General features: G+C 38.7%; 1 protein-coding gene across 1 annotated transcript; it reads left to right on the forward strand.

Moving 5' to 3' along the window:
* Positions 1-116,056: 116,056 nt before the first annotated feature.
* Positions 116,057-117,467, forward strand: LOC149262463 (xyloglucan endotransglucosylase protein 6-like). Its single transcript, XM_089424710.1, has 4 exons — positions 116,057-116,263; positions 116,387-116,487; positions 116,569-116,762; positions 116,850-117,467. Exons 1-4 carry the CDS (start codon positions 116,101-116,103, stop codon positions 117,250-117,252), a joined length of 861 nt encoding a protein of 286 aa, XP_089280836.1. The 5' UTR covers positions 116,057-116,100; the 3' UTR covers positions 117,253-117,467.
* The last annotated feature ends 26,712 nt before the right edge of the window (positions 117,468-144,179 follow it).

Genomic DNA, 144,179 nt, shown 5'->3' on the forward strand with positions numbered 1-144,179 from the left:
ATTGATTTTTATCTTTTTGAATATTTGTCCTCGCTTCCTGAATAACAACAGGGGGTTTTCTTTTCTATACTCTACCAAATCTTATTTGAACATTATTTAGATCTAGTGGAGTTATTACATAGGTTTGATGATTTTTCCCTTCCACATTGTAAACAGGTTATTATGACATTTTATTATTAGGATTCAAAAGTAGTTGAGTAGGTAATTGATTTGAATTTTGTGCAAATGGTAGGGAGAGCTGTGGATTTTGATTTTGGATTTGGACTTGAGGTAATTGGTTAGCTTGAGGAATTTGATTAGTTTGGGGTAAGAATTGTGGTGGAAAAGTAGGATAGGATGGTAAATATTGTTGATATTGAGCATAATCCCCATAAGGATTTCGCCATCCTTGATTCCAAGATTGTGATTGTGGCTGACCCCAAGGATGCCAAGATGGATTCCAATTATTTTGTGAAGACTGAGCAAATTGTTGCGATCTAAAGCCTTGTGGTTGATTTGTTTGAGAATTATGCCATGGTCTTTTGGCAATAAAATAAAGAGGGTCTACTTGTTTTGGTATTCCTTCATCATTAAATACAACCTTAAGACTTGGTAAAGAAGGACATTCCTTAGTATCATGGTTATCTGCACATATGGCACAAGTTTCTATGGTTTTTAAGTCTAAAGGACATTCTCTTAGAGCATGCTTCTTTCTACACCTAGGACAAAAAATGGATAATGCAACATTTTCGGACTTTTGCTTGTTTTGTAGTTTAAGGGTGTCAATTTGTTCACTTAGACTCCCTAAAATATCTGTCTTGAAAGTATCAAAGAAAACTTCCTAATTCTTCCCTACTGATTGTCCCAGTTGCAGATTTATTGATTCTTGATAAGAGAGGGTCCCTAGGACTTTTTCCAACTCGTGCTTTACCCCTTGAGATATGTACACATAAATCACAGATATCTGTAAATGGTAGTTGAGAAATATCTCCTTTTCCTATTAAGTTAAGGAGATCAATCCACTCATCTCTGATAGATTTGAGTAGGAGGGCTTTCAAAGTTTCCTCATCTAAACTATCCATTTTTCCCTTTTAAGATTATAGACAAATCTCTCAACTAAGTCTTCAATATTCTCATCTTCTTTTTGTGTCATTTTGAAGACTTCGTCTCTAATGTTGTGAGGCATACAATAGTTTCTATATTTCTCTAAGAAAGCTTCTTTCATTTGTGCCCATGTCCTTATAGAATTCGTTCTTAGACTCATGAACCATTTTAATGTCGAATCTTTTAAGGTAGCAGGGAACAATTTCAATTTTTGAGCATCATGCAGATAATCATATGATCTACATAATACTTTAAATTCAAAGAGAAATGTCTCTGGTATTCACTTCTTTTTCCATGGAAATTAGGAAGAATAGAAGGTGAAATATTCTTCATTGTGAGGATTGTATCTTCATCAAAAATAAGAAATCCAAAAAGATCTTGATTTTCTCTACCTCTACCCCCTCCTCTGCCTCTATCCCCACCTCCTCCTCTACTTCTACCTCCTCAAATCCTATTTTAATCACCATTGACATTGTGTACCTCCCCTTCTCCTTCTTCAGCCATGATAGATTCTTTAGAACTAATGTAAGGATCTTCTAATTCCTCTGGTTCCTCTATCAATGGATAATTAAAATTAGTGTTCCTCTTCTTCACTGGGAATTTCTATTTCTTCTCCTAGAATTTGTTCACCAATGGAAGATAGAAAAACTACTCCTGTAGTTGGGGATGTAATATTTTTTTTCGGTTATAGCTTCAGTAGATGAAGTAGGTGAATTTCTGGTTTGGATTTTTGATCTTGAGACTTCAGGGAGTCTTTGTTGACCTACGAATGGAATTTGGGTTTGAGTGGATGGTGTGGAACTTCAAAGTCGTGGTGGAGTGAGTGGATTTGTGGTAATTAAACTTCTTCCTCGTCCTACAAATCTACCTCTAGAGTCTCTTTCTCTACACATATCATGTTTTTAATTGATGATTTTTTTTTTGTAACTTCTATTTGCATTTTCCCATCAATGGTGCCAAAATGTTTAGTCAATTTAATGTTCTTAAATTGTAAGCATAAATTATCGACCAGGGTAGGTAAACTAATGAAGTACAAGTGCACTACATGTGCTAGAAGTTGTTTTATGTCGTTAAGGTGATTATGTTATTGTTATCTAAATTAATGTCAAACTCTAGAATATGTATTGAGATGATGTTATTATATATACTAGGATGTTATTTTTAAGATTTGTTAATTAATTACTCTAAATGATATCTCTAGAGTTAGTTCTAATTGAATTGAGATTTTTAGAATGGTTGAATAATGATCTTAAATCTTTTCAATGAATATATTAAGTTAATCTACTTTTCAACTTATCACTTGTTTTTGGATTTTTTATGCTGCAGCTAAACAAAGCTAATTATGAAAACATGAAATGACATAAAGAAAATCCTATTTTATCAATTTGAAAATGAAATATGCTTGAGTTCAGATGCTGAGAAAGATTGTCACTCTTATCTACTGCAACTTCATTCAATGCAAAAGTAAAGCATAAACAAGATTACTAAGCTATGAAATAACTAAACTATGAATGAAACGAAATGACTGAGTTATACTAGATATAAAGCAAACGAGATGATTGAGTTATGCTAGGTATAAAGCAAATGAGATTATTGAGTTATGCTAGGTATAAATAAAATGATATTATTGATACAGAGATCAATCAAGTGAACCTAGTCGCGAACTTCATTGAACTGCATCCTAAAATATAAAAATAGAGCACCCATAAATTAAATCTATGAAATAAAATAAAATCTAATTGCAGTGAATCAAAGACCTGATCTGCACGCAGGGGCCCTCCACGAGGCAGTCAGTAGCTTTAATCAACAACACATAAAATGTATGAACCAAGATCTTTGCATTAATCGGAAAAGAGTTTCTACAGGATGCTTCAAAATTACATACAGTGGTGCACCCTTAACACAGAGCTTCTGTTGTTCTTATAGAGTTTTTAATTAACAACATGACAAATTCAAGCCTATAGGTCTTCGCTACAATCCTTATCAAAACCAAATCATATCGCTTATTTGTCGATTTGCTATTGAAAAAGAAAATTGATAATATCTCTTGAAACTCGGACTTTGTTCCAACACATTATCTTGCAGTTGACTGTCATGGTTGACTGTGTTGTAGTGCAGATATCTTGATGGATTAGCTCGAGTAAACATGAAGAAATCCATGAAAATATCATTCTCTATCTACCCATATACTCCTTTGTTGAGTTGGTGCACTTGAACCTGTAAAAAATGAAAGTAGATGTGAATCTATCGATTATCTGCAGAATCAGGTCAATTATGTAGTTGCATGTAAACTTCAATAAAACAATAAGGCATATTGACAAAATATGAAAAAAGGACATGTGAATGCTTACCTTAACAAAAACTTACATTTATTGCATTTATTTGGATGATAGCGATAGGAAAAAGGAAGTAAACATGGACAAAAAAGGGTGTCAAGATAAAACAGTTATTGGACTCTACATGTAAAATGCTCAAAACTTTAGCATTTAGGATAATCTAGAAAATTTATCTTTCTCCAATAGTCCATATGATTTTTTAAAACATTTATCATTCTTGACAATAGAGAAATCTCAAAAATTAAGATTTTTCACTTAAAACAAAAGACACCAAGGAACTTTAGTTTAACAATTTAATTATTCCTTAGGCAATTAGTTGAATGTGGTAAATGAAGAAATTTTTTTTTTTTAATGTGACAGAAGTAAAACGAATCAAAGGGTTAAAAAATTAAAATTTTAATGTGCCATCATAGGCCACATTAAAATGTTTAATGTGAAAGCACAAATCCTTTAATTTATTTCTTTCTCTACGCTAAAGTCATATAAATAAATAAAAATTTATTTTATTTATTTTTTTTTTATTTTTTTTTAAGGTTTTTAATTTTAGAATTTTTGATGTTTTTGAATTTTTTTTAAATGTAAATAAAAAATCAAAGTCAAAATCATAAGATAAAAAAAATTAAAAAAAATGTAAAATGTAAACAAAATCAAATCAAATAAAAAATAAATAAATAAAATCGAAAAGCTAAACCAAACAAAAAAAAAACGATTTTGAATTAAAATGAATTTAACCAAACGAAAGAATAAAAATCAAACCTAAATCTAACCTAACTCAACAATACAAATGAAAATAGAAAGAAAAGTCAAAAGTTCTCACCCTGACTAAATAAAACCTAAAACATAAGAAGTAATAAAAATCAAAATGCTTGTTGTTTGTTGTGTGCAAGTCTTTGATGAAAGTGTACGGAGAGGGTTTTTGCAGAGGAGAGTGAGGGAGGGATTTTTTGGCCGACGGGATGAGGAATGGATGCAGCTGGAGGATGCGAGAGTTATGGCTACGGGTTTGAGGAGCAGCGAGGGCATGTTTCGAAGGCATCAGGTAAGGGATTAACTTGCGGATTGAGACAACGAAAAAGAGCTACAGGTAGCATGCACGAAGGGAGGAAGCAAAGGTCGCGGAGCAGGGGGAAGGAATATGTAGGGAGATGGCAGAGCTGAGGGCCGCAGGCAGAAAGGAGCACGAGCGAGGAAAGGGCAAGGATGGAGCTGTGGGCATGGAATAACGCAATAGAAAGCAGCATTTGAGGGTGCTGAGAGATGGTGACAATTAGAGGGATAAGGATGCAAAAAACTTAGGAAGGAAGATGCAGCCAAAAGAAAAATGCAGGCAACAAACAAAATGAAGACCTCAGGCAATAGATAAAATTTGAAATTTTTTACAGCAAGAAGAAAAACCCAGATAACAGTTCTAGGCAGCCAATGATAGCTTTAAAAAACCCAAAATAAACCCATAAAAATGAATATTACATCAATACATTTTTTATTCTGCAGATTTGACAGTGAAACCCTTGTAAAATTTCTAGATTAAAATTTTAAAACCCTTCGACACCAAAAAAGTTGGATAATATCCCTGCAAAATGATTTTGAGGCCATATCTTACCTTCGAGGGCCTAGATCTGCCTTCAAGTCAAACTTATCTTTCAGATCTATAACCTATACCTTAAAATAAAAACACCCAGAACCCTGATATACAAAAAAAACCCAGAAACCCATGTCAGAAAACCAATTTTTATTTTTATTTATTTATTATTATTTTTTTACAGATCTATGCACAAGAATGATAGATCTATCAGATTTGATGAGTATGAGTCCAAATCCACTCCCAGTTCTAATAATCTGAGGCTTTCAACAACCAGATCTATCAATTTCTCGCAGAATTTTTTTTTTTTTTTTAATTTTAAAGAAGATGCTTAACTCCAAACCCTTCGTATATCACACATAAAATATTATGATAGTTCCAGAGCTAATTTGGCTGGGCTCTTCAGAAGACACAGATCGGGAGTTGGCTGGTCCAACTAAAAACTTCCCCTAACGCCCGAGGATCTAAAAAATCAAGATTTTCCTGCAAAACTCAATCCAGCCATCAAAATAGAGCGAGAAAATGATAATAAAATTCAGATAAATAGAGATACATGCTATTACATTCAAAATTTAAATTATCATTTAAACCACAACGACGGAGCAAGATACATGTACTCAAATCTCTCTTCAGAAGCTATCATCAATGGCTTAAAAAAAATTATGCATGAAAACAACACATCTTATAGTATTTCCATGAAGAGTAACACCACCAAAATTTAACCCCAAAGTCTTTTTTTATTATCCACGAAAAAATTACACAAGATATTTTTTCTTAGCACACGACTCAAAGATTGAATGAATTAACTGATGAATGACTTCCTATTTAAAGATAAATCCTCCAATGACTAGTTCAAGTGATCCTCGTCAAAGCAATCTCGACCGTTGATGAAGATTAAAATTTCTTTTAATTTCATCCGTTGAAATATTTAAATATTTGTGGAAATTCGAAATTTTCAATTAAATGCATTTTAATTAACTAAAAAAATAAATTTTTGAGTTAATTTCCCCAAAATTTTGACTTTGACTTAACCTCAGGGAACAAAGGTTTAAAATTGATCAAAATAATTAATTTACCTTAGTCCATGTGCCTCTTAAAATTTAATTTTTAAGGACCGATGAATTTTTCCTTTGAAGAAATTAAATTTACATAGGACCTACAATTGATTAAGTTTCCAACTTAGGATTTTAATTAATTTTTTGTAATGAACTTTAATTAATTAACCTATGAGGGGATAAATTATTTTTCCAACCCTCAAGACACTTTACATCATGATTTTCATATTTTTTACATCACAAGGGGGAAAACCCATTCGTAATAGACCCTCACATACTACCCATTTATGCGACACAAATATAATCCATTAGACCAAGCAATTTGTGATAAAATAACCTAACCAAATAGTTAAGATTATTGCCAAATCACTTTTACATACACTCGATCTAGAACACTAGGACTTGCCTACGATCCCAGTGACAAAATCCATTCCAGCTTTGGGTAAGATTGAAGGAAAACTATGCCGACCATCCGAGAATGGATTGGTGAGACAAAAAACCTCCCATAATGTAGATCATTACCAGAAAAGTAGGTTTACCTAGGTTGTTACACACATGACACGGTTCTGCTGAGAATATTTACATCATATACATGTAGAATGGGTTTACATTATAACATGATAATCAGGCTGATGATGATAGCTGGACGACATGAACACCTCGATCATGCGCTATCCCTTTTGCGAAAAAAGGGGGTGCATTGCTATGGGTCGTTGACACATAGTGGTCAACAGGTTCCAACACCACATCAGTAGCCACATGGAATTCCATGTCAAGTAAGATGTCACATGAATAAGATGATGGAATATTTATTTAAAAAATAAATAGAAACGCTATTGACCCAAAATCTCATTTGGCCATAAAAGGAGTATAATAACTCATATCTAAGTGAAATTTGAATGGTATGTGCATAATGAGGACTTCAAAAGTGTTAGAGAGGACCACTAGATAGTTATTCTCTAGATTTTCATAAATTGTAGAGTAGTGGTATTTGAAAAATGAGTGTTACTTCTTGATCAAGCCCTATTGTTGATGAAGTTTTAGTAGTGACTTGGGGGAGTAGACATGATAAAACTTAGTGGATCAATAGAATAGATTCCAATAGTTTGGAATGGGAATGCAAAAATAGGGAAAAATCCACCATTTTCATAGACTTGTTAGGTATTTTCGATATTTTCACATGAGTAAAAGGGGTCTGAAATTACAAATCTAGAAAATTTATTTAATTGACATTTTACCATCATAATAATCCAAATAATTTGGTCATACTAAATATTTCCTAGTTTTTATATGTTTGTGATATAGTCATTTTGGCTAAAAATTTAAAGTCTATAGAGTGTAAAAGGGATAAAGTTGACAATTTTGGATTGATGCAAAACTTGACTAGAACATTAGATTTATAATTAGAAGATGTTGTTTTCTCACAATCAAGAACCCTATCTGTGACCAATACAAATGCTTTCCTAGTTCTTTTTATATGTTCTTATATAGATGCAATAAGTTGGTCTTTGAACTTAACTATTCTAGTGAAAAAAGTTCATAATTAGGTAGAAATGTCAAATTTAAAGAGCCATAACATTAATCTTATAACTTAGAATTGAGTAAGGGATGAATGGAAGAATGACAAAGAGGTGTGGAAACTCATTCAAAAGTTGCAGCAAGATCCTAGTACATATGATAGATTTAGCTGGAAAAATGATTCATTATGGTACAAATATCACTTATATATTTGTAAGAATTCCCAAATCAAACAAAAGATTCTTTTGGAATTGCACATCTCCCCCTTAGGAAGGCACTCACGATTTTTAAAAACTTACCACAATGTCAAGAAAAAATATTTTTGGGATGACCTTACATTTGATATTCAAATTTTTTTGGTAGAATGTTTGGTTTTCCAACAAATTAAAGTTGAGACAATTAAGACACCAAGTCTGTTACAACATTTAGCCATTCCAAGTCAGTATTGGGAAGAGGTCTCAATGGGTTTTATCACAGGTTTACCCAAGTCTGAAGGAAAGTGTGTCATCATGGTGGTAGTTGATAGATTTACCAAGTATGCACACTTTTGTGCATTATCTCATCCTTTTAAATCCAATACATTTGTTATTGCATTTATGGAAACAATTCAAAAACTACATGGAAACCCAAAGACTATTGTAAGTGACAGAGATCCCATTTTCACTGGAAATTTTTGGACAAAATTAGTTTCTTATCTGAGTACACAATTAGCTCATAGCTCATCTTATCATTCTCAATATAACAGGAAAACTAATATATTGAAAAGATGTCTGGAAGGTTATCTTCATTGCTTTGTATCTAATAAACAAACACAATGTGTCAAGTGGTTACCTCTAGTTGAATGGTGATATAACACTTCCTTCCATACTGCAGCAAAAATGACCCCATTTATGGCACTTTATGGATATCATCCACCACCCATCACATCATATTTAAGAGAAAATCCTAAGGTTCAAGTAGTGGAAGATCACATCAAGCATCAACAATAAGTTCTCCAACTCTTAAAGGATAACCTCAATTTGCCGCAGAATCGAATGAAACAACAGACATATCAACATCACGGTCAAAGAAGTTTTGATGTAGGAGACTGGGTAATTTTATGACTATAACCATACAAAAAAATGTCCCTCAAGCAAGCTAACTTGAAGAATAATAAATTATCACCCTAGTACTATGGTCCTTACAAGGTGTTGCAAAAGATTGGTACTATGGCATACAAATTGGAGTTTCCTGCATCTTTCGGAGTACACTCGTTTTTCCATGTTTCATGCTTAAAGAAGGTTATCGATGACAAGCTTCGAGTTCCAATAGTGTTTCCATAACTTGATGAAGAAGGAAAAATCATATTTGATCCTGAAGCAGTGATGGAAACAAGAACTTGATAGCTACGAAATCAATTAATTTCAGAGTATCTCATTAAGTGGAAGAACTTACCCGTTGAACATTTCACATGGGAGGATGATAATTTTATACAGAAGCACCCATAACTACTCAAGCATTGAGGCCAACACTTTTTTGAAGGAGAGGGACATGTTAGGTCCCTATAATACTAGTGTATCCTCATTATTATTGTTAGTGTAGCCTCATAATGTTATTGTTGTGCCCCATAGAAGCCCACTATTGTTATTGTTGTGCCCTTACATTATTATTGTTATGTAGGCTCTTATTATATTGTGACTCCTTAGACTCCTATATATACCAAGGAGGCCTTATCATTTGTATCATCCAAGAATTATTCATTTATGTAATGTAAACTGGAGGTTTCCCCCTTGAAGAGGCTAATTTCTAAGTCATTCATATATCTTTTCTTCTATTTTGTGAGCTTCTTGCATAACAATTCATCAAACAATATTCATGCCTTCAAACCTTTAATGATGCTAGAGATGCGCCTCTACTAATATCTAACAACATACAAAAAAATAATATATGTACCATATCCTAACCATGGCAACTACTCTTTGATTTATGAGTATACAGCTAAATCATCAAACCATCACGCATTCATCCAAGTCTCTGTGAGCTAATCTAAGGGTTTCCATGTTGCGACAAATATGATATTCATGTAGTTGCACTAAATAGTGCTAAGGAGCTAAAAAATTGTTATGTGATGTGTATAATTTTAAAGAGATATCCAAAAAGAATATGGTGCGTATAGAGTATTGAATCAACAAAATCTATTTCGACAATAACAAACATTTGACAAAACTATAGGTGCATGCAATTTAATCTATGCAATCATATTGAACATTATATGGTTCACATAAGTCTAGGTGGTTTCTAGCAAGTACACAAGCCTAATGAAATACTCAGTAACAAAACCAAAATATATAAATAGTTTGATCAATATTGAAATCTTATAGATCCACAACTATAATTTATCAAAAGATGCACCAATATCCTTGCATAGTTAACCCCTTGCACATCAGTTAGATGTATATGGAGACATAACCAAACCTTTTAGCTTGACTATGGAGAATGACCATTCACACCTCCTCACACTTGTTCCAAAATGAGGTAAAACAAAAATTCAAAAGAAATTATGTGTAATACTAGTGCCAGAGCCAATGGATCTTTACAAAATTCACACTTGAATTCTCAAATCTATAGATAATATAGTGCCAGAACAAATATATGAAAGGAAATATACACACATAGATTTATTCGATGCAAGATCATTCCACCAAGAAACTCTCCACTACCCAATATCACAATATGTTTATGGTTTTAGAGAATTTTTCAACCCATAATTACCATGGGAAAAAACAACTATTATCTTTGATTGTTTTTCTAGACTACCCTTTGGACCAAATCAATTTTCAAATAAAATATTTAGCCACAAACTGTCGATAATCATGGGATAATCAATTCTATTTCCACTTATTAATTTTGGACCCAATCGTAAAAACCAAATTCGACCTTGGTACTTTATCATTTCAAACAAATTGTAAAATATTCTTTGTGGGAGTGCTTGGACCATATGATGACTAAGTTATTCCATACTTTCAACCATTAATTATATTTTAACTTTGGAGGATCGAATCAAGCATTTTACAAAATACCATGAGCAATTGTGGTGATCAAAGCCCAAGATAATGTGACAACTTTACCAAGAAGCCTATCCATCCTCCTACAACTCCTTTACAAGCATCACAAACTGATTGACTTGTTGACATCAATGCCAACCAAGCTACCTACAATCTCCCACTTTGGCATTGATGTCAACCTAAACTTCTTCGTTGCAAACAAATTGAACTATGTCCTCCCCCTTTGACATCAATGGAAAAGGGTTGCACCAAGATTGCATACATAATACACATTATTGAAATGGATCTCCCTGAACATGTAATGGGGATGAAAATATCACCAAGGTGCTACAGATACCAATTGTGATAATCAATGTAATAAAAGTATATAGTTGTGACATCATTGTGCTTCACGAAGAAAACATGAATTGGATCATTGACATGCACACCTAAATTAAGTGATAGTGATCCAGTGAACCAATGACGACATGATGGCCCATGCACAACACATAGAACATTTTGTAAGTAGGCCTATCATCATGACTCTTTCTTCCATGACTTTGTTCTAGACACCAAGACTACCCAACTACTAGACCCAAGAATAAGAGTGACATTTTACAAATCTATAATAGTGCGCACATATGTCAGGGACATGAACCATTGAGCCAAAGACTAGGATGTGTCATATAGACAAGAAGTAGTATTGTACAACCAGCTCCCCCCTGAGATAATGCCACAGTTAGGATATTCCGACACATAGAAAATAGTTAAGTATAACTTGGTCTAGGGTAGAGTTAGGTAAAGTCTGTTTCTTTACTATGTACTTTTGTAACTTACAATCCGATGTCATGATATGTTCTAGACATGAAGTGATCCGACGATTCATTCTCTCCTTAGTATTACCGACACTTGATCTGTGGCTTAACACCTTATTGGTCCATGATCTCTTAAAGAGAATGGAGGGTCATTTGTAGGGTGAGCGTTTATGAGAGAAGCTTACGTGAATTTTATTTTTTTATTAATAAATTGCCTGAAGTGGCCACGTTGGCTCAGGTCGTGGACTGTTTCACTCTTTGAGGGTTTTAACAACATCCAAAATACTAGTGTATTGATCTGTGATCTATTTGTGAGCCGTGTCCTTTGGTGTTCTATCTGAGGAACTTACCTTGTAAATTCTTACATGGTATTAGAGCTATTTGAGAGCTGCATCTATTGGTGATCCAAATCTGAAGCCGATACAACTGCATTCGACTGTTGTTTCCTAGATCTACTGTTTCTGATTGTTTTCGGGCTGAGATGACTACTCTATTGTGTTAGGAGCATCTGTTCCAGTGAGGAAACCCTTTCGTTTCAGGCGAAAAGGTTTCTGCTAGCCCTAGCTACGTCATTTTTAAGATCTGGAGGTATACAGTATTTATTTTTAGTTTTAGTTATTCATCTTTCTCTTTATTTCGGTTTATTTAGCTCTTTGTTTTTTATTACCGGATCTATACCTTTCATTTCTTTGTATGCTCTTTGCCTTGCGACTTTGTGCGATCTGGGCTAATCAGAAACAGAAAGGAAGGATTTATCTCATGCGTATGCTCTTTTCCGTCGCGCCTTAGTGTGATCTCAAAAAATCAGAAACATTGAGGAAAATATTTAGTTTCTGGCGAAAGCTAACTTCAAGCCATAAGGTTTGATTTTTTTTGTTTGTCCGTGTTGGGTTGTGTCGTTTTTTGTTTTGTAGGCAAAAAGGGCTTTTTGAAGTAAGCACTCATTCCAAAGCTTCAGTGACTATAAGAAACAAAAAAACCCTTCCTCTTTTCCAAAAACTAGTAACTTTTTAAACTAGCTCACTTGGTCCAAAGTTACTTTATGAGAATAGAGGTCTTGGGTTCAAGTCTTTCTTTTTGTTGAATTAGTTTTGCAAAAACACATGTAACTTATGTTTTAAAGTTACTTTATGTAAAAGTGTTCTCACCCATTTTTTTTTTGTTGAGTTACTTTTTCAAAAAACACATGTAACTTATGTTTTAAAGTTACTTTATGTAAAAGTGTTCTCACCCATTATAAAAAGGGAGTCACTTATAATTCTAAAGTTTCTTTATCTTTTATTTAAGTTACAATTTAGTGGGTAGCTCATAAAGTATCATTGTAAAAGTGACTTTCACTTATTTATAAAAGTGGGTCACAAATTTTTTTTAAAGCGACCTAATTAAATTAAGTTTGGAAAGGGGGGGATTTTTTTTAAATATAACATTATCATTCACTTTTGCACATTCACGTACTTCCTCGGCATCTTCAACAACTTCTCTTCAAAAAGTCATAACTTCTTCATCCGGAAGCCGTTTTCGGAGCCGTTTTTTTTTAATCAGTCTAATTTTTCAAGATCTTTCCATTGGAACACTTAGTTTCAACATCTATAGCTTCAATTTCTATTGAAATGGAAAGTCCATATCAAGTTTATCTTGGCAACACCAACTACTTCCAATGGTTATCCTACATTGTGGATTTACTTAGAAGTAAAGATCTTTATATAATAGCCTCAAGCCAAGAAGCTAAACCTAAAGGGAAAATAGGCAAGATCAAGCACATGGGTTTATAGGGATCTCTATTTCTCCAGACCTCAGATTCCATATAGCAGAACTTGATACCTTTAATGAGGCAATGAAACATCTCAATAAAGTTTTTGGAATTAAAAACGAAATTAGAGCCCATCAAGTCGAAAATGAGTTGCTTATGTTGGACCCCAATAATTTTTCTTTTATTGAAGATTTTTTGTCCAAGTTCAAGACCCTTAGACTTCTCTTAGAAGGTGTTAAGGTTAAGAAAGAAGATGGTAGCCTTATCTATTCCATTCTTACAAAGTTAGGACCATCCTACTCTGTGTTTGTTTCCACCTTCCATTCTACTAGAAAAGCCTTTATTTCTCAAGGACAAGCCTATAAGTCCCCCTCTTTTGCTACCTTTTGTGATTCTTTAATAAGAGAATAAGAAAAAATCTTACATCTTGGTCTTCTAAATCTTGGAAACTCTTCTAAGAAAGCCCTAGCCACCTAGCAACAACCAAGTTTAAAGAATCCTAAGAAGAAGCATCCTAAAAAGAATGGTCCTAAACCAACCAAGGGTCCTAAGCACTTTCAGTCTCAAAATGAAAAATCAATTAAACAAAATGATAAGGCAAATAAAAACAAAGGGAAGAAGACTGATAGACATTGCAACTTTTGTAATCGAAATTGCCACTTAGAATCTAAATGCTTTAAGAAGATGGATGCCTTGGAAGAAGCAATGAAGATGCATAACATCCATTTGGAGAACTCTTCAACTTCAACTTCATCTTCAAAAATAACACTTTCTGCATGTGGTTGTCAAACATCTTGGTCTGGTTATGGACTAAATGTATCTTGTTCTTCTCATTCTCATGAGTGGCTCATTGATTCTAGAGCTTCTTATCACATGGCCAAAAACAAAGCCATGTTTTCTTCTTTAAATGATTGTAACACCAAAAATACATATGTTGGTGATGATAGATCTCTTAGTGTTGTATGGACTGGAACTATTCATCTAGACAATGGTAAATTTAATGATGTATTATGTGTTCCTACCTTATCCTGCAACCTTCTATTTGTATATTAGATAAATCATACAGGTGAAGGTAAAGCCATTGAATTTTCACTTCATGATGTTGTAATTAAGGACCTAAGAGATCGTAGATAGATTTTAGCTACTGGAATTGTTGATGATTCTACAAGGTTGTATAAGTTTAACAAATTTGGGTCATCAACTCTTCCCTTGGTATTTGTTTCTCATAATGCTAAAGTGAGAAAACTTTGGCATGAGCAATTTGGTCACTTAAACTATCGCTCCCTTCAAAATCTATGTAAAGAAAATATGGTGAAAGGTCTTCCTATGGTATCTTGCAGAGATGGTGTTTGTTTCAGATGTGTACTCGGAAAACATCATCGGGATATTTTTTAAAAATGTGCCTCTTGGCACGCCTCAACCCCTTTACAACTTGTGCATAGTGATTTTATGCGGTCCACTTCCAATTGTTTCATTCTCTAGCTACAAGTATTTCTTAACTTTTATTGATGATTTCTCTAGACGCAGTTGGGTATATTTCTTAAAACTCAAGAGTGAAGTATTTAACATGTTCTTGGCCTTTAAGGCCGTTGTTGAGAAACAATCTGGACATCAAATTCTTAAGCTAAGATCTGATAATTGTGGAGAATATGTTAACAACAAATTCATCAACTTTTGCACTGAGCATGGAATTCAAATGCAACATATTGTTCCATATACTCCACAACAAAATAGTGTAGTTGAAAGGAAGAATCACACCTTAAAGGAAATGGCAAATTGTATGCTTCAATCTAAAGGACTTAGCCTTAATTTTTGGGCATAAGTAATTAACTATGAAAATTACATAATAAATCACACTCCTACTAAGGTTTTAAAGAATATCACTCCAAAAAAAGCATGGAGCTCAATTAAACCAGATGTAAGTCAATTTTGTGTTTTTGGAAGTGAAGCATGGGCCTATATTCCCGATGAGAAACATAAAGCCTTAGAACCTAAGAGTGAAAAATGTATTTTTATTGGATATTCTAAAGATGTCAAAGGATATTGACTTCTTTCACATAAATCCAAAAATGTTATCATTAGAAGAGATGTAAAGTTTCCTGAAAATATATCAGCCTACGAGCCTAGTTCGCAGATGTGCCACCTCTCTTTATCCCTTCTACTATTGAAAATATCTCTTCTTCAGATGATGACAATGAGGATGGCAATCCTGCCCCACCTTCTCAGGATCCTCCTTCATCTCCTCAGCTTCTGAAATGGGTCTGTTATACTCAGGATGTTGTAGGTTCTCTTGCAGGTGTTCCTACAGATCAACGATGTACACATTCTCAGTTCGATAGAGCCTCTTCTTTACTGGCTCAAGCTTTAGTGAATTATTATCCTAACACCTTTGCAGAAGCTTCAATCCATCGAGATTGGGAAGCAGCTATGAATGAAGAATATCGTTCATTATTGGAAAATGATACATGGGATCTTGTTCCTCTTCCAAAGGGAAGAAAACTTGTTAGATGTAAATGGGTTGATAGAACTAAGTTTGGACCAGATGGAAATGTTGATAAACATAAAGCTCATCTTGTTGCTAAGGGATTTTCACAAGTTGAAAGCATTGACTATACTCAAAACTTCTCCCCTGTTGCCAAAATGTATTATATCCTCCTTTTTCTTTCCCTTGATGCCTCTTTCAAATGGGAAGTCCATCAAATGCCTCTTTCAAATGGGAAGTCCATCAGATGGATGTTAAATCTGCCTTCTTGCATGGGGACTTGCATGAAGAAATCTATATGTAACAACCTCCTGGATTTATACAAACAGACTCCAACCTTGTATGTCATCTTAAGAAATCCCTTTATGGTCTCAAGCAAGCCCCTCAAGCTTGGTATGCCTAAATGGATATCTTTCTTCTAGATACTCGCTTTTCTAGGTCTCATTCTGATAATACTGTCTACACCAAGAAAGTGGGTAAGTCTCTTATCATTCTTGTTCTTTATGCTAATGATCTTATCCTTACTGGTAATGATCCCAACCTTATAAACCATGTGAAGCGCAACCTTAAAAAGAAGTTTGAAATGACAGACTTAGGACACTTGCATTATTTTCTTGGTCTTCAAGTCTTGCAATCCAAGGAAGGTACTTCCCTTTCCTAGTCCAAGTATGCCTGTGATATTCTGCACCACTTTCACATGGAAGATTGTTAGCCAACCCCTTCTCCCTTTCAGTCTGAAGCCAAACATTTTTTCACTTGTACCTCCCCTGAAGTTGATGCTACCTTATACCGTTAGCTTGTAGGAAAACTTTTGTGTCTGACCCATAACCGTCCTAACCTTTTCATTGTTGTTGGCCTTATTGCTCGGTTTATGAAAAACTCACATGAAAGTCATCGGAAAGCAGCTAAAAGAATACTTAATTATGTTTGAGGCACATTTCAGTTTGGGATTCATTATAATGCAGAAGCGTCTCCTCTATTCGTTGGTTTCATTGATTTCGATTGGGCTAGTGACCCTAATGATTGGAAGTCTACTGCAGGTTATGTCTTCACTCTTGGTTATGGACCTATTACATGGGCTTGCAAGAAACAAAGTGTCATTTCTCTTTCTTCAGCAAAAGCAGAGCATCGTGGCATTGTAGAAGCTAGTAAGAAAGCCTTGTGGCTTCGTTAGATCCTGTCAGAGTTTGGATTTCAGCGGCAACATCCGACTACACTTTGGTGTGATAATCAAAGTGTCATTCAACTATGCAAAGATCCATTCCAAACTCAACACAAAAAACACATTGAACTACACATGCACTTCATCAGAAAGCTCATTCATGACCATGTTCTTGAAGTGAAATATTGTTCAATAGATGATCAAGTTGCAGACATATTTACAAAGGCTCTCATAGAGGCAAAGTTTACTAAACTTTGATTTATGGCTGGAGTTCAGGAAGTTGTCACTAAGGGGGGATAGGCTCTAATTGCTCCTTCCTTCTCCTATTGTGTCATATTTGTACATCCTTCAATCCTATCCCAAGTTGTTCCTAAGGGGGGATGTTAGGATATTCCAACACATAGGAAATAGTTAAGTATAACTTGGTCTAGTGTAGAGTTAGGTAAAGTGTGTTTCTTTACTATGTACTTTTGTAGCTTATAATGAGTGGTCACGATATGTTCTAGACATGAAGTGATCCTACGGTTAATTCTTTCCTCGGTATTGCCAAAACTTGATCCGTGGCTTAACACCTGATTAGTCCATGATCTCTATTTAAAGAGCATGGAGGGTAATTTGTAGGGTGACTGTTCATGAGAGAAGCTTATGTAAATTTTATTTTTTTATTAATAAATTTCCTGAAGTGGTCGCGTTGGCTTAGGCCGTGGATTGTTTCCCTCTTTGAGGGTTTTAACCATATCAAGCATACTGGTGTATTGATCTGTGATCTGTTTGTGCGCAGTGTCCTTTGGTGTTCTATCTGAGGAAGTTACCCCGTAAATTCCTACAGCCACCTTGTCCTCTTCTTGGTAACACAACTAGCTAAAAGAGATAGTGCATTACATTCCAACCTAACATGATTTGCAGAGTAAGTGATATGTGTTATTGTGCGTGCTTTTGAGAACAAATGGTACATTAAAATCATATGGAGGCCATAGAAAATGGTTAAACTTCAACCAAAGGCACAATTTTCTCCTCATAGTTGATGAGGAGGTATTTTTATTGATAACAGAGAGACATGAAAGAGAATCAGAGATCATCCCTAAGCACTATCGAAGGTATTGAAAGGAATTATGGGGAAGAGGTTTAGTAAATAGATTTGCAATTTTTTCTCTTGAAGGAATATACTCTAGACTTTCTTTCTAATCCAAGACTTTCTCTTTGAGAAAGTGATCTACTAATGGCATTGATGTTGTCACAAAATATTGACATGAGTTGTGAACAGTTGACATGAATTTCTTGTAGAGTTTGAATCATCCAACGAAGTTGTGTACAATAAGTCGTTGTTGCAATGTATTCTACTTCATCAGCTAATAAGTCAATAGAGCTCTGCTTTTTATTGAACCAAGAAACTAACCACTGTCTTAGAAAGAAGGCTCCACTAGTGGTAATTTTTCGATTGTCAATGCTTCCAACCCAATATGAATCAATATATGCTTGAAGTGTAAAATATGTAGTCATTGGATACCATAGTCCAAGGTCTTGAGTTCTCTATAGATACTTGAATATTATTTTAACCACTTTGAGATAAGTCTCTGTAGGATTTACCTGAAATCGTCTGACTATGCCAAGTGCATGCATAATATCTCGTCTAGTACCTATATTATAGAGTAAACTCCCAATCATAGATCGATATTTAGATTGATTAAATACTGGGGAATCATCATCTTTGTTGAGATTGTAGCCTGTTATCATGGGTGTACACACAGGTTTACAATCTTCTAGTCCAAATTTCTTCAATATATCCTTGAGATATTAAGTTTGTGAGATAAATATATGATCCTTAGTTTGATGTACCTATAATCCAAGAAAGAATGTTAGCTCACCAAGTAGGGACATTTCAAATTCTTGATGCATGGCTACTACAAACCCTTGACTCATTAATTCAACAATACTACCAAATATGATATCATCATAATAAAAAACTACCACCATGATATTATCCTTGTCTTCTTTGATATATAAGTTGCTACCTGATGATCCTTTCTTGAAGCCTTATTGTTGAAGATATTTGTCAAGATGATAATACCAAGCTTGGAGAGCTTTTTTTAACCCATACAAAGCTTTTTTGAGTTTGAATATGAGATTATTGTCATTACCAAGTACAAACGCTTCATGTTGCTCAATGTAAACCTCTTCCTCTAGATCTCCATTCAAAAAGGAAGATTTAACATCCATCTGATATACTTTAAATTTTCGGAAGCCTGAAAATACTAGGAACATTATGATGTCTTTGAGGCGAGTTACGAGTGCAATTTTTTCTTCAAAATCTATTCCTTCTTGTTGAGCATACCCTTTGCAGAAAAGACATGCTTTATTCTTGACTACTTCACCATTTTCATTTAGTTTTTTCTTAAACACTTATTTGGTCATCTATTACATTTTATTTTGTGGCCTTGGAACCAAAATCCAAGTGTGATTATTTTCAATTTGGTTAACTTCTTCATGCATATCTTTAATCCAACATTCATCTTGGCTTGCTCGATGCACATTTTGAGGTTCAATTGTAGATAGCAAAGCTAAATGACTAGAGGATCCAATGAATTCCCTTCTTGTTTTTACTCTAGCCTCTTTATCACCTAGTATTTGACCTGCGAGATATTTTTTCTATGCATACCTTGATGGACTATTTTTGGTTCACTGCCTTCTTTATCTTGCTCTTATGATGCCTCTTCTTCCTATTCCCCTACAATTTTTTTGATTTCAATGTCAGGACGCTCATTATAAAATTGTGCTTTCTTTTCAGGGCATACAAATTCTTCATCTATAGTAACATCTATACATTCAACAATTTTATGAAACCTTATATTGTAACATTTATAGCCTTTACTTCTAGAGGAGTATCTAAGAAGAATGCCTTCATATTCCCTTGGTTCAAATTTTCTAATTTTATCATCATTTCTTTTGATATAACATTTACTTCCAAATCTCTTAAAGTACTTAACAGTTGCAGGTCTACCATACCATAGTTCATGTAGTGTTTTGTCACTGTTAACCCTTACATGAGATTTGTTGAGTATGTTGACTTCTGTTTGTACTACTTCTCCCCAAAATGTATGAGACACTCCAAATTCATCAAGCATTGTACAAGCCATTTGATGAACAATTCTGTTCATTTTTTTTGCAACTCTATTTTGCTGAGGAGTTTTGGCTATAAAAAATTGTCTCTTGATACCATTTTGATCACAGAAGTGAAAGAATTCATTTAATCTGAATTCACCCCTTCTATTGGATATGAGACATTTTATTTTTAGGTCCATTTGATTTTCAACCAAAGCCTTGAATATTTTAAATTTATCAAAAGCATCATCTTTACATTTTATCATACTAACCCAACACTTTCTAGTGTAGTCATAAATTAATAGCATAACATAATTCTCACCTCAAGGATATTTCTTCTTCATTGATCCACATAAATTTGTATGGATCAATCCTTGAGGTATTTCTGAAGAGTATTCTCTTTCCTTGAATTCGACGCTTGATTGGTTACCAAATTGATAGGATTTGCAAACACTATCTTTTGGAGGTATGATATTTGGCATGTCATGGACAATTCCTTTCTTTCCTAGTTTAACCAATTTACTGAAACTAATATTCCTTGACCTCTTGTGCCATAGCCAATGCTCTTCAGGGTTTCTCAAATAGGAGTGTTCAATATCACATTCCAAGATGTATACATTATTTGTAGTCCTAGTTGCTTTGATTACAATTTTCCCCATGTCCAATTCTTTGACAACACATACTTTAAAATAAATTCATGTCCGCAGTCACAAATTTGAATAACACTCAATAAGTTATGTTTTAATCCATCTACAAAAAAAGACATTTTCATCTTTGGTTTGATCTCTTAATACCACAACTTTTCCTTTAATAGTTGTACGAGAATTATTACCAAAAGAATGCTTTTTCCTTTCTTAGTTTCATTAAAATAAATTAATTTATTTCTATCACATGTCATGTGTCTTGAGCAACCATTGTCAACATGCCACATGTTATCTTGATCCCTTGCATATAGATTTATACCAATTTTTTCTGAAGGAGTCTTCCTTTTCCAGACTTTGGGAGGTTTATCTTTTGTTCATGCTGATAAGGTATTAATTTTCTTTTTCATTCACTTTCCTCATGCCCAAATTTATTGCATATGGAACATTCAATTTCATCCATACTTGGCTCTTTCTTCTTTGGTTTTGATAATTTCATATGCTACACAATGAATGACTTTGTGACCAAAATTATGACAAGAAAACAATGACGATAGAAATATGAGTACCTGGAGGTGAAGAATTTTCTTGAATGACTTGGATCTTGATTGTAAAAAGAATGCCTCTCCAGTCTTGGTATCCTCCTTTATTTTAAGTCTACATGGTTTGATTCATCCTACTTTTTTTGAGCCTTGTCCATTGACTCCCTTTACCACATTGGCATAAATCTTTGGACATGTACCTGTTGACATCATAGGTTCTGAGTCTTTTTTATTTTTATTATGAGTTGCAAAGTATCCAAGGCTTGTCTTGAGTAACGAAGAATGTTGAACATTGATGATCTCCTCCATTGTTTCAAACTCCTTTGCAAATTTGATATTTAGATTTAGCTAATAATTTTTTTTTCTAAAGTTCTTTTCTTAGTCCTAAAATTTCATATCCCAATTTCCCTCGATTCCTTTCATTTTCTTGTGGTTGCTTCCTTAGTACTTCCTCTACTCTTTTAGCCTCCTCTAGACAGACCTTTAAATGGGGCATTTCTTTAGCAAATTTATTCTCTTTATACATTTTGATTTCGTTTTCTTGATTCTTCTTTATATTTTTGAGCTTGTCAACCTCTTTCAATGCATCCATTAAAGCATTTGAATCACAACTATCAGATTCACTTGTTAATTGATCATCAAAAGCCATGAGGATTTTGTATTCATGATTAGATTCAAAATCATGATCTTTTTCATCAAATGAACATTCACTATCTTCATAGGAATAAAACCTCTTATTTTTAGTGAAATTCCTTTTAACATTATTCTTAGAATTGTTCTTTCTCTTCTCAACATTCAGTCTTTGTCTGGACATCTAGCAACATAGTGTTTAACACTTCCACAAGAAAAACATTTAAATGAAATATTACCTTTGAATTTTTCAGTTTTTGTTTGCATCTACCTGACGATTTTTTCCTCATCTTCATTTGAAATGTAGGTAGTGTCTTCAGGCTAGTGCTTTTTCTTTTCCTTTGCTTGTAGCTTTGAAGGCAAATTCCCTTATTTTTTATTGATCCCCTTTTGTCCTCATTTTGTAGGTTGTCAGCATCCCATGGAGTCTTTCTAGGGATTGTTGACTCAAGTCCTACATTTCTTCAATTGTTGAAACTTTGGCATTGAACTTAGGAGTTAGTGACCTTAACATCTTCTTAATGGTCATAAAGTCCTCAAATATATCACCAAGACCCTCCATAGTATTCACTACTTCAACTACTCTGAGGAAAGAAATAGCAACACTTTCATATTCATGCATTTTAAGAGTTTCATATTGAATTATATATGATTGAACATAACATATTTTTACCTTTGTATCCCCTTCATAATTGTTGGCCAATTTGTCCCACATTTCTTTGGTGGTTTTATACTACATTACCTTCACAAATTATGATTTTGCGAGATCTCCTAGAATCAGATTAATTGATTTGGCATTATTTTTATATCTTTTCTTGCCTTGATCATATTTTGGGATGGATCCACTGTATTGGTACCCACTTTCTACTGCTCCCCAAACATCAGATCCAAGAGATTACAAGTAAGATCTCATTCTAATCTTCCAAAATGTGAAGTTTGTTCCATTAAACAAATGTGGCTTGTTTGAGAAAAGTTCCTCCTGGCTGTTCATTTTGTTGGATATTCCTTCTATCTGTCAAACTACTTATTGAAGAACTTGGATATGTGTTGATGGTGCTGGACCTGCCAACATGTCAGGAGATCTCCCTGGTAAGAAGTCCTAACTAGACCTCAGATCGTTTGGTGTAGGAGTCCCAGCAGGGGGTCATATGGTATCGCCTTGACCATAGTTGCGCACAGAGGCAAGTAAGATATCCGTGTTGGTAGCAAGGGTGTGACATATGCATCAAGTCAAGGAAGGTGCATGAGCGGTTCTAACACACGGAGCATGATGTGACTTCACCCCATGGAAACCTGTGAAGGCATAGAGTTAAGAAGGGAACACATGACAAAAGTGTTGGGTTGTGTTATATTCTTTCCACGAATAGCCCACGTAGTTAACTGGGGGGTTAGAAGGGGGGCAGAGCCCCCCCTTCGTTGCGCTGATTGCGTAGCGGGGGGAGTCACAAGGGATTTTAGGGGTGCAGGTAACCCCACTCTATGGGGTTTGGGGCAGCACCCCAGAAAAATTTGGTTTTGGACCCTATGTTAGGTTGGGTGGACCTACCTATGGTTTTGTGCATGATTTTTGCACATGGTTTTGGACGTGATGGTTTTCGGTCCATGGTTTTGGATGCGATGGTTTTCAGTCCATGGTATTGGATGCTTCGGGATGTATAAATATGTATTGTAACATTGAAAGGAACATAATGAAAAATCAAGCTGGTAGTTCCGATTTTGGGATCCAGGGGAAAATCTTTGTGTATATGTGTTTTATGTGTTATGCTCTCACATTGTTTATTTTCTGTGTTTTAGAATTCGTATGCAGGTAATTTATGTACAGGGTTAAAACCTACATTTGGTATCAGAGCTTTTTTGGATTCAAGGGGATGCCTTTGTTGCTGAGGGGTTTCGCTCGGCCCTATGGTAGACCCTGTTCAGTGGGAGATCTGCGAGATCGATTCTGGTGGTGAAAGAAGATGGCGAGCAGTGGAAAGATAGAGATTGAGAAATTTAATGGTTAGTGTTTTGAGTTGTGGAAACTCAAGATGGAGGATCTGTTGGTGGATAAAGATCAATGGATCGTGTAGATCTGGGTACTAAACCAAAAGGAGTGTTCGATGAAGAATGGAAGAAGTTGGATCGGAAGGAAAAGAGCACAATACAATTGTGTGTCTCAGATTCATTATTGCTGAATGTATCAGGGGAAGCTATAACGAAGGCTTTGTGGGACAAGTTATGGAATTTGTACCAATTTAAGTCTTTGGTGAATAAACGGTTCCTGCGGAAAAAGCTGTATAACCTGAGGATGAAAGATGGAGACTCGGTGACAGAGCATCTGAATGAATTTAATACTGTGGTAAGTCAGTTAGCATCTGTTGATATTAAAATTTCAAATGAAGATAAGTGCATCAGTTTGTTGTGTTCTCTACCAGATTCGTGGGATATTCTGGTTATTGCAATAGGTAGCAATGCAACTGCCTTGCAGTTTGATGAAATATTCTCCTCCTTGCTGACGAAGGAGATGAGACGGAAAAATATGGAGAGCCAAAATAGTGATGCCTTGTTTATACGAGGATGGTCCTAGAACAGAAACAAAAATAAGTCATCGAGTGAGAGATCTAAATCTATAGGGAGTTCTAAATCTCCAGGAAAACCTGTAAAGGTGGTGTGCTGGAAATGTGGAAAGGAAGGGCACTACAAAAGGGATTGTAAATCTAAAGCTCCTGATAAAGGAAAGGGATCTAATGATGCTCCTTCTGCAGAGGTGAAAACCACCTCAGATGAAGATGAGGATGTGTACTTGGCTTCTTCAAGTATGCATGTAGATCATGAGGCATGGTTGATTGACTCAGGTGCATCCTTTTACTTCACTCCCCATAGAGAGGGGTTCTGCGAGTATGAGAAATATGATGGTGGCGATGTCTTCTTAGGGGATGATAGGAAGGCTAGAATAGTTGGTCGTGGAAAAGTAAAGTTGAAGTTGCAAGGTTGAAGGGTTAGAACACTTCCGGGTGTTCTGCATATTCCTGCATTGGCCAGAAATTTGATTTTTGTAAGAAAGTTGGATGATGCTAGTGTAAAAACAGTGTTCGAGAAGGATACCTGCAAACTGGTTCGGGGAGCACTGGTATTGATGTGGGGAGCTCGGATTGGAACTCTGTACAAGCTGCAAGGTAGCACTGTTATTGATGGGTGCAATAGTTCTGTGGTTCCTGAAAATGGAGTAGAAAATCTAGTGGTCTCTGGAGAGAAGACCATGTTGTGGCATCAAAGGCTTAGACATATTGGAGAGAAGGGCCTTCGAATAATTCATGGTAAAGGTATGGTAGAAGGTATGAGTAATAGCTCTCTGGATTTTGATTTCTGTGAAAATTGTGTATATGGGAAGCAGAATCGGGTGAGTTTCCCCTCTGGTGGTAAGAGGGCAAAACAAATATTAGAGCTTGTGCACAGTGATGTGTTTGGACCTGTGAAGGTTCTATCACTAGGTAAGTCTGTGTACTATGTATCATTTACAGATGACTTCTCAAGGAATACATGGATATATTTCCTTATGAAGAAATCTGAAGTCTTTGACAGGTTTAAAGAATTTAAGGCTCTAGTGGAAAACTAGACAAAGAAGAACATAAAGGTGCTGAGGACAAATAATGGTGGAGAGTTTTGTAGTAAGGAATTTGAAGAATTCTGTAAGAAGTGTGGTATAGCATGGCAGAAGACTACTCCATATACACCTCAGCAAAATGGAGTTATAGAAAGAATGAACAAGACGTTGATGGAGAGGGCAAGAAGCATGCTCAGTGGTGCCAGGTTAGGACAATAATTCTGGGCAGAGGTGGTGGAGACATCATGTTACCTAGTCAACAGATCACCTTCATCAACGTTGGAGGATAAGACTACATAAGAGGTATGGACTGGTAAGAAACCCTCTCTTTCACATCTGAGGGTATTTGGATGTGATGCATATGTACATGTTCCAAAGGAGAAATGAACCAAGTTGGATAGTAAATCTGAAAAGTGCATCTTTATTGGGTATAAGGATGGTTTAAAGGGTTATAAGCTTTGGAACCTAGTAACAAGGAAGGTTGAGTACAACCGAGATGTGGTGTTTAGAGCGGTGAAAGATGTTATTAAACATGAAGTCCAACCAAAGGAACCTGAGAAGATAGAGTTTGAGCTAAAGGAGGAAGAATCAGACTCCACAGTAGAGGAGGAATCAGAAGATGAAGAGCCATAAACTCCGGGTGTGAGAAGATCAGTTCGAGAAAGAAGGCAGCTAGAAAGGTATAGTCCATCTGCTTTCTGTTCAAATTTTTCTTTATCTATTACTGATGATGATCCCAGAACTGTGAAGTAAGCAGTTGATTCAAATGATGGAAAACTCTAGAAAGAGGCCATGGTTGATGAAATGGCATCTTTGCACAAAAATGAGGCTTGGGATCTGGTGGAGTTGTCGGCTGGAAGGAAACCCATTGGTAGCAAATGGGTGTTCAAGAAGAAGACAAATGCAGAAGGAAAGGTGGAGAAATACAAAGCTTGGTTGGTAGCAAAAGGTTATTCCCAGGTGCAGAGAATTGATTTTGGTGATATTTTTTCTCCTACTGCCAAGGTAACTTTTATTAGATTACTTTTATCTGTTGTTGCTACTTTCGATTTTTAGGTAGAACAGATGGATGTGAAGACAACATTTCTTCACGGGGATCTGGAAGAGGAGATCTACATGAATCAACCTGAAGGCTTTGCAGTGAAGGGTAAGAAAGAATTGGTATGCAAGTTAAAGAAGTCTCTCTATAGGTTAAAACAGTCACCAAGGATGTGGTATCAAAAATTTGATACATTTATGCGGGAACTTGGCTTCACCAGAAGCAAAGTAGATCACTGTGTGTATTTTAAATTAATTGGTGACTGTGTTATTTATCTAGTCTTGTATGTGGATGATATGTTGCTGGTTGGAAATGACAAAGAAATTATCCAGGATTTGAAGACTCATTTGTCCTCCAAATTCGAAATGAAATATCTTGGTGCTGAAAACTATATTTTGGGCATGGAAATTAAAAGAGATCAAACAAAGAGGAAGCTCTGGTTAAACTAGAGGAAGTATGTCGAGACAATATTGCAGAGGTTTAATATGCAGGATAGTAAACCAGTGAAAGTTCCTATTCCTGTAGGTGTAAACTTATCTGCTGAACAGTGTCCCAAGACACAAGAAGAGGAAGAGGACATGTCCCGTGTTCCATATGCAAGAGCAGTCGGTAGCCTGATGTATGAAATGGTCTGTACTAAACCAGACGTTGCACATGCAATGGGAGTATTGAGCAGGTTTATGTCAAAACCAGGGAAGGAACACTCGACAGCAGTGAAGTGGGTTTTCAGGTATTTGCGTGGCACTAGTGATTATGGTTTGTGCTACCAAGAAAGACCAGGATTGGATAGAGTGTTGGATATTCATGGCTTTGTTGATATAGACTGGGCTAGAGATCTGGATCAGAGAAGATCTACAAGTGGGTATGTGTTTAAACTATTTGGAGGTGCAGTCAGTTGCATGAGTAAGAAACAATCTGTAGTAGCACTATCAACTACAGAGGCAGAATACATGGCAGCCACTCATGCGAGCAAGGAAGCAGTTTGGTTGCAGAGATTGTGTTCAAGTATGGGGTTAGTACAGGGAGCTATAAAGATAGACTGTGACAACCAAAGTGAAATTTTCTTGGAAAAGAACCCTACATATCATTCAAAGACAAAGCACATTGATGTTCAGTATCACTTTGTGAGGGACATGATAGAAGACAAAAAGGTGTTGCTGGTAAAGGTGGACACTTTGAAGAATACTGCAGATGCATTGACAAAATCTGTGAGCGTTGAGAAGTTCTCTTGGTGTAGAGAAACAATGGGCATTGCAGAGTTGGATAAATGACTAAACTCTCTTGTGGCCTCATGTGGAAAGAAAACAACAAGTGGGAGAATGTTGGGTTGTGTTATATTCTTTCCATGACTAGCCCACGTAGTTAACGGAGGGGTTAGAAGGGGGGCGGAGCCCCCCTTTGTTGCATTGATTGCATAGCGGGGATAGTCATAGGGGGTTTGAGGGGTGCAGGTAACCCCACTCTATGGGGTCCGGGGCAGTGCCCCAAAATTTTTTGGTTTTGGACCCTATGTTAGGTTAGGCGGACCTACCTATGGTTTTGTGCATGATTTTTGCACATGGTTTTGGACGCGATGGTTTTCGGTCCATGGTATTGGATGCTTCGACATGTATAAATATGTATTGTAACATTGAAAGGAACATAATGAAAAATCAAGTTGGTAGTCCCGGTTTTGGGATCCAGGGGAAATTTTTTGTGTATATGTGTTTTCTGTGTTATGCTCTCGCATTGTTTATTTTCTGTGTTTTAGAATTCGTATGCAGGTAAGATATCCCTGTTGGTAGAAAGGGTGTGACATATGCATCAAGTCAAGGAAGGTGCATGAGCGGTTCTAACACACGGAGGATGATGTGAGTGTGCCCCATGGAAACCTGTGAAAGCACAAAGTTAAGAAGGGAACACATGACAAAAGATGCATCAAAAATTGGAAGGCAAGTAAGCTAGAAATCCAAAGTGATGGTTAAACCAATAGCACATTTCATTAAGATTCATACATACATACATAGTAAAGACATACATGTATGCGTAAGAAAAAAAATACATATATCATTTAGAGTAAATAAGATAGCTAAAATACAATACAACATATGCATGAAACGTGCTGGCTCTTTTATATTAAGAAGTGGAAGTTCCAGTCATACAATACAACCATGACCAACCACTAGTTCTAACAAAAAAATGTCACAGTCACTGCTACCTACTCCTCTAAAGAGATATACTAGCTCTGCACAATGGAGAAGCTAAGGCTTGTTACAATACTTGCTAAGCTTTCTGTTGGCTTATGGGGGCTTGACCCAGGTTCGAAATTATTTAGCCAAACAAATCCCTACACTACTGGCCCTTTCGGCATCAGCCTGCGGAGCGCGGACCAAAGTCTCACCCGAAGCAGTATGGGGGGATATTGGAACTAAGTTTTCACACCCTTGAGATGTTTGTGATGTAGGTTTATTCCAACTAGACCTTCCTTCGCGCAGGTCGCTTCGTGCAATGTTCTACCCTTCAATACCTTTGCGATTTGTTATAATCGACTTTTGCGCAGCCCTAACCAGGGGCTTAAGTCCTTTCGCACTGCTACGGCAACGAACTATGCTACTTCCCAAACTAGACTAAGTATCTTACTTATCTTAGCAACAGGTCTTAATTATCTTCGTGTAAATAGATCTTCCTACTTGTGTTCACTTAATCAATACAATCATACACATTCGCACATCATATAAGCATTAGAAGTGAAATTTATACCCAAGATAACAGATGCATAAATAGGAAATAAATAAACAGAAATGGTAGAAACTTCTCTTTATTAATACTTCCAACTATTTACAGACTCGACTCGCCCTGTGTGCTCAGCTGCAGGGGTCCGCGCACTCAGCTGCAGACTACTAGGCCTCTGTGCACTCAGCTGCAGAGCCTCTTCCTACTCTATGACCCAAACCTAGACTTTACACTTCAGATCTATCTCGTATACATCATTTGTTCTTCATCTTCCCTTAGATTTTCTTTTTCTTAACTACTTAGAGCCTCGCTCTATTTATATGATCCCATTGTCCGCGGACCATGGGTAGATCTTCTACAACCGACATTACAATAAAAAAATAAGGGCAGACAACCTTATGACTCTTTAACAAAATACGCGCTCCACACCCACAAAATGCGGAGTCTTTACTTTTGAATTACAAAATTGACCAAAATCTAGGCTCTAAGCCCCAAAAATTTGCTTGGGGGATCCCGTGCCCAACAGGCCCCCAACACAAACATCATGACTTGCCCTCGAGTCATTCTGTAGGTGCGGAGATATTTGCGCAAAGACCTCCCAACTCTGATTGGATCGCTGCAAGTTTGGTAGCACACTGAGCTGTTGCTTGCTGAACTTCCTCGATGCGATGTTCAGTGACCTTTGTTGTTGAACTGTTGCCCTGAATCCTTTCCTGAGTTGCTTGTAGCTACGCGAGCTTTGCTTCAATAGAGGTTGTAATGGTACAAGCCTCATCGATCCATGTTTGTAGCCACGCCTTCAAAACTGCTTCCTTATGCTGAGTAGCATCCACTTGCTCCTTGAGTGCCTTTTCCTGTTGCATCCTTGCAAGCCTCTATATAAGGGAAACCGTCTGTGTGGTCCCTTTGACCCCGTCATACTTCTGCTGCATCTCGCATGCCTCTGTCTCTATGCGCTCTATGTTCGGGTCCTCCTGCAGGGTGGTGAGGACCTCAAACGACTGCTTGAACAACTTTATGTAGTCTGTCACTACACTGTTAACCACCACCATTGTTGGTCTGATCGCGGTGGTGCACTGTTCCTTAACCTCCGGCGGAGTTGAAGGCTACGCCTTCAACTACAGTTCTGCTATCTGAAGGTTCATCTCCAGCTGAACCCTGGCCATTTCAGCTCTTGCGTCGCACACCCCTATTGCTAACTTTCAGACGCGCGCCTCCACCAGTTCCTCTGCTTGGATGGCCAATCCCAGGACCATATGGCAGGCTTCCTCCACAACCTGCACTACTTGTTTATTTTTTTCCATGGCCTCGTTTCGCTGCAGGCTCAACTGTTCAATGTTGATGCGTTGCTCGCTCATTACCTGTATAGCGTGGCTCTCCCTAGCCTATAGTTCTGCAGTGAGTCCATACTGCAAAATATAGAGTGTCTCCGGAGGGAGCGCAACCATGTTTAACCTAATCCATTTCAAGTTGCTGACCATAGGTCTGTCGACCTCATTTTCTGTAATGAGTGCTCCATTTGGAAACACTATTATGTTGGTCACCCTGGTGCGCAGCATTTACTTGGTTTCCGATGTGCCGACTATGAGGCTGGTTGACACTATACCAGCCTACAGAGTGCACACCTGAAACTCCTGTATTTGCGTCTGAAGAGCCCCCAATACCATCTGGTGTTGCTCCTCAAACTGCTAGAGGGCCTCTACGGTGACATCCCGCATCGTTTCACCGATATTACGTAGATCCCCCTCAGTGAGGCTAATTAGGTTGAATGAAGTTTTCGAGGCCTTTGTCTTCTCGAATGGCCCTACCTACTCTCATGGGCGCGGACGTTTTAGCTGGGTGGACGTTGTCGGCAGGTCCGCGCCACCTTGTTCTATGTCTGTTTCTAGCTCGGGCGAAGGCGACTTCTATCCTTCGTGCTCTTCTTCTACTGTCTTCTGCTATTCCTCAGACAACTTCACAGCATCCCGCTCCACCTGGGCTTAAGTCACTGCTTCTTCCTTCCTACGCTTTTTCATGAGCTGCACCATTCGCAATTTAGTCTCTTCCTTCTTCCATTGCACGACAGACTTCTTTGTTTCCACCGTGGAGCTAGCTGGAGCACGCCACTCTGGCGGGCAAGAATCAATGACCGTGAAGATGACATCATCGATTTCCAAGTAGGGTAACTCATGCCACGTCTTCGTGGGGTCCTTCCGCGCCCTGATGAAGACATGGTGGAAGTCTGCTTTGAACTCCACAAAGCTCTGCATATTATTGTAGACTGTGGGTGATAACCACGGTTTTTGATTAATCCCCATCCTGAATTTCATCTCCATAAGCACACAAAATATCTTGATCTCCCTTATCCTCTGTGCGTCCCTGGTTGCCCGCATCGAAGCGTACTTTGCTACCTCCAGAAGGTCCTGCACAATCGACAGGAACTGGCTATCTTCAGGAAACTCCCATGCCACCAGTACTATCGACAACAGGAGCAATGCATAATGAAATGTTTTTCCCTGCTCCTGTGCCTCACGACAGTTCTCAAGGAACTCTCCGCATAGATATTTTTCCTAGTTAAACTAGACCCCTTCTGCGCATTGCGCTGCTAGTGCAACCACTAGTGCAGGCACCTCATCCGCATGACACTTCCGCATCACCTTTCTTGCCAATATCTATGTCGCGACCTTGACAGCAGGGTTGTTGATGCTAGAAATAGTGTACCCTTGCTTCTTCTTTTCCAACTTAAACTTCTTTTTCATGGCCTCCGCGATGGCCAAATCGTCACTCTTTCCTTCTAAAATGTTCGCTAGTTCCTCCCCTGTGCAAGGGAGCCATGTAATCCTGTGAATCAAATGGTATGTGATGGGGATGGACTCCTCTAGCCATAAGCACCCATCATGCACCAAGCAGAGAAGTTGCCTGATGAGAAAAATTGTCACTAGGATGTGATGGTAATACAACACCCAAAGTAGGTTTAGAAACCCTGCTTTCTCAAAACCTCTGAGCCATTTGCACGACTCTAACTCTATTATTCCAGCCAGCGTGTCTTTATTTTGGTGCATTAGTTGTGCGGTCGCGAGATGCGGGAACTTCTAGTGGTTCGTGAGGTCCCAATCTTCAAATTTCAGCATGGGAACCTTTCCCAAGTGCGCTCCTTCAAACACAATATCATTTGGGAGCAGTAGATTTTGCAGAGAGCTCTTGCTCTCATATATATTCTTGGGCACCTTTGCTTTACCCTTCCGCGGAGAAACATATGCAGGCAACCTGGTGAGAGGGTCTGTACCCTGGGTTTCGACTTCCATCTCTACGTCCTCCTCCACCACCAGGATCTCTTCAAACTTTTCCTCCTCATTGGCCTCCAAATTTATGGCCTTCCCCTTTTCCTCCATTATGAGCTTGGACCTCAACAAATTTCTAGGTGAGACGCGCATTGGTCTCATGGCCTACTTATCCTTCTTAGATCTCGGCGTGCATGTTGATTTAGGGATCTCAAGGACTATCTCGGTGCTCTCTGGGGTTTCCACTTCTGTAATTTCCTGCACGGCTTCCTCGGCTGTCATTGCTCTGGTATCCATGAATTCTTCAGGTGCTGTCATAGTGTGATTCCATAGTTCTTTCAGTGTCTCTGGTAATTTCTCAAGTAACAAATTCACCTTCAGAATATCGAACAAGTCTCGGTTCATGAATATCTAAGCGCACAATAACTCAAATCTCAAATTTCCAAGTGTTGTTTGCTGGACAGTCAGTTGTAATTTATAATGCCTTTTGAATTTGAATTCGACCGTTTCCCCCACATTCGGTCCATTAATGCTAGATTGGCGGTAGATTTTCAAGAATCTAGCCCATAAAGTTCGCCTTAAATGCCTGCCGCCCACTCCATTTGGTCTCAAAACAAGAATCACATCGTGAATAATGACTTTAACGGTCACTTTCTGGCCGACCCACGTGGCAGTGCATCTTTCCTCGCGTTGTCGCAGACCTTGTGACACTTCACTACTGTGCGCAGTCCTGATGTTGTGCAGTTCCCGGGCAAAGTAGTTTATAGTCCTGCGCCTCCTTTCAGCTGCCTGAGCACTAAGACTATGCTTCTGTCAGCTAGTCAGATGGTTAGGCCACATGTGTACGGCTTCAAATGATTGCCATTCACTTTTCCTGGGAAGGGTTCTCCATTTACCTGTACCAACTGTACCGCGCCACCATCTGTAACCTCCTTAATAACATACGATCCCAGCCAATGCATTCTAAGCTTCCTTGGAAATTTATCAAACTTACTATCATACAATAGCACCAAATCATTCACCTTGAATGTGCGCACCTTAATATGTCAATTGTGCCGTGCCTTTTCGTGCTGCTTCTGGATCTGCTGGTGAAATCCAGCCAAAAATCGTTCTTCTTCGAGCTCATCCAACTGCGCGAGCCTCTCCTCCAGGGCTCCATGATCCATCATACCTGTGAGCACTGTTATGCGCAGACTAGGCACAATTTATTCCATAGGAATTACTGCTTCCACTCCATAAACAAGCCTAAAAGGTGTTTGTCTCATCAGTTTCTTGCATGTCGTTCGATAAGCCCATAATGTTGCTAGTGTGTGTATGTCCCAATCACTTCACTACACATTGCATACCTTGGTCATTGTGTTTCATACCTTGTTGAATTCTTCTGCTGTAGAATCTTCTGCGAGGTTGCTCTTCCTACATAATGTCTTCCCAACATTAAGATCCATTTGCAAGTTTGCCCCCCAACACATGCTTATTGGCTAGGTGTTTTAGCGCAGAGTACATGTGCTTCTGCATAGGTTGGGGCTTTTCTCCATAGCCCTACGTCCACTTGGCCAGATGCACGCGCGGATCATCTTGCCCATCATACTTGTCTATCAGTCACACCTTAGGCTTCCCAAATCGTACTTGCACCATTCTCCTACATTCGCGCCAATCATCAAAGCTTCCTTTATGCGTACCCCACCATCTTGCGGGTGTACCACGCAGTACCCAGTCGAAGGCTTGGAAGCGTTTATTTTCCAGAACCTCTCTTTCAAATGCATCCAAGAAGGTATCTACCTCATTTAGACCATCATGAGTAGGCAGATCTCTTACTTTTGTTGACACGCAGCACAAAAACCTGGTCATCATATTGCAATTCAATGTAGTTACTTCCTGTAACCGATTTTGCCATCGTTCTATTTCTTCGTCGGAATTCGAAGTACAGGAGCTCTTGCACTCCCATGTGATCCGCCCTTCCACAGTGGGATTCACCCAGTCTTGGTATCAAGCTCTTATCTTATAGATGCAGTCCAAATTATCATCGTTCTCATAATCACGAACTAGTTCTGTAGCGCGATCCTTCAATATAGTCCAAGGGTATAATTACGCGCAGTGACTTCTTCTCAAAGATCATTTTTCGCTTCTTCAGATTAATTACCCCATTCATGTCAGTAGCCCAATCAATTCCTATGAGTGCGGGGTAGGGATTGCTGTCGTAAAAAATATCTATCACTTCGAAATCCTCCAACACGCTTGCTCCCTCAATATCCACAGTTATTCCCTACAATCATCCCATAGGTATTATTTTCTACTGATTCGCCATTCTCAGTTGAATTGGAGACCATTGTAGCGTAGGTCTTCCCATTCTCTCCCATGTTTGTTTTGGTAAAACTTGTGCATATGATCCCAAATCCAAAATGACTTGGTCCATCTCGTATTCTCCGATCTGCACGATGAGTCTCATTTCTCGACCCATCCTTGTTTTATGTTTTACGATCTTCTAGACTATGCGCGGTTCTCCTGGCGCAGTTCCAACGCATTTGTTGATGAGTTCTTGTAACCCTTTCATAGCCTTACTATCGCGCAGCAACTTCATACATGTTTCAAGAAAATTTGTTAGCATGGATGGGTCCATTTCCGGCTCTGGTTTATCATTTCTTCCTGAAGTGGAGGCATCACTTAAGCTCTTCTTAGCTTCCATGAAGGTTTCCCAAGCGCGCTCCAAATCAAACTCAGCTTCCTTCACCGGAGCTTTGCAAACCCAAGTACTATCTTCTGGTTGTTTGCCCTTGTCATCTCCCGTCACGATTCCACTTTGGAGAACAATGTTTAGATTCAGGTCTTCCTCGTGCGGCTCAGACCTCATCATCTACAAGTTTTGAGTCGAGGGAGGCAGTAGCGCTCCTTTGTCATGTATCCTAGTTATCAACGTAGGACAATCTTCTGTATCATGACCAAACAACGTGCAGTATTTACGTAATGGGCGCGTTGGATTCGTGCAATCACAGGCATAGTGTCCTGGCCCTCCGCAATTGTAGTAAATCAACTGTTTGTGACCTCTACCAGGTCCTCCTTCGCCTCGTCCTCATCCGCGCCCTTGAAATCCTGTTTGCGCCATTCCTGCATTCTGGTCAAGGGGCAGTGTTTCAGCCTAAACTTTATAGGTGGGCATTCTATCCATCATCAAATCATAACTTCTGCAAGTACACCCATCATGTCCCACTAACCTACAAAAGTTGCAGAACAACTGTTGTGAAGCTTGCGTATACTTCTATAACAAGTGACAATTGTCTGTCGCATGTTTTCCAACTATTTGACACATCGCGCACCACAAAGCAGGTGCCGCACTAGGTCCTGCTTGAGCTTCCGGCCTTAAAAGCATCGGTCCTCCTCCTACGAGGTAATTCGTAAAAACTGGTCAGTGGTCTTTGTCATGACGCTGGCCCTTGCATTTTACACACCATACTTCTTCGTGTACTTCTAGCCGAACCGTCTTGTCCTGTTTCAGACTCTGCATCTCAAGTCACAAATTCTTCAGCTGTTTGTGGATTTGTCGAACTCCTAGGTTAGGATCCTACATTGGGGTCTCATAAAGCCTCATGGAAATCTCCAAAGCCTTTGCTTGAGTTGTTATCTTCTATTATGATAGCGCACTCCTTAAATGTGGTAGCAGCGAAGCTACAAACCACTCGCGATGCTATCCATTCGTCAGATTCATATTGGCTTCGTGAATCATACATTTCAGCCTCTGATCCAGCTCCCAAGGAGTCTCGTCTGGTAGCATCGTAATGTCTTTAAATCCAATGATCGACTGCGCTTCAGACTTAGGCCTGCTAAATTCTCTATTTAGTGCTGTTTGAATATCCGCGAACCTCGCATTCGGGTTATCATTGGAATACTTAATATACCAGCTCAGTGCATGATATTGCAGGGCACTAACTAGCATCGCTCTCTTGATATGATCATCTGTAATGCCTGTGCTTCCCATACATCCCTTGCAATGAACCAGAATTGGTTCGGATTCTCATTTCCCAAACATTTGAACACAGGCCACTTCACTATGCTGGCCATATTGAATTGCGGTGGTGGTGGATTTGGTACAGGTGAAGATGGAGGTGATGGTGGTGAAGCTGGTGGTGGTGTTGGGGGAGGTGGTATTCACGGAATTCTTTGTCTTATCAATGGAATAGCACTTTAGGGAGAGACCTTCGCGAGCTCTTCCTCGTCCCCTCGCGGAGGTGAAATCAAGGGGCTATTTTCTAGACCCTTATTTCCTTCGTTCCTATAAACCTTTTCGCTTCATGTAGCCCCGAACATCAAGGTAATTGCATAACCTACTTTTCACACAATAGCATTTTAATCCAAGTATTCAAAGACTTTATGTACTTACCTCACGGTCCTTTAAGAAAGTGTCGCTCTGCCTTGTTGTAGCTAACTGAGGTGTCGATCGTGAACTCAGTAACAAATCCTCCTATAATCTGATCAAGCCAATGATCAACGGTGCGCGTGATCTTATCCTCTGACGCTTCCAACCTTCGCACTAGCTCTGGGGTCTAAACAATAGGACCATCAAGTTTCCACCTTCCTTGGCTATCTGCTAGCTTCGCGATCCACTCGTATAACTCAGTAGGGAAGGACACGAAAAAGATTTCGTGGATTTCTGTATACAGGTAGCTGTGTAACCACTCTTCTTTTGATAGTCGCAAGTTTCTGTTCTCTTGTGCCGCGGACTCGTGAATTCTTCTGTCCAACCTGCCTTCAATTTATTTCTTATTTGGATTCCAATGATACGACATCACACATCTCTTATGCAGATTCTGGTCTCGGCAACGGAACCATTTGTTGTCTTATGGGGTCCTGACCTAGGTTCAGAGTTATTTATCCAAAAAAATCCTTACACTACTAGCCCTTTCAGCATCAGCCCGCAGAGCACGGACTGAAGTATCACCCGAAGCAGTACGGGGGGATTCTAGAACCAAGTTTCCGCACCCTTGAGATGTCTGTGACGTCGGTTTAGTCCAACTAGACTTGCCTTCACGCATGTTGCTTTGTGCATTGTTTTACCCTTTAGTACCTTTGGGATTTGTTATAATTGACTTTCATGCAGCCCTAACCAGGGGCTTAAGTCCTTTCGTGCTGCTACAACAGCGAACTATGCTATTTCCCAAACTAGACTAAGTATCTTACTTATCTTAGTGACATGTCTTAATTATCTTCACGTAAACAAATCTTCCTATTTGCGTCACTTAATCAATACAATTATACACATTCACGCATCATATAAGCATTAGAAGTGAAATTTATACCCAAGATAACAAATGCATAAATAGGAAATAAATACACAGAAATGGTAGAAACTTCTCTTTATTAATACTTCCAACTGTTTACAGACTCAACTTGCCCTGTGCACTCAACTGCAGGGGTCCGCGCACTTAGCTGCGGACTACTAGGCCTCTGTGCACTCAACTGCAGAGCCTCTTCCTACTCTATGACCCAAAACTAGACTTTACACTTCAAATCTATCTCGCATACATCATCTGTTCTTCATCTTCACTTAGATTTTCTTTTTCTTAGCTACTTAGAGCCTCACTCTATTTATACAATCCCATGGTCTACGGACCATGGGTAGATCTTCTACAGTTGACATTACAATAAAAAAATAAGTGTAGACAACCCTATGACTCTTTAACAAACTATGCGCTCCACGCCTACAAAATGTGGAGTCTTTACATTGGAATTACAAAATTGACCAAAATCTGGGCTCTAAGCTCCAAAATTTCCATTAGGAGATCCTGCGCCCAACACTTTCTCTAAGATACTCCTATCAGAAGCTTGGTTGACCAAAAGCCTATACAATGAGTTATGAGGGACTATATATAGAAAAAGGGTGGGGTGGCCCTTGACATTCCCCTTTGTGACTATTCATCTACCCTCATGACTCTTCATCTACTCTATGACTTTTACATCCACCTATCGGCACTTGAACTTCCACTTGACAAGACGTTACATATAATATACACATGTACCCATGTGAGAGAAAATAGGCTTGAGCAAGCCTTGAAAGACATCACTATGACTCGGACAACTGTGGGAAGACCAGCTTTTCAACATTCTCATGATGGTCGACGATGGCTAACTGATGCCAAGCTTAGTAGTCTGCGATGGTGTTCGTGTATGCTGTGGTGACATCTTTCTGGAAATTAACTCTTGCCTCCATTGCATCCGAGTACACTGCTTGGGCTCCTCTATCGAACTCATCTGATAATATGCGCATCATTATCTTGAGTGCAGTCAAACCAATGACATACTGATGCATGGTCTCCACACTGATCACCAATTCTGCGTTGGTGGCTATGCACATCAACTCGTCAAAGTATGATTCAAGCTCCAGTCGAACTTGTGCCTTTGTATTTTCCTCAGTGAATGTCCCAATATATGGGATCACATGTGTGTGCACAACAACAACCCTACTCCTAAATACCCGTGCATGGGAAGCCTATAGACTAGCGCTGAGTTGCGGGAGATCTTCATAGTTCCGAACCTGACACTAGATGCGTGCCTTCAGCTCAAATGCTTTGGGCTTCATCATCTTGAGCAAGTGTAACGGGGCTCCCTTGTATCTCATTGTCCATGTTTGCATATAGTCAACAACAGTATGCAATTTTGACAAGATACGTGCTCTCCTAGCACATTGTTGCTGCCAACCGTTGAGATGGAGAACTGCCTTATGCATGGTACCAAACTTGGAATACAATGCCTGCATGACTGTCTCAAGGGACAATACTTCATCCAATATTTCCTTCTTCAACTCTACTCTGGTGGATGTTGTAACCAATTCTCCTCCCTTCTTGGTCATTTGTAACCCCTTAGCCATTCGCTCGTTCTCTGTTATTAGGAAGCAAACACTTCAAGCAAGTGGCTTCGGCATATGCTCTGGTAGCATTGGCCAATGCTAGTGGATTCTTATGCACGTCATACATGATCACTCATTCCTAAAACTATGCAGGAGATGTGTTGTCATCTGGAGTAGACACTCTGCGAAATTTCACAACTCTATGCCGTGACTGGTTGAATGATATGTTGTGCATCTCTTATTCTGGATTGTCTCCAAGGATCTTAGTATCTCCTTGGTCGCTTGGGACTTGCTTTGCTTCTGGATCTGATGAGGCTGGTAGGTTGACCTCTTGGTGGTAAGGCATGAGGTTGATGTCTTTCTCTAACTCTTGTTGCTTCATATCTGTATCTATCTGCTCAGGTGCTTGTTCAATCTCTTGAGCGAAGTCCTGCTCCTGTGACTTATCACCTAGCCTGCTTGGTGCCAGCTGTTTGGATGAGTCTACTACATGTACGGGTGCAATTTCATCTATTTGTACATGTTGCACCCCTTGTTGTACCTATTCTTGCCGCGCTTCCTTCTCTTGCCTGTGCAACTCCTGTTCCTTCTGAAGTTTCTCCTTCAACTCATAGGACTACTTCACTATTTCCTCCATCCTTTGTTTTTCTCTTTGCCTTTGTGCGTTCCTCCTATCTTGTTGTTTCCTCTTCACCTCAATTGCCAGAGCTATTTTCTGTACAAGTGGGTCTACTATGAACTTGCAGCTTTGTTCAGCCTCCGCACTATCGGCAATCTTCCTCTTGCCTTTGTCACGCGCCAATATGTTTACCTCTATTGCTGGTGCTCTCTTGGATGCTACTTCGCTAACCATTCCATAGTGATGCCGACTGGTTCATTAGGCCTAGAGAAGTTGTAACAATATCTCCATGGGTCTTCCTCTTCCTAATGACATGCCCCATGGATCCACTGAAACTGTACTCTCGCACAGTGATCTTTTACAAAACAATGCGGGTCATACGGATTGAAGCTTCGGACTTCGAAGCATATTTATTTATCTCCTCTGCTTCTACATCTGCGTGCTTGAAATTCTGTATCTCGTATAACCTAATCCGCAATAGAAGAATGAGCCAATGTGCCTTCCTCTTCCGGTGCAGCCTAGTTGACAATCCTTACAAGATGTGGTATCATACTTCTTGCATGACGCACTTTTCCATGGAAAACTTCGGAAAAACATGTTGAAGCTTCTCCACGATGTACATCTTTATGAAGGTGTCAGATAATGAGGCATACCAATCCGCTATATCGATCAGTGCCTCTATTATTGCCTTCGACATACAAGGTGGATGCTGCTCAAATATCATCTTGTACACTAGGGTAGCAAAATGATCTGACAGTTGTGTGATAACTCCTCTGAAGCTACATTTGGAAAACAATTTACAATAAGTGTTGACAAAGGTTTTCGCCGATGTCTAGGCCCACTCAACCCTCGAAACTCCTAATGGGCACAGATTGCATCCAACATGTATGCGGACATGTAGATTTTTGCTTGCTAACCCTTGGGCATCTACCGAGCTCCTGATAGCTATTCCTTCAGCCTATGAGCCAACATGTCACACCAGTTGCATGCTTTTCCTTCACTGGCCAGTTGGTCCAACGTGATCACCCAACTCTGTGGGAAGGTCTCCATGCTTGCTTGGCCATACAAGTGACATGAAAATATGACCAAGTATTGATATGCCTTCCACAATATCTTCTCCTTGTAAATATGGTTGTGTGTCATCCTAAATTTGGCCGGCTCTTTCACCTAGTTCTTCAAGATATCCTTGGAGTTGGCATTGACGCTGGGTATGCTGAAGGGTGTCTACATGGTGATCATGTGCTTCGACATATGGTACATCTGCTGATAATCCTATGCCCTGAAAGTAGCAATATCTTTCCCACTGACACTACTCAATGTCATCGTCTTGGGATCAGTGTGCGAGATGATCCAGTGTATCATGTCCGCGCATGGTAATGCGGGATACCTTCATGCAATCTGATACAAGTTGGACTTGTGAATGTTCACATAGAGTTGGTAGTGTTCTAGGTCTTCCCCAAATGTGCTTGAGAATGAACCATTAACCTCTTTCCATTTCATTTTGATGTCTTTTTCTATGATCAAATTGGTGTCTTCATAGATCGGCAAACTCATAGACACTCGCTTAACTGTTGTTCCAGTTGTGCTTCTGTCAGTGTCCTTTGATCCTGCTCTCTAGGAGGCCATTGATCATGAACTGTTGAGAGACAAATGAACGCCTACTAGATTTGGAGACATGGTGACATGCATGGCATGAAATATGTTAGCTAAAACCAAAGAAAACTGGAGGAATGACATGCAACATACCTGGGATTGACTGGTAAGGATTGCACAATTTTAACTGGGAGGCTGGGAGACTCACTGCCAAAACTGCATAAAAGGCAGTTCGGATTATGTGGAGGCTGTTTGGCTGCTGTAATTACACAATGCAAAATCCAAACTGGCCTGATGGGTGCTAGGATTGCACAATGCGCAATTTCAGCTAGTAAGAGCTGCAGGCCCAGGGACTGCATTGCACAATTTTCTGGTCCAACAGTCACTACCTCTCAAAATTGCGTAAGGAAAGACTCAAGGACAGTCATTAGCTAGAAACGCACATTTTCTGGGAGGAAGATAGAGCCTTCCCTCTCATAATTGCGTAATGATGTCTTGGTGAGGCAGAGTCTGGCCCAAGGCTTCCCAGACCCACAGATGGGCAACTGAAAGTAAATGAAGATGTGAATGCATGGAGATATTGAGTGTAAGTAGAGGTGAATGATCATGCATGCAAACAACAAATTCAAGATTCAGAAAATGGAACAACATGCATGTGTGTGAGATGAGTCACTGAATCGGCCACTGTCTGTGCAAAATAGTGTCATGCATGCGACATCAGTGAGATGCTAAAAAAAACTAAAATGGTGCTTGTACAAGCTAATATGCATGTAAGGGACAAAAAGCATTCATTGAAATCAAGCAGACAACACTCACATAATCAAAAACATAAAATGCGACAAAAATGTTGCCCAAGATAAGTTAAGCGGACTTACCCAAAAATAGTTGCACTAGATATGTCGAAGACTCCTGGATGTGTTGTGGGATGTCATAGCTCCAAGGTCGATGTGAAGAATGAGCTCTGAAACATCGAATAAATAATTTTGAGTCTCATGATGTGCATGACACAAATCTAGGAAAAAGCGACACTTAGAGGAAGGTTTTCTAAAACAATCTTTGCATGTAACCTCTAGTTGCTAAAAATAGCCCCCTAAAATATAGGGATTCTTTTTTCATGTTTCTTTTTTCTATTTCAGGAAAAAGCAGCCCATGTATGCAAGTCAAGTTTTCTCGGTCCCGGGTGGAACCGGTCAACTTAAAGGCACATGCAATAGCCTGCTTGACTAAGGGGAAATTTTGTGCATTTTTTGGGAGGAAGTTGGGCTGGCTGTTCAAAGGGATTTTGCAATTTTTGGGAGGAAGAATTGAATGCTGCCCATAATTGCGCAATTTCTGGTCTAAGCAGTACTATTGGGCTAGATTGCATAGTTTTCACTAGGAAGGTTGACTGACAGGATTGCCCAGTTTCTAAGCCCAGCAGGCTGCCAGTTAGATTTGCGCAATTTATTAAGGGAGCTGCTCAGCTAGTAGCTGGACCAAGTTTGAAGTAGCAGCCTGTGAGGGGAGTGAAACAAGATATCATGCACAGGCTGGAAAGCTGCTAGAAAACCACTGAAGCCCGTGTACTTGATAGTGCAACATATGCTATTGAATATGGCTGGTAGGGAGGCTCCAAAATGAAGCTAAGGAAAAATTTTGGAGGTTGGTTTTAGCCTCTACAACACTTGGTGACACACTGGTAGAACTCCAGCTCTCTTAGTGGACCTTGTTCATGAAAGGCAAGTCTAACACCTTTGGAAGTATTGTTTAGTTCTTTGTTCGTCTTAGTTTCCACACTTGCTTGATTGTAAGATTTAGCATCTTCCAAGCTCTTGGGCAGTCGACACACATTCCAAGCCAAGTCAACACAATTGTTTTAATTGGGGATGAGGGGTATATTGGTGCACAAGCAGTATATTCGTTAGAGTTTTAGTTTCATCTCTAGTGTTGCTCCGCTGCTAGCAGGCCTGGATAGTACCCCAGTGGAGTCATGCAAGAACACAATCATCGCTCTGCTACCAGTGAGCCTGGTCACTAACTCGGCGAATTTACTTGTATCACCTCTCTATGTAGGAAGCCTTTCTCTTCTTTTGCCTTATTCATTTTTCATTTTTTCGGAATTTTTCAATTTTCACTTTTCATTTTTCATTTTGATAAATATGCATAGAACTTATTCATTTTAGAGGCGGAAGAGGGATCCCGACTTATTGAGAGTGGAAGAGGTTATTCCTTCAGAGAAGTAGTTTATATATACCTCTGACGTGCTAGTTAAGGTTTCCCCCCTCAGTTGACAAGGATTAACCCAAAAATAACCGACTAGAGTAGGTGACACTAGTTAGCGCGTAAGTGTTAAGTTTTCACCAAGGTTCACTTCGAACAATATGTATTTTCCATCGATGTATCATGGACTAAAGATAACAAGTTCTTCATATAGTGGCAGGATGACAGATAACCAAGTATTAATAACTGCACAAGTCCTCTTGTACTTTACCCAGCTTGTTTCAAGAGTCGTACACAGTCTCATGCAAAACTAACCTACAAAAATAAACAAGCAAACAAATAACAAAACAAAGTGGAAGCATAAGTAAATGTGAAAGAAAAGTGAGTAAGAAAACAGGCATGCAAGCAAACAAACATGCAAGGTAAGAAGCAAACATACATGCAAGAAAACAAACCAAAAGAAAAAACTACTCCTACTTCTAAATTAACGGTACATGGGCTTTATCACATGAAGTGATACTTCCAATGCAGCCATTGGCGCATTGGTTGACCCATATTGGTGAAGGCATGGTTTGTGAACAACATATCTATGCAAACTAGAAAACATGAAAGATATAACAATGAAGACAAACACACTCCAAGTTTAAATGTGTCCACAGAACATACGTGAGTGAAAGTGCATGACATGCAATCTGTCGACTTATCATGGTGTTGTGTTACACTACTTGCAGTTGTTAAGCACACACTTACTGTTGACTGTGACATGCAAGCAAACAAAAGAAACAAAGACTATGTGCATCAGGCACCTATGCTTTCTATGTAAGATTCCTCCAATGCATGAGCGACGGGATCGTGTAGTTTGAGTAGAGGAAGCATACTCTGTGTGTGAGATTGATCTTCAATGTATACAGATGAGTGATTAGAAGCCTCGGGTGTTTCAACAATTTTCTGATCGGAAGTGAAACCAACCTTAGGACAGCGAGGGCTTGACATAACCATCAGCTCAGTTTGAAGTGCCTTGACAATCTGTTGGGTTTCAACTTCATCGATAGATAGATCACCATAAACAGGTAGCTTCGAAAAATCAACTGCGGTAGAATCATCATCCTAATCGAATATGGGAGTAAATAGATCACGACAGCTACGATCAACAAAATCAATGATTTCATCAGCATCCTCATGATCTGATGAATCAAATAGAGGGGTATATGAGAACTGGAAAAATTCACCCTCTATGTTTCCGGAAAAAGAGGATGAAAATTCAAGTGGATTTTCAATGAATAATTTGTCCTCTCCATTGTCAAATGATGGACTGACATCTGGTGTGTTCTGTGAATGATTAACAATGGGTGCATCTATAGGTGGAGATACACAAGTGAAATCATGGATGGAAGATTCACCAAAGATGTCAGGAAAACACAGAGGAGGCTCGGATAGAAGGAAGTCATCCTTCGCCGAGTGTTGATGCTCAAGCTCCTAGTCATACTCTTCACGAATGACAGCGCATGTTGGTTGTGCAACACCAACTCCATTGATGGCTTGATCCTCGTTTACAACAAGTGTACAGTCCAGAATGGAAGAACACAAGATAGTATCATCCGGAGGATCGTCCGAGTACGAAGACGGAGGTTGTGATGCAAAATGCATGTGAGAACTTAATGGACTCACAACCAAGCTTAAGCGAAAATCAGAAGGAGCGATGTTGGGAGGATGTGACAATTGAACAGATGTGTGTGCTTGCTCTCCCACATCACTCTATAGTAGCGGAGTTGTTTGATGAGGGGACGATAGACAGTCACTTGTGATAGTGACCGTGTCCATCTGTGATTGCGCAGCTCCATCACTGAAGTATGTTGAGTGGGGCTTGGGCTCGAACTTCTTCTTGGGATGGACTGATTTGTTAAGACAATATTTGCATCTGTCCCAAAGACATGGAAATTTCATCTAACTTTTCAGAGCTTCAAACTGCAAGTCATGGAAGCACTACCAAAAGTCCATAGGCGATTCATGTGGGGCCTTCCGTTGTTGTAACATTTTTTGGTCAAGAGGTTCTTGATCAAAATGATGGAAATTAGATTCAATGAGATCACATAATTGCTCAAGTGAGTGCACACTTCCAACAAGCAGAGTGCAGCACCACTGTTGTGGGGATTCGCAAAGTGTGTATGCAAGCAACATGCTAGCCTGTTCATCAGAACATTAATTTTCCTTGTTGATCATGGCAAAGAAGTCTTGTAAAAACACAGGGCAAGCCACTTTGCCTTCACCATCATACGTGAATTTGGACAAGAGATAAAAAAACCCCCTCGTGATGTTGAGACATTCGGCATGTGAAAAACATTGCGGAGGGGTCATGTGACAGAATCCATGATAGATGTGCAAAGGTTCAAAATGGGGTGAGAGGTCACAACTTGTCATTTGGCACTCCTTCTAGCTCCATAAATGTTGATCATGTTGGACTCACCAACGTGTTAGGGAATCTCCCCAGTAATAAGTCCCAACTAGACCTCAAACCGTTTGGTGTAGGAGTCCCAATAGTGGGTCGTACGGTATCACCTTGACCGCAATTGCAGACAGAGGAAAGTAAGATGTCCCTATTGGTAGCAAGGGTGTGACATATGCAACAAGTCGAGGAAGGTGCATGAGCGGTTCTAACACACAGAGGATGATGTGAGTGCTCGCCTTGGAAACCTGGGAAAGCACGGAGTTAAGAAGGGAACACACAAGCAAAGATGCATCACAAACTGGAAGGAAAGTAAGATAGCAATCCAAAGTGATGTTAAACCAATAACACATTTCAATAAGATTCATACATAGATACATACGAAAGCCATACATGCATGCGTAAGCAAACATATACATATATCATTTAGAGTAAACAAGATAGCTGAAATACAATACGGCATATGCATGAAACAAGCTAGCTCTATTATATTAAGAAGTGAAAGTTCTAGTCATATAATACAACCATGACCAACCACTAGTTCCAACAGTGGAATGTCACAATGACGACCACCTTCCCCTCCAAAGAGATATAGTAGCTCTGCACAGTGGAGAAGCCAAGGCTCGTTACAATACTCTCCAATCTTTCTCTAAGATACTCCTATTAGAAGCTTGGCTGACCAAAAGCTTGTACAATGAGTTATGAGGGACTATATATAGCAAAAGGGTGGGGTGGCCCTTGACATTACCCTTTGTGACTGTTCATTTACCCCCGTGACTCTTCATCTACTCCATGACTATTACATCCAACTATTGACACTTGAACTTCACTTGACAAGACATTACATACAATCTGCACATGTACCCTTGTGAGACAAAATAGGCTTGAGCAAGCCATGCAAGACATCACTATGACTCGGAAAATTGTGGGAAGACCAGCTATTCGACATCCTCGTGATGGTTGACAGTGGTGAATTGATGCCAAGCTTGGTAGTCTGTGACGGTGTCTATGTACTCTGTGGTGACATCTTTCTAGAAACGAACTCTTGCTCCATTGCATCTGGGTACACTGCTTGGGATCCTCTTTCCAACTCATTTGATAATATGTGCATCATTGTCTTGAGTGCGACCAGACCAACGAAATACTGATGCATGGTGTTTGCATTGATCACCAAGTTTGCGCTAGTGGCTATGTGCATCAACTTGTTAAAGTACAAGTCAAGCTCCAGTTGTACTTGTGCCTTTGTCTTGCCTTGGTGAGTGTCCCAATATATGGGATCGCATGTGCACGCACAACAACATCCATACTCCTGAATACCCATGCATGGGAAACCTATAGACTAGTGATGAGCTGCGGGAAATATTCATAGTTTTGGATCTGACTCTAGATGTGTCCCTTAAGATCGACCACTCTAGGCTTCATCATCTTGGGCAAGTGTAATGGGGCTCCCTTGTATCTCATTGTCCATGTTGGCATGTAGTCAACAACAGTATGCACGTTTGACAAGATACGTCCTCTCCTAGCAAATCGTTGCTGCAAACCATTGAGATGAACAATTTCGTTATGCACGGTACCAAACTTGGAATACAACAACCACATGACTATCTCAAGGGACAATACTTCATCCAATATTTCCTTCTTCAACTTTGCTCAGGAGGATGTTGTAACCAGTTCTCCTCCCTGCTTGGTCGTCTGTAACTCCTTAGTCATTCGCTCATTCTCTATTATCAAGAAGCGAACACTCAAGCTAGTGGCTTCGAAATATGCTCTAGTAGCATTGGTCAATGCCGCTAGATGCTTGCACACGTCAGACACGACAACTCGTTCCTCAAACTATGCAGGATATGCATTTTCATTTGGAGTAGACACTCTGTGAGATTTCATAACTCTATGTTGCGACTCATCGAATGATATTTTGTGCATTTCTTCTTCTAGATTATCTCCAAGGATCTCAGTATCTCCTTGGTCGCTTGGGACTTGCTCCGCTTCCAGATCTGGTGAGGTTGGTAGGTCAACCTCTTGGTGGTAAGGCATGAGGTCGATGTCTTACTCTAACTCTTGTTGCTCCATATTTGTATCCATCTGCTCAAGTGCTTGTTCAATCTCTTGAGCGAAGTCCTGCTCCTCTGACTGCTCACCTTGCCTGCTTGGTGCTAGCTGTTTGAATGAGTCTACTACTTGTACGAGTGCCGTTTCATCCATCTGTACATGTTGCACCCCATGTTGTACCTATTATTTTTGTGCTTCTTTCTCCTGTCTGCACAGCTCCTGTTCCTTTTGGAGTTTCTCCTTCAACTCATACAACTCCTTCATTGTTTCCTCCATCCTCTGTTTTTCTCTTTGCCTTTGTACATTCCTCCTATCGCGTTGTTGCCTCTTCGCCTCTATTGCCAAAGATGCTTTATGTACAAGTGAGTCTTCTCTGAACTTGTAGCTTTGTTCTGCCACTGTGCTGTCAAGAATCTTCCTCTCGCCTTTATCGCGTTGGTATGTTTACCTCTATTATTGTTGCTGGTGGTGCTCTCCTAGATGTTGTTTCACGCTTCTTCACTAACCATTCCACAATGATTCTGATCAGTTCATTAGGACTGGAGAAGTTGTAAAAATATCTCCATGGGTCTTCCTCTACCTAATGACATGCCCTGGGGATCCGCTGAAATTGTACTTTCATGCAGTGATCTTTTACAAAACAATGCGAGTCATACATATTGAAGCTTCGGGCATCAAAAGGATATTTCTTGATCTCCTCTGCTTTGAAATCCACTTGTTTGAAATTTCGTATTTTGTATAACCCGATCCAAAATGGAAGAGTGGGCCAAAGTGCCTTGTTCTTCCAGTGCAACCTAGCTGGTAAACCTACCGAGATGTGGTATGATACTTCTTGCATGACATGCTTGTCCATGTAAACTTCCGCAAAACATGCGGAGGATTCTTCGTGTTGTACATCTGTTTGAAGGTGTCAGACGGTGAGGCATACCAATCCGCTATATTGATTAGTGCCTCCATCGCTGCCTTCAACATGCAAGGTGGATCCTGCTCAAATATCATCTTGCACACCGAGGTGACAAAATTATCTTATAGTTGTGTGATAATTCCTTTGAATCTGTAATTGGAAAACAATTTACAACAAGTGTTGATAGAGGTTTCCACCGATGTCCATGCCCACTTCAAGCCCGGGAACTCCTGATGGGCACATATTGCATCCAAGATGTAAGCGAACATATAGATTTCTGCTTGTTGACCTTTAGACGATTGTCGAGCCCCTGTTACCTGTTCCTTGAGCCTGTGAGAAACCATGTCAGACTAGTTGCATGCTTTACCTTCACTAGTTTGTTGGTCCAACGCAATCAGCCAACTCTACGGGAAGGTCTCCATGCTCGCTTGGCCATAAAAGTGACATGCAAAGATGACCAAGTATTGATACGCCTTCTGCAGTATCTTTGTCTTATAAATTTTATTGGGTGTCATCCTGAATTTGGATAGCTCTTTCAGCCAGTTCTTCAAGATATCCCTAGAGTTGGCATTGTTGTTGGATATGCTAATGGGTGTCTCTATGGTGATCACGTGCTTCGAAATATGGTACATTTGTTGATAATCATGTGCCTTGAAGGTAGCAATCTCCGTCCCACTAACACTACTCAATGTCATCATCTCGGGATCAATGTACGAGATGATCCAATATATCATGTCTATGCATGGGAATGAAGGATACCTGCATAAAATTCGGTACAAGATGGACTTGTGAATGTTCACATAGACTTGGTGGTCTTTGAGGTCTTCCCCAAATATTCCTGAGAATGAATCATTAACCTCTTTCCATTTCATTTTTATGTCTTTGTCTACGATCAGCTTAGTGTCTTCATGGATCAGCAAAATCGAAGACGCTCGCTCAACTGCTGCTCCAGTTGCGCTTCCATTAGTGTCATTTGATCATGCTCTATGGGAGGCCATTGATCCTGAACTGCTAAGAGACGGATGAACACCTCATATATCTGGAGACATGGCAACATGCATGGAAAGAAATCTGTTAGCTAAAAGAAAAGAAAACTTGAGGAATGACATGCAACATACCTGGGGATTTACTGGCAAGGATTGCAAAATTTTCAGTGGGAGGCTGGGAGACTCACTGCCGAAACTATGCAAAAGGAAATCTAGACTATGTGGAGGTTGGCCGGCTGCTAGAATTGCACAATGCGTAATCCAGACTGGCCTGCTGGGTACTGGGATTGCGTAATGCACAATTTCAGCTGGTAAGAGATGTAGACCTAGGGATTGCATTGCACAATTTTCTGGGCCAGCAGTCACTGCCTCTTAGAATTATGCAAGGTAAGACTGGAGGACAGTCACTAGCCAAAAATGTGCATTTTTTGGGAGGAAGGCAGAGCCTTCCCTCTCAGATTTTTGCAACGTTGTCTTGGTGAGGTAGAGTCCAGGCCAAGGCTGCCCAGACCCGCCGACGAGCAATTGAAAGTAAATGAAGATGTGAATGCATGACGATATTGAGTGTAAGCAAAGGTGAATGATCATGCATTCAAACAGTGAATGCAAGATTTACAAAACGGAACAACACGCATGTGTGTGAGACGAGTCGTTGAATTGAAGACCGTTTGTGCAAAACAGTGTCATGCATGCGACAGAAGTGAGATGCTAACGAAAAATGAAATAGTTCTTGTAAAATCTACTATGCATGTAAACGACAACAAGCATTCACAGAAATCAAGCACACAACACTCACACAAGCCAAAACAAAAAAAGTGACAGAAATGTTGCACAATACAAGTTAAGAAGACTTACGCGGAAATAGTTGCCTAGATGTGTCGAAGACTCCTTGATGTGTTGTGGGATGTCAGAGCTCAAAGATCGATGTGAAGAATGAGCTTTGAAGCATCAAATAAATAAGTTTGAGGCTCATGACATGCATGCCACAAATCTAGGAAAAAGCGACACTTGGAGGAAGGTTTCTAAAACAATATTTGTATGTAACCTCGAGCTGCTAAAAACAGCTCCCTAAAATCTAGGGATGCTTTTTGCATGTTTCTTTTTTCTATTTCGGGAAAAATAAGCCCATGCATGCAAGTCAAGTTTTCTTGATCCCTAGTGGAACCGTCCAACTTGAAGGCACATGCAACAGCCTGCTTGATTGAGGGGAAATTTTGCATAGTTTTTGGGAGGAAGTTGGGCTAGATGTCCAGAGGGATTGTGCAATTTCTGGGAGGAGCAGCTGACTGCTGCCCAGAATTGCGCAATTTCTGGGGTGATCAGTATTGCTACGCCAAATTGCACATTTTTCACTAGGAAGGTTGACTGAAAGGATTGCGCAGTTTTTGAGCTCAGCAGGATGCCAGTCAGATTTGTGTAATTTCTGGAGGGAGATTCTTAGCCAGCAGCTGGAACAAGTCCAGAGTAGCAGCTTATGAGGGGAGTGAAGCAAGCTATCATGCACAAGATGGCAAGCTACTAGAAAACCATTGAAGCTTGTGTACTTGACAGGGCAAGACATGCTGTTGAGGATGGTTGGTAGGGAGGCTCCAAAATGATGCTAAGGCAAAATTTTGGAGGGTGGTTGTAGCCGCTACAACAATATGATACCAATTTTTGAAAATATTGAGGGGGGAGTGGCATGGGGGGGGGGTGAATTAGTATTTCGTGAAATTAGTATTTTCACTTTTCCTTTGCGACATTAATGAACAAGTAAGTTAAGTGTTTCCAAATAACGTATGTAAATTGTGAGTAATTAATGAAAGCATGTCAATAATAAAGCACAACAATGAATCAACAAGAACATCATCACATTGAGAAACTTGATTTTTAGCTAGAAAACAAAAATGGGAAAAACCATCATTGTCATTGCCTTCTCCGTCTTCTATTATTATTCAAATTCTTTTTCTACATCTTGCATTGGTGTAGCCTTTTACCAATGCATAGGCTCCTATCTGTTGGAGGCTACTACCTCCAATAAATTCTCCAACTTATACTGGAAGGAAGAAACTAATCCCTTTGACTTCTAGTGATCCATGTTCAAAATATCTGACACTGGAACCACCTATTAAAAATAAATGATCGGGTAGGCCATGTTTCATCAAGATATTTTAGTCTGGACCCACATAAAATACTATACTTAATAAAAAAAAAAATACTCTTTTCAACCTGCAACTCCCAAAACAATCAATAGTGCAACCATCCTTAACCATATATATACATAATAATGACAAGCAACAACTAGCTCAAAGCATATACAAGTATTAGAGTTACAAAAGGGTGTCAATAACAATTCTCTGGAACTAAAATCTGAATAATGTGCATTCACTACTAAATCATCATAGAGGCAATCCATGTGTTCTAGCATAAACCATGCATAAAAATATCCAGCATAATAATTCTTAGTCTCTATCATTAATCCTACATACAATTTCTGAAAAGACAGGCAACAGCATCATCTCATACGAAAACTTTGTCATGGAAGAACCTCTACCATTATTCTTGCACTCAACAATCTTCGAAAGAAAAAATTGTTTCATCTAAACCTTTGCTCTTAATATGAACTAGGCGTTGACTTCTATTATATAACCTCTTCCCTTTTCCACTATGCATTTGATCCCTTTGTTACTACAATCTCTTTTAAAAATATGACAATAGTTAATACAATGTCATGAAAATCAATCAACATTTACGAAAGACAATCTTTGTATAACACAACTTTGCAATAAAATTTTGTAGTCGCACTAGATAATCAAAAGGTGCTCAATGCTTAGCAAAAAATATAACAATCACTACCATATAGTATGCATACAAAAAGGAAACCTATAGAAAATATTTAGTTTAGATTAACTACCACACACCCATGCTAATTGATTCAGTGAAATCTTGTTCAGAATTTGGTTGATCGAGAAAGATTCATCATTAATTTTGGTTGATCGAGAAAGATTCATCAAACAATATTCACGCCTTCAAACCTCTAACTGTGCTATAGATGTGCCATTACTAATCTCTACCAACAAACACAAAAAAAAAATATGTACCAAGTCTTAACCATGCACACTACTCTTTGATTTCCGAGTATACAAACTAAATCATTAAACCATCACACATTTATCCAAGTCTCTTTGAGCTGATCTAAGGCTTTTATCTCTATGGCATATTTGATATTCCTATAGTCGCATTGAATAGTACTAAGGAGCTAAACAATTTTTATATGTTGCGCACATTTATAAAGAGATCTCCGACAAGAATATGTTGTGTATAGACTATTGAATCAACAAGATCTATTTCAGCAACAACAAACCTTTGACAAAATACAAGTACACATAATTTAATCTCTACAATCATACTGAACATTATATGGTGTGCATAATTTTAAGTGGTCTCCAACGAGTACATAGGTCTAAGGAAATACTCAACAACAAAACTAAAATATATAAATAGTTTTATTGATATTGAAATGTTGTAGATCCAGAGTTATAACTTATCAGATTATGCGTTAATATCTTTCATAGTTAACCCCTTTCACATTAGTTAAATGTATATGGAGACATAACCAATCCTTTTAGCTCGACTATGGAGAATGACCATTCTCACCTCCTCACACATATTCCAGAATAAGGTAAATTTAAAAATTCAAAAGCAATTATGTGTAATATTAGTGCCAGAGCCAATGGATCTTTATGAAATGCACACTTGAATACTTAGATCTATAGATAAACCAACTCTAGAACAAATATATGAAAGGAAATATAAACACACACATATTTTTCGATGCAAGATCATTCCACAAGACACCCTCCATTGCTTGACCTCACTCTATATTTATAGCTATGGATAATTTTGATAGAACTGGGAAGACTCTCCAAAGAGAGCTTGACAATTGTATTAAATTTAAGGCAAATTTATACACACAGACAACCGTAGATTCTATAGCAATCTGCCAACTATCATTTATGTTTCAACAACTCTGGCCAACTACTACCGCCCTGCTGTGGACTAGCCATCATGACAACAGGAGTTGGGTGGCATGATTATTCTAACAAACCTCCCCTTAATCACGACGATCTAAATTTTAAAGTGCTTGTTGGTCTCAGTCTCAGCTAAGGCTTACAATAGCAGATAAAAAAAAAGGTTGATAAGGGGGCTATCATTTTTTTTGTTGATTCACACACCACAACTCTCTTCATTGGACACGATGTTGCAGATATTCCTATCTGCCAACACTCCACTAGATATTCTTTGCGATCTACGCCACACAGGTGTCACGATCTTCATCAGCGAAAACACTGTTGCTGAAACTCTTATCTGCCAACACTCCCCTGGATTTATGCCACACAAGCATCAAACTCTTCATTAAAGGACACTTGGTTGCAGACACTATTATTTGCCAACACTCCACTAGATCTACACCACACAGGCGTCACAATATTAATCAGCGGACTCTCGGTTGCAAACATTGTTATATGCCAACACTCCACTAGATATATCTATGCCACACAAGCGTCACAGTCGACACAATCTTCATCAACAGACACTCGGTTGTAGACACTCTTATCTGCCGACACTCCACTGGATCTACCCCACACAAACGTCACAATTTTCATCAGCGAACACTTCACTGGAAACAACACTCTCCAATAGCATCAACAACAAGGCATAATCCACTAACCCTTCATAACAACAGAGCCCTCCTCTGACTCTTCACACCACATGTCCCACAACTCTGCACACAATCGAGCTTAGCTCAGGCTCTCTACACACCATCGAGCTTAGCTCTGGCTCTCTACACACCATTGAGTTTACAGTTGTGGCTCTGAGATCACATGCTCCTAGGCTCACCCTTTTGCCCTCTTCCAGACAACACTAGACTGCACACAGCTCCACAGGGCGGCCTCTCAACAGCTCACCTGAGCTCTATCTCCAACGCAAAATCAACAGGATGACAATCTCCACATGTCGGTTGATCTGCACAAGCTCTTCGTTACACAACTTCTTTTAATACAATGGACAATATTCAAGCCTTTGCACTAGGCAACCATGGACTGTAACCCCAGGTATAGAATCAAACGCTCACTGCCAACTCCCTCACGCTGCTCTACGCACAGTAGGACAACAACACAACTCTTCACTTTGCTTCAAGCTGGCTCAGGTTTACACCTCCTCTTGTTAGGAAAGAGTCCAACATCAATCTTCTTGTGCAGTATTCTTCAAGTGACAACACACTGATTTGTAGCGGCTTCTTCAATTGACAACACCATAATCACCTCCATGTAGCGCTTGACTTCTGACAGGTTCAATCTTCTGACTTGGTATCCTCCAAACATGGGCTAGGATAGATCCTCCACGTGGCTCCCGATTTAACCACCGCTGCAGAGCTTACTTGAACATTGCTCCTCCACGCCCACTGCATGCTCAGATCACATACACTCACCAATTTTACACCTCCCTTCTAGGCATCCTCCTTATGCAATGAACGCTTCTCTCCAAACTATGGTCAACGAGCTCTTCCAACTGCACTCTCCACAGTAGCAACCACTCCAACTTACACCTCTCAGACCGAATTTGGATCTTCAGCGAACTCTGGCACACAAAACATCTTGCAACAATTAAAAAAAAAATTGCTCCAGTCACAATTACCATGTCTCATTGCTCTAGTCAAAGTCAAGTCTTTTTTGTTCCAAACACACAGGAACAACTCCTCAATCGCACAATGGTCCTTTACACTGCACTACTACTTCAATAGGAAAATCTACGTTGAGTGCTCTGTTAGTGTCAGTCTTTCCAGCCTTCCTCCAGTGATCAAATGTGCTCTTACAAAGTGATTTTGAAGTGTCAAGGTCAAATTTTGTCATTTCAAAGAGTTTTCAAGCAAAATTTGGTCACTAGGCATTAGGTCTAGGGTTTGCCCAAATATCAGTCCATGTCACCATTCAGCTGAGTTTATCATCATTCGTAGGGTTTTCATTATCATGTCAGTGTCTAATGGGTCATTTGATACCTTGTTCATGCTTCAGTTGCGCCCAGGCAAGGTCATTTCCCTCTCTTAGGGTTTTGAAGGCAATTTCTCTTGGATGGTTAAATAACCGGCAAAACTTGTTTCCTGATGTTCATACACCTTCCCCTATCCTTAAAGTACCTTATCAAACACTTCCCAACACTCAGATCCCCCAAATTCCTCATTTTTGCACAAACCCTAGTTTCTAGCTACAACCTGGCAATTTTCTAGGTTGGGCCTGTGTTTCACTCTTTTGAACCCCTTCCTCTCACTCAATCTCTGAGATTCCACTTTCCCCTGCTTCCTAACATCCCTCCCTACTCCCAAAAATTTTCTCAAGAATTTAGAAGCCCTTTATCCCCTTCATTTCGCTCCATTTCGACAAAATTCCTTGTTTCACACATCGGGGCAAGTTTCACTAAAATGATGGTTCTGAGCAATCAAAGATGAATTTTGCAAAACTGATAGAGGTTTTTGTCCAAAACATGCCAAGGAAGAGAAACCTCCTTCACTTTTTGTACAGGTGTCATGGTTTGAGAGAAATGTCAAGAATACCGTTTCCTCAGGAGAATCAAAGGCACCTCTGAAGTGACCTTGGGAAAATCAAGTTTTCTCCTAGCTTGGTTGACCAAATGACTTGCTTGATGGGTAAAATGATAACTAGACACAAAGAGCTTTCCAATGAGCTATCATGAGCTCAATTTGGGGTTGAGGAAGGTATTCAAAAGTTGACTGCAACAACACTCTTCCTTGAGGCAGCCTCATTGGGCACTTTTTGACAAGTCTTGGGAGATTTGATTTTTGACAGGTCAAATCAACTCCAAATTGAAAAATTCCACTTGGGTTGGAAATTAGACTCAAATAAATTTCCAACGAGCTATCCTGCGCCTAATTCCGACACCGGGAAGGCCCTTAAACAAGGCTGTGAATGTGCGCGACCACTCAGGAGGTGCGCGACCACTCAGAAGCTCTCCTGCAGTGTTAAATTACAAGGTGCGCGACCACTCAGGAGGTGCGCGACCACTCAGGCTGTAAGTGCCAAAATCACCTCCAACTCACTCAAAATCTCCTTCAAACTTGCAAATTGGGTTGAGGTAGGCTCTCTACAAATTGTTTTGTTGGTTGATGGTGGTTGTGGATCCTCATGCTTGTGATTATACCTCCAAGAATGCAAGGAAAGAAGACATTGGTAGCTGCTTGTTCATGTAGGCATAATGCTAGGGTTTGATGTTTTTTCAAGGTGTTGATTCCCATCTATTCCCTCCATTGTTTCCCATTAAATTCACAATTGTTATGATATGTTTCTATCTTATCTCATTTGCAAAGAATATTAAATTTCCCATCCCCAGTACCTAAACCCTATCCCTCCCTCACATACATTCCCTAAACCCTAATGCCCTCCATCTAATCTACCCAAAACCCTAACAATGGACAATAAACTATCTTGAGCAGCGCAACAAGCAACTTGAGGATGAGAAAGAGTTGGATGAGATGTGGAGGATTCGAAGTGACCAAGTCATCAACCGTAGGAGGCCCGGTGACTTGCTGCCCAAGGAGAGGGAATCCATGCTTATCCGTGTGAATGCACACTTGTAGAGGCTGTTAGAGAAGGCAAACGAGGACAAGAGGCTGCTACAGAACATGAAAAATCATTATTGGGCGAGAATGCATGTTTGCAAGGCAAAAATGAAGATACTCCAAAGGAAGTTGTCCGAGGCCCGCAAGAGGAGGAAGAAGACCAATCCACTCCGTATCTTGGCCGAGGCTTCTCTCACTCACCATGATACTCATTAGCATCATCCTAGCAGCAAACACAAGAAATTTTGAGGATTTTGAGGCATTTTTGGCATTTTTTAGCATTTTACAGGTTTTGGTCATTGTCTCACCCCCCGCGCGACCACTCATGGGGACAGCTCAGATTGAGGAAAACTCTACATATTTGGATTTGTCATGACAAAATACACTTGGATATGGATGGGTTTCAAATTTTATGGAGATTTGGGCCTCCAAAAGCTCAAAATACATGCAAATTTTGACTTTCTGCCCCTTTTTTGAGTTGCAGAAAGCTGCCTTGGGAGAAATGATTTTTGAGGTATCAAATCAACTCCAAATTCAGAAATTCCACTTGGGTTGGAAAGTAGACTCCCAGACCTTTCCAACGAGCTATCTTGCACCTGATTTTGACACCGGGAAGGCCTTCAACCAGAGCTGCAAAGGGGCGCGACCACTCAGGATCAGGGGCGCGACCACTCAGGGAAAATCGCTAGATTTGACCATTTCGGCCAGCAAAACACTGTTTTTACTCTTGGATGACTTTTGGGCATGTAAATAAGAAACTTTGGTGTAATTTTCATGGCACATGGATGCATTTACTCTCCTTTGACACTTCTAGAACTTTCTTTGATGTAAATAGTGAAAATTTAATGCATGGATTAGTTTCCTAAGTTTTAGAGGCAAGTTGTTTTGACTGCCTATTATCTAGTTCTTAGTTTAGAATTAGTTCAAACTGCTCCTAGGAAGCTGAGCTCGACCCCTAGAGGTGGGGAAAGGAGTTAGATCAGCTATATGATGCCTTTTCATCCTCATTTTGATGGTTGGACTCTTGAGGGAGAAGCTCTATTGTATATTTTACTTGTATCTCTGCAATTTGAGGAAAAGGAAGGCCAGGGTTTTGCAGACATCATTGTGGATTCTTGTGTATTATTGTGTTGATGGTGTGTTTCCTACTTGTCATTGTAAGTGTGTTTATGTGTTCCATCTCTTATTCTATTGCTGCTAATTAAACAAAAGAAGTGATAAGGTTTGAATTCATGCATGCCATGCTCAGCTTTCAATTTTGTTTAATATTTATGTTTTCCACTGTCCAAAGAGGATTCAAAGCCATTGTTTGCCCTCTTTAGCTCCCTCTCTTTCTTCCTTGATCATCCATCTCAGCTAAAGGCATCAGCACAAACTCCTACCTTTCCCCAAAGACCCACCTGCAAAAACTGAGCTCAATCCCCGCACCCTGAATTGCACTCCCTCCAATTGCCACCAAAAACCCCAAAAACTTTAAATCAACCCTCCTTGTCAGTTTACTAGCCTAATATCAGTGTTCCTAATTGGGTCAGCTCATCCTATTGAAAGATCTACCGAGTTTGACCGGAGAGAGCCTTCTCATACCCCGTAGGGCTAGCTACGAGGTGAAATGGTTTGATGTTGCCTTGAAGGTTTACCTTCCTCAGCCTAGGGTGAAATCTCAAGCGCTAACATAGTGGCGACCATACTGGGGAGAACAAACTCGTTTGCTCATTGATGTGTTTGTTTCATAAGTCTTAGACGGAGCCTGAAGTCATGCCAGGTAGCCTTCGAAAACACTCTTGTTTTACATCAGCGTTAGTAGATAAACGCTGCTTCAGTCAATCTCCGTGAGCTTGTGAATACAACACTTCATTTGCATTTTACCCCAGTACATGTATCAAGTTCAAATCTGATTGTTGATGGTGAACAGTGATCAGACACTTGAAAGGCTGAAATCATTCACTTGGCGACTCTAAATCAGTTTTGAAGATCAGATCCAAAGACTCCACTGGAGGATGATCCCGACCAGCAGAAACATGAAAGGAGAATATGGCAAAATCAGGTATTCAAGTTGGAATTTCATCCAAGACATTTTGTTCGTTGTCATAAATTATTTCTTCTCTTTTCCCACGAATGTCAAGAAGGCTTTGCAAAGTATATTGTATTTGAGAAGAGATCCTCGACCTACAGTTAATTCTTTTCCTTCGAAGATTGTGAGTACTAAAGATTTGCATACCTTTGAGCTTGATCAAGACCTTTCTTTCGAATTTTGTGATGACCATCTTCAAGTTGATGAACCTCAAGTGACCAAGTCCGATTATATACCTGTTGTACATACCCATACACCTTGTAAAATTCCAGATCAGTATAAACCTCTTGTTTTACCTTCTGTTCTTCATGCTTTCCCCAAAAACTATGATCTATACTTGCCGATGTTTGATGGTGAATGTAAGAATGTCAACGCTGAGCAACATGTCCAGAATTTTGAGAATTTTCTAGATCTTTTTGAAGTTGATGATGAAGATGTCAGTATTAGGCTTTTTGCTCTTTCTTTGCAAGCTGAAGTGAAGAGTTGGTTCAAAACCCTGCCTGATGCGAGCATCTCAGATTTCCAGCAGTTCGTCAAAGTTTTTCTCGACAGGTGGATGATCGGTCAAAACCTTTTCTTGATTGTAGAAGAGTATAATCAGCTGAAAAGACTGCCAGGTGAGACAGTACAACAGTTTTCGGCCAGATTTAATCAAGTTTATTATTCGATGCCAGTTGATATAAGACCTTCTCCTAGATCTGCTCTCTTGCACTATCCGGGTGCCTTTGATCCGGAGATGGAGTTTCAGCTGAGAGAAAGGGATATTGCAACACTTCACGAGATGCAAAATAGTGCAGTAAATGTAGAGGCGCATCTGCTGATCCGAAGGGCAAGGTTGAAGGAAGAAGAGATGAAAAACATAGATCCGGAAAAATCAACATCTCTATAGGTGAAGCTTGATATTTTGGTAAGTGCAGTGGAAAAGATGATGGAGAAGGTCACCTCAAGAAATGCTTATGATGTTCAAGGCTCACTGATTGAAGAAGAACAAGTTGCTGATCCAAAACATTTTGTTTCTTATCCTAGTTGTCATAGATCTGATAATGATTGCTTTGTAGATCACCTTGGCGAAGAAAGAACTGTTGATATGACCTGCATGCTTGATGATATGTTTTATACCGATGATTTGCCTCAGTTTGATCAATATGACGATGATTATGTTCTCCAAACAGAAGCTAATCTTGTAGATAAACCAACAGCTAGTTTGTGGGAGGAAGAGGTTCATTTTCAGCAGCTCAAATATAATGATCACCCATCACATATCAGCTATGACAGTGATGAGGAGAGTGCAGCAAATTTTGAAGTAAGTGAAGGATCTTTACCTTTTTGTTTTGATTCATGTCAGTTCATTAGAGACAACTTCCATGAAATTAGGAATCAGTGTCAACAAGTCTTGATCTAGACCATCTTGAAGGCAATAAAAACCTTGTTCAAGACTTCTCATATTCAGATTTGCAGCCCCCAAGTGCCATTGGTTGTCAAGTTGCAGATGAAAGCATGGAAGTTGACATATTTGATCAAATGATACAAGAAGGTTCCCTACCTTTTTGTTTCGAATCATTTCAGTTTTTGAAGGGTAGATTGCATAGTAAATCATTTAATGTTGAGGATGAGACAGATGACAAAATTCTTGAGCAGCCTGTAGCATCAGATTTGCAGCCACCAAATGAACTTGAAGGGCATAGTACAGATGAAGGTATGGCAGCCGAAATAGATGATTTGATGATACAGGAAGATTCTATACCCTTTTGTTTTGAAACATTTCAGTTTATAAGGCAGAATTCTCATAAAATCTCTCAAGAACAAGATGAACAGCTAGAAGGATGTCATACATTTTCAATGGATACATTGCAGTAGTCTTTTCAAGTTTTTCATGATCCAATAGCTGATGTTTTGGATGAGGTTTGCAGTCAAAGTCTTTCTCCATTGACCACATGTGAGCTGGAAACATGTGCTGATATGAATTTGATCCGGCAGCCGGTTTCTTTGTCATTTTCAGCAGAGGTCTCATCACCAGGCTCAGATCAAAGTTTGCATTCATGGTATGAGGAAAAGAGAAGTAATCTATTAGATGAGCTAAGTTCCAGTGTGCTTGAATTTCATGATCCTTATGCAGTGTTTTTGGAGGCGGATAGAGAATTTATATCATTCAATGGATCTGTTTCTAAGTTGTCATGGGAGTTGCCTTTCAGTAGTTCTCTCTTGTTGGTCATAAGTGAGAACTTGCGGAGATTTCAAACAACAGATGAGATACTTACTTGGTTGCATTGGTTGTTTCATTTCACTTGATCAGGTGATGAATGAAACTGTTAGAGTAGGTTGTGATGAATAAGCTCCACTTTGGGCATCATTTTCAGTTGCTCGATTGTGTTTAAGTATTGAGTCAGTTTTTAGTTGAGTCATGAGTCCTTTGTTAGTCCATTTTTAGTCTTGTTGTTAAGTCAGTTTGAGTCGGTTTTCAGTCATGCATTTCAGCTTGAGTTTTTGACTCCATTGCCCAATGAATAAAGCACTGGTCTGCTCTCCCAGAGGTCTGTGGTTCTTGGCACCTCCAAGGAGCTACCATCCCCATTGGAGCCAATGTTAGTGTCAGTCTTTATAGCCTTCCTCCAGTGATCAAATGTGCTCTTACAAAGTGATTTTGAAGTGTCAAGGTCAAATTTTGTCATTTCAAAGAGTTTTCAAGCAAAATTTGGTCACTAGGCATTAGGTCTAGGGTTTGCCCAAATATCAGTCCATGTCACCATTCAGCTGAGTTTATCATCATTCGTAGGGTTTTCATTATCATGTCAGTGTCTAATGGGTCATTTGATACCTTGTTCATGCTTCAGTTGCGCCCAGGCAAGGTCATTTCCCTCTCTTAGGGTTTTGAAGGCAATTTCTCTTGGATGGTTAAATCACCGGAAAACTTGTTTCCTGATGTTCATACACCTTCCCCTATCCTTAAAGTACCTTATCAAACACTTCCCAACACTCAGATCCCCCAAATTCCTCATTTTTGCACAAACCCTAGTTTCTAGCTACAACTGGCAATTTTCTAGGTTGGGCCTGTGTTTCACTCTTTTGAACCCCTTCCTCTCACTCAATCTCTGAGATTCCACTTTCCCCTGCTTCCTAACATCCCTCCCTACTCCCAAAAATTTTCTCAAGAATTTAGAAGCCCCTTATCCCCTTCATTTCGCTCCATTTCGACAAAATTCCTTGTTTCACACATCGGGGCAAGTTTCACTAAAATAATGGTTCTGAGTAATAAAAGATGAATTTTGCAAAACTGATAGAGGTTTTTGTCCACAACATGCCAAGGAAGAGAAACCTCCTTCACTTTTTTCACAGGTGTCATGGTTTGAGATAAATGTCAAGAATACCGTTGCCTCAGGAGAATCAAAGGCACCTCTGAAGTGACCTTGGGAAAATCAAGTTTTCTCCTAGCTTGGTTGACCAAATGACTTTCTTGATGGGTAAAATGATAACTAGACACAAAGAGCGTTCCAATGAGCTATCATGAGCTCAATTTGGGTTGAGGAAGGTATTCAAAAGTTGACTGCAACAACACTCTTCCTGAGGCAGCCTCATTGGGCACTTTTTGACCAGTATTGGGAGATTTGATTTTTGACAGGTCAAATCAACTCCAAATTGAAAATTTCCACTTGAGTTGGAAAGTAGACTAAAATACCTTTCCAACGAGCTATCCTGCGCCTAATTCTGACACCGGGAAGGCCCTCAACCAAGGCTGTGAATGTGCGCGACCACTCAGGAGGTGCGCGACCACTCAGGAGGCTCTCCTGCAGTGTTAAATTACAAGGTGCGCGACCACTCAGGAGGTGCGCGACCACTCAGGCTGTAAGTGCCAAAATCACCTCCAAATCTCCTTCAAACTTGCAAATTGGGTTGAGGTAGGCTCTCTACAAATTTTTTTGTTGGTTGATGGTGGTTGTGGATCCTCATGCTTGTGATTATACCTCCAAGAATGCAAGGAAAGAAGACATTGGTAGCTGCTTGTTCATGTAGGCATAATGCTAGGGTTTGATGTTTTTTCAAGGTGTTGATTCCCATCTATTCCCTCCATTGTTTCCCATTAAATTCACAATTGTTATGATATGTTTCTATCTTATCTCATTTGCAAAGAATATTAAATTTCCCATCCCCAGTACCTAAACCCTATCCCTCCCTCACATACATTCCCTAAACCCTAATGCCCTCCATCTAATCTACCCAAAACCCTAACAATGGACAATAAACTATCTTGAGCAGCGCAACAAGCAACTTGAGGATGAGAAAGAGTTGGATGAGATGTGGAGGATTCGAAGTGACCAAGTCATCAACCGTAGGAGGCCCGGTGACTTGCTGCCCAAGGAGAGGGAATCCATGCTTATCCGTGTGAATGCACACTTGCAGAGGCTGTTAGAGAAGGAAAACGAGGACAAGAGGCCACTACAGAACATGAAAAATCATTATTGGGCGAGAATGCATGTTTGCAAGGCAAAAATGAAGATACTCCAAAGGAAGTTGTCGAGGCCCGCAAGAGGAGGAAGAAGACCAATCCACTCCGTATCTTGGCTGAGGCTTCTCTCACTCACCATGATACTCATTAGCATCATCCTAGCAGCAAACACAAGAAATTTTGAGGATTTTGAGGCATTTTTGGCATTTTTTAACATTTTACAGGTTTTGGTCATTTGAGTGGTCTCACCCCCCGCGCGACCACTCATGGGGACAGCTCAGATTGAGGAAAACTCTACATATTTGGATTTTTCATGACAAAATACACTTGGATATGGATGGGTTTCAAATTTTATGGAGATTTGGGCCTCCAAAAGCTCAAAATACATGCAAATTTTGACTTTCTGCCCCTTTTTTGAGTTGCAGAAAGCTACCTTGGGAGAAATGATTTTTGAGGGGTCAAATCAACTCCAAATTTAGAAATTCTACTTGGGTTGGAAAGTAGACTCCCAGACCTTTTCAACGAGCTATCTTGCACCTGATTTGGACACCGGGAAGGCCTTCAACCAGAGCTGCAAAGGGGCGCGATCACTCAGGATCAGGGGCGCGACCACTCAGGGAAAATCGCTAGATTTGACCATTTCGGCCAGCAAAACACTGTTTTTACTCTTGGATGACTTTTGGGCATGTAAATAAGAAACTTTGGTGTAATTTTCATGGCACATGGATGCATTTACTCTCCTTTGACACTTCTAGAACTTTCTTTGATGTAAATAGTGAAAATTTAATGCATGGATTAGTTTCCTAAGTTTTAGAGGCAAGTTGTTTTGACTGCCTATTATCTAGTTCTTAGTTTAGAATTAGTTCAAACTGCTCCTAGGAAGCTGAGCTCGACCCCTAGAGGTGGGGAAAGGAGTTAGATCAGCTATATGATGCCTTCTCATCCTCATTTTGATGGTTGGACTCTTGAGGGAGAAGCTCTATTGTATATTTTACTTGTATCTCTGCAATTTGAGGAAAAGGAAGGCCAGGGTTTTGCAGACATCATTGTGGATTCTTGTGGATTCTTGTGTTGATGGTGTGTTTCCTACTTGTCATTGTAAGTGTGTTTATGTGTTCCATCTCTTATTCTATTGCTGCTAATTAAACAAAAGAAGTGATAAGGTTTGAATTCATGCATGCCATGCTCAGCTTTCAATTTTGTTTAATATTTATGTTTTCCACTGTCCAAAGAGGATTCAAAGCCATTGTTTGCCCTCTTTAGCTCCCTCTCTTTCTTCCTTGATCATCCATCTCAGCTAAAGGCATCAGCACAAACTCCTACCTTGCCCCAAAGACCCACCTTCAAAAACTGAGCTCAATCCCCGCACCCTGAATTGCACTCCCTCCAATTGCCACCAAAAACCCCAAAAACTTTAAATCAACCCTCCTTATCAGTTTACTAGCCTAATATCAGTGTTCCTAATTGGGTCAGCTCATCCTATTGAAAGATCTACCGAGTTTTACCGGAGAGAGCCTTCTCATACCCCGTAGGGCTAGCTACGAGGTGAAATGGTTTGATGTTGCCTTGAAGGTTTACCTTCCTCAGCCTAGGGTGAAATCTCAAGCGCTAACATGCTCAACACACAACAATTCCTTAACGTTTACAACGTCCACCAATGAACCAGGGAAATGGGGCTCTTTCAACTCAGTTCTAGCCTCACAACATGCTCAGATCACACAGTGAATACACACTCATTTTCTGGCTGACTACAACAACTCTCTTTACTTCATGAACAGTGGATGCCTTGCTCTCAAATCTTGTCCTTCACCTACTCAGCTAGCATAGCCCTCACACGTAGGGCCAGACTATTTCAATGACGACTTCTCTCACTTCTTCTGCATTTGGAAAGTACCATGGCAGGTTGAAACTGTCTCTGCTCTCGGACCCCATGATTCCTTCACCAAATATCTCAGGTCTATGCCATTTTCTTGCTCCATATCCTCGCGCTTCCGCTTGTTGCTACCCTATATTATTTATCACTGACATTCTGGTTCCAACACCGTAGAGAAACACGAAGAACAAAAACCAGAAGTCGAATTTTCATATGGCCTGAAATACAGTGTGGTCCTCCCCTATGCGTGGATAGCGGGCAATATTCTCCTCATTGCTTTCACTTTGAGTCCAAATTTGTTGTTGAAACTCACAATGCAACACGACACATTTGTTTACTTAAGAACCAAAGGTTCTCTCCACTTAATGGGCCTCAACTGCAATTAAACACAGAGATTCAACCGTTGGACAGAGCAGCCTCACAACCCTCATAAATCTCGGCCCTCTGAAGCTATATCAACACAAACATCAGACAACATCCCTTCGGTGATAGATCGACTCTCTACTCGGCCTTACAACACGACACTAGGAACTTGGGCTTCACACAAAAATCACGTTGTCAATATCTGATGTGCAGTGGCACTAGTCCTCTACACAGGGACTCACACGACCTTTGTTGTCTCTACCCACAGTTCTACCATGTAGCAACAAGATCATACTCCCTCTGATCTTAAACTGCTATGATACCAGTTGATAGAACTGGGAAGACTCTCCAAAGAGAGCTTGATAATTGTATTAAATTTAAGGCAAATTTATACACATAGACAACTGTAGATTCTACAACAATCTGCTAACTGTCATTTATGTTTCAACAACACTGGCCGACTACTGTTGCCCTGTTACCGACTAGCCGTCATGGCAACAGGAGTTGGGCGGCGTGATTATTCTAACAAATTTGTTGCTACAGAATTAACATGGGCAAAACAATTGATAACTTTGATTGTTTTTCCATACCACCCTTTGGACAAATGAATTTTTGAATAAAATATTTAGCCACAAACTATTGATGCACGTATTAATTTTGGACCTAATCATAACAAACACATTCGACCTTGGGGCTTGATCATTTCAAACAAATTGTAAAATATTTTTTGTGTGGAGTGCTTGGACCATATGATGACCAAGATAGGCCACACTTTCAACCATTAGTTGTATTTTCACTGTGGAGGATCAAATCGAGTGTTTTAGATAATACCATGAGCAATTGTGGTGATTAAAGCCCAAGATAATGCGACGAATTTACTATCCAACCTCTTGCAACTTCTTTGCAAGCATCACAAAATGATTAACTTGTTGACATCAATGCTAATTAGGCTATTAATAATAGATATTTTTATTGTTAACATAGGTAAAGACTTTTGTTGTTTTACCATGGTTTATTTAATGTGTTGAATATGTTAGGAATCACGATTGTTGTTAGACCAATACTCGCAAGTGTTAGTTAACAATCGCATCGCTATAGATGAGGATCCACGAGAGGCGGTTAGTCCATGTCGCGAAACACATGGGGAGCATTGGGTTATCCATTGTCCAACAATCTTCCCCCAACGTGAGTTGGGTGTGTATTGAACTCGTGACCTACGCTCTGATACCACTTGTTTGAAATCACAATTGTCGTTAGAAAAATACCCACAGGGGTTAGTCAACGATCGCATCGCCAAAGATGAAGATCCACGAAAAATAGTTAATCCATGTTGCAAAACACACGAAAATGTTGGTTTATCCAATGTCCAACAAATATATATATATATATATATATATATTCTTTTAATATTTAACCTAAACTTTTTCAATATAAATAGATTTTTTTATTTTTATTTATTTTGAGACCAAAGCTATATTATTATTTTAAATTTTAATTAAATATAATAAACATTTAAAATATTGTTTTTAACACTTCACTTTTTTCTATGTTCAATGATAATACGATACAACTGGAAAATATACTTTTCATGAACTCTCTCTCTCTCTCTCTCTATATATATATATATATATATATATATATTGTAATTTCAATTTTCCTTTTATATTTAATAATGTTATATATAATAGCAAATAGACGAGACACTCTAGCCAATCTATACTCAGAGAGGGCTCTCTCTTTATGATTTAGCTTGGTTTTGAAAGATATTAGGCTAGTTGTGAAGTTTAGGAGTTTTGTTTGAGTTTGGGTGGCAAGATTCAATAGCAAAGGAGTAAAACTGAGTAGTTCAGGCCATTGGGCTAATGGAGTCAAAGAAGATGGCTTAAATAGACTTGGTTTCTTAACAAAAGATGGTTTCACAGGGCAAGATGGCCAAATAGGGAACAAATGGTAACTTCAGATAAATGGAATGGGTTTAAAATGGGTGAAGGGCAATTAAGAATTCTTTAGCACATTTAAAGAGGGAATTTGAATGATTATTACTAAAGAGCAGTTAGGAATTCTTTAATAAATAATCAAAATGAATGAACTAGAAAGCAAGAGCAATTAAGATTTCATTGTTTATACTAATTCAGAAGAAAATATGGAGAATAATAACGATTGAAAACAGAGTGCAATCAAGCATATTCTGAAATTATTCTTTTTCGTTTATCATTCAGATGTGAAACATAGATGATATAATAAATAAGGAAAACTTTAAAAACAGAAGGTATAAAGGACTTATTGATCCAATGTTTGTTTCAAGAAATCTGTGAAAAGTCCTTTGCTTCAATTCTTTATCCAACAAGCCATACAAAAACTGGTCCAATAGCACTTTATTCCAAAATAGTCAATATTACAGCAATGTCTAAGAATCCACACTCGATACTCCAATTGAGGGGGTATTTATACAAAAAATCTTTACAAAAAATATCTTATAACATAGTGAGATATATTCTAGGGTGACTAAGAGTAGGTTACAAAAAAATAGAGTCAACTAGTCTCGAAGATAGGAGAAAGGTAAATTGATGTTGTGTTGTTCCTTATCTTGCTGAGTGTGCTGGAGGCAGGCCCTATGATTTGACTTGCTGCTGTCTTCTTTATTAACTCTGTGTTGGCTGCCATGTTTTGACTGATACTCTTTACTTGTTCTAATACACTTTGACCTGTTTGACTTTTGTTTATCTCTATTCACCTTTATTCATCTTACCATAGTAAATAGCTCAAAATTTACATTTTACCAGGGATAAATTTACAAAATTTCCAACATGTCTTCCCACCATTTTTGCTCTAGCAATCTATGTTTCTGAAGTTTCCTCAGAGTTTCATCAGCTTCTATATATTTTAAAAAGGTGGGTTGGATTGGGAACAAGTGCTTAATCTCATGCTCAACATAGAATAAGTTCTCTAAGCTGTCATAGAGAACTCGGCCTGTGGGGAGTGCTTTTATTCCTGATGCACTTGCTGATGAACTAGCTTGATTGCCAGCATACTTATTCAATTTTCTTACATAATCTATATGCTTCATTAATCTGTCATTAATCACTAAAGGACTTGGTAGCCCTTTATTCTGCAAAATAGTGAACTTCTCCATAAAAGAATTAATTTCCACCTGCATATCTTGACATCTTCTCTCCAAATTCTGCATCAAAGTTTTCTTGGTTAGCACCCTTTTGATTTCCAAAATAGTGTCTGTCCTGTCTGCAATGCCAAGTTCTTCCAGTTGTTCCTTAGTTATGTTATTCAAAATATGTATCAGTCGGTTGGATTGATCAGGTATTTGTCCTAACAGAGCTTTTGTCTTCTGAATTTCTCCTTGTTCTGCTTTCATTAGATCAATCTGTTCATAGATCACTTGGATGGATGGCCAAACATCATTTATGGATTGGGTGATATTGGCCCAAAGAATATTCTTTATCTCTGTAAGAGGCTTGTCAAAAGTGAGATCCTTTTCTAATGTTTTCACTTTATTCTCTAATGCTTTGATCTCCCTTTTTTTTCCACAACATTTATTTAGAGAGATCATAATTTCTTTCTACCTTAGCCAACTGCTCTTTTACCCGTTTTAATTCTGAAACTTGTAATCTCATTTCATCCATTGCCTTTATCAATTCTTCAGTGCTCAAATTAGCACTGCTACCTTGTGCTGTTGTTGTTCCTGTGACTACTTCTGCTGTGACTACTGGGATATTTGGAGCTAATGCTGTTCCAAGTGTAGAAGGGACTACTGTTGAGGCTATGGGGATTACATCAGGAGGCTAAGAAGTCGACTCTCCCTACTTGTCCTTCAATTCTTTTTCTAATGCCTGCTCTGTGTCATTCAATCTTTCATTGAGTTTCAAGAGGAGATCCATCATCTCTTCTTCAGATTTCTGCTGTATAACCTTAGTAGTCTGTGGATGCCTTGAAGGAGACATCTTTAGCTGCTTTCTCAAGGCAGCAATGTCGTCTTCTTTCTTCTTGATTAGTGCTTCTACACCCTTTACATCTTTGGGATCATGTCCCAATCCAATGATGATTTCTTCTAATGATTTTATTCTGTTATCCTTAGCAAGGGAGGAGGCTTTTTTTAAGTTCAGCTGGGCAGTTGTATTATCCAAAGAATTTTGTAGCCTGTGAGCCATCAATGCTTTACTAGTTAAGGTAGAATAGACCATTTCTCCAGTTTGCTTGTGAAGTTCAATCAGATCCAAAGGATTAATATCCTTAGCCAAAACTTCCAGATTTGTTCTGATATAGTTTGCTGCTGTTTGAGGTTGCTGAACCTTTGGCTTGAAGTAGCTTATTATCATCTTGCCCTCTTGAATGTCATAGGCTAACATTAATCTCTGCTGATTTGTGGGGGCCATTTTCAAATACTGATTGTAAATTTGAAGTCTTACTGGATCATTTTTTGCTTTTATTTCTGTGAATGTCTTCTTGATATCTAAGGCCTCTTTACTTTGTGGCCTGGTGGTTGATACTTCTGCATTGTGTTGTCTTTCTAGCTCCTCCCTCTATGAGCTGGTGGATGTTCCTCCCAATTGGGAAGTTTTTTGACTAACTACCCTTTTTACTCTTTGACTGTCTGTAGTTTCTTCAATAATTTCCTCTTCTGAAAGAGGATTCAGTCTTTGCCTCTTTGTCCCAGGCTGTCCTATAGGTCCACTGATGGGGGTAGTGGTTTCCCTGTCCCTCTTTTTATTTCTTTCCTCATTTAGAGGAGTTTGCAAAATTGGACTTTCTGCTACTTTAGTTTGAGCTGGAGGAGTTGGTACTCGACCTTGTTCTTTGGAAATTCCAGGCTGATCTATCATTGTAGGCTGTTCTGTGGTCTCTACTTCCTTTCCTTTGGATGTTCCTGTGATTGGTATCCTAACTTCCTGTGGAGGCTGTTGAGAAGTTCCAACACTGGAGGCAGCAACTCCTGACCTTTGAGATAACTTAAATGATACCTTGCCAAAAGAATCCAAGTCAATTGTTTTCTCAAGATCTCTCATAACTTTCTCAAAATTGACTTGTTCACTATCATGCTCTATTAGGGTACCTTCCCTCCAGTCATCCATATTTGCATATTTTTCAATTTCTGGAATTCTATGGTGAATATAAGGGGACAACCTATTCTTCGTTCTCCTATCACATATAAAACTATTGGGATCATATGGTTTCCATTCAAAACTCTTTTGTAACTTAAGTTGTTCTTCTAGAATTTTTTCTGCTTCTTTCCATGCTTCCCTAGTGTTGCAGACAAAAGGGCCTAGCTGGTTCTTTATTCTAAGCTAAGCTTTCTTCTTGGCATTACAAAAATGGACTACGTCTGCATTTATTATTTTTCTGAAATATTCCAATGCAAAGAGTCTCATTGGAACATATTTTGGCAGCTTGAATGGGTAGAGTTCACATCCATAGATTCTGATTTCTGTGTGATTCTTATATAGGTACCAGTCACCTATCCTGTACTGCTTGGAGAGCTGGAGGATTTTCTTCATGTCACCATTGATCCTGGGAGGGGAAACTCCTGTCAACAGAGTGGTTGCTGGATGTACAAATAGGTCAATGAACTCATTGTAAGTGTAAGGGGTCTCAAGGGATCTATGGAAAATGGGGCTCCAAAAAATGACAGACCTTGGATTACCTCTAGTATCAAGTTTCTTGACAGGGAAAGGGAAGCTGTCTGACTGGTAATACAATAGAAGATGGTATATGAAAGTAGTGTATTTGAAGACTGTTAGGCCCCTGTACTACTAATGTAACCTCTTATTGTCATTAGTACAACCCCCTTATTATATTGATGTACCCATGTAGTGCCCATATTGCTACTATTGTGCCCCATAGAAGCCCACTATTATTATTATTGTGCCCTTACATTATTATTGTTATGTCGGCTCTTATTATATTATGACCCCTTAGACTCCTATATATAGAAAGGAGGTCTTTTCATTTGTATCATCCAAGAATTGTTCATTTATGTAATCTAAAGGAGGTTTCCCCCTCGAAGAGGCTGAATTCTAAGGCGGTGATCTATATTTTCTATCTTTTCTTGAGCTGGTTTCATAACATTTGGTATCAGAGCTTTCGATTCTAGGGTTTCGCTGCTCCAAACAGGTCATCGTGGAATTTTCGCTATAACTTTTTTTCTGCGATGTTTCAGAAGTTGAAAAAAAAACCCATTTGAGAAGAAATCATGCTGAATCTTAGATCCGAATTTTAGAGCTTTTTGTACTATATTTGCGTAGATATGATCTAAGGAAGTTGGTATTTTTGCAAACTCCTGAATTACATTCCAAACAAGTGACCTGGGGAAAATTGTCATAACTTGCTCTCTAGAGATCGGATTGAAATTTCGTAAGAAGGTATAGAAAAAGGACGGACTGTAGTTTCTTTCATGCATTTTTTCAGATCCAAAGGTCGAATTAGTGACTCGTGGCACGTCGTACAAGTTCGCTCTACTGAACTAGTCTATAATCAAGTCACTATGGGAGATTTCGCATAACTCTTCCTTGGAGAATCCAATTTGGGTCAGACTTGTGGCATTAGAAAGAGGACATAGAGGGCTACTACAGGACACAATTTCAGAACTTAAAGATCTAAAAGTACAGAGTTAGAGTCATTTCAAGATCGACCTCCTAAAATCAAGAAAAAAACAAGATGAGGAAGTTTGATGGCAAGGATCCGGTAAATTGGATACTTCAGATGGAGCAATATTTTGATCTACATGGTGTACCATTGTTACAAAAGGTATGTATTTCATCTTAATATTTAGAACTAGATCAATTTTTATGGTATGAAGGGCTTTGTTCTCCTAAATAACTTGTTACGTGGTCAATTTTCATGGAGGAAATGATAGCACATTACGAGGATACAAAGGAGCAACACCTTCTTTAGAGCAACACCACAACAATTGGAAATAGTAAAAGGGATTTGTGACATATTGCAAAGAAAAATTATGGAAACTAGGAAGCATACCCCTCACAACTATAAATATGGAAGTGTTGTTTCTCCTAGCCTTCTACAACCTACAAGGGTTATACCACAACAATTGGAAGAAAAAAGAGAAAAAGGGCTTTGTTACAATTGTGATAGCAAATGCACTAAAGGTCATAAGTGTGCTGAGAAGAAATTATTTTACATAGAATATGAAGAGGAGGAAGAAAAGGATCAAGAAACATCAAAAGAAGAAGATATACGCCAAGACCCCACCCCAGAGAAAGAAGAAATGAATCAGACCATATCTTGTAAAGCATTGGCAAGAATTACCACTCCTCAAAATCTCAAGATAGAAGGACATATCAAGAAGAAAAAGGTGAAAGAAGTGAAAGATCACATCAATAAAGAAGAAATGAATCCAACCATATCTTGTAATTCATTAGCCAAAATTACCACTCTTCAAACTTTCAAGATAGAAGAACATATCAAGAAGAAAAATGTTCAAGAAGTGAAAGATCACATTGAGCATCAAGAAATGAATCTGACCATATATTATAAAGGATTGGAAGAAATTACCACTCCTCAAACTCCAGAGATAGAAGGACATATCAAGAAGAAAAAGGTTCAAGCAGTGAAAGATCACATTGAGCATCAACAATAAGTTCTCCAAATTTTAAAGGATAACGCCACTTCAGTGCAAAATCAAACGAAACAACAAGTAGATCAACATCGTAGTAAAAAATGTTTTGATGTAGGTGATTGGGTATTTTTACTACTACATCTCAACCAAGCTATTTATGAGAAGGAAATGTTGGCAATACTACATGCACTTAAAAAATGGCGACCTTACCGAATGGGAAGACTCTTAAGGATGAGGATGTGAAACCATTGTTTTGTGCTATTTCTATTATCCAACCAGATTGGATAAATGAAGCAAGGGATGAATGGAAGAAGGACGAAGAAGTATGGCCCCACTTATTCAAAAGTTGCAAAAGATCCCAATTCAAACAATATTGCCAGAAATTGAAGAGGAAGGAAAAATCATATTGGAACCTAGAGTAGTCACAGAAACAAGAACCCGATAGCTACGAAATTGAACAATTTCAGAGTATCTCATCAAGTGGAAGAACTTACCCGCTGAAGATTCCACATGGGAGGACAAAATTTTTATACAGAAGCATCAAGAACTACTCAAGCGTTGAGGACAACACTTTTAGAAGGAGAGGGGCATGTTAGGCCCCTGTACTACTAATGTAACCCCTTATTGTTATTAGTACAACCCCCCTATTATATTGATGTACCCATGTAGTGCCCATATTGTTACTGTTGTGCCCCATAGAAGCCCACTATTATTATTATTGTGCCCTTACATTATTATTGTTATGTCGGCTTTGATTATATTATGACCCCTTAGACTCCTATATATAGAAAGGAGGTCTTTTCATTTGTATCATCCAAGAATTGTTCATTTATGTAATGTAAAGGAGGTTGCCCCCTCGAAGAGGCTGAATTCTAAGGCGTTGATCTATCTTTTCTATCTTTTCCTGAGCTGGTTTCATAACAAAGACTCCTTCATTATCCAGTCTTATGAATTGGTCATGAATTTTGTTGGCAATATAAGAAGCATAATCATATTTAACAACAGGGGGCTGTCCAGGAGTAAAAATAGACAATAATACCAAGATTATTTCATTAACATACTCTCTAGAGTTGAACCCCATGATTGAGGCTATCATATCAATAATGATCTTTCCTGTATCTATAAAGAGAACCTGTAGATAAGGAGGTGGGCCTTTAGGCTGATATTCAGGGTCCATGAACATTTGACAAATGCGAGTAAGTTCAGCTTGAGACAATTGGGGAACTTTTTCAAGTAAGTATCCCATAGAGAGGGGAGTAAGAGCATGACCGGAATAGAATTGCAGCATTTCATTGATGGACTAAGCAATTATGGAAAAAAGGACTTCTTGGCTTGGGGACAGGACTACTCTTTGAGTAGGGTCATAATTAGGAGAACAGTGATTAATGATATTTGGGAAAAAATGGACTGCAGGGAGGAAGTACATGGGAAGATTGGATTTCCACAGTCTTAAAATGTCAGAGCCATTAAGATAGCTGTCTCTGGCTGGGCAAAAGATCTTAAGGTGATTTTCATTACCTGATAAGTCTTTTATCTGAAAATCTTTATCAGCGAGGGGCAGATAATCCAAATCTTTGTGAGGTGCATTCATGGGTGCTACAGTCAGCGCTATAAGGGTTTCCATATTTTCTTCTTATGGATTCAATATGGAATTCGGGATTTTTGTGGGAAGATAGACCAAACAGCAGGTTTGGGGACTTTTTATGGCAACACAGACTGTTTTTAGACTTGAATTTGGCCTTCTCTGGTAGAATTTTCAGTAGAAAACTGAAATTACAGGGTTGCAGGGTAAACTGGATAAATACCTGTGTTTAGGAGGTAAACTGTACAATGGCAGGTTGGATGATAGGCTGCGGAGCGCATCGCTGTAGATTTTCTGGTTAGGTGGCGGGTGAGAAACTGAAACAGTTGACTTGGACGTTGTCTTGCATGGGAGCACGGGTCGCAACGTATTACAGTGAAAATGACACTTTGTTCGTTTATTTAACAAAACTGAGGTTGGCGGGTCTTTTTTTGGTTTTATCGGGCGTATGACGTAAGCGGGATGTGACGTTTTGTCGCTTGCGGAGGGTGGTAAGCAATTTTTACCACACCGCTTTTGAGGCTTGGCAGTTTTGGGCTGGGGGCGAGCGAGCATATGGATAGCACGACGCGTGGTGGGAGTACGGGTGGAAAACTGCCTGGTGATCCCAAGTTAAAGCGTGGTCACTAGGGGGGCGCGATATCATCGTCAACCGTTGGATGAAAAGGGAGTGATTGAACGGTGGACGGGCGTTGGAGACGGCGGAACTTTATTTGTGGCGGGCTTGATTGAATTAAACATTTATTAATTGTATCGGGGGGATTGTGATTGGATGAGGGAAGGTTATTAGTTAACTGAGAGGATTAGCTAATCCCGATTGCAGAGCGGGGAGGTAGGTTATTAATGAATTTCAAATAAACCCACTAATCCCTTTTAAAGAGTGTTTATGGTTATAATTAACTTGGGGCGGGATATATAGTAATTTGGGGGGTTTTTATGTATATTTAAATAATACGGGAAGAAGAATGTTTTTTCGGGATTTATGTAATAGTAGTTAAAATTTAATCTGACATAAAACGAGAATGAGCGCTAAGTAAATGTTATACATTTACATTAAAACTTAGGCTAAAGTGGAAAAGGGCTTTTTAAGGTGAAATGGTGCATTATTACTAAGTAAAACAGGGTTTTTACTTAGGCAATGAGTTTATGAAATGAAATGAATGGTTTATGGATGCTTCTAAGTACTTAGGCTTTTAAATCACTGGGCCGAGGGTCCGATCCTTCCAGAAGTCAGAGAAATGCTCTGAGCCCCTTTGATTTTCAAATACCTTAATACTTTATGGGCAATTAGTGAAATCTTTTAGGAAAATTGTGAAGGGAAGTCAATTATTTAATCTTGTTTTGCTTGTACTGCATCAAGTAAAATGTCTGTCTTGCACTTGTGATAAAAGTGAAAATTGACACATTTCAGAGACATTATCTATCACAAGAAATTCTGCAACACCATCTACCTACCCTACCTACTTTAACCTAGAATTTTTTCTTCTTTATTTGGGTGCACTTGGACTGGCAAACCCTTATCACACTTTTTCTTTTACATATGGAGGTATATCTAAATCTAACCTTATTACATCCAGGGGCTCAGTTTAAACTGTTGAGCTCCTTTTGTTTACTCTACCTATCTACTTATCTGCCAATATTAAACAGTTTGGTCAGATTTTATTCTCTATCTCTATAGCATGAAATTGAAAAGTGAATGAAATATAACACATATTGGTATAGGAGCATAACACTGGCTCCACTTGGGGATGGCTTTTCCTAGTGGAAAGTCAAGAACAGCAGGTCAAATGGCCTTCTGAATGACTTTGACTATGCTTAAAAATCTCCTGCTGCTGGTTGTTTTATTGTATGTATGACAGTAATCCTTCTAAAGCTTAGGGCCTTCCCTTCGGGCTTCAACTCCAGCAAGTTACTATCCAATCCAAACTGTGACATTACCAAGGATATAGTATTTACCTATTAAAATCAAAATACATTAAAAAGTGGGATCATAGTAGTGCTTCAACATCCGACCATTGATTGGCCCTTCTTCTATTTCTGTGTCATCCAAGTTTTTGAGATAGTAGGTGTTGTTCCCTTGTAAAGCATGGATAACAAAAGGTCCTTTCCATAGGAAGTCAAACTTCCCATGTTTTCCCTTATCCTCTCTCCTAGAATCCCATCTTAAAACTTTGTCTCCAATGTAGAAGTCTTCTGCCTTGGCTCTTTTATCAAATATTTTCTTAAGTTCCTCTTGTACCACTTGGGATCTCTGATATACTTCCTCTCTGCAGATGGATGGTCTGATTTATTCTCCTTTGAATGTCATTGGGTTCCACTTGAGCTTCTTGAAGTAATTTCATCACAGGAACACCTAAAGATGAAGGAAATACAGCCTCCAGGCCATAGACTAATTCATAAGGACTAGTTCCAATATATTTCTTTGTAGTGAGTCTGTCTGCCCATAGTGCATTGGTAAGTTTCTTGTGTCAATTTTTCTTGTTCTCTTCCAATAATTTCTTAATAATATTAATTAGGCTTTTATTGGAAGACTCAGCTAGACCATTACCTTGAGGGTAATAAGTTGTGGAATGGCCTAAAGTGATATGGTATTTGCTACAGAAACTTATCATTTTCTTGGATTTAAAGGCAGCAGCATTATCAGTTATGATTTTTTCGGGACAACCAAATCTAGACAATATGTTGGTTTCTAAGAATCCTATAATCACTCTGTTGTTGGCTTGTCTGGAAGGAATGGCTTATATCCATTTGGTGAAATAATCTGTGGCAGTGAGAATCCATTTATGTTGGCCAGAAGAGGGAGGATGGATTTCTCCAATGAAGTACAGACCCCATTGTTGGAAGGGTTTTTTTGTGGAAATTGGTCTCAGGGGTAAAGGTAACAGTTTTCTCTTGCCTTCAAAAATTTGGCATTTATGGCAAGCCGTGAAAAATTTCTTTACATCAGTGAACAAGGTTGGCCAATAAAATCTAGCCATCAGGATCTTGTCTGCAGTTGCCTTCTAGTAAAAGTGTCCACCATAGTCTCTTGCATGAAATTCTTTGAGAACCTTGTCAGCTTCTTCTTTTAATAAACAATTCAATAGAATACCTTCATGATTTTTCCAAAAAAGAGCATTATCTAAAATACAAAATTTTGAAGCTTTCATCTTTAAAAACCTTTTATTTGTTCTGGATAACCCTAGAGGAGCCTCCAGGTTTAATAATACATAAGTTATATCAGCATACCAAGGTGAATCTATGAAGGCCTGGTTGATTTGTGGAGTCGCTATCTCCTGTTCATTATCTAGTTCATTAATGTCTAGGGCTTGACAGTTTGTTTTAGTCATGGGTTTGGCCAATCCCTGTCCTTTTTTAAGATTTGTGTGTTTTATTTCAATATCATACTCCAATATAGTAGCGATCCATTTACCTCTTTTGCTCTCAATTCCATCCTGAGTTAGGATTTCTTTGACAACAACATTTGGTACATAAGCTATTACATGGGAATACAATATGTAGACTCTAAATTCTTTAATAGCTTTTACAAGTGCAAAAGCTTCTTTTTCCATGATTTTGTATTTTAGTGGTGCATCCCTAAGTGCTTTGCTAAAAAAGGCTATAGGTTTTTCACATCCTTGATCATCCTTTTGTAGTAAAACAACAGCTATGGTGTGTTTTGATGCAAAGGAAAATATTATAAAGTCTCTATCAAACTTTGGACTTGTACGGACCGGTGTTCTGGTTAAAGCCATTTTAATTTCTTCAAAGGCTTGCTTGGCTTCAACTGTCCATCTAATACTAGAATCCTTTTTCAACATATTATTAAGCAATCTAGTTAATTCAACTAAATTAGAGATAAATATTCTCAAAAAATTGATCTTTCCTAGGAAAGCTTGAAGTTCTTTGACATTTCTAGGGTGGGGTATTTGCAAAATGGCTTCTATTCTAGTAGGATCAATTCTGATGCCCTCTTTGGAGATAATGTGGCCTAAATGTTTTCCTTCCTCTAGACCAAATAAAGACTTTTTAGGATTTAAAGAAATACCATATTTCCTACATTTCAAGAATACTTGTCTCAAATGATCCAAATGTTGTTGATCTGATTCAGAAAAAAACAGTCAGGTCATTAAGATAAATAACCATAAAATCATGAATTTCTTTGGCAAATGCTATGTCCATGGCTCTTTGGAAGGTTGCCCCTACATTTTTAAGTCCAAATGGCATTTTAACATATTTGAATGTGCCCCATGGAGTTGTAAAAGCAGTCTTTTCCTGGTCATCAGGATGAACCAAAATCTAGTTATAGCCTGAGAACTCGTCCAAGAGTGAAATCCTAGAAGCACCTACCACCCTTTGTAAAATGTGATCCATCTTGGGCAAAGGGTAATTGTCCTTCAGAGAAACCTTATTAACATTCCTTAAATCGACACATAATCTGATTTCCCCAGTTTTCTTCCTAGTGGGTACTAAATTAGACACCCACTCTGAAAACCTGATAGGAGCAATTATCCCTACTTCAGACATTCATTTGATATCTTTTTCAATTAAGGGCAGCAGTACAGGGTTAATTCTTCTAAGCTTTTGCTTGAATGGTTTCTGGTTTTCCTTTAGAGGTATTGTATGCTGAATTATGGAGGTGTCATAAGATTTCAGGTCTTCATAACTCCAGGCAAAGACATCTTGGAACTCTTTCATTAGCTCAACATATTTGAGTTTTTGGTCAGGAGGCAAAGATTTAGATAACTTTATGATTTTAGGATCATCCTTGGTTCCCAAATTATAGTCCTCAATATCTGCTTTTAAGGGTTCCATCTTAGGCTTCTTTGGAATATCATTGAAATCAAAGAGATCTTCCAAAGGAGTTAATCCCTGAGCCAAATGATTGTTTTTTAAATTGATTACTTCAGATTCTCATTCAATGATTTCATCAATATCCATTTCTTTAAGATCCTTCATTTCTTTGTTGGTAAATGTTGTTGGATGAAGCATTTGAGTTGCAATTTCTACTAAAATGTCTGTTTCTATCTTATTTGTTTGATCAAACTCACTAACTGTGTCTACATCTATGTTCATGTTACAAAATTCTTCATCTAAAGTTAAGAAATTGTTAATCTGCTTATCACTATCAAACACTTGCCAGTCTTCAAATTTGTCAGGTATAGCTGGCCTATGTCTAATCTCAGCTGTGAACTGATGATTAGGTTCGAATGGTAATTTGCAGGTGCTGGCAAACATTGCCAGACTATGAGCTTGCAAGTTATGTTTTCTTGGGATTTTGGCAAGCTTAGTTTCCAAAAATGTATTGAGAATCTCTATCACCGTATCTCTGTAATACTTCAGTCTTGGATCATTTGTTGAATACTATCCTTTAATCTGTTGAACTATTAACTCCGAATATCCTAAGACAGACACCCTAATTGCTCCTAATTTCTTAACCAATTTAAGACCTAGAAACAGAGCTTCATATTCTGCCATATTGTTGGTGCATCTAAAGTTTAATCTGTAGGCATGGCCTTCAGCATGGTCGTTTTCAAGATTGTGTACCCAAACTCCTACTCCTACTCATGCTCCTAATTTTTTAACTGAACCATCAAATTCTAAGTGCCAGAGAATTTCATGTTCATAATTGGTGTCAGGAGTCTCAGGAATCTGTTTAATAGGGAGATCTGGTTTTTTAGTTTCTTTTGGTTTCTCTTGGGTGTCTGATGTGTCATTGTTCTCAGAAATTTCTTGTCTTTGAACACTAGATTTTTCATTTGTAATTTCTTTTGGTTCTGCTGCTAAAATTTCCAATTCATTTGAGGAATCACTTTTAGCATTATAATGAATGAAAGAATCCATATCAGAGTGTACTGAATAGATAGGGAGATTTTGAGGTTTCTCCAGGCTACTTACAACGTATTTCATTAAGGTTTCTCTGTATAGTTTCTTGGGTTGGCCGAATACTGAAATAGTAGTATAAGACATGTCCAATTGTAGAGATCCTTGAAGTTTTGCACCCGAATACCTAGACAATAACATGCCATACTTCGGTGGAATATCAGCTACTACTATGTCCATTAAGATTGTTTTGGCAGGATATTGAACTAATGATACACACAAGTCTTTGATTAATCCTAAACATCTGATCTGATTTGAATCGAAAGAAAAGAGGTCCTTGTATGGCCTAGTGATGTCTAGGTCCAATTTTTCCATTACAGATTTAGGCATTAAGTTATGAGATGCACCAGAATCAAACATGGCATTATGAAGTATTTTATCATGTATGTTCAGACTTACATAGAAAGGAGGAATTCCTCCATCTACTGATTTCCCATTCACTTCAGGGCCAAAAATTAATTCAGGCTAATCATCAAAAACATTTACTGAATCTTCATTAACTGAGATTTTGAGTGACTTGTTGATTTGGCTTCTGTAGACATCATGTTTAGCTAGTTCAGACAATGGAACAACTATTGTTAATTTTCCTACTTCAGCTTTCAGATTAAAAGGCTTTTCAGTCTGAGTTCTTGCATTTCGAACAGTTGGATTCTCTTTTTCATCTATATTCTCTGTGTTTCTCTCCTTTTCAGGAGTGGGGTTATGGGCTAAAGTTGTTTCCACATCAACTTCTGGAGGTTCTTCCACATTTCCTTTAGAGGGAATAGAAGTGGAAAGTTGTCTATTATTGGGTTGATTATCAGATACATCTTTAATAATTGGATTAGCAGGGTTAGGGTCTATTCTGGAAAGAATATGTACAGGGGTGATATTTGTCTTACCTTTGTTAGGCTGCTTTGTCGCTTTCTATTTATTGGTTTCAGGAATATCTATTCTTCTGCTCCTCAGGTTATATTGTTTGTGGACTTCATAAATGGTTGTATCATATCCCTCCCTAAAGTCAAATGATTCACTTGACTGAGTTTGGAATTGTTTAAGAATGTGAGCTTCTTGGTCCTCTTGGGTCAAGAAAACTTGTTGCTCATTGTTGAGTCCCATCAAATTTATTTGGGTATCTTCTGTTGGTTCATCATAAGTTGAGGCTTCAACATAATTTTCTTGGAATGGGGGCCTAAGGTTTTGATTAGGGTCAGTCTTTCCAGTGTTCTGGTTCTTCCTGAAATTTGGATTTCTCCCAGCATTGCTTGGTTGACCATCCCAAGGGGACTTCCTTTCAATTGTTTCTACTCTATCTCCTAACCTCTCCATACCTTTAATAATCACATCTAGTTTTTGTTTAAAGGTTGAGGGTTTTTCTTTCAAAGGTATCCTCCTTTCAGCTCTGGCTCTAGATCGTTTGGATATTAGGTTGGCTTCAACGCTGACAGCTATACTTTGCATCTCTTCTAAGGTTCAAGGAGCTCTTTCCCTAAGTTGGTATGCCATATCAGAATTGAATCCATCAGGTAATTTGATTAATGCCAAATCTGGAGGAGGTCTAAGGTTTTGAGGGATAGCATTGTAAACATTATTGAACCTTGTACAGTAATCTTGTACAGTTTCTTGTGTTCCCCTCTTCAAGTTTTCATAGTCTGACAAAATATGGAGAGGATCTGTCTTCTTTTCCCATTTGTTCAAGAACGTTGTATAAAGAGCTTGTAGGTCATTGATACTATTTGCAGGGAGGGCTCTAAACCATGTTCTAACATCACCAGTTAGACTTTGAATAAATACCCTCATTCTAACATCCTCGGCATCAACCTCATATATCTCAAAATAACCTGTCATCTTTTTAGTATGTTGTTGTATAGTGTAAGTACCAGAGCCATCAAAAGGAGTGATCTTACTTTGATAGTCTTGGGGCATAGCCCCTAGATTGGCAAGTAAATTGAGGGGAGTATACCTATTTGCCATTGTAGTAGGTTGGGTTGAAACAACAGTTGGGGTTGGTCTTGGAGTGGTGGATGGAGGGGTGGAAGGGGTGGTTTGGGGTTGAGATGTCTACGGTGCTGTTGATGAACTTGGAGAGGCTGAAGTGATTATAGAAAGGCTTGGTGTTCCTACAGAGGTAAGTTCAGATTGAATGGAATTCTTCAAATGTCTATCAAGATGTGAAGTGACAATCTCAAGTTGTAAATTTTCGATAAATAATGGATCATGAACTGTGTGGGCTAACCCAGATTCAGAAAAAGTTACAAATAAAGAGGTCTCAAAAGACTCATCAAAAGGTTCATCCTCAAGGTAAATCCACTTCACTGGACAGGATCTTGATCTATATAAAGGCCGAGAACTAGCAGAACTCTCTTGGCTATCTTGTCTCCTAAGAATCCTAGGGATCAGATTAGGGTTTTCGAACATAGGTGGTGGATTTGGATCAGGGTTAGCTCTGGTGTAATGAGTCCTTTCTGAAGCCAGGTTTCTAGGTATGTTTTGGGTTTTTCTCTAAATGGGTTGGACAATACAACTTCTTACAGTTTCTCTAAGAGGCTTTAGGTATGGGATTTGAACTCTCTTAAAGAATTATTTAATAAGAGGAGTTGATCAAAAATTTGAAACCAGATGTTCAATCCATAAGCTAGACCAGAGATAGACTGAAGCAGCATTCATTTACTTCTGCAATTGCAAAGCAAGAGCATTTCAAAGGCTACCTGGCTAACTTCAGGCTCCGTCTGTAGCTTATAAAGTAAACAATAGTAACAAACAAATTATTCAGGTCCCCAGTGGAGTCGCCACTATGTTAACACTCAGATTTTCCTTGAAGTTGCTGGAAGAGGAAAGGGGTCCGAGGTAACCACAAACCAACTTTTAAGTACAGATTCTAGCCAATCTGTACTCCGGGAGGGCTCTCCCTTTATGATTTAGCTTGGTTTTGAAAGATATTAGGCTAGTTGTGAAGTTTAGAAGCTTTGTTTGAGTTTGCGTGGTGCGATTCAGTAGCAGAGGGGTAAAACTGAGTAGTTCAGGCCATTGGGCTAATGGAGTCAAAGAAGATGGCTTAACTGGACTTGGTTTCTTAACAAAAGATGGTTTCATAGGGCAAGATGGTAAAACAGGGAACAAATGGTAACTTGAGATAAATGGAATGGGTTTAAAATGGTTGAAGGGAAGTTAAGAATCCTTCAACACATTTAAAGAGGGAACTTGAATGATTATTACTAAAGAGCAGTTAAGAATTCTTTAATAAATAATCAAAATGAATGAACTAGAAAACAGGAGCAATTAAGATTTCACTGTTTATACTAATTCAGAAGAAAATATGGAGAATAATAACGATTGAAAACAGAGTGCAATCAAGCATATTCTGAAATTATTCTTTTTCGTTTATCATATAGATGTGAAACATAGATGATATAATAAATAAGGAAAAATTTAAAAACAGAAGGTATAGAGGACTTATTGATCCGTTGTTTGTTTCAAGAAATCTATGAAAAGTCCTTTGCTTCAATTCTTTATCCAGCAAGCCATACAAAAGTTGGTCAAATAACACTTTATTCCAAAATAGTCAATACTACATCAATGTCTAAGAATCCACACTCAATACTCCAATTGAGGGGGTATTTATACAAAAAATATCTCATAACAGAGTGAGATATATTCTAGGGTGACTAAGAGTAGGTTACAACAAAATAGAAACAACTAGTCTCGAAGATAGGAGAAAGGTAAACTGATGTTGTGTTGTTCCTTATTTTGCTGAGTGTGCTAGAGGCAGGCCCTATAATTTGGCTTGCTGCTATCTTCTTTAGTAACTCTGTGCTGGCTGCCCTGTTTTGACTGATACTATTTTCTTGTTCTGATACAATTTGACCTGTTTGACTTTTGTTTATCTCTGTTCACCTTTATTCATCTTACCACAGTAAATAGCTCAAAATTTACATTTTACCAGGGATAAATTTACAAAATTTCAAACATGTCTTCCCACCATTTTTGCTGTGGAAATCTGTGTTTCTGAAGTTTCCTCAGAGTTTCATCAGTTTCTGTATATCTGAAAAAGGTGGGTTGGATTGGGAACAAGTGCTTAATCTCATGGTCAACATAGAATAAGTTCTCTAAGCTATCATAGAGAACTCGACCTGTGGGGAGTGCTTTTATTCCTGATGCACTTTTTGATGAACTAGCTTGATTTCCAGCATACTTATTCAATTTGCTTACATAATCTATATGCTTCATTAATATGTCATTAATCACTAAAGGACTTGGTATCCCTTTATTCTGCAAAATAGTGAACTTCTCCATAAAAGAATTAATTTCCACCTACATATCTTGACATCTTCTCTCCAAATTCTGCATCAAATTTTTCTTGGTTAGCACCCTTTTGATTTCAAAAATAGTGTCTGTCTTGTCTGCAATGCCAAGTTCTTCCAGTTGTTCCTTAGTTCTGTTATTCAAAAGATGTATTAGCCGGTTGGCTTGATCAGGCATTTGTCCTAATAGAGCTTTTTTCTTCTAAATTTGTCCCTGTGCTTCTTTCACTAGATCAATATGTTCATAGATCACTTGGATGGATGGCCAAACATCATTTATGGATTGGATGATATTGGCCCAAAGAATATTTTTTATCTCTGTAAGAGGCTTGTCAAAAGTGAGATCATTTTCTAATGTTTTCACTTTATTCTCTAATGCTTTGATCTCCCTTGTTTTTTCTACAACATTTATTTTGGAAAGATCATAATTTCTTTCTACCTTAGCTAACTTCTCTTTTACCCGTTTTAATTATGAAACTTGTAATCTCATTTCTTCCATTACCTTTATCAATTCTTCAGTGCTCAAATTAGCACTGCTACCTTGTGTTGTTGTTGCTGTTGCTGTTCCTGTGACTACTTATGCTGTGACTGCTGAGATATTTGGAGCTAATGTTGTTCCAAGTGTAGAAGGGACTACTATTGAGACTATGTGGATTACATCAGGAGGCTGAGAGGTCGACTCTCCCTGCTTGTCCTTCAATGCTTTTTCTAATGCCTGCTCTGTGTCATTCAATCTTTCATTGAGTTTCAAGAGGAGATCCATCATATATTCTTCAGATTTCTGTTGTATAACCTCAGCAGTCTGTTGATGCCTTGAAGGAGGCAGCTTTAGCTGCTTTCTCAAGGCAGCAATGTCATCTTCTTTCTTCTTGATTAGTGCTTCTACACCCTTTACATCTTTGGGATCATGTCCCAATCCAATGATGATTTCTTCTATTGATTTTATTTTGTTATCCTTAGCTAGGGAAAAGGCTTTTTCTAAGTTCAGCTGGGCAGTTGTATTATCCAAATAATTTTGTAGCCTGTGAGCCATCAATGCTTTATTGGTTAAGTTAGAATAGACCATTTCTCTAGTTTGCTTGTGAAGTTCAATCTAATCCAAAGGATTAATATCCTTAGCCAAGACTTCCAGATTTGTTCTGATATAGTCTACTGCTGTTTGAGGTTGCTGAACCTTTGGCTTGAAGTAGATCATTATCATCTTGCCCTCTTGAATGTCATAGGCTGACATTAATCTCTACTGGTTTTTGGGGGCCATTTTCAAATACTGATTGTAAATTTGAAGTCTTACTGGATCATTTTTTGCTTTTATTTCTGTGAATGTCTTCTTGATATCTAAGGCCTCTTTACTTTGTGGCCTGGTGGATGATACTTCTTCACTGTGTTGTCTTTCTAGTTCCTGCCTCTGTCAGCTGGTGGATGTTCCTCCCAATGGGAAAGTTTGCTAACTAACTACCCTTTCTACTCTTTGACTGTCTGTAGTTTCTTCAATAATTTCCTCTTCTGAAAGAGGATTCAGTCTTTGCCTCTTTGTCCCAGGCTGTCCTGTAGGTCCATTGATGGGGGTAGTGGTTTCCCTGTCCCTCTTTTTATTTCTTTCCTCATTTAGAGGAGTTTGCAAAATTGGACTTTCTGCTACTTTAGTTTGAGCTGGAGGAGTTGGTACTCGACCCTGTTCTTTGGAAATTCCAGGCTGATTTGTCATTGTAGGTTGTTCTGTGGTCTCTACTTCCTTTCCTTTGGATGTTCCTATGACTGGTATCTTAACTTCCTGTGGAGGCTGTTGAGAAGTTCCAGCACTGGAGGCACCAACTCTTGGCCTTTGAGATAACTTAAATGATACCTGCCCAAAAAAATCCAAGTCAAGTGTTTTCTCAAGATCTTTCATAACTTTCTCAAAATTGACTTGTTCACTATCATGCTCTATTAGGGTACCTTTCCTCCAGTCATCCATATTTGAATATTTTTCAATTTATGGAATTCTATGGTGAATATAAGGGGACAACCTGTTCTTCGTTCTCTTATCACATATAAAACTGTTGGGATCATATGGTTTCCATTCAAAACTCTTTTGTAACTTAAGTTGTTCTTCTAGAATTTTTTCTGCTTCTTTCCATGCTTCCCTAGTGTTGCAGACAAAAGGGCCTAACTGGTTCTTTATTTTAAGTTGAGCTTTCTTCTTGACATTACAAAAATGGACTAAGTCTGCATTTATCATTTTTCTGAAATATTCCAATGCAAATAGACTCATTGGAACATATTTTGGCAGTTTGAATGGGCAGAGTTCACATCCATAGATTCTGATTTCTGTGTGATTCTTATATAGGTACCAGTCACCTATTCTGTACTGCTTGGAGAGCTGGAGGATTTTCTTCATGTCACCATTGATCCTGGGAGGGGAAACTCCTGTCAACAGAGTGGTTGCTAGATGTACAAATAGGTCAATGAACTCATTGTAAGTGTAATGGGTCTCAAGGGATCTATGGAAAATGGGGCTCCAAAAAATGACAGATCTTGGATTACCTCTAGTATCAAGTTTCTTGACATGGAAAGGGAAGCTGTCTGACTGGTAATACAACAGAAGATGGTATATGAAAGTAGTGCATTTGAAGACTCCTTCATTGTCCAGTCTTATGAATTGGTCATGAATTTTGTTGGTAATAAAAGAAGCATAATCATATTTAACAGTAGGGGGCTGTCTAGGAGTAAAAATAGACAATAATACCAAGGTTATTTCATCAACATACTCTCAAGAGTAGAAGCCCATGATGGAGGCTATCATATCAATAATGATCTTTCCTGTATTTGTAAAGAGAACCTATAGATAAGGAGGTGGGCCTTTAGGCTGATATTCAGGGTCCATGAACATTTGACAGATGTGAGTAAGTTCATCTTGAGACAATTGGGGAACATTTTCAAGTAAGTATCCCATAGAGAGGGGAGTAAGAGCATGACTGGAATGGAATTGCAGCATTTCATTGATGGACTGAGCAGTTATGGAAAAAATGACTTCTTGGCTTGGGGACAGGACTGCTCTTTGAGTAGGGTCATAATTAGCACAATAGTGATGAATGATATCTAGAAAAACATGGACTGCAGGGAGGAAGTACACGGGAAGATTGGATTCTCACAGTCCTAATATTTCAGATCCATTAAGATAGCTATCTTTAGCTTGGAAAAAGATCTTAAGGTGGTTTCCATTACCTGATAAGTCTTTTATCTGAAAATCTTTATCTTCCAAGGGCAGATAATCCAAATCTTTGTGAGGTGCATTCATGGGTGCTACATTCAGGGCTATAGGGGTTTCCATATTTGGTTTTTATGGATTCAATATTGAATTCGGGATTTTTGTGGGAAGATAGACCAAACAGCAGGTTTGGGGACTTTTTATGGCAACACAGACTATTTTTAGACTTGAATTTGGCCTTCTCTGGTAGAATTTTCAGTAGAAAACCGAAATTACAGGGTTGCAGGGTAAACTGGATAAATACCTGTGTTTAGGAGGTAAACTGTATAATGGCAAGTTGGATGACAAGCTGCGGAGCGCGTCGCTGTACATTTTCTGGTTAGGTGGTGGCTGAGAAACTGTAACAGTTGACTCGAACATTGTCTTGCATGGGAGCATGAGTCGCTGCATATTACAGTGAAAATGACACTTTGTTTGTTTATTTAACAAAACTGAGGTTGGTAGGTCTTTTTTTGGTTTTATCGGGTGTATGACATAAGCAGGATGTGACATTTTGTCACTTGTAGAGGGTGGTAAGCGGTTTGTACCACACCGCTTTTGAGGCTTGGCGGTTTTGGGCCAGGGGCGAGCGAGCATATGGACAGCGCGATGCGTGGCAAGAGTATGGGTGGAAAATCGCCCGGTGATCGCAAGTTAAAGCGCAATCACTAGGGGGCGTGATATCATCGTCAACCATTGGATGAAAAGGGAGTGATCGGACAGTGGATGGGCGTTGGATATGGCAGAGCTTTATTTGTGGCAGGCTCGACTGAATTAAACGTTTATTAATTGTATAAGGGGGATTGTGATTAGATGAGGGAAGGTTATTAGTAAATCGAGAGGATTAGCTAATCCCGATTGCGAAGCAGTGAGGTAGGTTATTAATGAATTTCAAATAAACCCACTAATCCCTTTTAAAGAGTGTTTATGGTTATAATTAACCTGGGGCGGGATATATAGTAATTTGGGGGGTTTTTATGTATATTTAAATAATACGGGAAGGAGAATGTTTTTCTGGGATTTATATAATAGTAGTTAAAATTTAATGTGACATAAAACGAGAATGAGCGCTAAGTAAATGTTAGGCATTTACATTAAAACTTAGGCTAAAGTGGAAAAGGGGGTTTTAAGGTGAAATGGTGCATTATTCCTAAGTAAAACAGGATTTTTACTTAGGCGATGAGTTTATGAAATGAAATGAATGGTTTATGAATGCTTCTAAGTACTTAGGCTTTTAAATCATTAGGCCGAGGGTCTAGTCCCTCCAGAAGTCAGAGAAATGCTCTGAGCCCCTTTTATTTTCAAAGACCTTAATACTTTAGGGGGAATTAGTGAAATCTTTAGGGAAAAATGTGAAGGGAAGTCAATTATTTAACCTTGTTTTGCTTGTACTACATCAAGTAAAATGTCTGTCTTGCACTTGTGATAAAAGTGAAAATTGACACATTTCAGAGACATTATCCATCACAAGTAATTCTGCAACACCATCTACCTACCCTACCTACTTTAACCTAGCATTTTTTCTTCTTTATTTGGGTGCACTTGGACTAGAAAGCCCTTATCACACTTTTTCTTTTACATATGGAAGTATATCTAAATCTAACCTTATTACATCCAGGGGCTCAGTTTAAATTGTTGATATCCTTTTATTTACTCTACCTATTTACTTATTTGCCAAGATTAAACAGTTTGGTCAGATTTTATTCTCTATCTCTATAGCATGAAATTGAAAAGTGAATGAGCCAATTTTAAACAGTTTGACTCTTCATCAATTTTGGCATAAGTTTAACAAGCTGCACACAATTGCTTATTATAGAAAATGGAATAGTAGTGGCATTTAGACTTGCACACTTTCCTGGTCTATTTTTGTTTGACATTCATTTCTTCTCATTTTTTGACCATTTTATTCTTTTCACCCTTTGATTTTTCTTTTAGGGTATACCCTCTTTACATTTAAAAAAAAAAATTGATTTTTTTTTTACAATATGGAAAACCTTTGCAACAAGGAAAGGTATGAACATATTCATAGCTCATCAAGTCAATCATGAAATATGACACCTATTGGTATAGGAGCATAACAGGTTAATCAAGATGACTCAAGATGGATATATATGTGACACCATTGGAAAATACAACATTTATTAGAGTTTAATGATCACGACATGAATTTCTTTTTTAGAGAGAAATACGTTATCCACAATCAACTTCCCTGTGATGTTAATCAAGATGTATATATATATATATGTGACATCATTTGAAAATAAAACATTTATTACACTTTAATGATTATATACAAAGGGATCACCCGATGTTCCTCTAAATATCATTGTGGGATTTTTAATTAATTTCGGGAAAAATATTTGTTACAATCATTTTTTCACAAGATCAATAATAAATATATGTGATAGAATGGATATATATGTAATGCAATTAGGAAATGTTTTTTGACCATGTATTTTTTTTAAGTTTAGTCAATATATAATGAAATATGATTGGATTTCTGTTGGATTTCCCCTCTAAAAATATTATGGAGATTTTTTAAATAAAATTTATTAATTATATATATGTGTGTGTGTGTGTGTGTGTGTGTGTGTGTAATATAAATCATAATGCATTTTGTATTATTTAATTTCATGTTAAATTTAATGATGAGTATGTGTGCATGAGTGCGAGCTTGTGATGAAAATAGAAAAAATATTTTCCCTAAATTCAATGAATATATATGTAAATGGACATCAAGCTAACCCATATCTTTACGTTAATATATATGTAAGTTTACATCAAGCTAACCCATATCTTTACGTTTGTAGTGCTAGGATGTAGGTTTGCAAGAGAGAAATTTATTATAAAGGAAGGAATATAGTAATAACAGGGTTTGTGTAAAACAAAGGTGGAACTAGAAACCCATGAGATGATGCCAATAATGAATATGGAAGCCCTACAATTGGTAGAGAAGTCAATAGCCTTTGTCATATTCATTAGTCACCTCTTCAAAAATGCACCATCATTAACTAACTCTCCAACCATGACTATGTTGATATAATTATTTACCCATTAAACCCAATAAAACAGGGAAACAAAACACCCTAATACAATCTTTATATTTCCTCTAACTATATCTCTCTATTTGTGTTAGATTTTCATTTGATCAACTTTCCATTTGTTGTATGTATATAAATTTAGTTTTGTTTTTTAATTATTCGAATCATACACAGTGAGAGATATTTGATATCTTGTCATCCTTAGAGTTTATGTCTCAAGCGAAATTACTTGTAAGAATCCCTTCTCTCTCTTTCAGATTGTGTGTTAAAAACCATTGTGAAGGAATTAAAATTAGTTTAGCCATTGGGGTCAAATGATTAATGATGGAATATTCACACCTACATTTGACATCCATTTAGAATACTTAAAAAATTGGATTGTTCAACTAAACTAAGGTAATATTTAAATGAAATTGTGACCTAACTAGCAACCAAGTGTTAGCAATTCATAAGTTTAAAGTGAGAATATGGCCTCTCAGCCGAATAATATTAGGCCAAAAGACTTAGTTTTTCAATTGGATTTTAGCTATAAGATTTATTAGCATATGGTATAAAATGGCATACTTGCTGTAAGAAAATAACCTTGTTGCCATGTCAATTTTTAGAATTTTGAGATGAAAGTTTTTATCTAATAATTTTTTTAAATCATTAATATATCAAAAAATGATGTGAGGGTAAATAATCCCCTAATCTACTATAAATATGATGTTATAACACTGTTTCCCATCAAGGATTTGATGACTTTCTTGATTTCCTCCCATCAAACAAAGATATATACCATAATCAAACAAGATAAATTTATAGGATGATGGCACATACATAAATATATATACTAAAACTTTACGAAAAGGTTGTTGAGGCATGTGATCAAACATTCTTGTATGATTTTCATCATTAATAGAGCTATCAAAACCTTTAAATTTTGCAAAGCCTATAAACCCAACAATTTGTATCTCATCATCAAGCTAATAATTTGTATTTCTTGTCGCATGATGCGAGAGAGTGTCACATCTTCTAGATGACTCAACACCGATAAACCCAACAATCTCTATAGTGTGATCAAGATACACTTTTATGCTGATTGCAATAGGATGCACGAGAATAAACATGTAGCACTATTGAGCCTCAGTGTGGTGAGCATGCATGCCTTGTCCATGACTAAGTTGGAGAGTGCAGTGACACCATCACTCAATGTGGGTGTCCATCAAAAATATATGTGACACATGTATTTTGGTGTTTAATGGGAAAATTTGGGGTTTCCTAGCATGAGAAAATGCAATATTGCACGGTTCCATGATCCACCCATCACCTTGGGTAAGTGTGCACATGTGGCATGACTAGGACTATATGTTAGGAATTCAATTACTGGAGCAAGCTCAACATGAGACAAGCTTCGTTATTGGGGCGTGGATGAGTTCGGTTATTTCCAAATGAACAAATTTCATTATTAGTGGACCTCGACTAAAGATGAGATAAGATGAGCCAACACAATGGTTATTGGTGCAAGAAGGTGAGATAAGAATATGTGCAATAAATTATTAGTGTGGTAGAGTTTATGTCATTGGATTGGGTATTGCAAGTGTTGACTCGACTAATGGGAGTCATGTGTTATCCCTTGCATATGAAGGGTTGTAACCCATTGTACCCCTATTATATCATATATATATATATATAACCAATGTCTCATTCGATAGATGATGGGCACATAGAACGACACACAATGACATAGATAAATCACAAGACACATAGTTTCCATAAATGGAAGGGAGATGAGGTAGAAGTAGGTTGTAAGTTGTAGCAAATTGATGGTGAAATTGTGGGTTTATCTTGGGCTTTCGTATGTGATAGTGGTTTCTCTTCTTCATAAGACTTTTGTTTCGATGAGGAAGGATTGGAATTTTGTTATTTTGTGTTGTAATGGACCCAAGTGTTGTGGAAAGGGTGGAAATGTCTACAATGGTGCACAATAACCAAGGGATAGTGTGATGCACGAGTAGTGCATTCAGGTGGAATGACCCAAGATGCAACTAGACTTATGGGAGAAGTCACATAAATGTGACCTAAAGTGTGATGAGAGAGAATTTTTCAAGTTGGATAGAAACTCGAGTGTTGCAGTAGAGTATGGGAAGGCTCAATGATTATGCAATCATGGGAGGAAGCCCAATGTCTTGAACCGATGGGTTGTTGAGTGACTTGACTGGGTGTATTGTGTGGTTGTTGATTGCAGAGAGGTTAATTGATGACCGGGGTAACCCATAAACAAGAAGTTATTGTATCTAAGAGTTAGGTGTGAATTATCTTGGTGAAATTTCTTGTACATTGTATTGTATAAACCTTTTATAAAATTTTGGTGGGGTGTTATGCTGCAATCCACCCATTTCATAAAAAACTTTCACTTGTACTTATTATCTATTAAATTAATGCATGAGATGTGTTGATTGTAACAACCCTAGTGAAAATTCCATGTAAAAAATATATATATAAGGCCCATGTTTGATGGGACACATATTCCAAGCAGAATGGTGGGGTAAACATCCTAATGGGTGTTGATTCAGTTTATTATGGCTAAAGGAAATTGGCAAAGGTAATGCCAACGATTTTGGAAAGGCATGAGGCATTAATTTCCATTTATTTATGAAAATAATGGAAATTAGGAGAAAAAGGAGGTGAAAGGTCACAGGTTGTATGTGAGGAGGAAAATGAATGAAAATAATGGAAAATGATGGAAATATAGGACACATTCATAAAAAGGCTTCTGAGGATCAGTTGGTAAGCTTTTGACAAGTTTTGGTGGAGCTCTCTTCTATTCTCTCTCTCTCATACTCTTGGATACTTAGAGTTTTCTTGGAGCACTCTTGGAGGGTGTGGCATACTTGGATTTTTGGAGCAAGAAGGCAAAGGAAGAGTAAGAAAGTGCAAGACGGCATCGAGATTAGCAGCTACAATAGTTTTTCTTGCAGGTAACCAGTTGCATGTATGTTTTCTTCACTAGTTTTGGCATGCATGGAATATTCATGTGGTTTCTTGGTTATGAGCTATCACTGGCATGGAGGATTTCCTGGATTGATAATGGATTTTCCTAGCCTTGTTATTTCCTCAATAGTCATCGAGATTGTGGATTTATTTCCTTTTTTTGTTTTGGTGGTTCTCATGTTTCCTTAGCTTGGATTGAGTTATTAGTTTCTGGAAGCCTTGGTTGGACAAACACTCTAGAAACCCTATAATGACTTGGGTTGAGTTACTAGTCCCGTAGCCTTGGTTGGACAAACGCTCTGGAAGCCCTGTAACAAACTGGGTTGAGTTATTAGTCCTAGAAGCCTTGGTTGGACAAACGATCTGGAAGCCCTTGGTGGGTTGAGTTACTAGTCCTGGAATCCTTGGTTGGAAAAACGCTCTGGAAGCTCGATAGCAGTTATGGGTTGAGTTACTAGTCCTGGAGCCTTGGTTGGACAAACACTCTAGAGCCCAACAAAAATCATGGGTTGAGTTACTAATCATGGGAGTTGGGTTGGAACAAATTCTCTGGAGCCCTGGAAGGCTGGGATAGAGATTGATCGAATGATGGTTTTGGTGATGTCTGACCATGAGGTGGAATCATTGTTTTATGGGTTGAGGTGGATGGACTTTAGAAGCCCTGGATAATTTTTGATTGATGTGTTCTATGAGATCCCACATTCATGCTTGGAATATGGCACGAGGGTGAATGGATGAAGAGAGGTTTGGCTTAGCCATTCTACGATTAGGTGGAACGTGGAAGTCCCATCTCGAGTTTGGATTTTACATCATTAATGAAATTTTATTTCTCCTGGTATTTCTATGAGTATTATGATGGATTATATGTGGCGTATATGGTTGTGATTTCATTGATTTTTCTATCCCTATTATACGGGTTATGTATATGTTTTATGACAACAACTATGTATGGCTCTCATCTTGTTTTTACTTGTAAATGAATGAACAATGTATCTATGACCTAAGGGATGGAATGTTAGTTAAAGTGATAAGGAAACAATGTTTCATGGTGAATCTCAGGTAAGTATGAGACCCCTATGGTCAGATCTATTATTTACACCTGTAGGTTGCATATTTACGAAGTGTTTGACAAAATGTCTCTCATGGTTAGGCTTGGTATGGTCAAGCCACTGATAAAGTTTTGTGTTAGAGGCTTTGCCTTGGTGTCATTTATTGTCTTGGAAAGTCTCACTGATTTCTAGGCATTGGTTTGGAGACTAACCCTGAAAAAGTGGCTTAAATCTCATAGTCTCTGGCATAGAACTTGATGAAAAATACCGCAGTCTCTCACTTGCAGGTATTGTGGGATCAACTATAGGGTTCCATTCGCATGCATGTCTTGTCATTGGAGTGGAAGAAATCATTGAAAAAGACTACAGTCTCTCCCTTGCAGGCATTGTGGGAACGACTACAGGGTTCCAGTTGCATGCATGCCTTGCCATGGGAGGGACTTTGGGTTTACTTCATTGAAATGTTAGGTTAACTCAGGGGTTGGGAACCTGGAGTGGTGGATTAGCTCCTAGGGGTCTTGAAGCACCCGAGGGTGGTCTATAAGGTCTTATTTTGTCGACTCCATTTCCTTAAGGTTACCTAGAAAGTTGAGTCTTATCATAGTGGCCTCTCATCACATGTTTACCCCGACTATCCAGTTCCTTGGGTAGATGTGGGAGGAGGGTGTTACAAAGTGGTATCAGAGCGTGGTTGCACTCTCCTTGGGGTTTGTGTTGATCATGCTTTCATGTTGGTTGCATATGTGTTCCTTACGCATGTATTCCATTTGTTTGTTGCATTTGCATGGTGTTGGTCATGGTTGTAGTTGTGTCATCATGTGAAGGTTGAAGGTGTTGTTGTGGAGTATGTCTTCATGTGTGTATGGTTGATTATGCATTGTTATGCACGTTAGTGTTCACATGTTATCAAATGCACGTGAGGTGGTTGTTTTTGTCACGCATGATGTCATGGTTTGTGTAGTTGATATGGTCATGCATTGATGCCTGGACTCTAGCTATATGGTGTGTATGGTTTTTCACTCATGTGTTATATGTCTGTATGTAGTTGTTATGCTTGTATAGTCTCGGTTATATTTATGCATGAATAGTAGGTAAAAAATTCCTTGTGAAGTCATTGTATGCAAATTTAGGTCATCATGGTGGTATTGGTTGTTATGATGATAATGTGTTGGCTTATATAGAATAGGAGATATAGATCATTAAAGTGAAGTTGCAACAATGGACCTCGAGGCAAGAGAAAATAATCATACATGTATTGTATGTTTGACATGCAGGTATGTAAGTTAAGGATTGTCATATGCATTAGGTTTATATACATTAGGTTTATGTACATGTTTTTGATGTTATGGTTACATACATGATAGATGATAGTTGATTAGTATAGTCACATGCACATGTGTCATGAATGATAGTAACATGTGGTTGTATGCATTGCTATTTTTGTTTTATGTTAGATAACTTGATGATCATGTTATATGTTGTTGATGAGTATGCTATAGGTTAACTTGTTGTTGTTATATGATAGTTAGCTTGATGATTAGGTCATATGTTGTTGATGAGCATGTTATATGTTAATTGATTGTTGTTATATGTTAGTTAACTTGACGATTAGGGTTATAACATTAATATCTTGATGTTATATGTATCATGCTAAATTGGATTGGACTATGCAGATGGTTATGGTTACGATATTCAGGTATGAGCCGACATATTTGTGATGAATTTGCACATGTGGTTTTTATGCATGAACGATAAATGCTTATGATTTTATGATGTGAACATGTTAGTTAGTTAGTGTTATGGATATCGTGATCTTATTTATGTTTGAGTTGACATGTTGTAAAGTTATATCTTGCTAACTAGATTGATTGTGCAGACAAGATAGCCTCCCTTGAGGTACACTAAGGTATGAGTTTGCTTATGTAGTATACTTGGTGCTTCATTCTTGATTATGTCGTCTATTTAATGTTGAGTGTTTGGCGTCTATCATGTCATATAGTTGATTTATTTAACACGGTATGTTTGCAAGTTGGTTGAATGTTTGATGAGTTTCATAATACGAGTATATTTTCCAATGATCTTGTTTTGAGATGATTGTACTAACACATATGTGTTGAGACAATTGATATGTACTTGGGTATAGTAGGTGACATTTGTAGCACTATGTCTAATGACTATGAGTTGACTATGAATTATGACATGCTTTTTTGCAAAGGTTGATTTCAATTTGATAGATATGATTGTCTTGATATTTGGAACGTGTGATTGACATGGGTAAACATTTGCAAGAAACATGCTTGGTATTAGTATGAAAAGGTAATAGTTGATGTGTTTATATAACTAACAGTTGGCTGATGCGACAATATATAGTAAGCCTCAATTGTAGCAAGGTAAAAAGGTAAAGGAAAGGAATTGGGCAAGAATTCCTTTGGCTATGTCGGGTAACTCCAATTCCAAACGAATGAGTACTTTGCACACAGGAAGCCTTCTTAACCTTGATTTGTCTGAAATTATGTGGATATGTGCTAGATTCATGAACATGTCTTTAACAAGTATATTATCCAGTCTCTAGTTGTAGGTGGATTTGTCAAGGGAATTGGAGTCCCTTGAGAGATGACGTGTGTAAGCAATGTGTTTGGCACAACAAGGTTAGGCAACTAGTATGTCATTATGTTTATTTATGAACTAACATATATGTTTTTATGGCAATATGATGCAGGGGACTGCATGAGAAGGAAACTGCCATGAAATTCTAACGAAGGTTCGGGTTGAGCTTTCCTTGGGAACCATGGGGATTGTGTCATGGTGTTTGTTGTTAGTCTTGTGGTTTTGGTCTTTTGTGACTGTTGCGCTTCAATGGATATTTTTATTATGTGTAGTGCATAGTTATGCGACTTTGTTTGTGGTGTCATATTGTTGTTGGTTTTCCATGGTTTTCTTCTTGTTTTCTTCTCGGTCTTTCCTTTATTGTTTTGAGTGTCTTGGGAATTAGTTGGGGAAGGAGGAAATTTAATGGAGCTTGGGGAGAGCTATGTGGTACCCAACAGGTAATGTAAGACTCAGATGAAGCTATGTGCATGAGTAAGCACAACAAAAGTTAAGACTATGACAGTCGGTTGGATTGATTGGGTCCATTGTGGTAAATGGACGATGACAGGACAGTCATGAGAAAGGTAACCAAGAAGGGTAAAGTAAATGGATCTGAGGTGTCAGGTGCCTTGGCTATGTTGGGAACAATTGTTCTAAATGTTGTGCATGCTATGCACAAATAAGGAAGTTATCTTAACCTTGACCTTATGTAATTATGTTGGGATCATGATTATGTTGATGTCTATATGTGTATACATGTATATATGTATGTTGTTGACTGAATAAATCATTATTATTTTATGTCGATGTTTATATGTATGTATGTGTATGTATGCATATTGTTGCCTAACAGGATCATGATTGTTTATGCTAATGATTGTATATGTGTATGTATTTATGTATTTGTGTCACTGTCTCACAGGGTCATCAAGAATCGTTGCTGTGGAGGAATGATTGCTTACATAGGAAAATGACTTGAAGAGGTTCCTGGTCTTACAAGGAATCAATTGGGAAGAATAGTCATGACAAATATATGAGGTCAGTATCATGTGGATATGAATTTATAGTGTATGCTTGTATTATGCCTATGCCTTTGTTTATGTTATGATAGGTAACACTGAGGGATGCATCAACGAAATGAAATCAGTGTGGTCTGTGGCATGCAAGGATAAGCATGTATGGCAGAGAGAGACTAGAAGCAAGGTTACCGACAATGTGGTACTATTGTTGTGCATATGTTGTATATGTCGTACATGTTGTACATGTCATGCATGTGGCGTTGTGCACATGTGGTGTCATGTACATGTTGTGCATGTGCTACTGTGTACATGTGGTAATGTGTACACATTGTATAGGTGGTACGATGTACATGTGGTGTTGTGTACACGTTGTGTAGGTGGTGTTGTGTACATGTGATGTTGAGCACATGTTGTGCAAGTAGTGCTTTGTACAGGTAGTACTGTGTACATGTTGTACATATGGTACTGGTGTACATGTGGTATTGTGTGCATGTCGTACATGTTGTGTTGTGTACATGTGGTACTATGTATGTGTATTGTGTAGTTGTGGTATCGTGACATGCATACTCGTTGTGTTGTACTCTGTGTAGTACATGTATTTTGTTGTGTTGTACGCTAGGTGTAGGTACATGTATTGTGTGGCATTGTACATCGGGTATAGATGTATGAGTTGTGTTCTATATCCGATGTATGTGTATGCATTTTTTGGTTTCACACATTGTGTGCGGAATGTATGTCTTGTGATGTACATTGTGTACGTATACGTGTTGTGTTGTGTCGTACACTGAACGTAGGAGTATGTATCGTGTTGTGTTGTACACTGGGTGTAGGTGTATGTGTTGTATCTCAGGTGTAGTTGCATGTATTGCATGGTGTTGTATGACGTGTGTGGTTATATGGGTGAGATGTACACTATGTGTGTTTTTACATGGTTGAGGAGAAGGAACTTGGTGTTTGTCAGGTTTGGCAACCGATCTAGAGTGTGTATGTAATAAGGATAAGGTAGAAGCTAAGGATCGACTAAAGGAAAAGTATCAATATTTTATTTTAGTTTAATTATGCATGTTATTTATGATTCTGGTCTATGATGATTACATGTGATATATGATTCTGGTTTATGATGGTTACATGTGAATTATGATTTTGATCTATGATGGTTGTGTTTCGAGCCAACCTGATGTGACATATTTATACATGATGATTTGGTTAAAGATGCTAGTTTGACTTGTTGTGACATTAAGTAAATAGGATTGCGAGTTTACATTATTGACAAGCTACCAAAGAGGTATGATTTGAATTTATTTTGAATCTAATGGAAATTATGTGCTTGGAACAGGAATGCATGAACACGCCTAGTTGAGTGGCTGAAATTGACTACAAGAATTAGTAACAATAGAGAAAGAAATCGGAACATGTAGCAGTATGTTGGTAAATCACTTCAGGAGTAGGGCCATTGTGGGACACTGGTACCCAGTAATGACCACTGATTGCCATGAGCATGCTATGTTAAGTATGATGATTTTAAGGCAGGGATATGCCTTGGTTTTTATATCTTCCAATGCGAGGAATCCTTGCCAAGGGATGGACTTCCCGGGATGGGGGTGCCAACGGAACTTGGAAGGTGTGTGACTACATGGAAGGGGATGACTGGATTACCCGAGGGAATATGTAGCAGAGAAGGGAAGACCAAGGATGTAATTTTTTTGGTCATTAGCATTTCTAGATGGAATCAAGTGCACATTGGGAGTGCGCCTTGGAACAATAAGTGAGTAACTCTTCACTGAGAGGACAGGTGGCATGAGATTATAGCGCTGGACATTTGATGCAGATTTGATTTTGCAGTGGATTCTGGACTTCCTAGAAAGGAGGTGAATCCTGGTATTACTTCGAGGATGGAGGTGTGCGCATATGGATTCCCTTGTTGCGGATGTGGGCATCGTTTCCCTTTTATTTTCAGGTTGAGAAAATGTGCATATGTGTTTATTATTGTAAATAATGTATCAAGCTGGATTTATAAAGCTCCATAGACATTATGGTTATTTTCTGGTTGAAGCAAATATGTAAGTGTATATATGGTTATTGTAAATACCATAATGAGTTATTTTATAAAGCTCCATGGGCAGTATGTTTTGTTTCCAGTGGTCTTGTTGGTTATAGGTGTCATTGAACATCGAGGACGATGTTCCCCTATGGGGGAGGGTTTCGTAACAACCCTAGTGAACATTCCAGGTTATATATATATATATATAAGGCCACGGTCAATGGGACACATATTCCAAGCTGAATGGTGGGGGAGAATCCTAACGGGTGTTGATTCAGTTTATTATGGCTAAAGGAAATTGGAAAAGGAAATGGCTAAGGTTTTGGAAAGGCATGAGGCATTAATTGACATTTTTTTATGAAAATAATGGAAATTAGGAGAAAAAGGAGGTGAAAGTTTATAGGTTGCATGTGAGGAGGAAAATGAAGGAAAATAATGGAAAATGAAGAAAATAGAGGCCTCATTCATAAAAAGGATTCTAAGGATCAGTTGGTAAGCTTTTGATAGGTTTTGGTGGAGCTCTCTTCTATTCTCTCTCTCTCATTCTCTTGGATACTTAGAGTTTTCTTGGCGAACTCTTGGAGGCTGTGGCATACTTGGATTTTTGGAGCAAGAAGTAAAAGGAAGAGCAAGAAAGTGCAAGAGGGCATCGGGATCAGCAACTACAACAATTTTTCTTGCAGGTACCGAGTTGCATGTATGTTTTCCTCACTAGTTTTGGCATGCATGACACATGCATGTGGTTTCTTAGTTATGATCTGTCACTGGCATGGAGGATTACCTGGATTGATAGTGGATTTGACTATCCTTTCCATTTCCTAGATAGGCATGGAGATTGTGGGTTTATTTCCTTGTTTTGTTTTAGTTGGTTCTCATGTTTCCTTAGCTTGGGTTGAGTTATTAGTTCTTGGAAGCCTTGGTTGGAAAAATTCTCTGGAAGCCCTGTAACGGCTTGGGTTGAGTTACTAGTCCTGTAGCCTTGGTTGGAAAAACCCTCTAGAAGACTTGTAAAAACTTGGGTTGAGTTATTAGTCCTGAAAGCCTTAGTTGGATAAACGCTGTGGAAGCCCTTGGTGGGTTGAGTTACTAGTCCTGGAAGCCTTGGTTGTACAAATGCTTTGGAAGCCTGACAAAATTTGTGGGTTGAGTTACTAGTCCTAGAGCCTTGGTTGGACAAATGCTTTGGAGCTCGACAGTAGTCGTGGGTTGAGTTACTAGCCCTGGAGCCTTGGTTGGACAAATTCTTTGGAGCCCGACATCAGCCGTGGGTTGAGTTACTAGTCCTGGGAGCCAGGTTGGAACAAACACTCTAGAGCCCTGGAAGGCTAGGATAGAGACTGATCAGATGATGGTTTTGGTGATGTCTAACCGTGAGGTGTAATCATTGTTTCATGGGTTGAGGTGTATGGCCTCTAGAAGCCCTGGATGGTTTTTTATTAATGTGTTGTATGAGATCCCACATTCATGCTTGGAATAGGCATGAGGGTGAATGGCTGAAGAGAGATTTGGCAACCATTCTACAGTCGGGTGGAACGTGGAAGTCCCATCCCGGGATTGGATTTTACATCATTAATGAAAGTTTATTTCTCGTGGTATTTCTATGAGTATTATGATGGATTATATTTGGTGTATATGACTGTGATTTCATTGATATTTCTATCCCTATTATGCTGGTTATGTATATGTTTTTTGACAACAAATATGTATGGATCTCATCATGTTTTTACTTGTAAATTAATGAAAAATGTATCTATGACATAATGGATGGAATGGCAGTTAAAGTGATAAGGAAACAACGCTTCATGGCAAATCTCAGATAATTATGAGACCCCTATGCTCAAATCTATTATTTACACCTGTAGGTTGCATATTTACTAAGTGTTTGACAAAATGTCTGCCATGGTTAGGTTTGGTAAGGTCAAACCCTTGATTAAGTTTTGTGTTAGAGGCTTTTCCTTGGTGTCATTTATTTTCTTGGAAAGTCTCATCAAGTTCTAGGCATTGGTTTGGAGACGAGCCCTGAAAAAGTGGTTTAAATCTTGCAGTCTCTGGCACAGAACTAGGTAAAAAAGATTACAGTCTATCCCTTGCAGGCATTGTGGGAGTGAATATAGGGTTCTAGTCGCATGTATGCCTTGTCATGGGAGTGAATTTGTGTTTAGTTCATTGAAATATAGGTTAACTCAAGCGTTGGGCACCTGGAGTGGTGGATTAGCTCCTGGGGGTCCTAAAGCACCTAATGGAGGTCTATAAGGCCTTGTTTTGTTGACTCCATTTCCTTAAGGCTACCTAGGAGGTTGAGTCTTATCATAGTGGCCTCTCATTTCATGTTTACCTCGGCTGGCTAGTTGCTTGGGTAGATGTGGGAGGAGGGTGTTACATTGATAATATAGACTTGATGGGAATTTTAATGTAATGTGTAATTTCAATGACGACTAGGGTTTTGGATTAAGAAAAAAAAAGTTTCCATGGCTATAACTTAATATAAACATTATCCAAGTGAGATTTAGCCAGAGTAGAATACAACTTAGAGGTTTCACCTTTGGTAAGAAACATGTTGGTGCCACACATTTAGAGAGCACCCAACATGACTCCTTGGACAAGGAATGTTTTAGGGTCATGATAGGTGGTATTAGAGTTGTGATTCCAAGAGAGCCTTCTGAGGTGGGTTTATAGATAAATTAGAGAGATGGTTATTTTCTTATGACATTTTGGATTATCTAAGTAGGATAGATAACATTGCAAGTTCCTTAGTAATTGTAGTGATAATTTGAAATGAAAATTTCTCATTAGGTAGGTAGTAGTGTTGAGTCCAAGGGTCCCAAATTTCAGGATAGGTTCACTATTGTTGAGGAGTGTGTGGGACAGATGATTGATTCTATGTATTAGCATGGTGAAAAGTCGAATGATTGGAGAGAGGAGACAAGGAGCATGAGAGAGGCATTTAATTAGGCCATTACAAAGGTTCATGGGGGCTATATATGGCATCATGTAGTTTAGGGATGATGCATGGGGAGATTGGTTGAAGCAATTGGACAATGAGGTGTCTTCTCTCATTAGATTGACATGGAATTAGGCCAATTAGATTGCATTTTTGAGTTGGGATAGTGGAAAAGAATTGTAAAACTCATCAATGAAAGTGAATATCAAGGAGATAAAACTATTTGATGGGTTAAGAAGTGTCAAGGTTCTTGGGAGCTTCTATTGGGATGTGGAGTATTACTAAGATTAGATGAATGGTAGTTTGAATGAGGCCAAGGTAAATATTGTGGCTATATTTATAATAGGGACAACCAAGTTATAGTGGAGAACCCGAGTAGAATATTGGACAACAACTTGGATCATAGAGAAGATCACTAGATGGGTAGAGATGAAGACAACCTTGTATGCATAGTTTGGATTAGGAAACCATGCTTGGACTGCTAAAAATCCCCTTATGGAAAAGGAACATATAGGGAGAATTCAAACATACATTAAAGACATTTCAAGCTTTATGTTGGATATCAAGGATATGTTAGATGAATATCGGTTGTACCTTTTTATGACTGGATTTCATCCATGGGCATAGAGTGATATGAGATGATAAAATGTGCAGAATAATGCAATAGATATCATCGTAGTAGAGATACTTTTGGACTATCTAAGTGAGGAAAAGTTAGGGAGAAAAGACATTAATGATGGATGTGGTGAAAAGGGAAAGAAGAAGAAAGATAAAGGGATGACCATAATTTCTAGGGAGGTTGACGAAAAGAATACATATTTAGTGAGAGAGAAGAAGCCACTTTCATGTTGAATATGCACAAAAGAGAATTTGGTGAAGAACTATCCATTGAAGAAGAAGTTGACTACTATCGAGTGGGTAGAGAAGCCATCAGTAGGAGTGTTGCAAGTTTTTGGAGTAGCATCTGCGAGGTAGGCTTCTTTCAAATAGGATGAGAGTAGGACATGACTCAATTTTGTGAGTGCATACATCAATGAGAGACAAATGTTGGTAATGGTGGACAATGGGGATACACACAACTTCATGATAGGGAATGTGGCTAGATAACTTGAGTTGATGTTCAATTTGACTCAATCATCCTTCAAGGCTATTAACTTTAGGAATATGAGAGTGATTGGGATGACTGATGATGTTCCTATTTGATTTACATATTGGAAAGGAAGGACAATATTGACTATTGTGTAGCTTGATGATTATGAGTTGGTTCTAGGCCAGTAGTTTTTGAGAATAGAGATGGTCGTTCTAGTGCCTCATATGGATTTCTTATTAATACTATTAGGATATGATCTAGTTGCATTGCAAAACTTGATAGGAGGAAAATATTCAAGAGCCTTAGTGACTTCTATTTGCATGGTTTGTAATGTATATTAGCAATTGGATGGAGGTGCTTCAACACATGCAAGGATATATAATGTAGAGTCTATTCTTTTGTAGCATGCACATATATTAGTAGTATTAATAGATAGAGTTCTCGGAGTAGTACCAGAACCATCTCAGATAGTTGCAGATGAAGTAATGATGCTTAATTCTTCCATGAAGGAGACTATGAATACACCCTTGATCCAAGTGAGTGGCTAGCAAGGATATGTGCCTTGGTATACACAAGCTAAGGAAGGAATTAGATAATCCACAAAGACCCTTGGAAAGAGCGATTTGCCCCATAATTTGGAGTGCGAAATACTCATTGAGGAGGTAAAAGCTAAAGTTAGTTTCCATGTTCCTTTGTTAATGTACAGGATGCAAGGTATGGAGGAGTTCTTCTGGCAGGACAATTTGAGGATGGAGATAAAGGTGGTGGCTAGGATGCCAACCATACCTAAGCTTCACATTAAGCCATGAGGATTTGGCTCACTATCGTAGTTGGGTGGCGATTCATATGATTGGGTGCATAAGGGTACCTTTCTTCTGAGTAGAGTAAGATGATTAAGGAACTACTTGGATGTCACCTAGATTTTAGGTGGTTTCACTTCTGTGAAGACGTGAATTCTTGTGGATTTGGTGTTGTGATTAGAATAAGTACTTGATTATTTAGAGACATAGGGTGCCCCAACACATGGAGGCATGTAGGGGTATTCATGGGAAGATGATAGACATATAGAGGATATAGAGTATAACAATTCATATGTAGTTTGTCTTTAGGTAGTGACATGGGAGTTTCTTGCCTGGGGTATTTCCAAGGCCGAAAATAATTTTGAGTGGTGGAGGATGTCACAACCTTAGTGTGATAAGCATGTGCACCTCATCCATGACTAATTTGGAGAGTGTAATGAAATCATCATTGTGCACAGGCTGTTCATCACAAGTATGTGTGACACTTGTATTTTGTCATTCAATAGGGAAATTTGGCGTTTCCTAGAATGAGCACATTCAATATTGCATGGTTCCATAACACACCCATCGTCTTGGTCGAATACACACATCTGGCACAAATGAGAGGATATTTTGGGTATTTAGTTATTGGAATGAGCTCTACATGAGATGAATTTGGTTGTTGGTGGTAGGATGAGCTCAGATATTAGCATGCCCTAGATCGTGATAAGTCGAGATGAGTAGATGTGTTGGTTGGCATGGGAGGGGAATAGGAGATGAGATAATGTGTGATGGGTTAATGGCATGGTAGAACTTATATTTTTGGCATGGGTGTCACAAGGGTCATCTCAATGCATGGGAGCCATGTGCCGACCCTTGCATACAAAGGTTCATAACCCTTTGTACCCACACGATACCATATATATAACTGATGGATCATTCAATGGATGATGGGAATGGAGAAAAACACACAACAACATGGACAAACCACAAGACACATAACTCATATAACCAAAAGGGATATGAGGTAGAATCATGCCATAGGTCATGACAAACCAACGGTGAAATTGAGGATTTATCTTGCGGACTCATATGCGACAGGGATTACTCTCCTATCTGAGGCTTGCTTTTAGGTGAGGAAGGACTAGGGTTTCTTTTATATAGTGTTGCGATGGACCCAAGTGTTATGGAAAAGGTGGACAAGTTTATGGTGGTGCCCGATAGTTGAAGGATGGTGTGATCCATGGGTAGCATAGTTAGATGGCATGCCCCAAGCTGTGACATAACTTATGGGAGAGGTCACCCAAACACATTTCAAAGTGCAACGAGAGTGTGGTTCTCGGTTGCCCAAGTGTTGCAGTAGAGTACTCGAAGGGTGAATGACATGTGCAACCATTTGAGGAAGCCTAAGGGCTTTGACTTGATGGGTGGTCAAGTGACCCAATTAGGTGGATCGTGTGGTTGGTATTATATAGGGATTAGTTGATTAACTGGGTGACTTCTAAAGGAGAAGTTCTTGTAGCCAAGAGTATCTTATGACCTAACTAAATGAGGTTTCTTGTATATTTGTATTAGATACACCATTTATAAAAATATTAGTGGGGTGTTAGGTCGCAGGATGCCTGTTTGACAAAAGCCTTGCACTTGTACTTGTTGTATGCTACATTGATGTGTGAGATGTATTGATAATAAGACTTGATGAGAATTATAATTAAATGTGTAATTGCATCGATGAATTGAGTTTTTGATTAAGAAAATAAAATCATTTTGTTTCCATAACTTAATCAAGACATTATACAATTAATGGATAGCCCAAGTGGAGTAAAACTAATAGGTTTTGCCTTAAGTAAGAAATATGTTGGTGCCACACACCTAGAGAGCACCTAGTGCACATACTCTAACAAGGAATTCTTTAGGGTCATGATAGTTATCAAGCTAAACATTTTTGTTTCTGCAAAAGGATGCAAGAGATTGGAACTTCATCTAGGTGAATCTACACCGAGAAACCCAACAACCTCTATCGTGTGATCAAGCTACACTTCTATGTTGATTGTAATAGATGCAAGGGAGTAGAATTGTAGCAGTGATGTGCAAGGATAAATCATGGAAGTGGGGGGTTGAACAATGGCAAGCACTCCATAATAGATTCATAGTGCAGAGAGACATAGTTCATAGAGACATTAGATGTACTTCTATTTATGTTATTTATATTGAGAATAAGTTATTATAGTCATGGTATAAACTAAGTCTCTTATGAAAATTATTCTTTAAATACAAATATTTCATACACTTATAAACATTTGTTTCTTCATCTTTACATGTCCAACTTAAAGATAAGTCACGAATTTAAGATATTTAGTATCAATTCTCAACTATCATATACAATTTTTACTTGAAGAAAACATTGTAATAATAAAGAAAATATGCTATCATGTTATGGAGAAGATAATTTGTATTTCAATTTCCTTTTTCATGGGTTTATTTTAAATAATAAATACTACTAGGTACTGAAACTAAAATACAATTTCATATATATATATATATATATATATATATATATATATATATATATATATATAATCACAACATACCATTGTTATGAGATGACAAAAAATTATGCTAAACTCAAATTTTATTCATTACATTTTTTTTAATTCTATTTTTCTAGTAACCATGTTTTCCACCTTCCATTTATATGCCTACACTAGCTACTTATAATTTCCACCAACTATACTTTACATATGATTAGGTCTCATCATCTTTAATTATACTGCAGCTTTATAAAAATAAATATTATATTGTTTATTATTCACATGTTTTCAATACCTAAAATTTAATTAGTCAAATAAATCAATATGTGCTAATTGATATGTGCTTTTCATATTTTATATCCATGTTGAATATAATGTCTTTGAATGTTTAATCCCAAAAAACCTAAAACTTCATCATGAAACTATGACAACCACATTCTTAAAAACTCTTTTACCTATTTTTAGTCCCTGCCTCCGGCATAGCAGGGACTATAGCGTTCGATCGAACGTTTGACCACCTATTAATTCATCAGTTGACCCGTTTTTTTTGGTTTTCTTGTATTTTAACCAAAGTTTAATCGTAACAATTTTATTCACTTAAATTTTAGCCAAAGTTTTAAGTCTGAAAGCATTCTACCTCTTATTACAGGCTTCACATGGCCCGATGCAAGAAAATTGCAACAATACCATTTTATCCAAAGTTCTGTGATTTTATATACAGTTGCCAATTTCTTTATATCAAAGTTTTTGCAATTTATTTATATCAAAGCGTTTGAACTATTTTATGCAAAGTTTTTAAGCCTCCACTTCCAGTGGCAGCTGCATGCCACCTGCATGTTCTTCAGGCCACTTGTCACCTCCTCTATCTCCTGTCCCGTCTTCGTTCCATGCAATACACGCAATAAGCAATACATGCAATATTTGTTCCCTCCGCTTCATTCCTCTTGCCCCTCCATGCTCATGTTAGCCCAGTGTTCTCTGCAATAGTTGAGCTTATAGTTAATGCTATTCTTATCTGAACTTGCAGCTCCATAGCACAGAGAATTGTCATGGGTTCGATCTCTCGACCTTTGAAGGCGCTCTTTTAGCGCAGAGAAGTCTCCGACAAACCAACTTGAAGGCCAAGGAAATCGGCAATACCATTCAGAAATGGGGGCACAAGTTACAGCTGGTGAAGCAGAGAACCGATGCAGCCATGGCTCCTCTGCTACCAAAGCCTACAGAATCCCCAGATTTAAATGAATGCATACATGTCCTCGTTCATGTCGATTCTGTTTGAGAACAGCCTGCCGAGGGATCTCAAGGTAAGAAGTGAATTCTTACAATGGTTGTAATGATGGGAAAGCAAGTGCGCTTAATGAAAGTTCAGCAATATACTAACCCATTCCTGTATATGAATGAAATATCCAGCTAGATTTCCTTTTTCTAGCTATTTCAACCCGCACCAATCCTCTTAATAAAAGAAAATAGCCCTACCTGCAGCAAAGAAAATACATAATCATGCTGCAAGAAATGCAAATACACTAAAACCATTCCTGTAGTGAAAATTGGTACGCCTGGCTTTTCATCCATGAACCATGGTTGGCTTTGCCTGAGGCTAGCTCATATATTCTTAGTAATCCAGAGAACCACAGTATTGAGTTGTCAAGATAATCCTAAATAATATATATTTGCAATAAAAAATTCTATGTTAAATCAGACGTTTTTTGTTCATTCAAACACCAATTTATGTGTTTTTATGTAGTTCTTTATGTCATTTACAATTTTGAAACTAACTTTATATTTAAGTTTGATAATTGCCACAGCAAAAGTATTTTCACTGTAAAACATTCTTTGAAGTGCCTCGATCCAATTAACTTGGCAGAATGCCCATCGAACCTACCTCAAATCCCCGTTGATTTCATTCCACCTCAATATTTCATTTATAAGTTCCTAAAGGTCCCCTTGGAGCCGGGTGACAAACCCCAATTCAGAAGTATTAATCCGGGTGACAAACCCTAATTAAGTTCCTAAAGGTCCCCGTGGAGCCAGGTTTTTCTCTGTGACCAAATTCTGTAAAGCGTAGTCCTGTGCATACTCCTGTTCAAGGATTAACTTCTTCTGTATCCCTTCGAGTTTTTCATGGTTTTACAAGTTTAAACCCCTGGTTAGAGTTGTAGATGCAATGTAATTCTGTGTTTATTTATTTCCTTCTCTCAACATTGAATTTCTGCCAAATATGAAGTAGCCTATTGCAGGTTTCTAGTTATAGTTTTCGTCTGTAGGAAACTACCCCCTAATAATATAGAACTAAGCATCTTGAAACTATGATGCAAAGGACCAGGATAAGCAAGCACACCAAGCAACGTTTACCATGAGTAGAACAAGCATAGACATGCGAAAAATTGAGATTGAAACCATGACGCAAAGGATTTGGATAAGCAAGCCCACCAAGCAACCTTTACCAGGTACAGAACAAGCATAGACATGAAAAAAATTGACATAAAGACAAACGCAAAGTAACGAAAAATTGAGGCAATCGTAATTATAAATGGGGTTCGATTTGCAGTACCTAGCCAATAAATGCAAGAGCTTACAAAAACTACCACTGAGCATCGTATGATTCTTTGCCTTAGCTGCTGCTTCCACTATGGGATAAACTACTTACTCTGTTATCGAAGAAGTGTTTGTCCTCGTGGGTAAATCTTTGCGACTAGATTCTGAGTGTTCTGCAAAATGTTGTTGCAGCAAAACAGGTGATTGATTTTGTAGATCAAGCATAATTGAATCAGCGAATACCAGAGTCAAATTTACATTGCAAAAGTTTCCCGTAAAATTGATGAGAAGAATAATATGAAACCACTAGGAAAGTATTACCAAAGCTGGTATAAAAAACCACCTGAAATAGGCACGTAGGTTACATGATATGGACACTAGGGTAGGTTGCATGCTATGGATGCCAGGTAGAGTGCACACGTGGTGCATGCATGCCAGGCATGCTACCCAAAATGCTCTTTCACTTTTTTGTCCAAGATACTCTTTTACCTTTTTAATATTTTATTTCAATTATTAAGATTTAATATTTTATTTAAATAAATAAGTAAATATATTAAAAGATATAAATTTATATTAAAATAATATATACAGACAAGTATAATGTATCATGGTTGGGCTTTAAATAATGTGGTTGTTATTTACCAAAGTCGTGAGTCTAAAATCAAAGATATAGTCTATGCATATGATGTACGCAAGATATTGTGGCCTCTTGTTACTTATGTTTGTATCTCAGTGTGTTATCTTGATTTAGGCTTCCATGAAATTAAGCCTATCCAACATTGACAAAAACAAGAAAATAGAAATCTAACCGGTTTGAGGCTTCTGTAGTTGTGTATTCTGAATTATTAAGCTACACATTTTTGACTCACGAGTTCAAAATTCTTATAGATATTTGATATCTTTGTTGTGGTAGAAACTAACATCTGATGATTTGACATCAAGGTTGACATGTGAGGACTTTGGCTTCTTCGCAGATCAACACCTTACAAATCCAGATTTCCTATTCTTGATGTCGATGTGAAATGAAAAATACTCCAAACAACGGAGCATGTGTGCATTGAAGCTCTGCTTCCTTATGGATCATGTGTGCATTGAAGCTTTGATTCCTTATGGATACCGGATACAAATAGCACACATGCATGATAAAAGTTGACACAAACTACGTGGAATGTATGCATAATCTCTTATAGGCAGAGACTCCCGCTATGCAGTTGCCCTTGTTATATATATATATACCTTCCCCACTTCAAAAATATAGTATTAAAGCAATTTTAATCAAAATATATTATATTCAAGCTAATCCACTCCCTAATGAAAGTGGCTTTTATAAAAGCAAATGCATTCTTATGCTTTATGTGATAAAAGAATTGTCATTCAAAAAGTAGGAAATAATACGAAGTAGTTCATATATACAATCTTTCAAGAAAAGTTTACAGTTTCACGTACCAAATAAAAGCGGCTTTTATAAAGTGTTTTATCCTTTATGTAATAAAGAAGATTTCATTCAAAACATGCTACGCAACATATTAAAGTGTGAAAGTTTGTAAAAAATTTAGTATAAAGTTTTAAGTACCTTTGTAGGCGGTAAAAGTAATGATTGATTAAGGTGTTTATTTATTGGAAGGATGGTTACAGTAAATTATTTGTCTTTTATTAATATATTAATTATATCTGGATATAATTAATATATTAATATTTAATAATATAAATGATAAAATTTTATAAATAAAACAAAATATATGTAAAAAAATTAATAATATATTAATTATATCTAGATATAATTAATATATTAATATTTAATAATATAAATAATAAAATTTTATAAATAAAACAGAATATATGTAAAAAAAAATTAATATTTTACCTAAAAAATTACTACTTTGTTATTTATATATAACTTTCCATGATTTTTTTTTTAACTTTCATTCATGTAATATTATATATATGGGGATAATTATAATTATAATTTTAGGAAAATTATATATAAGATAATTATTATATTAAATGGTCAAATATTCAAAAAAGAAAAAATAAAAAAGGGGCCATTTCCTATTTTAGTTTTTTTTTAAATTAAAATTAAAATGGTTTATTAAATATATAATTATTAATTCTTGAAAGTAAATTAGAAATAGAATGTTTTTTAATAAATATAAAATTTATTATTGTTGAGATATTTAACGTGATTTAATTTATTGAAATAAAATATGGTGAGATATATTTTAGAAATTTTATGTTTTATATTAAAATAAAAATTATTTATTAAATATATAATTATTAATTATTGAAAATAAATTAGAAATATAATGTTTTTTAATAAATATAAAATTTATTATCGATGAGATATTTAAGGCTATTTACTTTATTGAGATAAAATACGGTGAGATATATTTTATAAATTTTATTTTTTATTTTTGGAAAATTTTAATAGAAGTATTTTAAGGTCATTGTAATTTCAGTGCATTAAAATGTTAAAGATATTGGTAATATGACGAATATTTTGAAATAATTTTTTTGGGAATTTACAAACACCCCTACTTGATTTGAAAACCTTTTTAAATTTAAAAATATCTTCTTTATATTTTATATTAATTTTTTATATTAAAATAATTTATATAATCAATAAATTTTGATTTTATAAATGTTTATAAATTTTAATTTAAGATGTTTATATATATATATATATATATATATATAAAAGGAATTGTCTTTAGTGTGATTTTTTGGACTTTATGTTGGTTAAACATAAAAATTTGAGGTGAAATTTTGATTTGTGTTATTTAAAATGTGTTTTTGATTATAAATATGGATTCAACACCCTAAAAAATTATTAGGGCACTTGGATTGTGCAGGGGTTACTCATCAAAATTATGATTTCAATAAATTCCTACAAGATTTTAAAAAAATTTAACCAGGAAAACCTACCAAAAAACTTCCAAAAAATCACCCTAAAAACAACTCCTCTCCTAGTAAGAGGTTGCGTGATGTTATTTTGTTCATTTATCGGTGAGAGTTAGATTGCTACTCTAAATGTAATAATGTGAAAAAAAATAGGCAATAACATGGTGGTGCTGCATTCATAATACAGTAAGTTAAGCGATGTATCAATGCCTACGTCAACTTTAATGTACGTATTAACCTAGTTCACACTCAGGTTGAAATATCACTTACTAAACCAACCGTGCAACTCAATTATTCAGCGGCTGGCTTGTATTAAGTTTACAATCGACGGGAGTCTGGAATAGTTGTTGTGAAATGCCACCCACTAAAATAACCGTGCAACTCAATTATTCAGGCATAGCACCCACTAAGCCAACCGTGCAGCGCAATTATTCAGGCATGAGATTCAGCTGCTGATTCGTATAAAGCTTAAAAGACTATACATATATTACTTATGTCTATCCGAATTGAAACATAAGAGTCAGCAAATGAGTGGGAATCTCATCTCATTATTTGTTGTCTCTATTGTTTTTAAATTATTTATTTAATGGTTTTTTAAGGTTCTCTCATTTAAAAAGAAAAAAAGAAAAGAGAAAATCAAAATCTGATCATAACCAGCTTTGGGTGGGAAAGCTCTATGAGTGTTTGCTGGCCCCAGGTTCAAGACCTCCGGACATCCTTATCGCTCACAAATCATTACCTCGAATGTCATGTCCACCCGTCCGTCCATTTTCTCCACTGTTCATGAAAATTAATGTTTATAAAGCCCCAAAAAAAGAAAGAACAGTTTCTTTCCAGCTGGCCATTCGATTATGTCCGGACGACACATAATATTCAATCTCCAGGATTTGTCAATTATAAAATTTGATACCACCTTTCTTTTTACATAGGCTTTCCATAGCTTCAGAAAATTGCCGATTAATTGCTGTACATCTGTCTATTCAACCAACTTGCCAATTATAATATTTTGTATTGATACGACTTTCCTTTTTACACTAGCTTTTCCATAGACCTCGAAAATTGAAGACCAATAGCTTTTTCAAAGGACTGGCTGCCAAGCAAGCGCCGGACATTATGATTACGTGTAATCTCAATAATTTCAATGAGTGTCTGTCATCGTCCTAGTTACCTATATTTACAGCACTGTCCTAGTTACCTATATTTACAGCAAAGCACGCAACATGCATGGTAAGTATCCTTTGGTACAATTTTGGTGACATGCGCAAAATTGCTGATTCTCATTTACAGTATGAAACCAATGTAAAAGATATGGTGTACACTTTGGAGCTGCCAGCCTGTCTTTAGCAGGACAGGTTCCCACCTGGACCATTGCCCTGTTTTATATTACTGTTGAGTGGACATAAGAGGTGGAGTTAGAATACAGTTCAAAGTTGAAGAGAATAATCTGTGTGGTCTTTTCTCAATGAATAAGGAGCATAGAATATGCGGGACCATTCGTTTCGAGATTGCGACAGGTCCTGCCAAATTCCTTGTCGGTAACCCATGGTTACGCTGTAGTGGTTTTGCAAGAACTCGTTAATCTCCAGCCTGGTCCTCTTAGACGCGTCTCTAAAAATCTGAATTTGAGAGGACACACTGATTGTGATTGTATACTGTGAGTATATACTGTGCATTTCGTAAATAGTCCGAAATCGTAAAATAAACTGGGGGCAGAGGCCTATATATTTCCACTTCTGCTGCTGGTTAGCAGTGTAGTGCAGATAAGCTGTTGTTGACATGGCTTGTTTAAGATTGCAGAGCTGCTGCTTTTTCGTTCTGGTTTTTTGCTTCTGGGTATCTAATTGTGCAGAGTTCAATGATATCTTCGAGCCCAGCTGGGCGATTGATCATGTTATGAACGAGGGAGAGCTGTTGAAGCTGAAGCTCGACAACTTTTCTGGTATTTCTTTGCAGCATGCATTACTATTTTTTTTCAAGAATTGCAGTGCTGCTTTAATGGTTTGATAAGGCTGTTTTGTTTCTGTCCTGAATTAATTTTAAGTTCATGTTGTTAAATGTTCAGGCGCTGGCTTTGCTTCCAAGGCAACATACTTGTTTGGAAAAGTAGGGGCGCAGATTAAACTCGTCCCCGGCGACTCTGCGGGAACAGTGACTGCATTTTATGTAAGTTGCATTTCAGTGTTGGTTACCATTTGCTGTTTCTGTGACTCTGTGTTTGATATCATTTTCATGTGCTCTGCGCAGATGTCTTCTGAGGGGACATTGCATGACGAATTCGATTTCGAATTCTTGGGAAATGCTTCGGGTGAGCCTTACATTGTGCAGACTAATATCTACTCCAACGGCACTGGCAACAGGGAACAACGCATTTACCTGTGGTTCGACCCCACCGCAGATTTCCATTCCTATTCTTTTCTGTGGAACCACAAGCAAGTTGTGTAAGTATATACCATCGCTTTTATAATTCTTAGTTACAGAGTATTTTACTCAATAAATGTCAATTAATTTATAATGTTTCATTGCAGATTCTTTGTAGACAGTGTTCCGATTAGGGTATTCCCCAACAACGAGAGGCTGGGAGTCCCATATCCTCAGAAACAGCCCATGAGGGTATCCTCTTCAATCTGGAATGCAGATAACTGGGCTACTCAAGGTGGGCGGCTGAAGATAAACTGGAGCCATTCTCCTTTTATCTCCACTTACAAAGGCTTCGACATTGATGCAAACGAATACGGATTAAATGGAGAATCAAGAGGGGTTATTGAGAATGGAAGTAAGTGGTGGGATAGGCCCTCTCATTCTTCCCTTACTCCATTACAAAGGCGAATGCTCCGATGGGTACATCGGAACTATATCATCTATGACTACTGCAAGGATTCGACCAGGTTTTCCACTTCGCCACCTGAGTGTGCAGGCCTCCGCTTCTAGTTCTTTATATTTTCTAATTGCTGTTTAAGGTATAGCTGTGCTTCCTTAATTTTACTATGATAGATATGAAACAGATGAATCTCAATAATGTTTCATTAGTCATGATACTATCTCAATAATGGCTCTGTATAGCTTCTGCTAGTCTATTCTTATATTGTATAATATAAAGTGGAAATGTTTATATACTTTCTGAGTAATAATACAGCTTTTTATTATTATTGTCTTATAATTTTCTGGATGACTAAACATGGTCATTGCAACCATGTTATATTTCCAATGGCAATCATCTCAAAGGTTCCATAAGCATCGTGTTGCTGGTGCAGCATATACATCCTTGAATTTTTTAATTATATATAAAACTAACATTGAATTATATGAAGTATATAAGAACACAAAAATTCAGTGAAGTTGGTATTTTTTTGTTTTTTTTTTTCGATTTGAAACAGAAGATCTTATATACCAATTTAGTAATAAGCTTCAAATTTTAAATAAATTAATAAGGGTATCCTTTTCATTTCATTTATTAAATATTGCATTATTTTTATCCATGGAAAAAAAATAATTTTAAAAGTTCCAAACGTGAATGCACATTTTTTTCTAAAATATTATAGATGGCTATGAACCAATCCATGCAACCATGTTATATTCCAGTGGCAATCATCTCAAAGGTTCCATAAGCATCGTGTTGCTGGTGCAGTATATACATCCTTGAATTTTTTTTTTATATATATAAAACTAACATTGAATTATATTAAGTATATAAGAACACAAAAATACAGTGAAGTTGGTATTTTTTTTTGGTCTTTTTTTCGATTTGAAACAGAAGATCTTATATATCAATATAGTAATAAGCTTCAAATTTTAAATAAATTAATAAGGGTATCCTTTTCATTTCATTTATTAAATATTGCATTATTTTTATCCATGGAAAAAAAAAAAATTTTAAAAGTTCCAAACGTGAATGCACAATTTTTTCTAAAATATTATAGATGGCTATGAACCAATCATCAATCATTAACCTATTAAATAGTGTTCATTTTTTCTAAAATATTATAGATGGCTATGAACCAATCATTAACCTATTAAATAGTGTTCATTTTTTTCTAAAATATTATAGATGGCTATGAAACAATCATTAACCTATAAAATAGTGTAAGTATTTGCTTCAAGAATTCCAATTACGCAAACAGTATTTTAATATTTTAATAATTTTCGGAAAATGAGGCACATCAATTTCAAACGGATGAAACCCTGAAAAAATCTTTCTTCGCATTTATAAATTTGTAGAATTGAAACTTTAACATGGTAAAGTGTAGCTTTTAAATTACAGCGCAAAGCATGGTGCCCAACAAAAGCTGAAATTGAAAAAGCGTTAACGCTCGACATAGACATCTCCATATTAATGGAGAATTTTCGTGGGTTGGTAGAGAGGACTAGAGAGTAGGGTGAACACCCGAGTCCGGTCCCTACCATATTAAAGTGAACGTCCCACTCACTAAGCTAATCTAAAACGGTCACTATCATCTATGCGTTTTGAAATATAAAAATCACATGATGCTTTGATCAGAGGAAACGAACATCACGTGATGAAATTATGTGTGAAAAATCTTGTCGGCACTTCGAGATATTCCTTTAGAAAATTAAAATCTCTGAAATTATAAAAATAAAATAAAATGTTTAACATGTATAATGAAGGGTATTATTTAATATTTTTAAAATAAAATGTTTAATGTGTATAATGAAGAGTGTTATTTAATTATTCTTATATTATAAGGTTTTGGGTTGGAATTTAATCACAGTAGTGAATAAGGTTGTGATTTTTTTATTATTTAAAATATATATTTTATTATAAAAATAAATTTTGATATCTTAATAAGATTATATTATTTAATTTATAATTTTAATAAATATTTTTTAAATTTTAAATAAAATTAATTAAAAAAATATATCCTAAAAACTTTAAAACATAAAATAATTAATCTCCAATAAAAAAAATTCATAAAATTAACACAAAATAATTAAATCAGTAAAAAAAATTGTCATAAAATTACTTCTCTTATAATTGTGATACCAAGAAAAAAGAACTCTGTGAGCTTATGTACTCGTAACAACCTCCTTATCACGTTTAGTGGCGATGAAAACATGGAAATATCAGATGGCACAAAATTTGGGAAATTGGTTTTTAAGAAGCTACCTTTTATAAACAAAGTGAAAAACTGAAAAAACTCTTTACTTGTGATGAAAACATGAAAATGTTCTAGGATACCAAACTTGGGAACTTCGCTTTTTAAGAAGATACCTTTGATAAAAACACAACAAAAAAACACGTGTTACAATTTAAGATTATTTAGATAGGGATCAAAATAATTTAGTTGAGAGAAAAATAAACTAATAATACAATAATGTGGAATAATAAGATAATGTGGACATATATTACACATTAGAATAATGTTATAATTTAGTTTTCAATAATTATTTATTATATTTTATTCTATATAAATTGAAAAATTAAATATATATTGATATTTTGGTGTTACTATATTATACTTTTTAGTTTTTTTTGTTGGTACGATTAGTTTGTGTTTTCTTTATATTCTAATCTATCTCATGGGATTTAATTTTTAATTTTTCAATTGTGATTTATACTATGACATATTGTATTACCATCTTTAACATAGTAAGAACTCATAGTGTCATATTAGTATCTCATTACCATTTCGATTAGTTGATTTTTGTTTTGGGATTAGGGATAAGTGGTAAAGGGTTATGATTTATGGGTTGGTGATCACAAGTTAAAGTTTAGAACTTAAGGCTAAAAGGTTAGTGGTGTTTAATTTATGTTAATTATTATAAGGTTAAGCATATAAGTTAGTCATGTATCTATATCACTCAAGTTACATAAGGCATATTGTTTATGTTAAGTGTTCTCGAGTTACATTAGGCATATTGTTTATGTTAAGTGTTTTATTTATGTACGTTATTTAGGTGTTTAGGTTAGGTACATAGGTTAGTTGTATACATGTTGTATAATTGTTATATGGGACATGTGAGGGAGTTAGTTTCATGGATTAAATATATAATAACGTGCATTGCTCATGTTAGAAGTGTTGCTTATGCACATGGGTGTGTCGGTGGGTACATCATTTATATTAATTGTGTTACCTATGTGTGTGAGTGTATCATTTATATGCATGGGTTAACGATGTCATTGGTTACATGTATGGGTTAGGTGCATGAGTTGAGTGCAATAGTTATGGTCATTGTATTGATTATGTGTGTGTCCATGGGCCTTGATGACAAATTTGGTGTATTATGGGTATAAGGTGCATATGATAACTATTGTTATGAACATTAAACCTTAAAAATGATTTAAAAAAACCAATAATTATAGTCCTCTTTTAGGGGGAAACATCCTTTTACAATGAATAAAATGTACAAAACAAGATTTGATGATCCTAAGGCTAGGTCCCCATGGTGTGTGTGTGTGTATAGGAGACAAAGGGTACAATTATAATAAAATGGGACCATAACAGGTTCTAGCATACATAAAAATATAACAATAGAAATATAATCATTCAATATCTATGACTTAATAGGGGGTTTTATGGTTAACACGGGGATTATATAGGGATTAACATGCCCCTCCACTTCAAACAAGTGTTTTCCTCAACACTTGACTAACTTCTTGTAATTATGCACGAATAAGTCATCTTCTCATGTCATCCCTTCCATTGGTAGGATCTTCTCTTGGATGATGTGCTCCAAACTTGCTAGATTTTTTGACTGCTTAATCCTTGTTTCAAGGATACTTTCTAGTTCTAGTATGATTTTCCTTCTTCATTTATCATTAGAGGAATTTTGAGGTGTAAAATGTGCCTCTAAGAAAAATAATAAAATAATAGTTAAAATAATAAAATAAAACATGTGAATTTAAAAAGAAAGAAAGAAAGGAAAATATTATTTTATTGTATTTTTAGCTTATCTCTTTGTATGTTCACTCAAATGTCAACAATAGACATCTGTTGGATGCATAATTGATTTCCACATCCATCGAGTACCCATTATGCATACTTTTGAGTATATACAAATCAAAAAATTGAAAATACATGAAAAAACATATTCAACATGTTTTTTTCATGTATTTTTTTATGTGAATATACTTAAAAGTGTGCAAAATGGGTACTCAACGGATGTGGAATTTAATTTTGCATCCAACGGATGTCAACTCTTCACATTTGAGTGAATCTATAAGGAGATTAGATGGAAATACAATTACAAGAAGTAGTTTTCTTCTTTTCCTTCCAAAATATTTTCCACTAGGGATGACATCACCATCTGGAATCCTATTGTTCTTTTACAATGAATTTTGTTAGTACATTTTTTGTCCCGAGGCCCATTTAGAGTAAAAAGACAAATTGTGGAAATTATGTTGTTTTCCTAATTATAATTTTTGCAAAAATATTTAGTGTCATATAACATGTCAATTTTTCATTAAATGAAATGCTTGTCCTTGCAAATTTTCACACATTTTAAGAGGTATGTTTGTGTTCACATGGCATAACTTAGTCTAAAATGTGTGTATATATATATATAAGCATGATCTACATGGAGAGAGCTAAGTTTTTCATATTAAAAATTTATTTTTTGATGGAAAAATATATTTGTTTATTATTTTTCAAAGTTGGTGAAGTAATATTTCAATTGCATTTTGCAAACACATGCATTCACGTAATGTTTTTTTCAAATATTTAAATAAATTAAAAAATCAAAAGTACCCTTTTGAAGAGGACTCATAAACGAAGATAGTGGTATTTTTTTATTTTTTTTCATTTTGTATATTTTACGATATTGATTTTTTCTTCAACCTCTTTAAAACAGTTAATTTTCTTTTCAAGCATTACGTTTAAAAGAAATTATATGAAAAATATCATATGAATTCAAAAATGTCAAACTCATACGCCATTGTATAGAGAATTCCTTCATGAATCCAACGTGATCAACTTCGCCACATGAGGACAAATTTAGTCCTAAGTCTGCTAGGGTACAAAATATTGTTGCAATAAATTTTGCAAAAAGGGTGCTAAATAGTTGATTTTAGGACTTAAGAGGCCTAATCAAGCGCCTAAATTTGAAATTTAAATAGCTCGATCGAGGGTTTCATAAGACTTCGATCGAGCCATTTACGTTGTTAACAGGAGATCGAACGAGCGCTATGGTTCAATCGAGCTATTATGCTCGATTGAGCCTTTATAAATTTTTTTGAATTATCTAAAATTAAACATTTTAAAATTCCAAATCTTATTAGAATTTTTGTTATAATGTCATGTAAAAAACTTATTAAATTTAATATTAATATTTTTTTTTTGTTAAGCTTGGTAGGACCATTCCATTTTCTATATCATAAACAAGTTTACACCACACAGATAAATCGAGTGGCTTCAACATTCCCTGGAGGGAAACCAAGTTTGTTGGTTACCAGTCGACATTGTAAGCCATCCAAAAACAATACTATCTTAGTCTTTCCAGCCAGGCTAGATATGTCTCTGTTTCATGACCAAACACTACATAACTATATAAACTAATAATTGCAACATGGAAATTAAAAGCTATCCGCATAAGACAAAATTATGCATGGGTAGGAGTCTAATCCTTTTGTTCCTCTAAGACAGATGCAACAGGTGTCAGGTCCTTGGCAGATGCTCCTGGCATATCGTACAACTCTAGGATGCAAGGGATATGGTGGTCAATTCTATCCAGCCTAATATCCTGTTTATGCAACTGAAAGAGGATTTTCTCCATATCCTTCTTGTAGTTTGACATTCCTTGTAGTGTCACCGCCATTCCCACTGAGATTTGCTCCATAGCCTTGCCTAGTAAACTCTTCATTAGCCAATACAAGTACAGAGTTTGCTTGAACTGCGTGATTCTTCCGCGGGTGTTTCCCAGATCTGGGACTAAGGTCCTCCAGTTTTCCATCTCTTCCTCTGTCTCACTGCCTTGTTTCACTTCCTCTTCCCATTCTTCCAGCAATTTCTGGATGCCCACATCAGTCCCCTCTCAGTAAGCCTCCGCTGCCTCTGTTATGAGATGTTCTACAAATTTTTTGCCCTTGCGTGGCTCCAACGTGCTCGGCCCCTTATCTTTCTTGGGTGTCGGGCCTCTCCTACCTCACCCACAGCCTCGCGCAGCATGAGCCATAACCTGTTGTCCTGAGCACTGATGACATCCAAAGTAAGTTAGATTAAAACACAGAATTGAAATTATGCACCACCTCACCCATTCATTGTTTCTTGCAGTAAGGTACCTCTTGCCTTGCTTCTCCTCTCCACCAATTCTCCCCACAGTCATGCTGGGATGGGTCGGAGCCCGCAGCCCCCAATGGGAAAGGCCATGACCCCAGCCCCTTGAAGTGCCCTTTTCCCCCTCTCCATTTCTCTCGTTTGTATGCAGGTCTACCAACCCATGCCCATGTTGAGCTCACAGACCCCCCTTGCATCTTGTTATATGCCTACTGTAGATCAGGTAAATTTTCCCCTCTTCCTTAGCCTTAATGCTTTCGCCTCTCGGGTCCCCCCAACTAGGTCTCCTCCCAAGTTTTATGGCCTTTCCATCACTATGGCATGGGTTCTAGGTAGCCCAACACTTACTTTGTGAGTCGCGGGTATGAATACATCCCATGCCTCCTACTAACTACTTTCCTCTGCCCCTATCTATGCTCAATTTCCCCTCCTGCATTACCTTGTAACATCCAAGCTTCCTCCCACCCTTGTTTACTAAGTGCGAAGCTTCCCATCCTAATAGCAAGCAATTGCCCCCTAGCAGTCATGGGTTTCACCCATTTGACAGAAGGTATAGACGTAGAACCAGGCCATGGCAAGCAGTTGCCTGCCCCATTTCCACCAACAATTTCCTATCCCCCAGACAGAACCCCTTGCACCCTAGCTAAACCCCAACAAGACCATAATTACAGTTTTGAGGTGGAGCCAAATAACATACCCGAAGTCCACAGGTGTTCGTCAACGACCCTGGTTCTTCGTGTTCCGATGTTCTCCACCAGCCCTGAGACACCACCCTTCTCCACAAGCTATCACACTAAGACTGCATGTCGAATTGCCTCTTCCTCCATTATACCCTTCCTTGCCTCTAATCCTGCCATGTTGCCCACCTCCCCAACATGCAATCAAGCCAAGGGTCACCGCACCCCCTGCCTTGATCATGTGGGGGATGACAGAATTAAGTGCCTAGATACCCTTCATTACGGCACCCTTGTTGTCTGAGCTGTCGATCCACATCCCGATCAGGATCATGAGTTGCTTGGGCTCTAATTTCTCGACCTTGTCTGTAGTCCTGAGCCAGCATTAGCTCAAGAGGATTGAAGTTTGCATCCCAGGGTTGGACTGGCCATTGTTTTTCTAACCTTTCATGTTGATGATTGCACCCCCAATTAGCTAGGAAGTCAGCCCCTTTGTTTCCTTCCCTCCTGACGTGTCTGACCTAGACGTAATCAAATTTGGGGATGATCTCCCCTATCTCTTGGATGAGTCTTACTGTCCTCCAGCTCTAGCTTAGCTTATCCCACTTAGTGCCATTGTTTAGTTTTGCCACCGTATTTATGACCAGGCTTGAATCCCCTTCCACTTCTAAGTTTCGGTACCCCAATTTGATAGCTCTTAGAAGTCCTTGTTGCACTGCAACAAAATTTGCGTCATTGTTACTTGTTATCTCGCAGCTTTCAGCATAAATAAGCCTAGTATTAGCCTAGGGGTCCCAGAAAAGGCCCCCTAGCCCTGCGTCTCTTGGGTTCCCTTTGGACGGCCCATAGAAATTTAGTTTCATAAATCCTTCTTCCGATGGAGTAAAATGGGATCGGGATGTCAGACCTACCCTATTTGTCTTCCACGCTGAGGTAGCAATCATTCCTAGTGCTAGATTGAGTTTCTGCAAGATACAAGCTTCTTGGGGGGCACTTGCCAGTTCTCTTGGTGCCATGACTCAGCCAGAATTGTTTCCCTGATATTCTAGACTACACCTTCCCAAACTTTCTCCTGTGAAGTTGTTTTATTCTTAAAGATTCTATGGTTTCATTCCTTCCAGATCGCCCAGAGGTTGAATCCTAGGGCCAGACCCCAAGCTCAGTTTACTACTGGGCTGGAGTAGATGTGGTTTCACCATAGGAGAATTGTTCTTTTTATGTTGTTTTGGTCTCGATCCATTCTATAAAAAAATCCTTTCATTTTCCTCCACTTTTGCACCGCATGCGGGCATGTGTTGAGGATATGCTCTATGTCTTCTCTGTGTTGATGGCATAGCCAGCAGAAGGAAGGCTGTTGGAATCCTCTTTTTTGCAATTGGTCCCAAGTCAAGATACACCCTTTGCAAACCATCCAAAGGAAATGGGTTACCTTGGGCCACCATCCTCCCTTCCATATTTTTTTCCATATTATGTCTTTCTTATCCTGATCTTGTCTTACTTGGATGTCATAGGCTTCATTTATAGTGAAGGTGCCTTTAGTGGTATGTCCCCATCTCAAGATATCTAGATCCTGTCGGATTGTTAGCTGTCTTGTCCTCAATTCTTTGTCAAAAGCATTCCATTGTTCTATTTCTATTGCTTGGTCCCAGTCTTCCTTTGTCTTCCACCTCCTCCAACTTCCCATTCCTTGGTCTTCTTTCTAGAATTGTTCCACCACATGCTTATTCCTGTCCCTAGTATACTGATATATGTCCCTGAGCTCCTATCTCTCTATCATTTTTTCTCTTTGTTTCCATGAATCAATCTAAAATCTTGTTGTTTTTCCATTACAGATCTCCCATAAGGCATGCTGGTTAATGAGGTTCCTATTCTAGGTTGCCAGATTCCACACTGTTGATCCTTTTGGGGGAACTTGATATCTTAGGATATCCTCTATTCTCTCTGGCATATTGTATTTCCTTCTCCAGATTTGCTTCCATAGATCAGTTCCCCCTCCCATCCATCTTCACCAAAGTTTTGCTCCCATTTTTTGGTTCAGGATGTAGGGATCTCTGAGTCCTAACCCACCATCTAATTTCTTCTTGGTCAGCCCTTGCCACGATACCAAAGCCCATTTCCTGACTTGTTGTGCTCCTCCACATAAGAATTTTTGAATATATCCACCATTTTGGAGCATGCTCCATTGGGGGCAGCCATGCTTGAGAGTTGGTATATGGGAATCAACTGTAGCACGACTTTGAAAATAACTATTTTGCTAGCTAAGTTAAGAAATCTGAAAGCCCAACAATTGAGCTTTTGTTGTAATTTTTGGAGGATGTTCTGCCAGCAAGAATTTGTTAAAGGGGTATCAGAAAGGGGCATGCCTAGGTATTTTGACGGTAGAGTTCTAGTACTAAACCTGAGGATTCTGGAAAGATGGTTCTTAACATTCCCTTGGGTATTGAAGAAAAAGATGTAAGATTTTTCATTATTTATCATAGTTCTAGAGGCTCCCATAAATGTGTTAAGGATTTCTCTAATACGATGGGCTTCCTTCAAGGAGACTTGGCAGAATAGCATAATGTTGTCAACAAATTGTTGATGGGTGATAGGCAAGTCATTACCCCAAATCCTTAGGCCTTGCAGTCGGGATTCCCGAACCTCATGTTTAATGAATCGTCTGAGGCCTTCCACTACAATGATAAACAAGAAGGGCGATATAGGGTCCCCTTGCTGAAGGCCCAAAGTAGGGTTGAAAGTTGAGGTAGGAGTCCCATTCAGTAGGATAGAGACAACCGAGGAGGATATCATGGCCAGGATCCATTTTATCCATCTTTGGTTAAAGCCATAGGTTCTAAGAATACTTGACAGATACCCCCAAATAAGTCTGTCATACACCTTGGATAAATCTAACTTTATCATCATATTAAGGATCTTTTGGATCTTGGCAGAGTGGACTACCTCCTAGGACGTGATGAAACCATCCAAGATTTGTCGGCCTTCAACAAATCTATTTGATCAGGCGAGATAAGGTTGGGAAGGAGAGGTTTCAGATGTTTTACATTAAGAGTAGCAATAATCTTGTAAATTACATTACCTAAGGCTATGGGCTGGAATCCTTGGGGATATTCAAACTTTGCAGTTTTAGGAATCAAAGCTATAAAAGTAGAATTTAGACTGGGACATACCTTTTGGTTACATCGCGATTCCTATACAACCTCTAGGATCTCTTTCCCTATGAATTGCTAGGTAGCTTGATAGAATTCTACGAATGAACCCATCAGGTCCAGGGGATTTATTCTTCCACATTCCTTGGACTATCTCTTCCACTTCTTCTAGGGTGGCAGCACACATCAGGGCCATGTTCTGATCTCGAGTTACCAGGTTGGGTATGTGCTACGTGATTCTTTGAATGGCTTTCATTCTATTCTCAGGGCCTTCCGAGAGAAGGTATTTGAAGTGATTGACCAGGAGTTCTTCCATTTCTTCATGTTGAACTTTTCGTTGTCCTTCCTCATCCTTTAAGGAGTATATTCTATTGTGCTGTCGGTGATGCACCATGGCTTTGTGGAAGAATCTTGTATTTTGTTCTCCTTCCCACAGCCACTGGACCCTGGATTTTTGCTTCCAGAGGATCTCTTCCTACTTTCTTCTTTCCTCCATCTTGTTTATCAATAGTCCTTCTTCTTGGACCAACTCTTTAGACCTCCCCTCCTGGATGATTTGTTGTTGGACTTCCGCCATACGTTTGTTTATCTCGTTCTGATCCTTGATAATGTGTCCAAATTCTTCTTTGTTCCACTTCCTGAGCTTCTTATTTAGCTCTTTAAGCTTCAGTTGGAAGGTGTGCATACTATTTTTGCCTTGTTGTTCACTTCGTGTCCACCATTCCTCTATTCTTTTAAGGAGGCCCAGGTCTCTGAGCTAGAAGGCTTCAAACATGAAGGGGCGGTTCTTGGGTCTTGCTTTTAGGTCCACCTCTAGTCATACCAGCTAGTGGTCCGACCCCATACAAGGGAGGATCGAGGCTTCCATTAAAATATACTGGCTTATCAGCTACTCTAAGATTAGGAACCTATCCAATCTACATGCTATTTGATTTGTCCCTCCTCTTCTATTGTTCCAAGTGTGAATGCCATTGATTGTGGGCATATCCACTAGGCGTAATTTTGTTATGGTTTTGTTGAAGGTTTCCATATCTACACCTGTCGTTCTCACCCATCCCTTTTTTCCCACTAGGGCTGTAATCATGTTAAAGACCCCTCCCACTATCCACAATTCCTTTGGGTAAATGTTCTTCAGGTTTACCAGCTTTTGTAAGAAGGCTTCTCTTTTGCTAGGGATATGAGGCCCATATACCCTTGTAAATAAATATCATTCATTGGATCCTATATTCTAAAATTTACCTGTGAGAATTCTCGGTAAGCTCACCTAGTCTTCAAACCAGACTTCGTCACGGTTCCAGAGAATCGCCAGCCCCCTACGCTTCCATTAACATTCTGAGCCATGACTTGATACTCAGGTTTAAATTTATCCAAAATTTCTTTCAATTTTCTTTCACTTATTTTAGTTTCCTGTACTATCATAATATTGGGCTTATCTTTTTTCAATCTCTCCTTAAGGTATCTCTGCTTGCCTCTGCTGTTGAGGCCTCTAATGTTCCAGGTTGTAATAATCATTTCAACAATTTTAGGGGTTGATGAAAAAATTCTGACAATGGGACTAATCTTCTCGAATTCACTAGCAACTCCCCAACCATTTGGATGGATTCATTCTCCTTCCGCTTTTTTTCCCCTTTCCTTATGTTCCCACCTCTTTCCCTTGGCTAGCTTGGGATCCTAAATGTTCTGGTTGGCTTATTATTGATGATCCCTACTTGTCTTTATATTGTTGGAAGGTATCCTTATAGAGTTGTTTTTGGTCTTCCGGGATGAACCTTTCATCCAGATGTCTCCATTCCTGTAGTAGCCGCTTCATGACTTGCTCTTTGGCACTTAGGTCCTCTTTCTGGTTATCAATCTCCATTAGGGTTTGTTCCACCATTTGCATGTTTTCCACTGTTCCTTGATCTACTTCTGTCTCCAACTTCTTCATTTTTTTGCCCGTCGGTTCTTTGTCTTTTTGGCCTTCCATTTCCCGGGTGCTATCCAGCATGTGCTCTCCCATTTCGTCCTCCTATATCATTGAAAAGCGGTTCTGGGGTCTATGGTCTTTCTCGATTTGGTTAGCTTTCTAGTTCCTTGGCTGTCTCTGGTTCTGTTTTCTCCGTTGCACCTCCTGGAACCCTTCGCCATCTTCCTTTGCCGTCGATTCCCCATTCCTTTTTTCTGGAGTGGCATTCTCCTTCTGGTTAAGGGGGCATGCCCAGAACAAGTGGACATATTCATGGCATCAGAGGCACCTAAAAGGTATATGCTTGTATTCTAAAGGTTGTGGCCATATCTCATTGTGATATTCTAGCTCTATATAGTCTGGGAGTGGCTCCGTAATATTCATATAAACGCAGATCCGGGCATAACAAGTGTATCTGCCTTTTTTTGTCGAGTCTGCTACTTTAACAAAGGTTACAATAGAGTTCCTGATACCTTCTAAGATCTTGGGATCCTAGAATTCCATTGGTAAGTTAAATAGCCAGACCCAGATTAGGGCATCCATGAGTTTTTCCTAATTTGGGTTGTAGCATTCTTCCCAATGTCTAATGAAAAGTCCCGCATTGTTGAAGAAATATGGCTCATCTTCGAAAACCGTATCTTTTTCTTCCAAATTTAAGAAGATCGTTGTGAAGAATCCCTTTACCCCAATCTTGAGATTGATGTGGCCTTTCGGCTTCCATCATTACTGGATCTATTTAATCAACTCTTTCTTTGTCGGCCATGCCCCAATGAATTTGCAGATTAGGGCATGGTCCTTCATGTACTTTCGATATTCCTCCAGTTTGTCTTTCGGTATAATGAATCTTGATTTTTTGGTATCTCTTGGCAGGCATTTTCCTCCCAAAACCACTTGCCATTTGGCTCCAAAAACTAGTATTCCTTTCCCTCTTCCTCCATTTCTGCAATTTGATCCATGTTGGCTTGATTCTCCTACTGCAATGTTCTTATAGGAGGGGATCTGTCCCCCCTTCCATTCCACTCATTATTCCCTCAGCAGTGCGTCGCAGGTCAGTTTTTTGTCCTTCGTTTGGTTATACTCTAGTAGGGATGTCAGAGCAGAGTTGTGGAGACCCTCGAAACCCTACTTGCTCACGCTCTTTGCATTCTCCCAAATTCCATCAATTTTTCAAATTTAATATTAATATTGAAATATTATTATTATTAAATTAAATGATGAAATGATATTAATATAAAAATTTAATATTAATATATTTTAAATTTAATATTAAATTTATTCATTTTGGATTAATATAATATTATTAACTTTAATATAATATATAATTTATTTTATTACAATATCTACTAGCACAACCATATTAATAAATGTGGTTGATATACACCATAGGAGTTAAAAAGTGAGTTTCCCATGAACAGAAAAAGCGTCATACAAGCTGACTCAATATATGTAATTTTCTTTAACCTGCTTTTTTTATAAATTGAACATAATAAAATATATAATATTTTTAAAATCCTGAAGTAATCAAAACCTAATGTTACCTTTAAAGAAATAAAACCTAAACAATTTCAATTAGAAGACATGAAGCACTATATGTATCTTTAATGGAGATAGCTAGAACATTAATATTTTGGAAAATTTTAGATAATATTTCCATGGAAAATTATAATTTTTGCTCCAGGTGAATGTACAACGCACATTTGAAATCTTGCATTTTAAATATGTATTATATATATAAAAAAAAATTGTTGTGTACAACATCAAAATTTAAAAAAGAAATATTTAAACATAATATTTTAATTGTCAAAATATTTTAAATTTTTTGAAATATAGAGTGAGAGAGAGTGGGAGAGAAGGGTAAGAGAGAGAGAGAGATGAGGGCACACAGATGGAGAGAGAGAGAGGAGGAGAGAGGCTCTGACAAATAGAGGGAGCTCGAGAGATGGAGTTGGAGGAAAATATAGGGAAGGAAGAAGTTCAAGACATATAGAAAGAAAAAGGTGAGAGAGAGAGAGAGAGAGAGTGACAAGGGAGAGATGGAGAGAGAGTGTGTATGTTTGGGGGTGAGATAGAAAGACAAAGAAGGAGAGATGGAGAGAAAGGGGAGAGAGAATGAGAGAGGGAGGGAGATAGTCAACAGAGTTACAGGACAAAGCTCGAGAGAGAGAGAGAGAGAATGAGTGAGTGACGTGGGCGAGAGATAGAGGGAGGTGGGAGAGAAAGGAAGAGAGATAGGACTTGAGAGGGAGAGAGAGAGATATGGAGTTGGAATGGGAGAGAGAGGGAGGTAAGAATAAAGACATAAGGTGGAGAGAGAGAGGGAGTGACACGAGAGATAGAGAGAGATGGAGATAGGAGAGTATGAGGGAAGAGAGATAGAAGGGGAGACAAAGAGAGAGAAGGGGAAGAGAGAGGGAGAGGGATAGGGAGAAGGAGGGAGATATAGATATATATGGAGAAACAATGTGTATGTTTGTTGGGTGATATAGAGAGATGGAGAAGGAGATACATAGAACAATGTAAACTTTGAAACGGGAATTGATACTATTACCCGTTTCGTAAAGATAGCGAAAAAGTGACCTGATTTTGAAAAGGGGTGATGCAGAACGAACATGTTTTTTTAGAGCATACTTTTTGGCACTTTAATTTTTTATGTACATTACGTTTTAGAATCGTTTTAGAATGGTAGTGATTTTCATGCTGATTTAAAAAAGCGAGTATTCTACGTCACCACCTTTTTTTAAAAGACCTGTGTTTTGGCTTTAAATTTTCTAATGTATAAAATGTAAATAATTATTTTGTAAATTTGATCATTTTTGAAGTGGCTATTTTCTTCACATTTTCTTGTTTTTTATTTTAATTTTAACCTTTTTTTAGTGAGGTTTTTATTGTTTTGCATTTTTAAATTAGGAGGTCGATATTTAGAATTTTCGATATTCTACATATTTATACATCCTTAATTAATTTTTGAATCCACATGAAATAATTGTTTCTAAAAAACAATATTTTTTAACAATGGACATAAAAATAACCATTTTTAACATAAATATAACTAAAAAATTACATGTTTTGATAATTTTTTGCTAGAATTGACATGTCAAAATCACAATTTTTATACGATAATTTTAACCAAAAACAGTTAAATAATAGCTTTTTTTATGAATTTCATGTCAAAAAAAAATAATAATCACTTTTTTTTTTTTTCAAAAAATAATGATTAACTTAAAAATCAATGCGAAAATCACATATTACAAATATTGAACGTATAACAACCCTAATTGAGTGTTTATTATTCTCATAAAATGTCAAAGTCAAAACATTGCAAAGCTTGATTTACAAGCATAACTTAAATTTAATCAACAATGTCACGTAATCCAAACTCTTCGTCCTCTAGAGTTTCATCATTGTCTTCTTCCACAATATTTTCTGTTTCCTTTTGCTCACTTTCCTCTTCTAATGGGTCTTTGATGTCTGCGAATCTCCCAATGTATGTCTTTCCAAACATTCTATGTAATGGTGGTTCAGGTTCCTTTGCCTTTTTTGCCACACGTGATTCACTAAAGTCCCCTTTATTCAACCCAATTTCTTGCATTGCATCTGGAAGAAATTGAAGAACATTAATTCTTTGCTGAATGAAATTGCACTGTACTGGATCTTTTTCAATTGCAATGCAATTTCTTCCTTTTTGAAGGCAACATGCTAGCGTTGTACCTAATTATCAAGCACAAAAGAAATAATGAACTAAATTAGTACAATGACATATTAATTAAAAAATAACATATTGAAATTCAATTCCATATAATAAAACTTACCTGAGCCAGAAAATAAATCCAGAACCCAATCTCCTTCATCTGACAAATGTCTATAAGATAGTTAATCAATAATTGTGGTTTTTGATAAATGTTAACTATCTCTCCTTTTGCTTTTGATTCCGGGAATCAACCAGCCACCAGCCGGGCGGGCGGCTGGGTGATTCCCACCAGCCGAGCGGGCGGCTGGTGGCTGGTTCATTCCTAGAATCACCCAGCCACCAGCAGGACGGGCGACTGGTGGCTGGGTGATTCCGGGAATCAACCAGCCACCAGCCGACCACTGGTTGATTCCGGGAATCAACCAGCCACCAACCAGCCGGGAATCAACCAGCCACCAGCCGGGCGGCCAGCTGGTGGTTGGTTGATTCCCGGAATCAACTAGCCACCAGCCGCCTGGCTGGTGGCTGGGTAATTCCGGGAATCAACCAGCCACCAGCCCGGTGGCCGGCTAGTGGCTGGTTGATTCCGGGAATCAACCAGCGACCAGCCGCCCGCCCGGCTGGTAGCTGGGTGATTCCGGGAATCAACCAACCACCAGCTAGGCAGCCAGCTGATGGCTGGTTTATTCGGGAATCAACCAGCCACCACCACCAGCTGGCCACTCAACTGCCGGTTGGTTGAATCCCGGAATCAACTAGCCACCAGCCGGTCGCACGGCTGGTGGCTGGGTGATTCCAGGAATCAACCAGCTACCAGCTGGCCGCCCAGCTGGTGCTTGGTTGATTCCGGGAATTAACCAGCCACTAGTCGGGCGGAGACCCAAGCCAGGCGGCGGCTGGTTGATTCCGGGAATCAACCAGCGACCAGCTGCCCGCCGAGCAGGTGGAATCACCCAGCCACCAGCCGGTGGGCGGATGGTGGCTAGTTGATTCCCGGAATCAACTAGCCACCAGCCGGGCGGCCAGCTGGTGGCTGGTTGATTCCCGGAATCAACTAGCCACCAACTGCCCACCCGGCTGGTGGCTCCGCCTGGCTGGTGGCTGGTTGCCCGGCTGGTGGCTGGTTGATTCCCGGAATCACCCAGCCACCAGCCAGGTGGGCGGCCAGCTGGTGGGTGGTTGATTCTCGGAATCAACCTACCACTAGCTGGGCGGCCATCTGGTGGCTGGTTGAATCGCGGAATCAACCAGCCACCAACCGGGTCGCCGGTTGGTGGCTGGTTAATTCCCGCCACCAGCCGGGCGGGTGGCTGGTTGATTCCGGGAATCAACGAGCCACTAGTTGGCTGCCCGGCTGGTGGTTGGTTGATTTCGGGAATCAACGAGCCACCAGCCGCCCGCCCGGCCGGTGGCTGGTTGATTCCGGGAATCACCCAGCCATCAGCCGAGCGGAGCCACCAGCGCCCGCCCGGCTGGTGGTTGGGTGATTCTTGGAATCAACCAGCCACCGGTTGGGCGGGCGGCTGGTGGCTGGTTGATTCCCGGAATCAACCAGCCACCAGCCACCCTCCCGGCTGGTGGCTGGTTGATTCCCGGAATCAACTAGGCACCAGCCGGGCAGCCAACTGGTGGCTGGTTGATTCCCGGAATCAACCAGCCACCAACCGGGTGGCTGATTGATTCCCCCGCTCGGCTGGTGGCTGGATGATTCCAAGAATCAATGAGCCACCGGCTGGGCGGGCTGCTGGTGGCTGGTTGATTCCCGGAATCAACCAGCCACCGGCCGGGCGAGCGGCTGGTGGCTGGTTGATTCGGGAATCAACCAGCTACCGGCCGGGCGGGCGGCTGGTGGCTCGATGATTCTGGGAATCAAACAGCCACCAGCCGGGCGACCATCTGGTGGCTGGTTGATTCCGGGAATCAACCAGCCGCCGGAATCAACCAGCCGCCTGCTCGGCTGGTGGCTCTGCCCCGCAGGTAACTGGTTAATTCCCGGAATCAACCAGCCACCAACCGGTCGTCCGGTTGGAGGCTGGTTGATTCCGGGAATCAACGAACCACTAGTTGGTCACCCGGCTAGCGGCGGGTTGATTCCGGGAATCAACCAGCCACCAGCTGGGCGGGCGGCCGGGAATCAACCTTCCACTAGCCGGGCGACCAACTAGTGGTTGGTTGATTCCCAGAATCAACCAGCCACCGGCGGGGCAGCCAGCTGGTTGCTGGTTGATTCCCGAAATCAACCTGCCACTAGCCGGGCGGCCAGCTGGTGGCTAGTTGAATCCCGAAATCAACCAACCACCAATCGGATGATCAGTTGGTGGCTGGTTGATGGCTGGTTAATTCCCGGAATGGCTGGTTGATTCCCAGAATCAACCAGCCACCAACCGGGCAGGTGGATGGTGGCTGGTTGATTCCAGGAATCAACGAGCCACCAGCTGGCCGCCCACCTGGTGGCTGGTTGATCCCTGGAATCAACGAGCCACCAGCCGCTCGCCAAGCCGGTGGCTGGTGGCTGGTTGATTTTGGGAATCAACGAGCCACCAGCCATTGGCCAGGCGGGTGGCTCATTGATTCCCGGAATCAACCAACCACCAATTGGTGGCTCGTTGATTCCGGAATCAACCAGCCACCCGCCCAGCTGGTGACTTGTTGATTCCCAGAATCAACCAGCCACCAACGAGCCACCAGATGGCCGCCCGGCTGGTGGCTAGTTGATTCCGGGAATCAACGAGCCACCAGCCAACCGGTGGCTGGTGGCTCGTTGATTCCCGGAATCAACCAGCCACCAGCCGGGCGGCCAGTTGGTGGCTCGTTTGATTCCCGGAATCAACCAGCCACCGGCCGGCCAGCTGGTGGCTCCGCCCGGCTAGTGACAGGTTGATTCCCGGAATCAACCAGGCACCAGTCGGGTGGCCAGATGGTGGCTGGTTGATTCCGGGAATCAACCAGCCACCAACCGGGCGACTGATTGATTCCCCTGCCCGGCTGGATGATTCCGGGAATCAACCAGCCAGCGGCACCCGCCCGGAATCAACCAGCCACCAACCGGGCGACTGATTGATTCCCCTGCCCGGCTGGATGATTCCGGGAATCAACCAGCCAGCGGCCGGGCGGGTGGCTGGTGGCTAGTTGATTCCCGGAATCATCCAGCCACCGGCCGGGAGGCCATCTGGTGGTTGGTTGATTCCCAGAATCAACCAGCCACCAGCCGCCCGCCCGGCTGGTGGCTCTGCCCGGCTGGTGGCTCTACCCAGCTGGTCGCTGGTTGATTCCCGGAATCAACCAACCACCAACCGGCCACCAACCGGTCCCTTGGTTAGACCGGTTAGTGGCTGGTTGATTCCGGGAATCAGCTAACCACCAGATGTCCGCCCAGCCAGTGGCAGGTTGATTCCGGGAATCAACCAGCCCACCAGCCGGGCGGGCGGCTGGTGCCTGATTGATTCCCGGAATCAACCAACCGGGTGGGCGGCTGGTGGCTGGTTGATTCCGGGAATCAACCAGCCACTAGCCGCCCACCCGGCTGGTGGCTGGTTGATTCCCGGAATCAACCTGCCACTAGCCGGGCGGCCAGCTGGTGGCTGGTTGAATCCCGGAATCAACCAGCCACCAACCGGGCAACCGGTTGGTGGCTGGTTGATTCCGGGAATCAACCAGCCACCAGCCAGGGGAGTGGCCGGTGGCTGGTTGATGCCGGGCAGGCGGCGAGTGGCTGAGTGATTCCCGGAATCAATCAGCCACCGGCCGGGCAGGCGGCTGATGGCTGGTTGATTGCCGGAATCAACTAGCCACCGGCCGGGCAAGCGGCTGGTGGCTGGTTGATTCCGGCAATCAACAAGCCACCAGGCGGCTGGTTGATTCCCGGAATCAACCAGCAACCAGCCGGGCGGCCACCTGGTGGCTAGTTGATTCCCGGAATCAGCCAGCCACTAACCGGGCGGCTGATTGATTCCCCCGCCCGGCCGGTGGCTGGTTGATTCCCGGAATCAACCAGCCACCAGTCGCCCGCCCGGCTGGTGGCTATACCCAGCTGGTGGCTAGTTGATTCTCGGAATCAACCAGCCACCAACCGGCCACGCGGTCGATGGCTAGTTGATTCCCGGAATCAACCAGCCACCAACCGGTCGCGCCACCCGGCTGGCGGCTGGTTAATTCCCAGAATCAATCAGCCACAAGCCGGGCGGCCAGCTGGTGGCTAGTTGATTCCCGGAATCAACGGGAATCAACCAGCCACCGGCCGATCGGTCGGCCGGTGGCTGGTTGATTCCCGGAATCAACCAGCCGCCAATCGGGCGGGCGGTGGCTCTTTGATTCTCGGAATCACCCAGCCACCAGCCGGGCGGAGCCACCAACCAGGCGGGTGGCTGGTCGCTGGTTGATTCCCGGAATCACCCAGCCACTAGCCGGGCAGGCGGCTGGTGGCTGGTTGATTACGGGCGGCTGGTGGCTGGTTGATTACGGGCGGCTGGTGGCTGGGTGATTCCGGGAATCAACCAGCCACCAGCCGCACAGCCGCCCGCCCGGCTGGTGGCTGGGTGACTCCCGGAATCAACCAGCCACCAGTCACCCGCCCGGCTAGTGGCTGAGTGATTCCGGGAATCAACCAGCCACCAGCCGCCCGCCTTGCTGGTGGCTGGGTGATTCCGGCTGATATCACCCAGCCACCAGCCAGACGGGCTGCCGGGTGGGGCGGCCCGGAATCTCCAAGCCACCAGCCGGGCGGGCGGGTGGGCCACCGGGGTGGTGCCACCCTAGGCTGCGCCACCCCGGCGGCCTGCCCGCCCGCCCGGCTGGTGGCTGGGTGATTCTGGGAATCACCCAAGCACCAATCGGGAACAAGGAATCTCCCAGCCACCAACAAGGCGGGCGGGCGGGTCGCCGAGGTGGCGCAGTCTGGGCTGGTGCCACCCCGGTGGCCCGCCCGCCCGCCCTGCTCGTGGCTGGGCGATTCCCGGAATCACCCAACCACCAACCGGGCGGGCTGCTGGTGGTTGGGTGATTCCAGCCGCTTGGGTGATTCCCGGAATCACCCAGCCACGAGTTAGGCGGGCGCGAGCGGCTGGTGCCTAAGCGATTCCCGAAATCACCCAACCACCAACCAGCCGGGCAGGTGGGGTGGTGTGAATCACCCAGCCACCAGCCAGGCGGGTGGGCAGGCCGCTGGGGTGGCCCGGCCTGGGCTGGCGCCACCCTGGTGGCCCGCCTGCCAGCCCGGCTAGTGGCTGGGCGATTACGGGAATCACCCAACCACCAGCTGAGCGAGCGGGCAGGCCGCCGGGGTGGCACAGCTTAGGCTGGCGCCACGCCGACGGCCCGCTTGCCCACCTGGCTGGTGGCTTGGCGATTTCGGGAATTGCCCGGGCACCAGCCGCTCGCCCGGCTAGTGGATGGGTGATTCCGGGAATCACCCAGCCATTGGACGCATGGGCCGCCTGGGTGGTGTTGGGTCGTTAATATGCTATTGTTATTGTCACTTGTGAACATTTATTCCACCCATTTCTACCATTCTTTATCATGTCATTTATTATATAAATCCATTTTATGATGATTTATGCTCTTACATTACTTATTCTCCTTTATTTCTAATAAATTGATTATTATGCATTATTTTACCAATGATAGTTCTAATAAGTTGGTTGTAACATTATTTACCATTTTTAGCCTCCAAGGTAACTTCCAGATTGAAGATTTGATTTTTAAATCTGCCAACTCAGAAATTCGCTGGTTGAAGGAGTGACAGTTTTGCGGTTGAGACTCTGAGCAAATGAAGACAAATTTGGAAAATCCGGAACATGGGTTTTGTCCAGAACAGGCCCAATTAACTTTAGTAAAGAATTGTTTGCCCAAATTCATCTTGTACAGGGAGAAACGCAGGGTTCTTTGAGAACGATTTTCTCATATTTGCAGTTGCGGCCGTCCTCCAAATCTCAGCTGCCAACCCAAATTCGTCTTGCTTTTGTTGAAGAGATGAGAGGGAATATATTTTCTTGTTGATCATCTGGTTAGAATCAACCCAAATTTGTAAAACAAATCATGATTGTAATTATCTATGCTCTGATCCTTCTCTATTTAAATGAAACCAAAGATCAGAGGAGAGAGGATTGTTTTTGTAATTTTACAGTTTCAGAATAAACTTTGATCGTTGAGTCTCATTGAGACCTGATTTTGTTATACTTTTGTGGATGCGATTAATATAGAAGACTTGGTGTTCATTCCGTCGCTGCATCTGGAGTAACTTAAGGCAGTGTTCCATTGGCAGCCAAGGGCCCGGCTCCGAAGGACACTTGCCTTTGTATCATTATACGGTGATCTGCATGTGGATTGTTTATCTTTATTACGTAGTAATCTGATACATCTTTTATGTGATATGCTATGCTTCGTTATAACTGATATCTGAATGAGTTCTTTATCTCATGTCTCTGCATTTATTCGAATTGCATCTTTCAGCTATTTCTGTAGCGGAATGTTGGTATGAATGTTATTGTTATCAGATCCATGTGAAATAGTATTTGTAAGACTTGAAAGCAATATTATTTCATTCAGAAACATAGTCATATCATCCATTACTCTCAGATTGCTATAGTAGTAGAGAATGTGTACATACGGTTGAGGATTGCTGTTCCATTAGTGCGTTGAATGTATATATGATTGACGTTCCTGTTTTATAATGAACTGCTGTTCCATAATTCATTTGTAAATATCTTCTCGTAAAGTAAAGATCATTGGAATTGCTTTTGCCGATTGTTATTTGATTGCGGAATGAGAGTTCAGTTCTAACTCGCGAGATTTAGTTCTTTTAATTGCTGTTTCATTTACTGTTGTCCATTTCGTTTCATGCTGCTTTTTACCATTCCTTTTACTTGCATTTATTGTTTTGGTATGAGAGAAGGTCCAAGGTTGTCGTGAGCCTCAGCAATTGCTACCACGCTCCCTGATCCATGGTCCATGCTCTAATTCCTTTTGCATCAATTTCTAGAGGACTGAGTTATTGCTACTATATCCTCGATTGATGGTTGTTTGAATGAATGATTTAGTTTAGAACATTTTAGTTTCTTGCTGTTCTAATTAGATTTTGTTTCAAGCATTCATTTACTTTTGGGTTTTAAGCACTATACTGCAAAACATTACTCTTCAGTAAATATCCGCCTCAGACAGAGTACACTCTTGAAATAAAAATTCGTCCCTGGGTTGATAATTAATGTGAGGTAATTAGGAGTTCACAAGACACCTTTTTATCGCTCCACATTTTGGCGCCGTTGCCGGGGAGAGTGTAGCCATTTCTAAAGAGTAGTGTGGATCTGATGAGTGCCTGCTAGGGAAGAGTTGGATCTTAAAAACGGAAGGTAAGAACTTGCGTACGGAGCATGTAAAAGCCCTGCTCCCCCGTCCGCTTTCCAGCAGGACTGTTAAAGAACCTAGGGTAGAAATAGATGTTTGAATTTTTGTGTGAATGATTAGGAAAAAGATAGAAATTTTAAAAAAATGAATTACATGATCTCACGCAAGTGGTGATGTAAGCACCACCCATTTCACTAACCAATTGACAGGAACATTTGAAGAAGGAGCCTCGAAGAAACACATGAAGAACATCTTAAGCTATGGTAAGAAATGGCTCACGTTTCTACTTTTGAATTTCCTATCAAAGATCTAGGAGGAGTGACACAAATGCACATAATTCCCCCATCTTTACCAAATTTTCATGGTTTAGCAAATGAAGATCCACATACATTTTTGTTTGAGTTTGAAATACTTTGTAGAGGATATGATTATTGTACTAATGATCAAAGATTGAAAGTGTTTCCTCTTACTCTAAAAGGAGCAGCTCTCCGATGGTTCATGAGCCTAGGTGGGAATTGCATCCAATCATGGGAGGACATGAAGAACATATTCTTGAAGAAGTACCAAGACTATTGCAAAGGCAATGAAGATATTTTCTATATGATACAAGGGAAAGATGAAAGTTTGGAGGACTATGTAGATCGATTTCAATACAACCTTCAAAAATCAAAATATAAGCATTTGGAGAAAGAGATCTTAAAAACACTCCTTCTTAAAGGAATCAAAGATGAATGTTTAGAAATCTTAAATCTGATAGGAAAAGGTGATGTTTTTCAGTTATCATATGATGATGTTTGTGAGTTGTGCATAAGGTATTCAAGAGGAATCTCCAAGGCTGGTAAGAATTCTAGAGATGTTTTTTCTTTGTTCTCCAAATCAGCTACAAGAATAGGAGACATAAGAACTGAAATCAATGTTTTATTTGAAAATTTTAAAGTTGATTTTATTAGCTCTCTAAATGAAAAATTGGATGTTTTGCAGGTTCATAAAAATGAAGAATTTGATGAAATGTTTTGTTCTCATGACCGAAAGGAGCATCTCATAGATATTCACTCTTCCTTATCTAGGATGGAAGTAGCATATCAAAGAGGTAAGAAAGCTGCAACAAGGCCTACAGGTATGGTTCAAAACACTTTTTCTCCATTGTCATACTTGCATTATCCATTATGCAATACTAATGTGTTAGGGCAGCCATGTCAATTTCAATATAACCACCTATCTTGTTTACAAGTTGGGCATGGTTCATCTTATGATGGCATGACTACTCTCCCTCATCTTGTAGCACAAGCACATTCTCCATATTCTCCACCAGCTCTTTCACAACACCTTGCTTGCCCATCAAAACCATTCACACAACCCAATCAGCCACATCATCAAAATGCTCCATTCCATACACATTTTCTTGCTCAACTAATTCCACACCCTCACCATAATAAACCAGTACAACATGCTTACAATGTTGAGCTGGCAAATTTAGCCGCCCTTCCCACCCATTCTATCTCACATGTGTTATTAGAGAAAACCTACAATGAGATTCAGAATGTTTCAAATGCAAAAATTGTAGAAGCTATGGAAGAAAATGAGGTTTCTTTTACTATGCATCAACAAGCTATTTTAAAAGCCCAAGAACTTCATGATATGATGGTTATGCAAGATCAAAAAAGTAAAGGATACATTGAAGATTGGTTTCACTCCATCATTTGTTTGCAACATCACTCCATGCTTCAACAATTTTTGATATCATTTTTTCAAGGGAAGATGGCTTCTTATACCCTAATTTTCATTAATATGCATTTTTCAAATTTGGGTATGTGTATACATAAAGCCTTATTTCGAAAATGGCTTCACTGGAAGTACTCATATACGTAGTTATATTCATTTTTCAAATCAAAATAGGTTAGGGTATAAAATAAAATAAATAAGGGAATAAATAAATGCATTTTGTTTTTCCATGTAAAACTAGGGTTTTTGTTGCAACATGCTATGCAAATCAACATTGGTGATAATTTTTTTATAATTTGTGTATGTAGATGAATCATAATGGAAATAATAAGTTCTACAAACACTCATTTTCATTTTTATCACCAATTTGAAAAAATGCTTGAATTTCATTTTTTGGCTTGCGGGCTTGATGAACTTTCTGGAAAAACAGTCGGGACAGTCATGTTTTGAGGGACCAAAAGTGAATATTTTTAAAACCTGTTTCTATCCTAAGTAGCCCTTGATGTCTACTTTCCAATCCAATTTGAATCACTCAGTTTGGATTTGAAACGAAAAAGTTAGAGCCAAAACATTCACCGGATGTCTAGCGGGCAGCTCAGGAACAGAGTTGGGACAGTCAGTTTTTGGAGGCCTAAATGAATGAATTTTTAAAACCTGTTTTATGGTGGATTCCCCTATGAATCTAGTTTATAATGCAATTGGAATCACTCATTTTCGATATCGTATGGGGAAGTTATGATCAAAATACTGACTGTCTATCGTAAATCAGCACTCTTAAAACTATGTCTTTCCAGCTGTTCCTTAAAGTATTTGACCTATCAATTCTTCTTGTCTTCAAAACCTGTTTCTATTGGAGATCAATAAATGAATCTATTTTCATTTCCAATTTGAATCATTCGAATCCGACATCAAACGAAAAAGTTATGCTTGAAATATCAACTGTTGGTCTAAGCCGGGTAATCGAAAATGACTCTATTATGCAGGTTGTTCTAAACAAATTTGACATATCATATCATTGAGTTTTTAAAACCTGTTTCTATTGGAGATACACCTTTGAATTAGCTCTCATTTGGCTTTGGAATCACTCAATTTGGACGAAAAAAAAAGAAGTTGTGATTAAAACACTGCTGGTTAGTATGGTCGACCACTGCTCTCCCGCAGGTAACAAATAAATTTTACTTTGTTATTTTCTCTATGGATTTGTTATACAGAATAACTACTTGTTGTTTTTTTGCATAATTCTTGGATTAAGGGAGCCCGTACACCTCTCTTTCTTCATGATTTAATGCTTTATTGCAGGTAGATACTCGTTTTTTGCAAGTCTTGGGAAAATAAAGAAGGTCAATTTATGGACGAGTGATTTTTCAAAGAAATTTTTATAAAACAAATGAATCTTATCCAAATCATTACCCAACGGATTCATAATAGAACAAATGAAGAATTGATTTCAATTTCAAGATTCATGTCTTGTCACTGCTGCCAAAACACTTTTCAAAAAGATCATTTTTTTACATAATATCATAGCTGTTGTAACTTAATTTACATATTGTTTTTTTAAATAAAATGTTGTTTCTTTTCTAATTTCTTTTATATTTTGTGTTTCAGGTGTTGCTTCATTCAAACAGCATCAATGCAGTGAACAACTAATTCATTCTTTGCGTGTTTGCATTTTATGGGTTTGTATTTTGCCGTTCCTTTTCGAAATGGAACAGCTGCTGTTCCTTTTCGAAATGGAACAACACTTCTGCACTTTCACGTTGGTTTGTGTTTTTGCTGTTCCTTTTTCCAAAAGGAACAGCATTTGGTGTGTTTTTGCTGTTTATTTTTTCAAAAGGAACAACAGTTTGAGTTTTTTTTGTTCATTTTTCAAAAGGAACAGCAGTGCGTGTTTTTGCTGTTCCTTTTTCAAAAGGAACAGCAGTTCGTGTTTTTGCTGTTCCTTTTTCAAAAGGAACAACAGTTTGAGTTTTTGCTGTTCCTTTTGAAAAAAGAACAACAGTTCGTGTTTTTGCTGTTCCTTTTTCAAAAGGAACAGCAGTTTGAGTTTTTGCTGTTCCTTTTTTTCAAAAGGAACAGTAGTGTGTGTTTTTGCTGTTCCTTTTGAAAAAGGAACAT

This window comes from Pinus tabuliformis, chromosome 6 (genome assembly GCF_031772625.1).
Source record: "Pinus tabuliformis cultivar Carrire ecotype Pingquan chromosome 6, CPIR1, whole genome shotgun sequence".
NCBI classification, from domain to species: Eukaryota; Viridiplantae; Streptophyta; class Pinopsida; order Pinales; family Pinaceae; genus Pinus; species Pinus tabuliformis.

What these genes read in the sequence shown, in the direction of transcription:
- LOC149262463 (XM_089424710.1), top strand. Translation starts at nt 116,101, where the DNA reads ATGGCTTGTTTAAGATTGCAGAGCTGCTGCTTTTTCGTTCTGGTTTTT. An exon ending in GAAGCTCGACAACTTTTCTG is followed by an intron (nt 116,264 to 116,386) that starts GTATTTCTTTGC and finishes TTAAATGTTCAG; the next exon opens with GCGCTGGCTTTGCTTCCAAG. An exon ending in GAACAGTGACTGCATTTTAT is followed by an intron (nt 116,488 to 116,568) that starts GTAAGTTGCATT and finishes TGCTCTGCGCAG; the next exon opens with ATGTCTTCTGAGGGGACATT.